At 42.8% G+C, this 144179-nt stretch overlaps 2 protein-coding genes across 3 annotated transcripts; both read left to right on the top strand.

Annotated features, from left to right (window-relative positions):
* The first annotated feature begins 6632 nt into the window (after positions 1 to 6632).
* LOC147427688 (golgin candidate 3-like) lies at positions 6633 to 62212 on the top strand. 2 transcript variants are annotated; one of them, XM_086497533.1, is made up of 13 exons: positions 6633 to 6953; positions 28885 to 29019; positions 29220 to 29367; positions 29461 to 29525; positions 55476 to 55664; positions 56285 to 56404; positions 58108 to 58248; positions 58736 to 59032; positions 59134 to 59199; positions 59423 to 59625; positions 59708 to 59762; positions 59885 to 60073; positions 61297 to 62212. In XM_086497533.1, exons 1-13 carry the CDS (start codon positions 6774 to 6776, stop codon positions 61615 to 61617), a joined length of 2109 nt encoding a protein of 702 aa, XP_086353659.1. In that variant the 5' UTR covers positions 6633 to 6773; the 3' UTR covers positions 61618 to 62212. The 2 variants fall into 2 exon arrangements, with proteins under 2 accessions (XP_086353659.1, XP_086353660.1); XM_086497534.1 differs by lacking the exon at positions 6633 to 6953 and having other exon boundaries at positions 28894 to 29030.
* Positions 62213 to 65472: 3260 nt separating this feature from the next.
* On the top strand, positions 65473 to 66005 carry LOC147427689 (uncharacterized). Its single transcript, XM_086496764.1, has 2 exons — positions 65473 to 65787; positions 65829 to 66005. The coding sequence occupies exons 1-2, from the start codon at positions 65473 to 65475 to the stop codon at positions 66003 to 66005; spliced, it is 492 nt and encodes a 163-aa protein (XP_086352890.1).
* The last annotated feature ends 78174 nt before the right edge of the window (positions 66006 to 144179 follow it).

Here is a 144179-nt window from a genome sequence, read left to right on the forward strand (position 1 = left end):
CTCATTTTTAGACTTTACAACTGGGATTTTACATAAATTGGCTCAGTAATTATCACACTAAAATCAAAGACTCTCATAAAGTTACAAAGCTTTTTTGAAAAGATAATGGTGGGATATCAAAATTTTGGGACTCATGATGATATCAAAATGTTAGGGCTGATGATGAAGGGGTCAACTAGGAGGCCCGTCTGGTCCATCTGCCAACAATTGAGGATGACTATTCTTCACAGGTTTCTTTTTAAAACCTTATTCAAGCTTATTTGTTTCTTGGTTCCTAACTCTGGCATAGTTGCTTATAGTGATGGTTTACTGAGTTTTTGTTAAAAAGCGCATTATGGAAACCAAACCGCAACAAATATGGTTATCCAAAGCCTTGCTTTCCAATCACTCTTCCAACTCGACTGAGCCAAGTTTCCAAGCAGCCAAAACACCTCAACCAAGTCAACACGGTGAAGGAAATCCAAACAACCACTCAGTGCTTCCTCGGGCTTGAACAAGTACAAATGGATTCCCAAATTTCAAACAAAAAAGTCAACAACCGCCAAAGCATCGACATGGAAATGGAGACCAAAATCATCAAATTGCTAGACAACTTCAAAGTCTCCCAAACCAATCTTCAAGTGGGTACCCAAAGCCAAGCCAAGCCAAGCAAAAGCAACCAAAAGCCCATGGTACTCACCGAACCAACCATCAAAGAACGGGCCATTCATCCTCAACTACTTTTGTTTGAAAAATACAGCATAGATGATACCTCACTAGCAAAAACCACTAAACAATTGGTTCAATACCCACATATTGCACAACATCATGTTACCCAATGCATCTCTTCCATAAGCATGATAGGCCACATTCCACGACCTTGCATAGACACGTTGTTCGCGCCCAGGAACATTGCGCAAACCTTTGTCTGGGATGACTCAAAATGAGAAGGGGGTAGCAGATTACAAAATCTCAAGTTGCAATATGATGAGAAATTATGTGTACAATGTATAAAGTGTGTTTCGATACGTAATTTTTTCTTTTTTTGTCGACTTTTAGCAAAAGTTTGCTCTTATCAGGCATAGTGTTGAGCCATATTGACAAATTTGATGGGCAAGATGCCTAGAGTGAGAGTATGTACGTATGAGTGTGAGGAATAATTTTTGGAAAAAAATTGGCCAATAAATAATAATTTTCAGTAATTTTGAGAAATTTTCTTGCCTTTTTAACCTAATTATGATAAAAAAGAAATAAACATACCCCAGAAATTTGGATTTGAGTTTTGAAAGCAAGTATCGAACCTACAAAGCAAGAGCTTTGAGCATGTCAAATATGGAAGGATTTGGCACATGTCGAAATTTGGGCCAACTTACAACAAACCAGAATTGCAAAATCACAAGCAATTAGCGAACATGTGTCCAATTGACAAGCCGTCTAAGTCGCAGGTGGCATGTCATGACAAATGCAAGATTATGCACGATGCACTTGGGACTAGCAGGCACATATAGGCAAACAGGGCAAGGTAAACCTCATTTGCAGTCGAATAGTTTCACACACACACACACACACACACACACACACATAGAGAGCTTTTTGACCTAGAGATTCTTGCAAGGTTTTAGCTTGCTACATCCACCTAAGATACGCATACTACACCAGATTTCACAAGTATGATCCTTATCACTGCATGAACAATTGCGTATGGTCAAATATGCACAAAAACACTCACAATAACAGGATCAATCAAATTTGGGACAAGATTTTTGAAAACTATCATAGCACTTTTGGGAGGGCTAACAAAGTCCAAATTCAGAAACAAGTTCATAGGGATGTCCATAATTTCTAGCAGAATCAGGGCCATGCCATTACAGTTTGAGAATGGGATGGAACATGGATCATGATCCATGATACCCCCCACCTCAATCTGCACCTTTGCACTACTGCCATCACAGATAAAAGTTGTAGTAGAACATGGATCGCGATCCATGACCCCCAACTTGCCCAAACAAAGAAATTTTGGTCTTGCTAGTTTGTGCATGCCTTAGGGAGTGTGCCCTGTAAATTTGGTGAAAATTGGACAATGGAACAAAAAACAGAGTAAATTTGGGATTTCAGTCACCAAATGGTCATTTTGACCCACATATCAAAATTTTGACCCAAATCCAGAAAAAGTGAACCAATAGCTTAGGGAACATGCCTGGAAGATACCTCAAAAGTTTTGTCCAATTTGGATTGAGGTCATGATCGAAATCCATGGCCCCCAAATGCAGATTTGTCAAAAATTGTTGCAAAGTGTTTGTACAAGTTAATGGATGTGCATGGTGGCAAAAATTCAATCTTTGGTCACATAAATTACATCATTTGTCAAAGTTCAGCAATGTCACAGAATGGAATTGTGTTTTTGGTCAAAGTCTAAAGTCAGTGGAAGATTGTGAACTTATGGTAACTCAAGAAATGCCAACAAATGCTTCAAATATGGACCAGAATGGTCCTGAGGCCTGGGACGAACCAGTCAAACCATATTGGTGTTTACTGAAAACAAATTAATATCCAACAAGGCAACCCTTCAAGTTGTATACTATCTTAAACTCTCTAGTATAATTCCTTAATCAAAGCCATAAATAGCTAAACTCAAGGCAAATCATTTCAAAAATTTATCAATTTTTAGGGAAATGGGCAAACCCAAGGGCTTTAGGTAAATTTTACAGCAAAATGAGAAGGTCCATTATCAAGCCTTAAGCAAAAAAAATTCAACATCATGCTATACTCATGACCAAGAGGTTACAGAGCCGATAGACCCAGATCCCTAAGACATTCAAGCATATCCAAGTCAATAACTATCAAAATGTGCACATGAAAACCTATTTTAGTTATTCAAGCTCTCATCTCAATGTAGAAGATCCTAGCTTAGGGAAACTAGAACCCCAATATGCTTTGGTAAGCCCGGGCAACATCATGTATCCATATTAATTTTGTGAAGATTTTACCATTTCTAAGACCTTATCACTGAGCTCAATATTCAGATCAAAATAAAAAGTTACTAGTCCTTTAAGAAACAATTTAGCTGTACGAAGAACATGCCCAACACTTCTTCATAGGGTCAAAGATCATAAGCCCATAGTCTACTCCAACCAAGTTCTATCAAACTAGCACAACTAGCAAAACAATGGGCATTATGAGCTTTGATCAAGGCCACACACACTGCTAACCCCATGTAGAGCATATATGTTTTGGATTATCAACATGTAACTACCCATGTACCCTAGATTGATCAACACAAAAGGGTTTTAAGACTATATTCTTTAGCATGTACAAGAGCTCAAATCCCTTTCACAACCAAGCTTTCTCTTTTTTTATGTAAGACATTGTCCCAAGAAAAATCAAAAACCACATAAGACACTCAAACTACCAAAAGAGGAATCCATATACTATTGACAAAAAAATCAAGGTGAAGTAACACTAGCTTTAATGCAAAGACCCACTTGGGAGGAAGAAATCTTTTTAATATGTATCTAGTTTGAAGCGAGGAGGTCCATATCCCAAGCAAACAAAACCGAGCGAGACATTTTTTCGAGCGAATCTAGTCAAAAACTTGATACACAATGCGTACTTACCTAATTTATCTAAGCTAATAAAATGCAATGTCCATGGTATAAGTCACCCCTTTTTGAACTAAACCAATTGTGCTGCCATTAAAAAAGTGCAACCCATTTGGCACCAATATTACTTCGTTTTACTAGCTTTGCTCCCATAACACACATGATTTCTTCTTCTTAGGCATCTTTTTCTTGGCAATCGTATATTACTGCTAGAGAAGTCCAAATGCACTCTAGCATTTGACAAAAATAAATACATACATCTTTCCCATTGTCTGCATTCAACATACCCTTACTTGGGGTATGCGCTAGTCTGACTCTCTAGTAAAACTCATTCAATGTCTTTCTTCTTCAAAAATAAGAAAAATCTACATTAGAGAATCTCAAATGTTTATCACAATGACTACATCGACTCCCTTAAAAAAATCACTGCCACATGTTACATACTTTATCCAAGCATGTCCATCAAAACCCTACTCCATTCAATACATAGTTGACTAGTTTTCTTTTTGAGGAGGAAGCATGTAAGCAATGTAGCCATCTTATGTAGTTGGATTTTCCAAAACTTCTACAACCTTTAAAACAAAAAAAAAGGGCAACCTATAGATTAATTTGCAATGGAAGAGCATCAATGATTTTAGGAACACTTTTGGTGCTCGCAAGGTCTGGTTATATACTTCCATCTTCAAAAATGATCGTTGATATCTTGGAACCAACCAAAGATGTAGCTTGATTCTCAGTGGCGTCAACCTTGTAGTACTATGACACCTCATGATCTAACAAACAAAACAACTTGTTTGCTTCATTGCAGGCACGTTCAAGCTTTAGCTACTCCTTAAGCAATGCTAGTGGCTACAATGCAAAATTTAAATCTTCCATTTTAGAGTAATTATCCTTGAGAGGTTACACTATGATTGTCTGATATTGATCGTCAAACATAAGAAACAACCTTTTCCCATGTGAAAGGACGATGATGGTAATATGCCAAGCCATTCATTCACATGACCTTCTTGCAAAGAAAATAATATAACACTAAAGTTTGTGGGTGACCTTCTTGCAGAGAAAAAAATATAAGTGTACAAGGTTGATCTTTTTGCTAGAAGATTAGAATCTTTCTTGTGAAATTCAAAATAATAGTTAATTTTGTGCCTAGTAACCTACTGCACACCAATTTGAGGTAACACTAGCACGGACCTTTTTTGGGGACAACATTTTGAGCTAATGTGAATTGTCAACTTTGTTGACGCTTTGCCTCTGGACCCCTTGAGCGGCTACAGAAGGTCTAAGTCTAACTTGGCCAGTCCTTGTGAGTTGCATCTGATGTCGCCCTCAACGCTAGCCTCTTGACTCTTGAGTGGTGCACGGCTGTAGTTTCGGCCCTTTCCGTGGCCCTTGTTTATTTTGTTTTCTAAAAGTAAGAGCCTCTCCCAAAAACTTAATAAAGCTCTAGTATTGCACCTTCAATGCAGTGTTCAGGAGAAATCATTTTCCCAAACATACAAAATTTCGTTCCTTGAATTTGCCAAGAGAAGATTTTTAAAAAATGGGTTATTTTTCCGCTTTTTTACACTATTTTTCTCTATTTTGAGGCAAAATTTTTTCTTTTCCCCTTGCCATTTTTGAAATTGAAAACGACACGAGTAGTTTGATTCAACAATTTTTAGGGGCTTCATTAAGAGGAATCACTTTTGATTCCACTTCAATTCTAAAGAAAAACTAGTCTTCAAGAGTTAAATGCAAAGTCCGATGGCAGTGGTGTCTGTTGCCAGCTCAGCAGGGGCGACATAATTGTTTGTGTGAACTCTCTTTTTCTCTCCCTTTCTCGGCTCCCATGCAGCCAGAGAAAGGAGACATGGATATCGAGGTTGTGTGTGCAATACACGGGGTTTACTAAAAAAGCACATAAAATATAGACGAGGACATAATGGCGCTCTTTGTGTGCATGGTAAAAGGGGAGGAAGAGCACGTTATGATTTTGCTTTAGGAGATGCCTCTGCCAATACTCGTAGGAGGGAGCACAGCTCTATGTGCACAGAGAGAGAGAGAGAGAGAGAGAGAGAGAGAGAGAGAGAGAGAGAGAGAGAGAGAGAGAGAGAGAGAGAGAGAGAGAGAGAGAGAGAGAGAGAGAGAGAGAGAGAGAGAGGATGTTAAGTTGAGACATATTTTTCTCGAACGCTGCTTCAATGGCTCATTGACAGAAATGCTTCCCAAAGCAAAATTTCAAGAGAGGCCTTTGGTCACCTGACAAGGATGAGAAGCTCCTTGCCTGCATTATGCAGCATGGCCCTGGTAGTTGGAGCTTTGGATCAACCCCTTCAGTGGTGTGTGGCTATAGTTTTCAGATCATGACTCATCAACTGCACCTCTCTCTTGATCATGCCCTTGGTACTGGCCTCTTTTAATGAGTGGTACGCGGCTAGCTATAGTTTCGGGATCATGATGCCACATCAGGTGCAGCTCTCTCCTGGTTATATGCCCTTGGTGCTGGTCCCTTGAGTGGTGCATGACTAAACTTTTGTGGCCAAGAGCATGACGCCATAATTCACCGTAGCTGCACTTTTCTTGTGGTCATGCTCGGTCACACATCATCACCTCTTCCTTCTCTACCAAAGTTGGGACTCTCCATGAAACTGTCATGCGCCAGCGCGGGACAGTTTCATGGAGAGTCCCAACTTTGGTAGAGAAGGAAGAGGGGATAAAAAAGGAGCTACTGATTTGAGTTTGGCCATTGGACATTGTGTGTTGCCACCGTCGTCATGCACTGGCTATCGTTTCTAGATCACAACTCCATTGACCTCGTCAGCTTTGTACCTCTCCTCGTATGCCCATGGTGTTGGTCCCTTGAGTGGTGCGCGACTACAATTTTGTGGCCAGGATCATGACGCCATTGGTAGTCACAACAGCACCTCTCTCTCGGTTACGTTCGGTCGCGCTTAATCATCCCTTCTTCCTCCTCTACCAAGCTTGGGACACTGTCCCGCGCCGTTCACATACTCAACGTATGAAAAATCAACATACTCAACCCACTCACCCACCCTTTTTAATTTGAGGAAAAAACTAAACATTGTGTGTGGCAAACACGTACTTTTTCTCCGACACAACGGCTCGACCGATCAAGGAATTGATGCCGTTCTGGGATGGAGTAGCAAGCAGCTCGCTGGGCGATTATCCCGTCAATCCCGGCAGCCCCGCAGCATCATGTGGAGCACCATCGAGAACTTCAGAGAGAGCCTCTCGCAGATAACGTCGGAGGTTCTCGATGCTGCAGAGGAGCTCGAGGGCGGCGGATCTGAGCACCCGTCATCCGCTCCTAATACTGGATCAGATGCTTCCTCTCACCGGCGCTTGCGCCAGCTGCCTCTAACCTGCCAGGGAGAGGTATTTTTCTCAGATCTGAGTTGCCTACTTGGTACATTTTGCTATTGTGGCCTTTAATTTTCTTCCCATGTCGAGTTGTGTGTATTTGCGTGCGCGTGCTTAGATTAGGAGCAATCATTCCTGCATGACACTATTGGTGTAGGTATTAGGCTCACGTCGAAGAGGTGAAGGGGTTAGAGAGAATGTTCAGGTGTACGCTTGGTGCCTCAATACACAGTGGTTTGGTTGGGTGGGGAAATTATCAATGCTATGCCCATTAGCATTATCTCTTAGTCAGACTTTACCCAACAACACATACAGGTCCTACCAAAGAGCCAACAAAAGCAAGATGACGCTTCTAAGTTTCATCGGGAATTTTATTAAGAATCTTCGTGTCCCGACCCCGGACTTATTAGCCACTCCCACCCTTACTCCATCGCGCATTGGGCGCGCTCCTGTCTGCATCGCTCTGTCTTGCAGGGTAGAAGCCATCACTTGCAAGAGAAGGATCAAGGATTTTTCAAGCTGCTGTTTTTCTTCAGAGACAGTGCCATGCAATAGTGGATGTCTATAGCTACCAAGCCGCAGAGTGGAGTATTTTGAAAGGCTTGCCATAGAAATCGGAGCAGATTATAACTTGAAATTTCTCAACATATCTCAAGAGGTGTCTCTTCTGGAACCAATATCCTTGGAGGTCCAGTGTGATTGGTATATCTTGGGGCTACCATCACTGCCTCAAGAACATTGTCTATCGAGGCTTGTTTCGACTATTCAAGAGCTTATGGACCATGCCGCGGTTGTCACAAACGGGTGCGCATAGCAATATAAAATATACTCGGATAAATAGATTTATCACTTAATACTGAAGCCAGAGGATATAGAGAGAAATAGATAGATAGAGAGAGAGAGTGAGAAGATCGACACAGTACTGGGACTAGAAGATGGGTTGGTCCCCCTCCGTAATAGTATCTTTATTATTGAGGAGAAGTCTATACAAGCACTTGAACTGAATGTATTATCACGTTCGTTCTAGAATAAAACTTGATGGTTCCTGGAAGCCTCGGCTTCCTATTCCTAGGGCAAAACCCTATTCCAAGGAACTTCAGTTCTTTATTTCGAATCCTCGAGAACCAAGGTTCTCACCTCTGGATCTCACCTTCTAGACTCGAGGCATGGCATCCCTGCAACTCTCTTTCGACTCGGTTTCTAGAGTCCTCTTTCTGCAGAATAACTCTGCTTTCCTGGACACGAAGTCCTTCCCTTGGGAATTTCAACTTCCGAATCACATCTCGAGAGTCTATCACTCTTAGATCTGTGGATCTACTTCCCCAAACTCGTGTACGAAACCCCTGGGTTGATCTGGCTCTAGTTCCTCAGAGCGCTTCTCCTGCAGAGGCTCATGTCTTCTTCTGCTCCTACTCCCTCGTGAAGAGGAAGTACACCTGCAAACACACACAAACACGGGAAAACAATTCGTATGGCGAATCCACAATTGACACCTCTCGCTCTTTGCGCGGGAAAAGGGACCTCCGTGCTTCGTAGTCTCGCGATCTCTTGCGTCTTTTGGCAGCAGAGTCTCCTCTTGCTAAGTCTCCTCTTGCTGGCGCTGGCAACTCCTCTCTGAGTGAGGGCGTATGATGCTTTTATAGCTCCCTGGCCACAGCAAGAATAGCTAAGCGCAGGTTGCCCGCGTAGAGATTGCGGCGGATTTTTTTCTTTTGCTCTTCTGCTAGAAGAAGCGAGATAGAAAATGTTGGCTAGTTTTTTTGCTTTATTTTCCAGATGGCTGCCCACTTATTAAGTGGGCGGCCGGCATATTTTAAAATTGGTCTGAATCTGCCAAAAAAAACGCAATAAAACCTATAAGTTAAAAACAATACACTTCCCAGGCGTCCTTGGATGCAACCACATGCATAGATATACAACCATAGACTTCCTTGCGGGAAAGCATCTACTTTCTCGAAAAGAAACCTGCTTTCTCAGAAAGCAATTGTATTTCCTCAAAGTTTCCTCTGAACCCATCTTCATTCAAGTGCTTGCTTTACCTTGTGCACAATTCTAACCATAGTTTTTTCATACGTCAACCATGTGTCTCACTCGGTGGGTATGGAAGCCCGATATAAGTCTGATTCAGACCCCTCGAAGATTTCATACGTGGAATACCATACGACACTAAAAAATTAGTATATATATATATATATATATATATATATATATATATATATATATATATATATATATATATATATATATATATATATATATCATAACAAATAGCAATTAAATTTAAAACACTAGACTCTAGACTCTAGAGAGCAGCCCAAAGCCAGCTGCCACTGCCACATAATGCATTAAAACATGATACATCGTAGAAATTAGAAAATGTAGAATCTAGCTAAATCAAGGTCTCTGATCAATAGATACAATCGTACATGAATGATGATACATCAATGATCATACTAGATGTAGAGGCTAGAGCAAAGCAGGAGATGGCAAAATATGGAGCTTCCAAAACCAACAAGACTGTATATTGAGTGTTGAGATGTCGAGCTCTACATCTTGAGCTGGCATCCACTACGGGTCTTGGCCGCCTACGGCATTTACTCACTGGCGCGTTAGCTGACCGACACAGAGGATCTCTGCCAGTGATTCTACAGTTGGACTACACTTATGGTGCCAGCCTAGTACGCTTCTAGCGTGTTCACACTTAGTGACCGCATGTACGTATGTGCTACTTTTCAGTTTTAGCACTTAGTCATTTTGTACTCTCTTTTCTGTGAGAAGAAGAAGAAGCTTTCCATCTCTGTGTGCTTTGTGCTTGTCTTGTGTAGCTCTCTTGCATCCTCATTCTTTACACTGAGTACTTCAAAATTCAAATGACAAAACATAAATAGAGCCTAGAGGGTGGAGTCTAGCCGCTCGATGCTAAAATAGTGAATCCAAAACATAAGTAGAGCTAAGAGGAGTCAGGACCGAGGCTAGAGCAAAATGCAATGAGCTCTAACTCTCATCAAAGTCCACCTCCTCATCATCATCCTCATCCCAAGCCTCATCCTCGGCAACGGAGCATGAAGTCCCAATATCACTGGGCATACTAATCGGAAGAGACTCCATAACATCATCAGTGCTCTCTGCAATAGCCTCCTGAATCTCCTGCAACTCAAGCAAGCGCTCCTCATCCTTCTCTTTGTTAAGCATCTCCAATGTCACCTCCATTCTCTCATAGCCTCGCTCTTTGATCTTGCATAAGAGCCTCAGTTGGTGTGTATGTAGACAAGCTTCTCGGTATGAGCAAGAAGTAGCTTATTTCTTCTCTTGGTGTGAATGAGAGAGAAGGTGCTCCAATTTCTCTCACATGGAGAGGCACATGTCCCTTGAGAAAGCACCTTAAGTGCAAGAGTTTGCAATGTGAGCGTGCAAGCCCCAAAAGTCTCCCACCATTTTACACCCTCTTGCATTCTCTTTGGATCCTTTGCAATAGGATAAGCAAATGACTTTCTTTCAGTGAGGAAAGTGTCCAACTCATCAATGAGGGTACCCTGCATGGTCAAATCACCCTTTGTATACTTGTCCAAAAATGTCATCCACCCGTCATGAACCTCACTATCATTGAATTGCCCTCTTCCTCGCCATATAGGATGCAACAAGTATCCCACAGCATGCAATGGTGTGTGCATCATATTCCATCTATCAACGCATAGGTTCTTGATCTCTTGCATCCTTGCCGCATCAATACCTTGCATGTTTTGAATTTGCTCAACCATGCGATTCGTAAGCTCATACACAAGCCCCATGGTGGCTCCTTCCCTATTAGCCAAACAAGTATCTTCAAGATGGGAGCACAAATCTTCAAAATCAACTTGGCCTCTTGCCAAAAGGATGCATTAAACACAATGTCCGAGACCACTATGGCCTTTGCAGTCCTGGATGCCTTCATTTTCACAAATTTTGCATCAATCATAAGCCTACGCACACCTTGCATACATCTCTCATCCACAAGACTAGCCAACATGATGAAGTAGTAGGCAAATCGAGTGGCCGATGGCTCCAACAATTCCTTCTTGCTAAGCATTCAAAACAATGCCAAGACAGTGGACTTTCTTGTGACAAATGTGACAACCTTTGTTGCATCTTCAAGAATTTTTGCAATCCAAGTGTCACGTGACACATCCAACCCTATGTGTCTGTGGACAAGCTGCAGCACGATCAGGGTTCAGTCAGTCCAGTTAGTCTAGATTTAGAAGTGATCTGGCACTTTTTTGAGTCTATTCGTAGACCGTGCATGCCTAGTCACTTAGTATAGATGCATATCCTCTGGTTGCACACAGCATGATCATAAGCATTCCCATCAGAATCCATCAGAATCAGTGAGGGAAATTTTTCAGTGATTTTAGCCTATTTTCCCTATTTTTGACATTTTTCACTTATTAATTTAAGTGACTTTCCAACAAAAGTAGGTAGGGCAATTTGGGTAAGAAAATATATAAGCAAACCAAAGTTAGCACTAAATGGCAGAAGAGGCAACAGGAGCCAAGCTCAGCAGGCAACTTCTCCAACAAGACCTTGGTGGATTCGTGCCAAGCAAGACCCATCACTAGCGTTTTCTCCATTAGCAGATCCTCGCCGCAACCCTACCACAGCCTGGCGTTTTTGCATCAGGGCACCCTGCCAAGGAACCCCATCCTCTAGCGTTTTTGCAAAGAAGCCAACAGCTAGCATTTTTACATCCCTTGCGTTTTTGCATGACCCAGCATTAGCAGTTTGCAACGTTTTCAGCCACAGCAAACTAGCGTTTTCAGCCATGAAGAGTTTGCAAGATTCAGCCCTCGAAGAGTAGCAGATTCAGCCCTGGTAAGACCATCAGTTTTCAGCCTTGAAGATCATCAGTTTTCAGCCCTAAACCTGCAGATTTTCAGCGTCAAAGAACCACAGAACCAGCCCCCCCAAATCAACGTTTTGGACTAATGGCAGATTTCAGCCCGTAGCGTTTTTGGACAGCAGATAAAAGATTGCAGATTTCAGCCTTAGGTGGACTTCGTCATCACCGTCGTCATCGCCGACATAGTCTAGACTTGCATCAGTGTCATGCATTCCATTTGTACCAGATTGTGCAATTATAAGTAGACCACTCTTGCTGACGAGAGTGGGGCCTTCGGAGGAGGGTTTTACAACGTCTCTGGTGTCGTATCTCTCTTCTCTCTCTATCTCTCAGTCTTATACACTTGCACGCACAGTGTCCATTCGCTTGTTTGTGATCATAGCACTCTTTCATTAAGAACGGAAGGCTCTACCTTTCATAAGAACAAAAGAAACCTTGAGCACAGTTCGGAGCACTCATCTTGAGCAAAGCGCAAACATTCATTCCGGTGCACCTAACATTGGTATCAGAGCTTTGGCAGTGTTCTGTATCACTCAAGGAAAGAACCACAAGCATTTTTTTTGCTTGTTGCGATCGCACAAACCCAAGTTTGCTTGGGCGTGTCGATTCCTTATCGTGTTTTTGAAGAGTGACAGGAATCCCAAGAAAGAAGGGCTTGTCCAGCCTTCCCTTGTGTCTCTTTTCACTCATTGAGAGCGGACCGTGCACTTAGCGGCCGGCCAATTGACGTGAGGTGGGAAAAAGCAACCTTGGTGTGAGCGCAAGGCTGCCAAGCGGTGCGCCCGTGGAAAGGAGTAGAAATCGGGTGAAGAGAAGATCCTTCTCAAACACGGTTTGCAAGCGAAAGAAAACCTCAAGAACCTCAAGAACCAAGACCCCAAGAACCCAAGCTCCTCGTGAACCCAAGAACCCAAGAACCTCAAGAACCCAAGTTTCTCGTGAACTTAAGAACCCACGATTGCAGAATGATCATCACTCGAAGCGGAATGGATACTTCGCTTGGAGGTGATGAGCATGAGAGAGGCGAAGAAGAATTTTCCCCACTAGAAGGTTTTTCCGACCCTCCCCCTTCCCCATCTACACCAAGGATTGCACTAACTCCTATTGAGGCTTTAGACCATATGTTTCTGGAAAGGAGGTTAGAACGCGAAGCAAGAAATGTAGAAAAAATGGCAGAAATGGAACGCAGACACGCAGAAAGAAGAGCAGAAAGAAAAGCAAAAATGGAACGCAGACACCAAGAAAGAATCGCAGCGGCGGTCATAGGAATGAGCGACCAACACATGAAAGAGTTCTTGCGACTCGTTTCTCAAGCACAGGCACAGATGCAAGAGATTCGGGAAAAGGAGACTCTCTCAGTCTCTTCTTCTCCAAAGCATGACACACAGAATTTGCATGATTATGAGAAGCATGATGATGATTTGGATGACAAAGATAAGCATGATGATTTGAATGATATTGCTAAGCATGATGATTTGGATGCCAATGACAAGCATGATGATTTGCACGATCAAGATGTGATTTCTCACAAGCATGATAATTTGCATGATCAAGACGTGATTTCTCACAAGCATGATGAGTTGCATGACGATGATGTGATTGTTCACAAGGATGATGTGTTAGTGGATGCTTTTTCTAGCGAAGCTAACCTCGTTGTAGATTCGATCAATCACGAAGAACCGATCTTGGCTTCCGAGTCGAGGTCCAAAGAACCTCCACAGGACGATTCGATCACTCAGGAAGAAGCGATCTTGGCTCTCGAGCCTAGGTCCAAAGAACCCTCACAGGAAGTATTATGTGTTCGCATGATTGATACGCACGCATGGTTCAAGTGTTTCATTCGTGATCGTTTCCTGTATTTTAGTTAGCGTCTTTATGTTATCCCTTTTCCTAGGCATGACATATTGTATGTTGAGTACGTTTCACTCATGGATGAGCACGAATGTATGCGGATTGTTGATGAAAAGCTGAAAAGTATGCATTCAAGGACGTCATTTTCCATGTCTCTTCCTTGGCATGACACATTCGTAGCAAGAGCACATGAAAGTATGAGCACCAAGCATGGGCATTTCCGTTGGGCATTGCCAAAGTTGATTGCCTTAGATCAAAAGAGAGAGATTCGATCTCATTGTTTTTATGTGTTTGATGAACGGTTTGGCACTCCGTCTCTTTGTTCATCTACATGGCATGCACAGTCTTTGAGGAAGACAAGATTTTTCCCACTCACTTTACATGGAATAGGTATGTTCATGGTTTTGTGTTGGAAGTGGTTTTAGGAATTTTCAGCCATGGAGATTCTTGAAGAAGAAAGAAGTATGACTAAAGACGAAGTTGAAGCATCGAAGGAGCCACATAAGACTTTGTGTCGCTTTCGGCGCGGCCCAAAGAAGCAAGCGTGGCAGACCTTTATAAAGTTCAAGTACCGCACGACCCACACATCAGAGTGGGCCAGCAAAGAGTCCCTTCCAGGATTCCGGATGCTATTGGCGATCTCCCTCTACGCCATACAGTTCGGTATCAATACCTCACTTTGAAAAGGAGGGGATGTCACGTGACACATCCAACCCTATGTGTCCGTGGACAAGCTACAGCACGACAAGGGTTCAATCAGTCCAGTCAGTCTAGATTTAGAAGTGATTTGGCACTTTTGTGAGTCTATTCGTAGACCGTGCATGCCCAGTCACTTAGTGTAGATGCATATCCTTTGGTTGCACACAGCATGATCATAAGCATTCCCATCAGAATCCATCAGAATCAGTCAGGGAATTTTCCAGTGATTTTAGCATATTTTTTCTATTTTTGACATTTTTCACTTATTAATTTAAGTGAGTTTCCAACAAAAGTAGGTAGGGCAATTGGGTAAGAAAATATATAAGCAAACCAAAGTTAGCACTAAATGGCAGAAGAGGCAACAGGAGCCAAGCTCAGCAGGAAGCTTCTCCAACAAGACCTTGGTGGATTCCCGCCAAGCAAGACCCATCACTAGCATTTTCTCCATTAGCAGATCCTCGCCGCAACCCTACCACAGCCTGGCGTTTTTGCATCAAGGCACCCTGCCAAGGAACCCCATCCTCTAGCGTTTTTGCAAAGAAGCCAGCTAATCGAGTTGCCGATGCATTCATTAGAAAAGGTACAAATCTCTCTTTTGTGTTGCTCTTTCATCTTTTTTGATGGTGTTAGCATCAATGAAAATGAGAAACAAGTAAGCCGGTGCCCAATCTGGCAAGCATTGTGATGCAGATGGTCACAAATCCATGGCCTTTAAGCTTATTCACCTTTCTTCACTTCTAATCACAATTGTTTTTCCAGATGGCATTAGAGTTGCGGAGCCCCCAGGTTTGGCAGATGAGGCAAGGATTGTTCATCTTTGTAATCTTCAACCTCTTATCTTGGCTTCTAGATATGGTGTGCTCTTGCTGAACCGAGTAGGCAAGGATTGTTCATCTTTGTAATCTTCAACCTCCTATCTTGGCTTCTAAATATGGTGTGCTCTTGCTGAATCGAGTCCCAGCGGAGGTATGGACGACCTCCCACACTTTTGCCTACGACTAGCTAATAATGACATGCCGCCTCGGCATGGTGTATATGTGTGCCGTTTAGTCTGTACAGCTCGCACTAGCTTGCAAAGCTTGCACGACACTAAGAACGTTTGCTACACTTCTTAGCCGTTGGTAAACAAGATTGTCTATCTTGAAACCCAGCTACTTTTATTTCAAAGGTGGCTTGTTTACTACTTGCTCCTAAGCAATTACTCATGTATGTTGACTCGTCATTTTCCTTCATTACCTACTATGGCCTCCAAAACGCTAACCTTGCCTTGTGCCCAACATTTGAAGGGGTGTTAGTGTTTAAGGGTCACTTGGTATATGACATAGTAATAGAGGAGAGAGAGAGAGAGAGAGAGAGAGAGAGAGAGAGAGAGAGAGAGAGAGAGAGAGAGAGAGAGAGAGAGAGAGTGAGAGAGTCGACACGGCCCGACGGAGCTTCATGCCCATGCTCGGCCCGGTGCATGTCCCCGAATTACATCTGGTCAAGCAAGTTTTGGCCACGTTTGAAGGGCGCCAAGATTTGAGATATATTCCTATGTCCATCATTTTCTAAGTCTTAGAAGTATTTGTTGGCAATTGGAGCAACCATCCTTCACTAGTATTGATAGAGGATCAGCCCTCAATTGTGGCATATGGCATCTTTTGTTAGAGATAGCACCACCATGGTTGTCCATACCCTCTCTCGTCTTCTGCAGTTTCTAACTCTCTGTGTCATGTGCACACTTCATTTGCGATACGTGGACATGCTTCTGCTACAGTCCAGTATCAATCGTAGTCTAGCTTAGGACCTAGTATGGCACTTTGTGAGCCTCTAGCCGGACGTGCATGTCTAAGCCGGTCATAGTTGCATACCCTCTCTTGCACAGTACCGCATTTTAGCATGTGCACTTAGCCGCGTGTGAACCACCTCTTAGCCTTGCATTTTATAATAAGTGACTTTTCAACTTCTGGATAGTGGGGCCTGATTTGACATTGCTTGACCCAGCACTTGGCACCTATAAAGGGAGCCCTTTGGGCGCTAGGAGAAGCAGAAGAGGCAGCAGCAGCAAAAGAACCTGCACCCTCGGTGTTCGCAGGCCAGCACCTCAGCATTTTCAACCTCCTCTCATCAGCGTTTTCAGCCCAGAACAGCCAGCAATTTCAGCCTATGATCGCCATCAGCATTCAGCCCCTAGCCTCGTCATGGTTGCAGATCCTAGCCATTTACATCGCTAGCGCTTTCAGCATTCAGCCGTAGAAGTCGTCGTCGCCGCCGTCACCGATACAGTACCCCAGCATCTAGCACCCCTTGTGTTCTGGCTTGGCTCTTGCCTAGCTCAGCATAGGGATCCTGATTCCTCAGTACCCGCAGTACTCCTCAATTGCCATAGTACCCTAGTACCCGCAGTACCCCTCAGTCCTCTGTACCCACAGTACCCCTCAGTACTTGTAGTACCACAGTACCCATCGGTAGCCCAGTACCCCTCAATACCCGCAGCACCCCTTAGTACCCATCAGTACCTTCAGTACCCGTAGTAACCCAGTACCTCAGGACCCGCAGTTGCCAGCAGTACCCCTCAGCATCTACAGCAGTACCCATTAGTATCTCAGTATCATCAACATTTAGCATCATTGTATCATCATTTGTGCAAGAAATAAAGAAAGTACTTGCTCTCGCAACAGAGCAAGAGGGCCCTTGAGGGTTTGGGACCCAACATTCGGTGTCATCTCTTTTCTCTCTCTACCATCCTTTATGAAGAACAGAAGCCAGACAGAGCAGTCTATGCTATGAAGTGAATTGGCCAAACCAAGATGTCTGCGTCATCTTGCCTATATCTCCGCCTCCAATCCTCCGGTGTCGACCAAAACAGAATCCATGCCAACGCTGCCACCAAACCGCATCACGGTGTGGCTCTCAATGTAAATGAGCTGGGAGTGGCCTACTGCCCAGGTCGAGGGATAAGTCTGTTGTAAGGTTACCGAGGGTGAGTGTAAGTAACTCTGAAGGTAGCAATCCAAATGATCAAGAGAGTAGAAGAGCAATAGCACTACTATCCAAGCCAAGCTCCGGATGTAGTCGTGGGATGCCTGATCTCCTCCATCTCGCGAGTAAACTCTACAAGAGAGTCCAAAGCACTGAAGTCCCACTCCAGTCTGTAGATCCAAGCAATGAACCTGCCCAAGAAGAGATCTGAGATCCTCTCCCTAAGTCCATGTAGATGATCATGTGCAAGCAAGTGATCTGACGTGTGGAGGTCAAGTGGTAAGCGTTTGTCCACCCAAGATGGTGGTGTCTTCTCTGGGAATGTCGGAATCCCATATTCCATGAGCATGGTCATATCTCGTGTGAACTCCTCTGATGAGTGCATGGGTGTGTCCATAGCAAACCACGAGTCACCACCCCCTCTAGAGAGCACAACCACGAGTCACCACCCCCTCTAGAGATCTGAGATCCTCTCCCTAAGTCCATGTAGATGATCATGTGCAAGCAAGTGATCTGACGTGTGGAGGTCAAGTGGTAAGCGTTTGTCCACCCAAGATGGTGGTGTCTTCTCTGGGAATGTCGGAATCCCATATGCCATGAGCATGGTTCTCGTGTGAACTCCTCTGATGAGTGCATGGGTGTGTCCATAGCAAACCACGAGTCACCACCCCCTCTAGAGAGCACAACCGCCGAATGATGGCTGGAATGAATGGATCTCCCAAGGATCCTATGCTCGTGTATGATCAAGCTCATATCGAAGATACCGTGTACTTGTCAGAGTGTGCAACGGAAGGTGAGAGAGAGAAAGAGACAATGGCACGAGAGAGAGAGAGAGAGAGAGAGAGAGAGAGAGAGAGAGAGAGAGAGAGAGAGGAGACAGATGGTGGAAAGGTTGGCAGCCCAATAACTCCATATGGCTACATGATGATGAGACGAGACAAGACAAATGAGGGTGCCCCCCCTCCTATATATAGGAGAATAGGGGCTGGTTGGGCAATAATCCTCAATATAGCCCAATGACCTAAAAATATGACCCTCCAATATAAATGGGGGAATATGTGACCAAAATAGGTCTAAAGTGGGAAATGTGCTGAACAACCCTAAGTGTGCCTGAGATCCCTGTCCAGCAAGTGTACGGGTGGCCAACCCACAACCAAGGGCCAGTGCACGTGAGTGGTGTGTGAAGCCTGTAGACAATGTGCAAAGCATCTGGAGATGAAGAATCTAACACCCCCTCTCAACAACAGATGCGGAGAAGCTGTCGAGGAGAATACAACACGCCTGGTAAATCTGGAGAAGATGTAAATCCCGGGAGAAAAGGATGAGGAGCGCCAGCCAAACAACACGACAATCCGTACAGCACCAATGTGATGATGACCAAGGGTGAGGACACTCCGATCAAGTCGAACAAGGAAGCTGATGGAGTGGCAAGCTACGGAATAAGTCGCTGAAGAGGATTTATGAGGAAGTAACCTAAGATGAGCTTCCAATAGCCCATCGGTGATGATCACCACTGGGATGGAGGGACCCAATGTAGCAGCAGGAGACAAGACATGGGGTGCCCCCCTGAAGAGGAGCACTCTGACCAAGAGGAGAGGAAAACTGCCGAGGTGGAAAACCGGTATTATATCCAAGTCAAAGAAGCTCGAGCAGAAGAGGGAGGAAGAGCAGGAAGAAGAGGCTCAATAGGGAAGGCATCATCCACCATAGTAGACAAGATGACAAGATAAGCAATCCATCCCTGTAGAGACCGCAATATCTGCAATCTTTCGGGAGAAGAGTCGTCTTGAGGGTATATATAAGCTGCAATATGATCTGTCGTTCCATGGCAGACACACAATATCGAACAAAAGAGTCGGAGGAGATCCTGGGAAAAGTCAACTTGTGGGAGCCCATCCACCACCGGGGTCTGGACAAAAACTCCAAGAGAGAGTCTGCAAGTGCAAGTCGTGAAGACACGCAACACTTCCCCCCTCGGAAAGTAATGGAATGTGGTGAGGTAAAGGACGGCTGAGAGGATGCATCGGGAAGAATGACCGGTGTTGTAGAAGTCATAGCCTCAGATTAGACCAACAAAGCAAGGATCATCCAGGAGGTCTTCACCGTGTAGGTAGTGCATAGGTACATCCAAACTCCATGTGGAGGAGCCACATAACCAAGCAGAAGCAAGGAAGAGGCTCTACCAAGTAGAGGCAAGCAAGGCAAAAGAGCCACCATGGAGCAGTGTGTTGAAAGAGACCCTGCAGGCATCCAAATGCCAAAGGATACTCACATCTAGGAGAACATGTCCAAAAGAAGTGTCTGACGTGCCAAGAGGCACAGGTCTAACATACAAAGAACCAATGAAGAAGGTGGATAGGCAATCCCAGATAGAGAAACAGCAGTCGAGGGAGAGTTACTGAGGAAGAAGTAGCAATGGAAAACACAAGCCACGTCCACATAAGTGCCTGTACCAATCCAATCCCCTGCATCTTCCGGAGGGCAAGAGAGCCTCGAGGAGGGAAGATCTACAATGTCGAGGGAGATCCGTCAGTTGTGCCAAAACCTATATCTGAGTCCACGTCTCAATGTCGGAGAAGGAGCAAAGCTAAGAAGAGGATCTGAATAACCACGCCGGATGAAATGCCAAATGACCGCGAAGTAGGGGTTACGTGACGGGAGAGGCAAGGGAAACCCGAAGAGATGTTGAAGGGGCAAAGTAGAGGTGTTGTCGAAAACCTGAAAACGTAGCCAAAGGGAGCTCGAAACACCGCAAGGACGCAGAGGTTTGAGCAAAACGCCACGTGATGGAATCACCGATGCCAAGAGTGTAAGGTGAGGGCTGTAAATACACCAAAACAGGCTGAAAATCAGCAAGGTAGAAGTCGGAGAATCGCCGGTAAAGTCACGGGATTGATCAGCTTCCAAGCGGGAAGACCAAGGGGCAAGGAGCGGGGCTCCGGCTGTCCAAGATCGGCAAGGAGGAAAGGCTGAAGTAGAGGTAAAACACTGGTCTAAAACTGCTGTTGTCTTGCTGCCAAAAATGCTAGTGCAACTGGCTGCTGTCCTGCCCAAAAACGCTAGGGATTAGGGCTGACAAAAACGCAGATCAGTGGCTGCCTTCTTGTAAAGAACGCAAGATCAGAAGTTGGCTGAAAAACGCCAAGCAAAGGAGAGGGCAGGTGGTAGAGGGAGGGAGGGGCGCTAGCAAAGGTTGCAGAAGAAGATGCACATCCACAAAACGCTAGGGCTGAAGCAAAAAAACGTTGGTCCCAATAATGCTGATGGAGATGAAGCAATTCTTCGCGATGAAAATCTCCGCAGAGCCCTCCCAGGTGTAGGCGATGGCAGATCCAAGCCTAGAGCTCTGATACCATGTCAGAGTGTGCAACGGAAGGTGAGAGAGAAAGAGACAATGGCACGAGAGAGAGAGAGAGAGAGAGAGAGAGAGAGAGAGAGAGAGAGAGAGAGAGAGAGAGAGAGAGAGAGAGAGAGAGAGAAGAGACATGACAGGAGACAGATGGTGGAAAGGCTGGCAGCCCAATAACTCCAAATGGCTACATGATGATGAATCATGAGACAAGACAAGACAAATGAGGGTGTCCCCCCCTCCTATATATAGGAGAATAGGGGGTCGTCGGGCAATAATCCTCAATATAGCCCAATGATCTAAAAATATGACCTTCCAATATAAATGGGGGAATATGTGACCAAAACAGGTCAGAAGTGGGAAATGTGAACAACCCTAAGTGTGCTTGAGATCCCTGTCCAGCAGGTGTACGGGTGGCCAACCCACAACCGAGGGCTAGTGCACGTGAGTGGTGTGTGAAGCCTGTAAACAATGTGCGAAGCATCTGGAGATGAAGAATCTAACAGTAGTGCAACAGTCACTGAGAAACCGCACGGACCACCACCGCTTGAACCTGCAACCCAGTGTGGCCAGGTGGCTAAGCTGTGAAAAGCCAGACTAAACAGTCTGCACTGTAGAAGCTACCATAAGCTGCAGCAGTCACCGGTAGACCACACGGACCACCATCGGATGGTGTCCTGTCAGTAGGTAGGGTAACCCAAGATGAGGGGAAAGCCAAACTCAACAATCAGTTTTGATGCAAGAAGGCCATGTCATTGCTTACGAGAGCAAGATGTTTTCACGTCCAGAGATGGTGACACAGATTTATGAGAGAGAGCTATTGGCAGATATCCATGCTCTTACTCAGTGGCGACACTATTACCTTGGAGAGGATTTTACAATCTTTACAGATCATCATAGTTTATGCTACTTCTTGTCACAGAAGCCCTTGGTTTTGGCAATTTCCCGATCCATCATCGAAGCTTTGAGAATATGGTAGATCAGTACGCCACAGATCCTAACTTTGCAGACATCTTTAGCCGGATACAAAGCGGGGAGACAGTTACAGGCTATTCTATACGGGACGGCTATTTGATGTGAAAAACGATGTTGTGTGTTACACAGCCAGTGAGGAAAAAGGTTTTGACAGAGACCATTGTCCAGGCCACCGCAACATAGATACTACCTTGCAGGATGTTGAGCGTTACTTCTATTAGCGAGGCTCAAAAAGGATGTGGACGACTTTGTTCACAATTGCTTAGTATGCCAAAAGGAGAAGTTTGACATGCATGAGGCACCAGGACTTCTACAGTCTTTACCCATTCCCTCCCGCCCCTGGGAAAGCATTGCTATAGATTTCATTTTTTACCTTCCCTGTAAGGATTCTAGTTACTAATCCTTAATTAAGTACTTAAATTCATGATTAAGACTTAAGAAACTTAAACTTAACTCAGAGATAAGACTCTGTGTTTGATTCATTGATTGAAATGTGTTACAAGGGCGTTCTTATATAGAAACGGAAGAGACACATGTGAATAGGTGTGACCCATCATGAAGAGACACATCCTTTAGGCAAATAGACGCATCCATTCGATGAAGAGCCGCAACCATTGGTTGAAGGGGCATGACTAGTCGTCGAAAGAGTGTGGCTGTTGGTAAAGAGGCATGACTTTTTTTATGATTTTGCAAGGAAGAGACGCTAATGGGCGTCTGGAAAACACTACTGGTGGTAATAACTCACAAAAGGAAAAGATTGGAAAGAAGTGCCGCCATGCGCAAGGAATCTTTGAATTGGAACCGTCTGCCTACGTTGAGCGACGCCCCGGTACAAGAACCTTCTTTAATGTGATCGCAGACTCTGTTTGTGAAAGAAAAACATCGAGATCAATGCTCTATGATTTGGGCATTCCCTATGTGGGAGGACACAAGAGGTGTCACAAGACGGGCACCACGTGCCAATAGAAAAGAACAGACTGAACAACTTTAAGCACTTCAAATAACAACTGAACTGAAATAGAGAGAGACGACACGCGACACGGAGTTGCGGAATTCCACCCCAGAGAGTATTGGCCCCAAACCTTGGCGCCCCTTTCGGTATTTCTTTATATTGCATCAACACAATACAAGCCGGTACTCCAAACTCTTCACCTTCTCCAAGAAGCATGCCAGAGAATGAGCCCTAACCTCATATTTAAAGGCCCTTGGCCTGAAAAGCAGTTACAATAAAAAGCCTTTAAAACTCAAAAGCTTCTGGTCCAAAAAGCAATGCCAAAAGCTGCTTTTTATCGCGTTGATGTCCGTACAGCAGGCCACGTGTCAGCCTGCCACGTCAACAAATTAGGGTTAGGGTTAGGGTTAGGGTTCTGATTTTAGGGCTAGGGTTTCGGGCAAAATTAGGGTCTCTGATTTTAGGGTTAGGGTTTCAGTAGAATTAGGGTTTCGACACGTCAGCAGTTTGTTACATCTCCCCTTCTTGAAAGAGATTAATCGTCCGCAATTACAACATATCTGCAAAACAACTCAAGTTAGCTCAAAAATTTCCGAGAGTCATTCCGAGGGACAATCTGTTTGCTCTCTTTATTAAGGAGTTAGCTTCTCCTTTCTGCTCTTTTGATAAAGGAATTAGCTTCTCCTTTCGGCTCTTTTGATCAAGGAATTAGCTTCTCCTTTCGGCTGTTTTGATCAAGGAGTTAGCTTCTCCTTCCGTCCAGATCAGAACTCTTGATATTCCGCGTAGTAAAATTAGCCATCACACCCAGACCATACTGATCTTCCACGGGTGTCTTGATGCACTAAAATTACATACCCAAGGCAATCTCATCCAATTAGGAATATTCAGTGTGGTTGGCACATCACAATGCAACACAAATGCTTACATATGCATGTTACAAGACATAGAAACATAAAGCCATCGATGAACACTCCTCCCGCATAACCTAACAAGGTCAGGGCCGGGAGATATTCAACGACTCCCTCATCACTCCTCCCGCATAACCTAAAAAGGTCCGGGCCGGGAGATATAGAGTCCTTTTACAACCAAACGCCTCCCAGACCGCAGCCTGCGTCGTTTGGAGGTGTTGAGAGTAACCACTGCTCAGACTTCTTAATACTCCTCCTATATAACCATCCAAGTCCGGGCCAGGAATCACAACAACAATTATTTTACAAGCATACAACCAAACGCTCCCCAGGCATCGGCCTGTATCGTTCGGAGGTTTTCAAACATACAACGAAACGCTCCCTAGGCATCGGCCTACGTCGTTCCGAGGTTCAAACAATACCAAAACAGTATTTCTCACTTCTCCACCCGGGAGTAAAATCACCAATCATTGAAACCAGTATCAAACTAGAGTCAAACAATTCAAATCGGCACCAAAACAGGTTCAAAAATAGATACCATCCATTTCAAACAAATTCCAAACAGGATCACCAAACAAGATCAAACAGAACTCAAACTTAAAAAGCAATCTCGACATCAGACGAGCTTGAAAAGTCGACTGACTTTCCATCTTGAAACCTGTACCAAAAATTAGGGTTAGGTTCCTTCCATGAGGCCATAGCCGAGCACAGCATGGTCCATCAGCTCTTGGACAAACAGTGTTGCTTTGGCGGCGATGGTAATCCCAAGATAGCAATCGCACTAAACCTCCAAAGTCATATGCTCGTGAAGAGACATCTACTGAGAGATGTCAAGAAATTTCAAGATATAATCTGCTAGGGTTTCCATGGCAAGCATTTCAAGATACCCCACTATGCCAGAAGTTGCACTCCGAAGGAAGATGTCAAAAACCATATAACTTCGAGCAAAATTTTTCTTGAAAGCTTGCCAAGTACTTTGAGTATGCTGCTTGGTAGCTATCAACATCTGCATGGCATTGCCTCTGAGAAAAACAGTGACTCGAAACAAATCTTGGATCCTTCTTTTGCAAGGGATCTTAATGGCTTATGCCCTGTAAGACATGAGCGGTGAAGACGGGAGCGCGCTCGATGCGCGATGAAGTAAGGGTGGGAGTGGCTAACAAGATCCCTCAAATAAAATTCCAATAGCTCTGTCTGCTCTTTTGTAGGACCGGTATTCTTTCAGAAAAGTACACGCCTGATGCTCTGATACCACTGTCACAAGACGGACACCACGTGCCAATAGAAAAGAACAGACTGAATAAATTTAAGCACTTCAAATAACAACTGAACTGAAATAGAGAGAGACGACACGCGACACAGAGTGGCGGAATTCCACCCCAGAGAGTATTGGCCCCAAACCTTGGCGCCCCTTTCGGTATTTCTTTATATTGCATCAACATAGTACAAGCCGGTACTCCAGACTCTACACCTTCTCCACGAAGCCCTAACCTCATATTTAAAGGCCCTTGGCCTGAAAAGCAGTTACAATAAAAAGCCTTTAAAACTCAAAAGCTTCTGGTCCAAAAAGCAACGCCAAAAGCTGCTTTTTATCACACTGGTGTCCGTATAGCAAGCCACGTGTCAGCTCGCCACGTCAGTAAATCAGGGTTAGAGTTAGGGTTATGGTTTCTGATTTTAGGGTTAGGGTTTTGGATAGAATTAGGGTTTCTGATTTTAGGATTAGGGTTTCGGACAGAATTAGGAATTCTGATTTTAGGGTTAGGGGTTCAGCAGAACTAGGGTTTCGACACGTCATCAGTTTGTTACAAGAGGTTTAATACAGCGCAGGATTACACGCAAGGACAAATACCTAGATTGATTTCTAGGAGGATTATTCTTCTCGGGATTAAGAAGGTGACATTGAGTTAACAGATTCTCGAAAAAGACGTGAATGATGAGTTCTTACATGGCTCGTAAGTTTAATGATTGGTGAAGGATATCATCGAGGTACTAGAGGAACGACATAAACCGGTAAGATAAGTATTGAATTATTGAATTTTTGTTTAATTTAATTTTTAAGTTCTCTTCTGAGAAAGAACCAGCTCAACTCACCATTGAGCAAGATTTTGAATTTTTTCAATTTCTCCCTGGCAGTTCAGTTGGATCTCTACAGTTGAGGACAACTGTTTATAAGTGAGAGGGATGTTGCTAAATTGGCTTTATCTGACAAAAAAATAATTCTAAATGAATTAGAATTATTGAATTTATAAGTGAGAGGCTTTTCTCGTTTGAAACACATGGAAAAAATAATTCTAAATGAATTATTGGAATTTTAAGTGAGAGGGTTTTCTCACCGGAGACATCCGAGTACAGATATTTCTAGTGCGTCATTCAAAAAGATGATGCGAGCACGGTGAAAGGGAATATTTGTAAGGCCACTAAGAACGGATACTTCTGATGCATCACATCAGATGGGTGACAGGGAGTATCGAGAAGAAGTATCCGACCATCCGGGAACGGACATCTCTGATGCGTCATAGGATGGGTGACAAAGATCATCGCGAAGGAGATTGTACCGTAAGTTCAGAAGGAAAGGACTAGGTGATGGGTATTCCTGATGCGTCACAAGGTGGGCGACGAAAGGCAATATCTATAGTCAAGAGGAAATTCCGAACTATGTTAGAATCATAGTTTTTTTCATACGCGTCCGATTCGGCAATCATACTTCCGGGCGCGTCCGCGTCCGATTGGCGCATGGTTGAGCAGAATGTGAGTAGGGCAATTTTTACGAGCTGGCAATATTTCCCCCAAAATGTCAAATTTACCCCAAAACGTCTCTACGCGAGTTTTCTAAAAACTGCAACACTGCCGTTTCTGCACACAGTGACTCGATTGAGGCTTGAGAGTCGAGACCTTGAGCCGAGAGCCCTACCCCCACACTCTTCCGCGCGCGGCTGATTCTTCAACTATGCCCTCCGTTACCCGTGGGCCGTGGGCTGCGCCTGAGTCTAGACTCGTGAGGCCTCCACTTTGTCAAGGTTTGCAGTGTGCACCTTGCAAGTTTGTAGAATCCAGATGGGCCGAGTGAAGCGTCCCGAATGGCAGTATGCAGAACAATTGAAGCCTCAAAAGAAAGGGCAATTTACATGTAAATCCAAGTATTGTGGGCATACTTGGGACGGCGGTCCCTCCCGTATTCGTGCACATTTATTGTCCCTCTCTGGCTATGGTGTAGGCCCATGTGACAGTGTGCCAAAGGACGTCAAAGAGGTGGTCACAAGATTGCATGTAGATGTACAGAATGATGGGAAGGACCCAAATGCATTTGTAGATGCCTTGGTGGATGATTTGGGAGGTAATGCCTCTCTATCTCAAGGAGGTGCCTCAGGCTCATTGAGTACACATGCATCAGGGAATGCTCATGTAAATGCCACTGGGACTTCGGCTTCCAAATCAAAAGTGGGGTCCTCGAGCAAGAAGAGGAAGGTTGCACAAGGGCCTTTGGCAAGTGCATTTAGCTTGCAAGCACGCAAGCAAGCAGATCAAGCCTTACATAGGTTTTTTTATGCAAAGGACATTCCTGAATGGAAAGTGCGGAGTCCTTTCTTTTTGGAAATGGTCAAGGCAATTGGACAAGTTGGTCCATCTTATGTGTCTCCCACATACAATGCTTTGCGCACCACAGAGTTAAATGATGAGGTCAAATGCATTGGTCATGAGATCATGGGTGTGCACGAGAAATGTAAGAAACATGGATTCACAATTGTATGTGACGGATGGTCTGACACTAGACGCAGATCTATCATTAACTTTCTTGCATGCTCTATACATGGTTCTGTGTTTTTGAAATCTGTGGACACATCTGGGGAGACAAAGACATCAGAATTTATTTTCAAGCAGCTTAAGGATGTGATTATTGAGGTAGGACCCTCCAACGTTGTGCAGGTATGCATGGACAATGCAACTAATTGTGTTGGGGCCGGGCAAATGGTGGAAGAGAAATGGAAACACATTTTTTTCACGAGATGTGCATGCCATTGCTTGGACCTCTTGTTTGAGGATATTGGGAAGCTCCCATGGTGTTAGGTGCAGCGGAATGAATGTTTGCGCTTTGCTCAAGATGAGTGCTCCGAACTAAGCTGAAGGTTCCTTTTGTTCTTATGGAAGGTAGAGAGCCTTCCGTTCTTAATGAGAGAGTGCTATGATCACAAACAAAGTGAATGGACACTGTGCGTGCAAGTGTATGAGACTGAGAGATAGAGGGAGAAGGGAGATACGACACCAGAGACGTTGTAAAACCCTCCTCCGAAGGCCCCACTGAAGGCCCCACTCTCATCAGCGAGAGTTGTCTACTTATGATTGCACAATCTGGTACAAATGGAATGCATGAGACTGATGCAAGTCTAGGCTATGTCGGCGATGACGACGGTGATGACGAAGTCGACCTAAGGCTGAAATCTGCAATCTTTTATATGCTGTCCAAAAACGCTATGGGCTGAAATCTGCGATTAGTCCAAAACGCTGATTTGGGAGGGTTGTTTCTGTGGTTCTTTGATGCTGAAAATCTGCAGGTTTAGGGCTGAAAACTGATGATCTTCAAGGCTGAAAACCGATGGTCTTACCGGGGCTGAATCTCCTACTCTTCGAGCTGAATCTTGCCGACTCTTCATGGCTGAAAACGCTAGGCTGCTGTGGCTGAAAACGTTGCAAACTGCTAACGCTGGGTCATGCAAAAACGCCAGGGATGCAAAAATGCTAGCTGTGGGCATGGGGGTGAGTGTAGCGAGGTGGCCAGGGCTGGGGGTTGAGGGCAGAAAGAAGCAGAGGGCAATGGAGGAAAGGTAGGGGGGTGGGAGGGGGGGCTACTATCTAAATTCTTTGTGAATATAGAGTAATATTTTTAGAAGTAGAAACAGATACATTGGGCTGCAATAGGACTAAATGTTTTATTTTTGAAGATGATATTTTGCAAAAGAGTAGTTAGCTGGTGTAGCATGATGTCATGCATAGGTGGGTAGGCGGTGAAGAATCTCTTTTTTGGTTTGTTTAAAAATAAACAAGGTGATTTTTTTTCTTTGTCAATTTTCTTGTGTGACTGCTCGTGTTTTTGTGATTGCTTTAGCCTCTCTTATAAATCGTAAGTTAAGATACTGACTTTATGAAGGTATGTGTTGTTTCTCACATGCTTTTATTGTTCAGGCTTCTTGTCAATAATTTGCAGACAATGGTTAGGTAGTTCCAACATAATAGAACAGATTATTGAAGGGTTTTGGAAATTTTGCTATGCCAAGACTGAAAATCCAACATAAAGGAATCTTATCAGTTGAAATTTCTCTTGCTTGTTAGAGTGCAAAATTGTTTTCCCCTTGAATGGCCAAATCTTTTCTTATTAGGGAGATAATGGCGTGACATCCAAGCAAAATGGAAAAGAAAACCACGTTCTTCCTCCGGCAAGTTTATCAAATGGTTTCTTGCCCAAGTTGAAAGAGCTGCAAGTACATAATAGGAAGCTTCAAGCCAGGGAAAAGGTGCGTGTCAGGTCTGTAATCTCTTTTTTACCTTAAATTATTCATTTTTAGTGCCAATGTGTGTTAATTTTCATGATCATGTGAATATTTATTTTTTAATAATCTGTCTGCGGTCCTATTACATGAGGGTAATTGTAAAAGGCCCTCTTGTGCCATTGCTTGTGTTGAAATGAATAAATTTTGTATTTTCATACTGGTAGGATTTGTTGAAAGAGTTGTCAGAAAAGAACCTCGCCTTGGCTTCCCTTCAAGAGGCTCATGGAAAGACTTTGGAAGAGTTGGGGATGCTGAAAGAGTCTTCAATAAAAGAGAGGGAAGAGCTGTCAAGTGTGAAGACCCAGCTTCACAGTATGTACTTGAATTGCTCTCAAATGGAATAAAAGCAATAGCTGCATGGGTGTTTCAGACTATTACTTATCTTCTTACTCTCATACATTCTAGGAGAACGAAAGCTAGTAGAAGAAGCGAACAGGGAGAACAAAAGATTGAAATTAGAAAAGCAAAAGGTAGAGCGCTTCTTGTTTTCCTTTTGCACTTGGTAAAGTCTTCCTTATGTCATATTTTTGATTTGTATGCTTACACCTTCCTTCTTTATGTCATATTTATGGTTTGTGTGCTCACACCTGCTGCTGCTCTTAAGTCTAGTACTGTTACTGGGTTGTTTAGATGAAGCAGGAGAACATGCAAGGCGTGTATGTCATCTATTGTAAGTGAGAACATCTTTTGGTCATGTAGGAAAAGGGACCATCTACAATGGGCAGGTCATTTTTATAGACAACACTGTAAGGATTGCGGGTTTTGTAACAACTCTCATGTGTAACTGCACTCCATGTGTCACACTATATGTGTGTGTTGTGTTGCCTACTATGTGTCAGCCTACATGTATAACCATGTGTTAGCTTGTGTGTCAATACCGTGTGGCCTATGTAGCTCTATGTAAGAGCACTTTTGTACAAAATTCAATAATGAATCAAGTATCTATTTTGCATTTGTGTTTGACTTTCTTTCTCGAGTTATTTTGATAGCTAATTATCATCGTTTAATTATGAACGGCTCTTTTCATTATCCGCCCTAAAACCCTACAACTGGTATCAAAGATTAATGTAGGGTTTTATTTAATTATCATTAGCATTATTTTCAAATAATCAAAATAGCTATTTTGTTGTAAATATCTACTTTACTCTCTTCAGTATTTTCTTTGTATGCATGAGCTAGGTGTCAATCTCTGTTGCTTTTATATTTAATAAAGGATATTTTGAAGGTCTATTTTTTTGGCCTCTTATTTTGTTTGGTATTATCAACACTTGCGCTGTATAATGTGGCTGCCTGTGTGTTTTTGAGTTTTTCCAATGCTCACTTAAAGTTTTTAAGTCTCACTACATTTTGTTTTTGTGGAGCTCATACTTTTCTAAAGGTGGTGTGGGAGCCACTACTAAATAAGATCTTATAAAGTTTGAGCACCATTTGACATTATCTGCTCTCGTCAAGACGTTACCCTCTGTTAGGGAATAAAGGCCTAAGTGCCTTGTACTTATAACTTATAAGTTAAAAAGACTTATAAGTGAGGGGGCCCAAGTGTGAATGGCCCCCTAGTCACTTACTCATATACTCAAATATGAAGCCCAAAATGCATAGCGTGGCTTTTTTCCCAGTTTTCAACGAGCTCTCTCTCTCTCTCACGTTCTTCTCTGCGTGTGCTTCTACAGCGCCTCTCTCCTCTTCTCCTTCACTCTCATTGCATAGGACAGCAAGTGGGCTCTCTCTCCTGCTCCCCCACACATGGTATCAGAGCTTTAGGGTTTCCAAGAGAGCCATCTTCGCAACACAGATCAGAATTCTGTTTTTGCTCGCTGCGGGAAGGATATTCAACCGTTTTTGTCGCGAAGGGATCCTCTCACCGTGTAGAATCGACCTCCGGTGACAGTTTCCCCAAAATTAGGGTTTCAAAAACTGGCGAACAGCAGCCTATTTCTGCTGAAATTGACCAATTTCGGGGTCAATTTGATGCAATTTCATTAGGGCAAGTCTCACAGGTCATTCTTACAGGTGTTTTCACCAACGAGGTTCTGAAAATTCAGCAAAACAGGTGTTTACAGGTCTGATTTTTGCCCTAAAACAGGGAATTTCAGCAAGCAAATGATGTATACACCTTGTGGAAACCTTTGGTAAGGGTTTGGCAGTGAATGTACGCTGTTTTGGGGTGATTTCGCGTGAAATTTGCTCGCTGTTTTTCTGTAACAGCAAGCTGTTTTTTGTCCGATTGCGCACATTTGGGCGTGTTTAGGTCGGCAAAACAGGGTTTCAGTGTTTGCAATCACTCAGAATGGCTTCTAGCAGTGAAAGTGGCAATTTGTTGCACATTCGTAAGCTTGAAGGTGCCCATAACTTTGCTATATGGAAGAAGCAATGTTATAATGTGATGCTGCAGAAGAAATAGGGGAAACCTATTAAGTTACAGGGTGTGAAACCGATTGATATGGAGGTTGAAGAATGGGAAGAAGTGGACGAGTTGGCTCGCTCCACGATCATGCTTTCGGTGTCTGACAATTTACTCTTCAATGTAGAGAACGAGCAGACAGCATGGGACATGTGGAAGCGTTTAGACGAGTTGTATGCACAGCAGAGTGCTGCCAGTAAAGTGTATTGGCTCAAGGAGCTTATGGATCTCCGCATGAAGGAGGGCACGCACATGTCGGTGCACCTCAATGAATTCAATTCTATTTTCAGCCAACTGACAGAGCTGAAATTCACTATTGATGAGGAGTTCAAAGCTACTTTTCTGCTATGCACATTGCCCGAGAGTTGGGATGTATTCCGGACAGCTCTTAGTAACTCAAGTGCGTCACTTAAGTATGCAGATGTAGAGAGTTCTCTCCTGATGGAAGAGATGAACAGGAAGAACACCACAGGTGGGTCTTCTAATGCATTGCACTTGAGAGGCAGGTCTCAACAGAGGGAGAAATCTGACAGTAAGGACTGGGCACGCAGCAAATCTCGTAGGAAAGATGTTGTGTGTCATCATTGTGGAAAGAAAGGGCATTATAAACGGGAATGCTATGAGTGGAAGAAAGAGAAGAACAAGGGTGCTGAAACTGATGCAAAGGACAAGGGAAATGCCAAGAAGAGCACTGTGTTGATTGAGGAAATCAATGTTGCTAGTAGTTGTGACAGTGCCAGCAGCACCGATGTACTCAATGCCTCTTCTGTGGATGCACATACCCTTGCTATGGGTTCTGATGTGGACATGCATACTTGGATTCTTGATTCAGGTGCCTCCTTTCATGTAACACCTCATAGGGATTGGTTTACACAGTACTCAGGTGAGGTGCAGGGCACTGTTTATTTGGGAGACAACTATGCATGTGACATTGCAGGTATTGGCAGTGTCCAGTTTTCCTTTGTTGATGGTATGACTTTTGTTTTGCACAAAGTGCGTCATGTGCCACAACTCAAGAAGAGTTTGATTAGTACAGGGCAGCTAGATGATGCAGGCTATCACACCACTTTTGGTGATAGCAAGTGGAAAATTTGTAAAGGGGCCCGGATTGTAGCCAAGGGTTGTAAATCGGACACTTTGTATCCTTTGCATGTATCTAATGTGCGTGACCATGTTGTCGCCGTAACCGAGCAGCCAAGTGTTTCTTTGTGGCATGGCCGGTTGGGACACATGAGTAAAAGAGGAATGCAAACTCTGTCTCGTTGTGGTTATTTGCCGTGTATGAGGTATGTTGATTTTTCTCATTGTGAGCACTGTATTTATGGTAAGCACAGTCAAACACCGCACAAAAGGTCTATTTCTTTGAAGTCTGACAGGTTAGACTTAGTGCATTCCGATGTATGTGAAATGCCACAGTTGTCCTTAGGGGGAAAGAAATATTTTGTCTCGTTTATCGATGATGCTACACGTAAGGTGTGGGTGTATCCAATACGTGCTGAAAGCGATGTTTTGGATACTTTCAAGAAGTTTCTTGCGTTTGTTGAGAATCAAACTGACAAGAAGCTTAGGTCTTTGCGCTCAGACAATGGGGGGGAGTATGTATCAAAAGCATTTATTGACTTTTGTGCTACTAAAGGTATTAAAAGAGAGCTCACGGCTCCTTTTAATCCCTCTCAGAATGGAGTTGCAGAGAGGTTGAACCGGACTATCCAAGAGAAAGTTCGGAGTATGCTGTCACATGCTGCATTACCTCATGGTTTTTGGGCAGAAGCTGTACAAACAGCTATTCACTTGATTAATCGCTCACCTAGCAAGGCTTTGGGTGGAAAGGTGCCTGAGGAGGTGTGGTCTGGCAAGCCACCCTCATATGCACATTTAAGAGTGTTTGGTTGTGAGGCCTATGTTCACATCCGGAGTGAACTGCGCACCAAACTAGAACCAAAGTCTCATAAATGCATTTTCCTAGGATATGGTGAGGATGGTGAAATGGGGTATAGATTATGGGATCCCGCATTACGGAAAATAATACGCAGCAATGATATCATCTTCAATGAGAATTGCATGCACAAACAGCCCACAAAGGTCGAGGAAGTGTGCCGGGTTGTTTTTCGTGAAGATGTTACATATGGACAGCCAAGAAGGCCCAATGTTCAGCAGCCTTTACATGCTGAAAATGGTGCTGAAAATCAGCCATTAGCTGCTGAAAATCAGCCCCAACAAGTTGCCATTGATGCACCACAGGTAGGGGAACAGGTTGATGCTCCTAGACCGCCCGTTGTTGCGATGCAACCGGCTGAACAGCCTGCTGTTTTTGATGGTTTACAGGCTGAAAATCCACCTGTTATGGATCATTGGGTGCGTAGGTCTACTCGGGTGACAAGGCCCCCCGATAGATATGAACCGTCTTTGGACTATGTCATGCTTACTGATTGTGGTGAGCCGTCTTGCTATAAAGAGGCTATGCAACGGGAAGACAGTAAGAAATGGTTCAAAGCAATGGTTTCGGAAATGCAGTCTTTGGAGAAAAACCATACATGGGACTTGGTTGATTTGCCTAAAGGGCATAAGGCTCTGCCATGTAAATGGGTTTACAAGACCAAGGTCACATCTGATGCTTCTTCTAAGTACAAGGCACGTTTGGTTGCTAAAGGGTACAAGCAAAAGCATGGTGTTGATTTTGATGAGATTTTTTCTCCTGTTGTAAAGCTTGCCACATTACGTCTTGTTTTAGGCTTGGTTGCTTCTGAAGATATGGAGTTAAAGCAAATGGATGTCAAAACAGCGTTTTTGCATGGCGATTTGCTTGAGATGATCTATATGATGCAGCCAGAAGGTTTTGTGTCAAAGGGGCAAGAGAAGAAAGTATGTAGACTCTTGAAGAGCTTGTATGGTTTGAAACAGTCTCCCCGTGCATGGTATCACAAGTTTGATACATTCATGAGGTCTCAAGGATACAAAAGAAGTAATTCTGATCACTGTTTGTATATCAAAACGGCAAGTGATGGATCTCTTCTATTGCTGATTTTGTATGTTGATGACATGCTTATTGCGGGTAACAATGTCACGGAGTTGGATGCACTACAGCAAAGCTTAAAGAATCGCTTTGACATGAAGGATCTTGGTAATGCTAATCATATTTTGGGCATGCGTATCTCTCGAGATAGGATCAACAGGCGTCTGTATCTATCTCAACGAGATTATGTCAATAAGGTGCTACATCGTTTTCATATGGATGGGGGAAAGGCACTTGGTACTCCGCTGCCTCCATATGTAAAACTGACTGCACATGACTGCCCAAACACAGATGATATGCGGGCTGAAATGGCCAAGATTCCTTATGCATCAGCCGTTGGCAGTTTGATGTATGCTATGGTTGCTACATGTCCGGACATTGCATTTGCGGTGGGAGTGGTAAGCAGGTACATGAGCAATCCTGGCAAAAAGCATTGGGAAGCAGTGAAGTGTATCTTGAGATACTTGAAAGGCACTAAAGACTTGTGCATTTGTTTTGGGAAGAGTGAGACATCTGTGCATGGCTTTACAGATGCAGATTTTGTTGGACATCCAGATTGCAGGAAGTCTACCTCTGGATATGTGTTTACATTCATAGGAGGTGCAGTTTCTTGGATTTCTAGACTGCAAAAATGTGTTGCTTTGTCTACCACTGAGGCTGAGTATGTGGCTGCCACTGAGGCATGCAAAGAAGCTTTGTGGCTCATGCGTTTGGTAGAAGAGCTTGGCATTAAGTCACCGGTTCCTGTGCTACACTGTGATAGTCAGAGTGCTATTATGCTTGCAAGGAATCCTGTTTTTCATGCCAAGACAAAGCACATAGAGGTGAAGTATCATTTTATCAGGAGTGTGCTTGATGACAAGAGCATTACACTTGTCAAGGTGCACACAGATGACAACCCTGCAGATCTTTTGACCAAGAGTCTTCCAGCAGAGCGGTTTGCATATTGCCGACAGATGATGGGTGTTGGATGAGTAAGTGCATGATCAGCTGTTGTATCATAGTTAGCTGATTCTTTGATCTCCCAAGGTACATTGCCTTTAGGTGGGAGGTTGTTAGGGAATAAAGGCCTAAGTGCCTTGTACTTATAACTTATAAGTTAAAAAGACTTATAAGTGAGGGGGCCCAAGTGTGAATGGCCCCCTAGTCACTTACTCATATACTCAAATATGAAGCCCAAAATGCATAGCGTGGCTTTTTTTTCAGTTTTCAACGAGCTCTCTCTCTCTCTCACGTTCTTCTCTGCGTGTGCTTCTACAGCGCCTCTCTCCTCTTCTCCTTCACTCTCATTGCATAGGACAGCAAGTGGGCTCTCTCTCCTGCTCCCCCACACCCTCGGGCGTGAGAGCTACCCCACCTCCTTGGCTCTAGCTCGGCGAGTGGGCACCCCTCTCTGCAAGCCACTCAACACTACTCATGCTTGTTGCCGTTGCCACAATATTACGTGGCTTTGCAGCAAAATCAACACGGAAGCTAGCATCCCTCAATTAACACGACATCACCATCGCCAAGCTTGCACGCTTGCAATCAGCTCTCAGCTCGTCCCCTTCTCGTTGCCCTATGCTTGTCAGTTGATATCAATGACGCTTCTACACCTGCTCAAGCCGCGCTGCTCCTGCAACTCTTGCTCAAAGCCAGCCCGCACCTGGAGCTTCAATTGATCCCCGCCTGCTAGCTAACATCATCCTTAGCATCGGCACTCAATCACTTGCATCTGCTCGTACTCGGCCTCCATCAGCACATCAACGCTATTGTGTTCGGGGGGTCTGATGTTCCATACCCTACTTGTGTTCTAGGGGAGGATTGTGTATACCTACACCCTGATGTGTGAGGACAAATTTGTGTGGCTACACCCTATGTGTCAAGGGGAGACAAATTTATGTTTCTTCATCCTCGTTTGTTGTTTGAGGGGAGGTGATTGTGAAATATGTGAATGTTATTTGTGTATCGAAAACCCACAAAGGGGAGGATTGTAAGGATTGTAGGTTTTGTAACAACTCCCATGTGTAACCGCTCTCCATGTGTCATACTATATGTGTGTGTTGTGTTGCCTACCGTGTGTCAGCTTACATGTATAACCATGTCTTAGCCTGTGTCTCAATACCGTGTGGCCTATGTAGCTCTATATAAGAGCACTTTTGTACAAACTTCAATAATGAATCAAGTATCTATTTTGCATTTGTGTTTGACTATCTTTCTCGAGTTATTTTAATAGCTAATTATCATCGTTTAATTATGAACGTCTCTTTTCATTATCCGCCCTAAAACCCTACAAGCACAACTTTTATCAGTAGTGATATTCCACAGATAATTCTCGCTGCTTGGTTATGATTTCTAAAACTAGCTCAGGGTTTCCTACTCTCTCAGTTACTGATTTGTGATTAGGCATTAATGTTACAACTTTGGATACAAACTCACTTTTTTCAAGGTCTTGAAATAAATAGGTTAGATTACACTTGCTAATTTTTTTCAAGCATACATAGTTGCGTGCCAGACTCCAGAGGGTGCAACTTTGCTATTACGCGAGCGAGACACAATGCAGAAGCAGAAGTAAACAACACGAGAAGGAATTTTTTTCCATCTCGTGTTGCATGATCATAAAAAGAAGTAAAAATCTGCCCAACTTCCTTTGTAGAGTAGCTCTGATCTCTCTGCACTCATCATCATGCCAAAACTGTTCCGAGAAACAGTGCTAGGTTATTTCCTCTTTGTACCCCATGAGTGTGAGAGGGCCACTGCTGCGGATGTGTGTAAGGAAGGCGTGGGATAGTTGCTGGGTAGTCTTCTCAGGTATTTGGGGATCCTTGTCATAGAGGTTGAAAATCTGCACCATGTACACTCGATCTGTCTCTTTGATGAAGTGATCTAGGAAACCTGTGGGAGCTGGATGTGTCATCCAACAATCCATCGTGAAAGAAGAGAAAATTAACATTAAAGAGAGAGAAGAGAGAATCTAGAGAGAAAGAAAGTGTGGCTAGGAAGATTCTTGCTAACTCAGAGATTGGCATGGACCACCTTCCTACAGAGAGAGAGAGAGAGAGAAATGAAATGATATATCAATGTCTTCAAAAGGCCAAAGTGACCTATGAGACCCAAAAGCTACACAGGTGAATTTGATACAATGTCAGAGTACCAAAAAGGGGAGAGAGAGAAATGAAATGAAATGTTTTATTAAACGTCTTCGAAAAGGCCAAAATGACCTATGAGACCAAACTGATACAATCCTTGTGGATCTAATCCAATGTCTGGGTACAAAAATAAAATGAAGTAAAGTGAAAGACTAATGACAAATCGTCGGACTGAAATCATCATCATCATCATCATCAATGCCCAAGAAAGCCCGGCATTGGGCGTTGTCCAAGAAAGTATTGCATCAGTTGTTGCTGAAGAGCTTCGTCAATGTCCGCCTCTGTAAATAGTCCTACTGGGCACCTTTGGTATAAATGGGCTCTGAAGTCTGCTGTGAAGCATGCTGATTTGGTCATTGAGTCCCTGCTCTAAAGAAGTCAGTGATCTCCCTCTGTGAATGTCTCCCACTACCTGGTCTCCTTGTGTCTGCGCAGTTCTAGCAAAAACAACCTGAGGCATTTCTGATCCTGATATCTCATGACTCAAGCCAACGGTCCAAAGCCCTCTCTAAATAGACAATGAAAGTGGCCTCGTATCTCATAGTATACCGGACACTGACATGACAAATGTGATGTAGCTCTGTCTCAATCTCTAGCTGATGTGATGAGGTGCGCATCTGACCAATAGCACATTGTATCGCATAGGATAAATGAGTGTCCTTACAGGCTGGTTTGATCACATATCCATCCAAACAGTTTCGAAATCCAAAAAGAGCAAAAAAACAATGAAGAAACCCTAAAAACAGTGAGAGAGTCCAAACCCATGGAGAGAGAGAGAGAGAGAGAGAGAGAGAGAGAGAGAGAGAGAGAGAGAAAGAGAGAGAGAGAGAGAGAGAGAGAGAGAGCAGTTTGCACTCGTACTACAGTCTATTCGCAAGAAGCTATGTCATTGGTCTTCATGTCATCTGTCGTTGGCTGGCCGTGCATTGGTCGCCAACCAGGTCATTCTGGCTACAGTATGGTATACGGCCTCCTGTTGGATGCTACATTTTGGTGTGATAGCTCAGCTCCGTAGACTCGTGCGGAACTTTTTATGGAGTGGTACAGATGGGACTACTGATACTCGTGCTCGAGTTCGTTGGTCCACGATTATTCGTCCTAGGTCAGCGGGCGGCCTTGGCATTATTGATCCAGAATTACAGAGCCGCGCCCTTCTTACCAAGCTTATTGTTCGGGGTCTTTTTCCCGGCCAAGAACCTTGGAAGATGCTTCTTCAGGCCGCTCTTTCCACAGCGACTCCACGCCTTGGCACTAGAGATGGCCATACTTGGCAAACATGATATCGTTTTCTCTTTACGGATGCCCCCTTGTGCACCAGCACTCTCTCACCCTTCATCCGATCACTCCTTCAGATTTGGGTATCCATGCGACGAGCTATCATACGCTCACCTCCCTCATGTCGTGAAGAGATTGAGCGCCAGCCTCTCATTTGGAATGATGCAGTTCTTGATTCTTCGGTTAATCCACCCCGTCAGCTTGGAGAGAGGACTCACATTGATTGGGCTGCTTGGGACACTGGCCCTGCTGCCTCTATGCGGTTGTTGCAGAACATTATGACATTGGTCGCGGGGTAACAGACAGACTGCTTGAGATTGACTCCGCCATTGCTTCACACTGGGACGCAGTCATGCGAGGCACGGTTCAAATGCCTCCACATTGTGGCTGGGAAGGCCTCTTTGCTCAGAGCACTCTCTTATTAGTTTGTTTTGACACCATGTTGTTCACAGTTGAGACTGACTACTCTTCTGGGATGCATGCTAGATTGACATATACTACCACCTCTCCGCACCTTGTCTACCGCGGCGCTCGATGGGAGTCCATACGAGTAGTTGGATCCCGTGGGAAGCGTCGTTGTGTTGACCCCCGTTTCGCTTCCGCCGATGCTGCACTTTGGAGGCTGTGGGTGTGGGAGGGTCGTGCCCTATCTCAGCTTTATTGGGACCCAGGAGAGTGGCATTGGCCTCACTCTAACCCCACCGGTGCACATGTATCATTCTTTGAGTACACTGTCAGAATTGGAAGATTCGCATTGATGAGACAGCACCCAAAGCAGCCCACTCGTATGCGTTTCTGGTTACATTCAGGTCTCTCCCATGCCTATCTACAGCAGTTTTGGTCAGCCATCTGGGATTTACATGTGGCTCGTCGTATTTCTTTTTTCATGTGGATGATTGCACATGCAGGACTTTCAGTTGGGACTTGGCTAGCTTCTATGGGTCATGATCCGTTATGTACTCGCTGTCCTTTGCGACTACCTGAGTCGCCTGCACACTGTCTTTGGTCATGCTCGTCTTCTCATGTAGTGTGGCTAGCAGTTTGCTCTTTACTTAGCAGAGCTGGTGTTCAGCATGGATTTCTCACTTGGGGATCTGTCTCCTGGCTGATGCCGATGCCCGGACCGCATCTTTTCTATGAGGGCTCAGACACAGATCCAGCTCTTATGCTTACCTTGACTGGTTATTGGCGAGGGACTTTGGCTATGTTACCACAGATTGCTTGGCAGGGGGATCCTCAGAAACGCGATGAAATCTTCTCAGTCATCACTAGCATTGCACTATGGAATGTTTGGAGAGCTCGTTGTCTTCACATTCTCAGTGTGGCTCCACAGCTCCTTCCGGATACCCTCACTGCCATTTGGCTGGACATCATTCACACCCTCATTTGGCAGTGGGATTCTTCCTCAGGTACATCTAGAGCAGCCGAGGCTCGTCCATTTGACTTCCTTCGGCGTTGGGCTCGATCTCAACTCTTCTTCACACTTACAGGTGGACAGATTACATGGCATTATGCACCTCCTCAGTGGTTTCTCCTCCACTCATCATAGAGACCACCATGAGATTGTTCTAGTCGAGTTGTCACTATAGTGACTCTCACCTTTACATTCAGCTTGTACACCCCACGTGATAGGCTATTTTGGCATCCGCTGGGGATTATATTGTACTCAGTAATATACAGCCCTGATTTTTCCAAAAAGAGAGAGAGAGAGAGAGAGAGAGAGAGAGAGAGAGAGAGAGAGAGAGAGAGAGAGAGAGAGAGAGAGAGAGAGAGAGAGAGAGAGAGAGAGAGAGAGAGAGATGAAATGAAATGAAATGTTATATTAACGTCTTCAAAAGGCCAAAATGACCTATGAGACCAATCTGTTACAAAATGTTGAATCTAATACCTTGTCTGGGTACAAAAGAACTAGATACTACTACTAGAATCCATCCTCATCTGCACTCTGGATATCGAGAGAGTATGGCTCGAATCCTCTGCTGTAGTTTCCGTCGATGCTGTGTAGCCCCTCTCCTCAATCGTGGCCGTCTAGATCTCCATAGCTCCAATGCTCGGCTGATGAGAGTGCCGGTAGTGGTTGAATGAGTGTGGTCGATTATGAGAGAGAGAGAGAGAGAGAGAGAGAGAGAGAGAGAGAGAGAGAGAGAGAGAGAGAGAGAGAGTGAATGAAATGAAATGTTATATTAACGTCTTCAAAAGGTCAAAGTGACCTATGAGACCAGAAAGTTACAATGTGGTGGATTTGATACAAAGTCAGAGTAACAAAAAATGATGACATAAAAAAATACTATGGAATCCTACATTGCTAGATGTGAGCTAAGCAGCTAGGTGGGATAGCTAAATCACAAAAGATCCAACATCGATCGTTGGCGGATCTCATCAATCTCCTCCATGATCAATAGCCTGACCAGGCGTCGTGCATGTCGGGCCAAAGTGATATGAATCCTCTGATGCAGCCTCCGTCTATGCTGTGTAGTCCTCCGCAATTGTGGGCATTTGGATCTCCCTAACTCGGTCGCTCTGTCGATCAGTGTGCCTCTGGTGTGAGGCGACGAGCTCTCCTGTGGTGGTAGCTCCTCCGGGTGTCCAATGTCTGCTCTAAAGAAGTCTGTGATCCGTCTCTGAGACTGGCTAGCCTCTCCCCTCATGAGGCTCTCTCTGTGTCTGCGCAGCTCGAGCAAATACAGACGCAAGCATCTCTGATCCTCGTACCGCATGACTCTGGAGAGTGGTCTGAAGCCCTCTCTGAACAAGCAGTGGAAGCGGCCACATATCTCATAGTAGACGGGGCATTGACATGTGTAGTGCAACTTTGTCTCAGGCTCCATGTCACACAGGAGGCATGTTCTGGCCTCTATCGGTACTCCACTGTAACTCCTAGTCTCGATCCGTAGCTAGTGTGAAGATGTGCGTATGTGGCGAATGGCACATCGTATCCCATGAGACAAGTGGGTGTTCATGTATCTGTGCCTCGTCACAAAACCGTTCTCTGTAAGCTGGAGAAGATGCTCTCTGTAGAAAGCCATCTTCGTGCCCAACTCCTGTGTTGGCTATATCCATGTCTTCCTGGTGTCTAGTTGAGTCAGGTGTTGGCGGATGAGCCTGGTGATCTCGGACTGTGTAAGAGTCAGAGAGGGTGCATCTAGTGAGTACTGGAAGCGGGGCAATCTGTCTATGCTGAACCCATGCGCCTGAAACCATGATGTCATCTCCCCATACCAGCATGCTATATCTCCTTGCATGGATAATTGTCGAGAGGACTCAAGTGCAAGGTGGGCATATTTGTCTCTGGGAAGTTCCCACATGCGGTGTATGAAAGAGACAGATCTGGTGTGCGCCCCAACCACTAGTGGGGGGGCAGCTAGCGCTGCTCGGACAAGAGCACATGGTATTGAAGCCTTAGCTCTAATGAGCCGCGAGATCATAGAGACCAGAGGCTTCTCCATGTCCCCCCATCCATCAGTGCGGCTTGTCCTCCCGTGATGATCCAATGAAGGTCCCCAAATCTCAGCTCCATAAAGCAATGCAGAAGCCACCAAAGTGTCAAAGAGCCAGAGCTTCGTCCGAGGCTCTTGAAACTGAACCTGTGAACACATCCTTTTCAATCTACCCAATGCTGCATGGGCTCTGGTCAATCTAGTCTCTGCTGCCCTCCTCAATGAAAAAGCTGGTCCACTAAAAACCACTCCAAGGTAAGTGTAAGCATCTGTATACTCCACTGTCTCTTGGCCGTATGCGTTGACCTCCTGATCCACTGTGGGGTGGTATTGAATACCATGACCTTGGTTTTACCAAGGTTGACGGACATACCACTTTCCTGGGCAAACCTACGCAAAGCATCCAAGTGACATTGCATCCCCTTCGGAGAGTCGGAGATCAACACAATATCATCAGCATATAACAATAGTGGAATCCATGTCCCTGCTAGCTGTGCACCTCTGTCACCATCTCTCTCAATGTAGTCAGAAACCTCATCCACATACATACCAAATAGAGTAGGAGAGAGCGGGCAATGCTGCTTCACCCCAATAGTTGAGTGAACCGGTGTGGATAGACCCTCTGAGGTGCGTACATGCCCTGCTTTTGACCTATATAATGCCATGACCCCCCAAATGAGCTCTGTGGGTACTCCCATGTGTTGTAATCTACGCATCAATCTAGCTTTGGGTATTGTGTCAAATGCTTTGTGGAGATCCACAAAGCTACAATTGATCCCCCAATAGTTGAGTGAACCGGTGTGGATAGACCCTCTGAGGTGCGTACATGCCCTGCTTTTGACCTATATAATGCCATGACCCCCCAAATGAGCTCTGTGGGTACTCCCATGTGTTGTAATCTACGCATCAATCTAGCTCTGGGTATTGTGTCAAATGCTTTGTGGAGATCCACAAAGCTACAATTGATCCGTCTCCCATGTGATCTGCCCTCCTCAATGATGGCTCTGAGTGTCAAGATATGTTCAAGAGTAGAAAAACCCCTCCTGAACCCTGCCTGCCCGGCTGTGCATATCCCCTCCCTCTCTACCCATCTACTCAGCTGCTGCTCAAGAATAGATGCGTACAACCGTGCCAATGTGTGTCCAATCATGATAGTGCGATAATTCCTAGGCTCCATAGGGTCTCCCGACTTGAAGATAGGTACAATAGTAGATAGGCTCCAAGTATCAGGCAAGCCCTACATGGCACGGTTAAACATAACTGCTAGAAGCTCTGCTAGTAGATCTCTGGCATGCGTGAAATGCTCAGCCACTAAGCCATCATGATCATATGCTCTCCCAGTCCTCATCCTGTCAATGGCCTTCCTCACCATCTCAGCGGTAAAAAAAGCACATGTGTGTGGGCATGGATCTTGGGGGTCGGGAAGGGTGGAACGTGGAACAGAGATGATGCGTACTGGCCCCAGGCCTCTATAGAAGTGATGGTTGGGGGGGGGGGGGAGTGCTCATGAAAGAGCCGCCATGCCTCACGTGAGTCCTGACTCAAGAATAGCTGGTATAGATCCTGCTCTAGGTGAGCCAAAAATGCCCTCTTCTTCTGCCGCACTAGGCGTCGGAAGTCAATCTGTAACTGTTTGTGAGTGATGTTCCCCAAAAGCACCTCCCTCTGAAGTCTAGCTCTAGTGTCCTGGCATTCCTCATCATACCAACTGTTTTGGGGCATGCTTCCCGAACGGCGTCTCTGCTCAGGCTGGGTATGTGGGTATGCCTCTACTGTTGCATCATGTAGTGTCTGTGACAGTATAGTAATAAGCTCCTCCAGAGGTCGCCCTGGCTCCTCTGTGCATAGGCATCTGTAGATCTCATCTATGTATACAGAGTCCGTCTCCCGAGTGAAGGTGTAGCGAGTAGTGGTTGCTGCCCGTGGCCTATGTGCTGCACTAAACTGAAAAGAGATGGTCAACGACACAAGAGCATGATCCATTGCCACACCAACAGGTCTGGGTCCAACCGTAAGATCGTGGATGCTAGAGATGAGGCTCGGCTGTGCCATGACATAATCCACTGTGCTGGCTCCATGTCTGTGTGGAAAGCATGTAAAACCCCCTCGCAGCAGGAAATCTTTGTAGGCCATTCAAGATGGCCAATCCATGTGCAATCCCCATGTCTATCAAGTGTCGTCCATATTCAGTGTGTTCCCCATCCTGTGATAGTCTGGATAGGCCCGTCTCTGCAACATCCAGCTCTCTCAGCATCTCCTGTGAAGTATCATAAAATACTGTCTGATGATGGGCAGTCGTAGCATTGAAATCCCATAGAATGATGATGTCACCATCTCTAGAGAACTCCCATATGTCATCATCCAAAATAGAAAAGGGGGACTGTGCTCTGGGTGGTGCATAAACTGACGTACTCGGGGGAAAGTAGCAAATAGCAATGTAAAGATATGTGCATGTCTCTGCTCTCAATCTCACCCACATGTACCTAGCCTGCTCATCCCTGCGGGCTATATGTAACAATGGCTGCAACTCCTCTCTAAATAACACTGCCACTCCCCCTGAGCCCCATCCTCTGTGCTCTGATCGCGTCTCTTGTCTGTAAGTTGTCTCCCATCTGTATCCACTGATGTGAGGCATAGATTGCCCAGGGGCCTGATGTGTCTCAGAGTAGAAGATGATGTCTCTTCCAGTTAAACTGTCCTCAAAAGCACCCACATCAAGCCGCATAGATCCATTACAATTATAGGCGGCAACTTTGAGTGTGGTCCCATAAGTCTCGTACAGTCATGTGGAGCGTCGCTCCAGTATTACCACTTTTCCATCTCGGTAAAAGGCAAGCTTGCCTTTTCCCCTTGCCGCTCTAATCTCCAGTATTACCTCCTGCATATGAGCAATCTGCGAGAGGGTAAGATCATCCCCAAGAAAGATGCCCGTCTCTTTAAGAGTTGGCCTTTTCTTCAAAAAGACCTTCGCTTCCATGGAGGGAAAACGAAGGATGAGTGCTCTTTCTTTCGAAGTTTCCCCATTGCTTCCATTTTTCTTGTTGCCCACTCTCCAAGCTCTTGTGTGCATCGGCTCATGAACCCCCATCAAAGCATGAGTTCTTTTACCTCTTCGTCCACATTATCTTTGTCTTTAAGGCCGCAAATTCTCACATATAAAGCGCGCACACGTCTTCTTTGCTCCTCCTCTAGTGTCAGATTAATAATAGTGGGTGTGGACGTTACTTCCTTGCCTTTTCCTTTCTTGGCAACCTCGATCCATTTCTCGGCTTCATCCGCCTTCTGTTGAGTCTTTGTAATGACATCTACCCAAGAAGTCGTCATCTCCTTGTGTTGCTCTTCTCCCCCTTTGATGGCCTGTACTTGCTCCTTGATCGTGTTGATTTCTTCGATTACTGAGGGTTGCAATTCGTCCTCTTCCAGTGTGTTTCTTGACCGTGCTTCGGCGAGGTCCTTCTGTGATGCAATCTCTTTCTCTTGAGCCGTCACACAATCTTCCAGTGCATTTATCTTGCTTTCTTGGATCAACACGCGTCCTTCGGGTATATTTATTTTGCCCAATAGGTTGCGGTTCATCTTGGTAATGGTCTCCGTCATTTCCTCTTTGCATTTTTGAATGGCATCCTCTAAGGGGTTGGTCTTATCATTCTGCTTCTTCATGCTTAATCGCCACCCGGAAAAACGAGAGCCACTATGCGCACATATGTTTCCACACTATGCATACATTTTCTCCCGCATCAAGCATACATTTTGCGTATCCTTGCAATTTCTGCAAAAAAATCTCCAATCTGAATTTTTTGAATTTTCTGTATTTTTGAATTTCTGCCTGCAGACTCTGAGAGTTTCTGACAATTTGAAAATTTGAAAAATTTCTGGAAATTTCCCTGGAGAGTGATTTTAAAATCCCTGTTGTAGATGGACTGTCGGACCTGTACCTGCCGTATGGGGGGGGGAAGGGGGGAGGGGGGGAGGGACTGGCTGGGAGAGAGGGTTGGGGGTGGCGCAGCAGGCGGACAGCAGCAGCAGCAGCAGCAGCAACATGGGTGGCGCGAGCAGCAGCCTGAAGTAGCACGCAACAGCTGCAGCAGCAGGGCCTGAACGGCAGCGTGACAGGCAGGCAGGCAGCACGACAGCAGCGCGACAGTGTAATGGGCGCAGGACAGAGCAGATAGCAGCCTTACGCGAGAGAGAGAGACCTGTTGCACCTGAGCGTGAGCTACCACAGCAGCAGAGAGGGGCGCGAGTTGAGAGAGAGAGAGAGAGAGAGAGAGAGAGAGAGAGAGAGAGAAATGAAATGAAATGTTATATTAACGTCTTCAAAAGGCCAAAGTGACCTATGAGACCAGAAAGTTACAATGTGGTGGATCTGATACAAAGTCAGAGTAACAAAATAACAACATAACAAGATAAAAATACTATGGAATCCTAAGCTGCTCGATGTGAGCTAGGCAAAGTAGAGTAGCAGCTGGCTGGGATAGCTAAATCACAGGAGATCCAGCATCGGTCGTTGACGGATCTCATCAATCTCCTCCATGGTCAGTAGTCTGACCGGGCGTCGTGCATTCCTGGCCAGAGTGATCCGAATCCTCTGATGCAGCCTCCGTCGATGCTCTGTAGTCCTCCGTAGTCGTGGGCGTTTGGATCTCCCTAGCTTAATCGCTCGGTCGATCAGTGTGCCTCTAGTGTGAGATGAATGTGAGCTTTGCGGTGGTAGTAGCTCCTCCGGCTGTCCAGTGTCTGCTCTGAAGAAATTTGTGATTTGCCTCTGAGACTGGCTAGCCTCTCCTCTCATGAGGCTCTCTTTGTGTCTGCGCAGCTCGAGCAAAAACAAACCCAGGCATCTCTGATCGTCGTACCCCATGACTCTGGAGAGTGGTCCAAACCCCTCTCTGAACAAGCAGTGGAAGCGGCCTCGTATCTCGTAGTAGATGGGGCAGCGGCATGTGTAATATAACTTGTCTCAGGCTCTATGCCACACAAGGGGCATGTCCTCGCCTCTGTTGGTACTCCGCTGTATCGCCCAGTCTTGATCCGCAGCTGGTGTGAAGATGTGCGTATCTGGCCAATAGCACATCGTATCCCATGAGATAGGTGGGTGTCCATGTATCTGGGCCTCATCACAAAACCGTCCTCCGTAAGCTAGAGAAGATGCTCCTTGTAGAAAGCCATCTTCGTGCCTAGCTCCTGTGCTGGTTGTATCCAAGTCCTCCTGGTGTCTAGCTGAGTCAAGTCCTGGCGGATGAGCCTGGTAATCTCGGACTGTGTAACAGTGAGAGATGGTGCATCTAGTGAGTACTGAAAAGGTGGCAATCTGTCCATGCTGAACCCATGCGCCTGAAACCATGATGTCATCTCCCCATACGAGCATGCTGTATCTTCGTGCATGGCTAACTGCCTAGAGGACTCAAGTGCAAGGCGGGCATATTTGCCTCTGGGAAGTTCCCACAAGCAGTGTATGAAGGAGACTGATCTGGTGAGCGCCTCAACCACTAGAGGGGGGGCCGCTAACTCTGCTCGGATAATGGCCCGTGGTACTGAAGCCTTGGCTCTAATGAGCCGTGAGATCATAGAGACCAGAGGTTTCTCCGTGTCTCCCTATCCATCAGTGCGACCCGACCTCCCGTGATGATCCAGTGAAGGTCCCCACACCTCAGCTCCATAGAGCAATGCAGAAGCCACCAATGTGTCAAAGAGCCAGAGCTTCGTGCGAGGCTCCTGAAACTGAACGTGTGAACACATCCTCTCCAATCTACCCAAAGCTGCATGGGCTCTGGTCAATCTGGTCTCTGCTGCTCTCCTCAATGAAAATGCTGGTCCGCTAAAAACCACTCCAAGGTAAGTGTAAGCATCGGTATACTCCACCGTCTCCTGGCCGTATGTGAATGTAGGTGTTGACCTCCTGATCCACTGTGAGGTGGTATTAAACACCATAACCTTGGTTTTACCAAGGTTGACAGACAAACCACTTTCGTGGGCAAACCTATGTAAAGCATCCAAGTGACGTTGCATCCCGTCCGGAGAGTCGGAGATCAACACAATATCATCAGCAAATAACAGTAGTGGAATCCATGTCCCTGCCAGCTGTGCACCTCTATCACCATCGCTCTCAATGTAGTCAGAAACCTCATCCACATACATACCGAATAGAGTAGGAGAGAGCGGGCAGCCTTGCTTCACCCCAATAGTGGAGTGAACCAGCGTAGATAGACCCTCTGAGGTGCGGACATGCCCCACTACTGACCTGTATAATGCCATGATCCCTCAAATGAGCTCTGTGGGTACTCCCATCTCCTATTGTCTGCGCATCAATCTAGCTCTGGGTACTGTGTCAAATGCTTTCCGGAAGTCCACAAAGCTACAATAGATCCGTCTCCCATGTGATCTGCCCTCCTCAATGATGGCTCTGAGTGTCAAGATATGGTCGAGAGTAGAAAAACCTCTCCTGAACCCTGCCTGACCGGCTGCACGTATCCTCTCCCTCTCTGCCCATCTACTGAGCTGCTGCTCAAGAATGGATGCATACAACCGTGCCAATGTGTGTCCAATCATGATAGTGCGATAGTTCCCAGGCTCCATAGGGTCTCCTGACTTGAAGATAGGTACAATAGTAGATAGGCTCCAAGTATCAGGCAAGCCCTCGCACATGGCACGGTTAAACATAATTGCTAGAAGCTCTACTAATAGATCTTTGGCATGCAAGAAATGCTCAGCCAATGTGTAGTCCCCATGTCTATCAAGTGCCGCCCATACCTAGTGTGTTCCCCATTCTGTGATAGTTTGGATAGGCCCGTTTCTGCAACATCCAGCTCTCTCAGCATCTCCTCTGAAGTATCATAAAATACTGTCTGATGATGGGCAGTCCTAGCATTGAAGTCCCCTAGAATGATAACGTCACCATCTCTAGAGAACTCCCATATGTCATCATCCAAAATAGAAAAGGGGGACTGTCCTCTGGGTGGTGCATATACTGACGTACTCGGGGGAAAGTAGCAAATAGCAATGTAAAGATATCTGCCTGTCTCTGCTCTCAATCTCACCCACATGTACCTAGCTTGCTCATCTCTGCGGGCTATATGTATCAATGGCTGCAACTCCTCCCTGAATAACACTGCCACTCCCTTGAGCCCCGCCCTCTGTGCTCTGATCGTGTCTCCTGTCTACAGGCTGTCTCCCATCTGTATCCACTAATGTGAGGCATAGACTGCCCAGGGGCTTGATGTGTCTCAGAGTAGAAAATGATGTCTCTCCCGGAAAAACTCTCCTCAAAAGCACCCACATCAAGGCACATAGATCCGTTACAATTCCAGGTAGCAACTTTGAGTGCGGTCCCATAGGCCTCACACCGTCATGTGGAGCGTCGCTCCAAAATCACCACTCTTCCGTCTCGGTAAAAGGCAATCTTACCTTTTTCCCTTGCCGCTCTAATCTCTGGCATCATCTCCTGCATATGAGCGATCTGTGAGAGGGTAAGGTCATCCCCGAGAAAGATACCTGTTTTCTTAAGAGTTGGTCTCTTTTTCAAAGAGTCCTTCGCTTCCATGGAAGGAAAACGAAGGATGAATGCTCTTTCTTTTGAGGATTCCCCATTGCTCCCATTCTTCTTGTTGCCCACTCTCCAAGCTCTTGAGTGCATCGGCTCGTGAACCCCTATCAAAGCCATGAGTTCTTTTACCTCTTCGTCTACATTATCTTTTGTCTTTAAGACCGCAGATTCTCACATGTAGAGAGCGCACACGTCTTCTTTGCTCCTCTTCTAGTGTCAAGTTGATAATGGTGGGTGTGGACGTTGTCTCCTTGCTTTTCCCTTTCTTGGCAACTTCAATCCATTTCGCGGCCTCATTCGCTTTCTGTTGAGTCTTTGTAATAGCGTCCACCCAAGAAGTCGTCATTTCTTTGTGCTGCTCTTCCCCCTCTTTGATGGCTCGCACTTGCTCTTTGATTGTGTTGAGTTCTTCCATTACTGAGGGTTGCCATTCTCGTGTGTTTCGTGATCGTGTTTCAGCGAGTGCCTTCTTGAGTGACGCAATCTCTTCGTCTTGGGCCGACACACGATCTCCCAGTGCAGTGATCTTGCTTAACACGCGATCTTCAAGCATTTTTATTGTGCGCAAGAGGCTGCGGTTGATCTTGTTAATTGTTTCAGTCATTTCTTCTTTGCACTTTTGGACTGCATCTTCTAAGGGGTCGGGCTTATCGTTCTGCTTCCTCATGCTTGGTCGCTACCAAAAACGAGTTTGCGGCTCAAAGGAAAAGGCTCAAAGGAAAAGGCTCAAAGGAAAAGGCTCAAAGGAAACACACTACTTCCACATTATGCATACACGATCTCCCACATTAAGCATACACGGCGTAAATTTTCTGCAAATTCTGCCAATTACATTACGACCATCTGTAATAATCTGCAATAAATTCCCTGTTAATGAATTGAATTCTGCAGGTCTTCTGTTTTCTAAATTCCCTGTTAATGAATTGAATTCTGCGGGTCTTCTGTTTTCTGCAAAATTTGAATTCTGCAGGTCTATCTGAATTCTGCATATCCTGTAAATTGCAGGTCCTGTCAAAGTCCGAAATCTGCAGGTCCTTTTGGAAAACTGAGTTTTGCTGGCGGGACAGGGGGGTTGGTGCGACAGTGCTGCAGAAACCTGCAGGGGGCAGAAGGTGCAGTAGGTCGCGTGCTGGGGGGCAGGTGCAGCAGGTCACGCGCTGGGGCTGCAGAGCAGGTCGCGAGCTGGGCAGGTCACGCGCTGGAGCTGCTCTGCAGCAGCAGGTCACGCTGGAGCTGCAGGTCGCTCACGCGCTAGAGCTGCAGCAGCAGGTCGCGCGAGCGGGTGCGGGAGCAGAGCAGGGAGAGAGAGAGAGAGAGAGAGAGAGAGAGAGAGAGAGAGAGAGAGAGAGAGGTGAAATGTTATATTAAACGTCTTTAAAAGGCCAAAATGACCTATGAGACCAAACCAGTACAATCCTGATGAATCTGATACTATGTCAGGGTACAAAATAAAATGAATGGAAATAAGAGAGAAATGAAATGTTATATTAACGTCTTCAAAAGGCCAAAGTGACCTATGAGACCAGAAAGTTACAAGGTGGTGGATCTGATACAAAGTCAGAGTAACAAAATAACAACAGTACAAAACAAAGATATATACTATGGGATCCTAGACTGATCGATGTGAACTAAGCAAAAATGGGCGGCTTGCTGGGATAGTTGAATCACAGGAGATCTAGTATCGGTCGTTGGCGGATCTCATCAATCTCCTCCATGGTTAGTAGTCTGACCGGGCGTCGTGCATGCCTGGCCAGAGTGCTCCGACTCTTCTGACGTAGCCTCCGTCGATGCTGTGTAGTCCTCCGCAGTCGTGGGCACTTGGATTTCCCAGTGCCTCTGGCGTGAGACGAGAGGGAGCTCTACTGTGGGAGTGGCTCTTGCGGCTGTCCCGTGTCTGCTCTGAAGAAGTCTGTGATCCGTCTTTGAGATTGGCTAGCCTCGCCACTCATCAGGCTATCTCTGTGTCTGCGCAGCTCGAGCAAGAACAAACCCAGGCATCTCTGATCCTTGTATCCCATGACTCTTGAGAGTGGTCCAAAACCCTCTTTGGACAAGCAATGGAAGCGGCCTCGTATCTCGTAGTGGACGGGGCAGCGGCATGTATAATGCAACTTTGTCTCAGGCTCCATGTCACACAAGGGGCATGTCCTGGCCTCTGCTGGTACTCTGCTGTATCTCCCAGTCTCAATCTGCAGCTGGTGAGAAGATGTGCATAACTGGCCAATAGCACATCGTATCCCATGAGACAAGTGGGTGTCCATGTATCTGGGTCTTGTCACGAAACCATCCTCCGTAAGCTGGAGAAGATGGTCTCTGTAGAAAGCCATCTTCGTGCCCAATTCCTGTGCTGGCTGTATCCATGTCCTCCTGGTGTCTAGTTGGGTCAGGTCTTGGCGGATGAGCTTGGTGATCTCTGACTGTGTAAGAGTGAGATGGTGCATCCAATGAGTATTGGAATGGTGGCAGCCTGTCTATGCTGAACCCATGCGCCTGAAACCATGATGCCATCTCCCCATACCAGCATGTTGTATCTCCTTGCATGGCTAACTGTCAAGAGGACTCAAGTGCAATGCGAGCATATCTGTCTCTAGGAAGTTCCCATGTGCGGTTTATGAAGGAGACTGATCTGGTGAGCGCCTCAACCACTAGTGGGGGGGCCGCTAGCTCTGCTCGGATAATGGCCCGTGGTACTGATGCCTTGGCTCTAATGAGCCGCGAGATTATAGAGAGAGAGATTCTTGTAGGGTGGTTGTAGTTTTTAGTTCCTCTTTGATGAAACTCTTGCCTATATCGTCTTGTAGATGACTACCATGATTTTAGAAGTGCAATTCCCTTTGTATGGCCTTTTCAAGATGCATTCAAGGATAATATATGTATACATGTTGATCTTTGCAGATACACATGCTATCTTGCAATAGACAAAAAGCTTTCAACTATAGTGACATAGGACGTAATCTTAAAAAGCAAGAGAGGCTAGCAATCTCAAGTATCGATTGCCCTTGTAGTAAAACTGCCTTTTCTTCTTACGTAAATAGAGCTTTGGGTCATGTAGTTACTGTCGATTGTTCTATCCTTCCTTCGGATTCCTTGAAAGACCTTTTCTCAAGAGGTACTAAATATAGGCTCCCTTCCTCAAACGACTCTTGCCTTCTCAAAGCCATAGAAAAAGGAATTTCTAGTTTCGTAGTAAAGTTTGAGGAGTCTTTAGGAGTTCAAGGTATTTTTACTCATTGGAAGTCTGTAATTCTCAAGAAAGCTTCTTTGAAATTAGCATCTTGCTCTTGGAACGTTTCTTCAGGAAGGAATAGCTTATCTTCTTCTGATCGTGATGCTCTTAGGAAATTTCATCGTGATTTTGTAATCTCTTATGTAGATAAGTGTTCTAATAACTTTGTTGTTACGTGCAGAAAGTTCTATTTAGAATGCTTGTTAGGTGAAGTAAGCTCTCAGACTTGCAATGATTGTGATCTTTCAATGCAAGAGGTTACCTTGAAACATCAAGACTTTTGTAAGTCTTTTGGTTTCAAGTGCCAGCCTAAATTACCTTTTTTATATATCGTTTGGAAGTTCCACAAGAACCCTATAAAGCCTAGATTTATAGCTGCTTCTTGTAACACCTCTTTGACCGTTTCCAAATGGCTTAGTTACTGTTTCAAAGCCATTTTACCTAGCGTAAATGAATTGTGGAAAAATATGCTAAAGGAAGCAGACGTACCTACCGATTCAAGTTGGATTTTAAATGATTCAGTAGGTGTGATTTCTGTTTTAAAGTTTTTGAACTCTTCAAGAAGCCTTAAAGAGAAATCTTCTCCTTTATGTCTCCAAACTTTTGACTTTACAACGCTATACACAAAGCTAAATTTGGAGGACCTTAAATTTAGAGTCAAGTCTCTTATTTCAAAAGTTTTTGCATACAAGCTTGAGAAGGATAGGTACAAGGCATTGCTAGTAGAAAAGTCAGCCTTGAACTTTGACTTCTTATGGCTGAAAAATAAGAATGTAGATGTAGACAAAGGAAGAAAGAGATTCACCAGGATTGCAGATGACATTGACATCATATCTTGGTTAGATTTTCTTTTGGACAATTTATATATAACCATCGGCGACTCTCTTTTCAAGCAAACAATTGGTATCCCTATGGGCACCAATTGTGTTGTTTTTCTTGCTAATTTCTATCTTTTTACTTATGAGTTTGATTTTATGGAGCGTCTTGTCCTTGCTAACACTTGCCCAATATTTTTGCACAAGTTATGCAATGTAAGACGCTTTGTAGATGATCTTTTTGTCCTTGACGTTCCTTCTTTTCAAGATTTTATGTACTTGAATTCAAGTTCTGTAGGCGGAGGAATTTATCCCAAGGAGTTTTGTGAACTTAACTGTACCACAAATAGTGATTGTTGTGCCTTTTTAGACCTTAAGATTTTTCAGATTCTCTTGGGATTAGAAGTAGATATCTATGATAAGCGCCTTGAACCAGAATATGCCAATCTAAAAATCATACGTATGCGTCACATTTCTTCAAACATTTCTCTTTTAGCTAAGTACGGTGTCATTTGCTCTCAACTATTTAGATTTTCTCGTCTTTGTTCTAGTAAATCTACTTTTGTTGTTCAATCTTGCCATCTTATTTCTTTACTAGTTGAAAAAGGATACTCATTCAAAAGAATCATGAAAAACGTTCGTTCATTTTTGCATCGTACTACGCAGTAAGTTTATTTTTAATGTTTCTTCCTTTGGAATGTTTAAGATAATCAGTAGTAAATTCAATAGAAGTGGAGAGTTAAAAAGCCCACTTATTGTTTGACTTAATAACACCTTATGTTGTTGTTTTGATCTTTAGCGCTTCTAGTATTTTTACTATAGCTTGACAAATGCTAGCCTTTATCATGGCTGAGTATGCCCATCACCTTCGGAGGGTGATAGAAACTCAGCTCGTTGGTTTTGTAGAGTACGTTCAAAGCATGAATGACCTCTATATAAACCTGCACCTACTCTTGGGCACTGACGACGTGAGTAGGGATGTCATAGCTGTTGTCCAAGCTATGCATGATAAAGGTGATAATCTTATTCTTCCTGTTTGGACAAGCAGCGAAGTTGAGATCAAATATTGTCAAGTTTGGTTCTTTGCTCTTCGTAGGTTTGTAGTAGTATTCATTTTTCGATTTCGTATTTAGCTTACCTGAGTCCGTTAGAAGTTGTTATGTGAAGTTTGATTTCTAGGATTAAGTTTTTAAGATGTCTTATTCTTTTTTTGCTTAAAGTTGAGTACTCGTTTTAAGCCAAGTAAGTTGCGTCAACTTATTTTACACATGCCTTTTCTAAAAACATTTTTAAGTTAATAATGTTTTGTTTTATCTAGTTTTGTTTCGTAGCAAACAAAGTGATTTAGTTTGTTTGTTTGTTTGTTTTTGTTTTTCTTTTCTTTTCTTGTGTCCTTTGCTTTTATAGTTTTATGAGTGCTTTATTCCCTCTTATAATTCGTGAGTTCAGACTATTCTGAACTTATGAAGGTATATAGTTTCATTTGTTATATGAATTGAACAGAGAAGTATTCCTATGTCTGTTTTGTTTTTCTATTGTCAAAGAAACCGTTAGAAATTGTTGTCCTTTGCTTTAATGTCAGATGTCTCTTGAAACGACTGGACTTCAACATAGATTGGTGGAGCAGTCGGTGGAGATAAACAAAATGAAAGAGAGTGCAAGAGCTGAAATTCAAAAAGAGATGGATTCAATTCTTATCATGAAGGACGAAAAGGCAGAGCAGTTGCAGGGACTAGTGCATGAAATGGAAGAGAAACTTCTGCAACTTCAAGTAGGTTTTTACTTTTTTTTTTGGGGTCTTTCATAGCCAAATCTTGAAATTTTCGTGGTTATTGTAATAGTGTTGTGAGTGCTCTTTTTATCGTTGATGGTGAAACAAGAAAAGTCAACCATGCACAAGCATCGGAGTTTACACGCCCAAGTATTTCATGTTCTAAAAAGGGAAGGGGTCATCGATCATGATAGCTCTCTACTTAAGACAAGTTGGGCTAATGAACCTTTCTCACTCTCTTGTGTGCGTACACACATGCCACAACCTCCACCATCGTTTTGGTGTCATCATGCACTGAATCACATTTAGTGGAGCCAATTGTGATTTACTCTTCACAAGAAAAGTCAACCATGCACAAGCATTGGAGTTTACACTCCAGAGTATTTCATGTTCCTAAAAGGTAGGGGATCATTGATCATGATAGCTCTCTACCCAAGGCAAGTTCGGCTGGTGAACCTTTCTGACTCTGTGGTGTGCGTACACACACCGCCACAACCACCACCGTTGTTTTGATGTCAGCAATTGTATTGTGCCTTAGTATTTGTTATTTTTTCTTCTTGCTGGTTGCGAGGTGAATATATGGTTTTGCAAGGCTTTTCATTTGGATCGGTTTTCACCAGGCTGAAGTGAATGCGTTGCGACAAAGGCAGAATTCTGGCCAATTCTTGTCTTTCAAAGAGATCAAAGCTGTTGATCGACCTGAAGAGAAATCAAGTGAGATGAATAATGACTCAAAACAGGTATTCAATTCCATGGACTTTTACGTGTTTCATACAGTAAGTTTTTTTGGCAAGAAGTTTCTGGTTGAAGATACTTTTATAGTTTGGTTTTGATAGCTTAGAGATTGCTATGATGGTGCCCAAGTTTTCCCGTGGGGCTGTATTTTTGAAGATGGGCTCACTTTATTTCAAAAGAAGAGGTTCTTGAAAATATTGATAGAGGGAGGCAAGAAGAGAGATGGCAGTGTGTTGTGGGTTCTTCTGTAACTGAACACTTTTCCTGCATCTTTGCTCAATATAAGCAAATGACGATTAGGATTGCCCTCAGAGCAGAAAATGTTCTAATATTTGGATCAGGGATCATACATATCAATCCTGAATGTTGGCTTGGTGTAGATGGTTATGGATGTGTGAAGGCGGCTACTTATGTCCACTGTTCTTGGGTCTATCATTGATTATTTGTATGTTTACTCTGCTATGAGGTAGGTGCAGCCCTCCTGATTGTGTATAGGCTGTAAGGTTAAACTGTCCTATATTTAAGTGATGGTGGTCAATGGCTGATCCACCTTCCAAGAGTGGTGGCTGGTAAGGGGCGGGCGGTGAGAATTTTCTTGATGTCAAAACAGGATCTCTGGTTCTCTCTTTGATGAAGTGCATGGAAGGGAGATGTGAGCAACACAAACTATGGTGACAAACACATAGGGGTAGAGATAGAAATAGGGCTAGAGCAATAACTCCAGCGCATAATAACTCACTAAGAGAAGAACGAATGAAATAGCACAAAATGAGGGCAGGGGATTCTCATATATGTAATCCCTGTGCACGAAACATGAGGCGTGCCATATTGGCCCTAGAAATTATTCGGACTTGAACCCTATGAAAATGGGTGCCCTGCCAATAAATAGGCTGCCTAAATTATAAATTGGTTGAAGTACCTATTAAGGTTACTATAGGCTAAGATACATATTCAGGGATAAATTAGCAACACGGTTAGGCAATGCAACCTCAGTACCACCCTTTGGTAATACCAACACCTCTTTAGTGCACATGGGTGATCCAAGGCGAGCATGCTTAAGAAGAAGATTCATAGTAGGTTGGGAAAGAGGCTTGGTAAGAACATTTACAACATTTGCTCTGGTATGGCAATGTCTTTTATTATCATAATTATTATTATTTTATTTGGGGTGGGTGGGTGGGGACTGTATATCGATACCTAGTTCTACACTGAATTGAAAGGACACAGACTAGAACTTCTTAATGACGAAGATGCGTAAATCCTTTACATGCATAAGGATTGCGCATATTGAGAACCATGCAAAGCATCTCTCTTGGTATCTCTTTGGCTTCTCTCTACTTAGGCACAACAATGCTTGGGAGCCTCTGTATTCCCACTATGGCTGCTCCTGATTGAAGATCATGGAAACTTAAAACTTTTTCGCTATGATTAGGATCCTTCACATCTATTCCTTGTTGTCTTATCTTCAGACAACTATTACCATTTAAGAAGACTTCAACAAATTGAAATAACTCTGACATTGTAGGCTTTTTCTCTCATCTTATGTTGTGGATTGTAAGAACACTCGTTTTTCTGCTGGTTGTGTGTGATGGTAGTGCCTTAACTTCGAAATTATGTTACTGTAAATCGCTTATCATGTTTATCCTCTTAATTTGTCTTAAAATATGAATATGGATTATGCTTAATTTGCGATTTCCTATTGCATCAGGTGACAGACGCTGCAAAAGCAGTGCGAGATGCCTTTGAGCTTGAAAGCAAAAATTATGAGAAAAAACTTGCCGCTGCTTGTGCTGAACGGGACAAGGCAGTAAGGGATCTTAAGAGGCTGAAACAACATCTTTTAGAAAAAGTATGTTTTTTTCACTAGAACTTTTTTTTCACCCTAGACAGCTAGCTGGTTCTGCCTATCATTTTTGGAAAATTTTCAGCTTTTGAAAAGAAACGGCTTTTAGTACAGGCTTGCACTGATTTTTTTAGTCACGATTTATGTTTGAGATGCTGCAGCACCTAATTAGAACTGTGTATCAAAGAGTTGAATTTTTGTACTTTTTGATTGGATAATGCCAAAAGCCTAGCTGGCAACTGTCTGTCTTTATTTGATTCTTCTGTTTCATGAGAAGTGTGTGGATGACTACATGGGCGTGGAAGCATTTTCTTGCTTATGGTCTGAGTGTGGAGATTACTGTGCCGTGTGCCAGTTGCCTAATGTGCATGACAGTGGGGTTACTTGCTTCCCTTGACATTTCTTGTTTATTTGACATTCACCTTATGCTTGTGACTCAATATATCTAATTTGTCCTGCAAGTGTTGCACTGATTTTAGTTCTTTGTGAACAGGAACAAGCTGATTCAGAGAAGATGGAACAGGATAGCCAGCACATATGCGAGCTTGAAGAAAAAGCTGATGTTAGTATGGTGCGAGCTATGCGTCTAGAGCAAAACCTTGCACAGACACTACAAAAACAAGCAGAAGTTAATAAGAGATTTAATGAGCGATTAGAGGAGGCCAATCAAGAAATTGCCAGCCTTAGAAAAAAATTAGCAGCCTGTTTGAATGCTTCAGAATCAAAAGATAGCGAGCTTCAAAATCTTCAAGCAGCACTGGGACAGTACTATGCAGAGGGTGAGGCTAAGGTACACGTTGGAAATATTAAAGATGTCTTTGTTATGACTCTTCGTGCAATGTATTTTCCCTATTTCTTGCCTGTGAAGTTCTGATATATGGTCTTCCACAGGATCGGATACAAACAGAACTTTCTGCCGCAAGGAAAGAACTTGACAGGCTCTTAGAGCAGTTGAAGGTAAATATAAAATCTTGAGCTGTTTTGAGGGTGTGGAATGCCATGATGCCAGTCATACTTAAGTGAACATGGAATCCATGTTACTAAGCAATTAACTGGTTTGGATATGTTTCAAGATGTACAAGAATTTCAAAAAGGGAGTGCTGCGTTCTTATGAAATAACTTTGTTACCTTCTGACTTTGGGTACTTGGAAATCTTAAACCTTATGACACTTAATTGCAGTCAGCCAACAATGCAATAATGGTGAAAGACGGGGAAAAAGGAGAGCTTCTAGAAAAGCTTGCACTGCAACAGAAAAAGGTGTCTGAAAGTCAAGAGCAGAGTCACAAACTTGAGGCCGATGTTCTAATGCTCAGACGAGCATTGGAACAGAGCCTAACTCGCCTCAACAGGATGTCATCGGACTCCGATTACTATGTCGACAGGTGCTCTTGTTCGTCTGTATTGCATTTTAAATTCAAGTTCAAGATTTTGGAGTTTATTATGATTAGAGTTTGATTGTGGCAGGCGTATAGTGATTAAGCTGCTGGTCACATATTTCCAACGGCAACAAAGCAGAGAGGTAGAAACAATTTCCTGCATTTCTGAAGTTTCTCGCGTTTGTTCCAGCTTCTCTAGCTGATTAATGATATGTGCATTGTGTTTTAGAGTCATATTTTTTCTCATCTTTCATCTTTATTTCAGGTTCTAGATTTGATGTCACGCATGCTTGGATTCTCTGAAGAGGACAAACAAGTAATTGGTCTAGCCCAGCAGAGTTCAAGCAAAGGTGTGGTCCGTGGTGTTCTTGGTCTTCCCGGTCGTGTTGTAGGTGGGCTTTTGAAGACAGGCTCCTCTCCTTCTGTAATGTCCTTGTCGCAGACTGATAATCAGGTGTGTAGTCTTCAGGCTCCTCCTTTCTTTGTCCAGAAAATGTATTGTTGTCTTAGAAGAGCTTTGTTGCAGGAGTGTCAACAATAGTAGTATGTCAGCATTTTTAGTTTCACATATATGTTTAATGCCCTCTGTCCTCCCTGAATCCTTGGTTGTGCGTGCAACCTCCATATCCGCTGCCCCCAATAGGGCGACGTATAGGGAAAGAGCCGATATATATCTGGCCTCTAGGTCATGAGCTACGACTCTGAAGTCATCTTTGTAGCTTTCGATGGAATATCATTGCCTCTCCCCTCAAGCCTCTTGAGGTGTCCTGTCTTCTTGTTTTCTGCAGGTGGTTTACCACTGATTTCCCCTCCACCTGAGGTAACACACTCTCTGGATATGATGTGTCTGTTTGAATAAGAGTATCTCTCTCTCTCACTCCAGTAGTACATTGGGAAAGAGAACTTTGACTGAGTTTATTCAACAAAATTAATCTACAAGCTCCTCTTCTTGATTCGATTAGAGCTAAAAATTTGGTTGAAAAAGATTGAAGTGTTGATATTGACACTGTAATTCAAGGGTGTGGTTTGCCTCAAAAGCACCGTGCCAAGAAAGCTCTGATCCTAGCCCCAGGAGGTAGTGTGTGGAGAAGTTTAGATCCTTGCACCAGTTACAAATTCGGTGTGTAGTTTTTTTGAATCCGTTGTCTTTCTCATTTCAGCATTTTAATGCATTTTTTATAGTGAGCTCCCTCTGATGCCTTGTAATTTGGAGTTTGTACTACGCTATGCACTCACTATCCTAGTGAGAATGATGCTTTTGAATTGTATTCTTGAAAATCGAATATGATGAGGCTCTAACTAATAAATACCTAAAGACTGCTAAGGAGGGACGAGGTCTGACAAGCTGCAATTTTTTGATAGTTCAAGCGAGGATTTGTCACATAGGGGTTAGTGGTTAGATATTTCATAGCTCACTCATCCATCTATGTTTTGTGTATGCTAGTCATTACTAATTAGTGTTCTACTCCTTTCAAGTAAATATGTTGAATGATAATATTTGTATTGTTAGCGGAAGGATGGTGCTAGTCTCTTATTGTGAGCTCATTACTAATTAGTGTTGCTCATTACTCTACTCCTTTCGAGTAAATATGTTGAATGATGATATTTGTATTGTTAGCGGAAGGATGGTGCTAGTCTCTTGTATACTTACTGTGAGCTCTGGCTTGTTTTCTGCAGTCCTTTTCAGATCTCTGGATTGATTTTCTGCTAAAGGAATCTGAGGAAAGAGAAAAACGAGATGCGTTGGCTGCTGAAGCATCCACCTCCCAAGATAGCAATCCATCGTCTACTCCGGATCCTAAGAGACTTCAGAATACAAGGAACGATGAGCACCTGAATGGATCACCATTTTCTACACCAAATGCTTCTGCTTTTGAGAATGGGCCATCATCAAGATACCATGGAAATGATTCACCAGGGAGTGAGTTTTCGAATGTGCCTCTTAACTCGTCCCCATCTCCATCATTGGCCAGAAGCTATCTGCAACGACAAACATAATCTAGTGCTAACGAAGTTTGCTTGCATCCATACTGGGCGAAACCGAAAGATTTGGACTGCAAAACTGAGGCAACTTGTGTGGAGCAAACCCCCCCTCCTAAGCGTTCTCGTTCTTAATGTCAGTGAGCCAAGGTGGCACTTTCGCGCAAGGAAATGGGGAGCTTCACAAGCTGTATGTGGGCCTTACCCCCGCATTTTGGGCAATTGTAGCGATGCTGCTCTTCTTCATCATCACGGGAATTTTTCTTCAATAGCAAGCCTGGAGCCGGCCCTGTATCTACTTACACCTAAGAAGGTAAATAGGATATTCTTGAAACTTATAGCACAATCATTCTTTGGAAGGCAGGGAATAAGTCAAAAAGAGTTTGTGGGCAGGTTCCCCATTTGTACAATCGAGGTTAGCACTGGTTTGTAAAGTTTACTTAAGTGAAAATTGATGCATTTGAAAAACGGACAAGTTATATCTACCCCCTAGTGTGTTTTGAGGGGAGGATTTTCTTTGTGTGCTACACTACAAAACCCACAAGGGAGGGTTGTTGAGGTTGTGGATTTAATTGCACCTCACACCAATATGAAAACTCCCTAGTTTAGAAGTCATGTGGAGCATGTGTGTGCCTTTATGAAGACAAGAGGTGTGTATAAGCAAGAAACTTGTGTGTGTGTATAGCAAGCATGGTCCATGTGACAAGCTTGCAGCTCTTTGTACTCTCATTCGCAAATGCAACTAAACCAAACTCTTGGATTTCTTTATCCATCAAAAGAAATGCAACATCAGCATCCTCATCACTGTTGGTAGTGCTATCACTGTTCTCATCAGTCACTGTGGAATAGTCTTCATCACTAGACTCATCCTCATCCTCAGAAAGCTCCTTCAATCGTTTCCTTGTGTTCATATTATATAGCTTCTTGGCACTTGTCTTTCCATAGAGGCTAATCGTACCATGTCGTCAATCTTAAACAGCTCCCACTGCACGTAACCATGGTCTGCCCAATAACAATCAACCTTTTTTGCATCTACCCTATTGTGCAATTATCTCTCTCTCAAGCCCTACACTAACCTCTCTAACTTTGCTTTAGCCATGAATGGTTTGTTGGCGCATCCACCAGAAAACCCTACAAGTAGGAGTCTTTTTCAGAGAGCAGTTACAATTGCTTGTGCGCATTGCTCAAAGAGATGATTAGGCCAGATATATGTGAGTGAGACCGAGGGTTGAGACATGTAGATTCTTGTAAATTGCTATATGTTACTTTGCTATATGTGAGTGAGATTGAGGGTTGAGACATGTAGATTCTTGTAAATTGCTATATGTTACTTTGCTCTCATCACATCATTGTATGTTGCACGTAGAGGACAATCCCCTTTCTCTATATTAGACAATGACGTTCTTGTATTTTGCTATATGTTACTTTTCCCCGACCACATCAATGTATGTTGCACCTAGAGGACATTCCCCTTTCTTTGTATTAAATGAGGACATTTGGGAGTTTTCTAGGAATGGTGTCATCATTCTCTTGGGGGACTTTAAAGCCTGCATAAGAAATCATCAAACAAGTTTTTTTAATACCTCAGATGAGATGTTGAGAGAGCTAGATACAGGGCTCTACAAATGCTCACATGATGAGTACACTAAGTACGGGCGATATCTGATGGTCTCAAATGGATTGGCCATACTTAATGGCCTACAACAATTTCTCGCATCAGCTGGGTTTACGTGCTTACTAGTTGTTGTAGATAAATGTCCATGAACTTACCTTGAGACCAACTAAGGGGATGTGGATAGATAGGAATATACTTTTTCTCAGCGATGGCCACATGATGCTTCAATATTGTCATGTTTAATGTATAGGGTCGGCATTGTTTAACCAATGACAAACACTCCTTTAGTGTAGTATCTTGAAAGTAATTCTTTGACTTGTTTGAAAAATCCACAATCCACAATCCACATAATGTAAAGATCTTGTACAATGTCTACAATCGATCCCAATGCTTAGAAGATTGTGCAAGCATACAAAGCACTTTGGATGGGACACACCATATGAGTCTTCCAAGGACTGTGCTTATTTTGATGACTATTTCAGTTGCAAGAATGCAACGACTGATAACAAACTGGAAGGACTTTGCTTTTTTAGATGACTACTTTAGTTACAAAAATGTAACGATTCACAACAAATTGGGAGTAGTGATCAATTGTTCACTCACGTAGGAGCGGTACGACTTACATGCCACCAAATAGATATTTCAACTAGAGATTGTGAAGGATTACTCAGATATCCCATCAGACATATGTAGAATGGAATCACTATGATCCTGTAATCAAAGGATGTCACAATGGTTATTACTAAGTACATTATGTTATAGCCATTAAAACTTACTGAAAATTTCAAATCACATTGTAATTTTTTGAATCGCAAACAATTTTGCGATATAGAGTCAGTTTAATTTATTATTCTTTCTTCTACTTTGTTGTCTACTTCTCAATTGTCAGTTTTACTTTACTAAGCGGGACTCAAAACATAAATAGAATATATTGTACTAAGAGTGATCTTGGTTGATATGGTGTAGTAAGTTATCATGCCTCTTAAGAAAAAATGCCATGGGTGCAAATGTCAATGTATCGATTGCGCCTCAACAAACCATCGTTAATAGAGACATCGATGCTATGCTATGCAAGTCTCAACCTACTTGGGAACTTAGGCAAAGAAGGCAAAGATGTAGGTAAAGTTCTCAAAGATTGGATTGAGCGTATGGACAATTACTTTGATTTCGATTATTCGTTTGCAGAGAACAAGGCTATTATTGCTAAGTTCAAATTGAAAAAGACGACCAAGGGTTGGTGGAGAGACCATTGTATTGAGAACGATGTTGACTCTTATGTAGCAACTTGGGATTATTTGACGACTCAACTAAAGAAGAATTATCAGAACAAAGTATATCATTTGGAACGTATGAATGAGTTTTTTGATTTCACTCAAGGAACAAGAGACTTGGAGTCATATTACCAATATTTCTTGACCCTTGTCAAATATGCTTCAACATGAATGACTGAGAAGGTCAAAGTGACACGATTTGTGTCAGGATTACATAACCCTATGAAGACTACACTTCAGAGCCTTTGGCTTACAAATTTTGCAGATGTCCTTGATGCGGTTAAACCCATTGAGCTCGAGTTATCAAACCAAATCAGAGACCTCTTCAAAATCAAGGGAACTTTAGACTTGAAAATCAACCTTTTGTGCGAAATGGACCATTTAGCAACGATAACAACAACAATGGGAATAACTTCAACCGTCAACCTCGTTTAAGAGGAGGAGGAAATCAAAGACCTCAAGGAAGAGCCCAAGCCAACAAAGCTCAAGGTGCTAGAGGCAAAGGGAATCAAGCAAATGCAATGTTCATATTGTGATCGAACATCAAGGAGTGAATGAATAATTTTCAATAATTCAAATCCCAGCATAGTATCAAGGTAACCATTTTACTTTATTGATTAATTCTGGGAGTACACATTCTTTCATATCTCCTAGATGCATAAGAAACCTCATTTTGCCTAAATATCTTGATTTAGACCTCACAATGGAATTGGTTATGGGTAGGAAGGTCAAGTTTTCTATTTCAATGGGTAAATTGAATTTTATTTTGGATGGTCACATCACTTCGGCTCACTTTTATCTTACCCATAAAGAATCTATGATGGAATTCTATGATATAATTCTAAGATGGATTGGCTTAAGGCAAATGATGCTCACATACATTATAGAAATGTTTCATTGACTTTTGTAAATGAGTGAAAATCCAAAGTTACAGCTATCAAGAAGTTGAAAAAACCTAAACTTCAACTAGTAAACTATACCAAACTAATGAAAGGCTACATAAATAATGAGATGATTTATGTAGTAAAGCTTAACCCCGCAAAGAAAAAGCCAGAAACACCTGAACCCGAATGGCTACTAGAATTCGATGATGTATTTTTTGAAGAACTTTTACAGTTACCACCCAAGTGTAAAGTTGATCATGCAATAGAGCTTATTCCAGGAGCTCAACCAGTTGCTCGTAGACTGCCTGCTGGGTCTGTAGAACTCAAGGAGCAACTTACTCAACTTCTTGAACAAGAATCCTTCGACCCAGTGTTTCTCCATGAAATACTCTTGTTCTTTTTAATTGAAATAAGGATGGTACTCCATGTCTTTGTATTGATTACCGTGGATTGAATCAGGTAACAATCAAGAATAAGTATGCGATACCAAGGATTGATGAGTTACTTTATCGAATACATGTAGCTTCTATCTTCACAAAAATCGATCTTAAGTCAGGATATTATCAAATCTGGATCAAAGAGGAGGATATATCAAAGACTGGTTCAATACTCGCTTTAGACATTATAAATTTATAGTCATGCCTTTTGGATAGACAAATGCTCCTATAACTTCCAATCGCCTTATGAGTGACCGATGCGTTTAGAGAGCAACTTGATGATTTTTCTATTGTTTTCTTTGATGATATTTTAATTTACTCAAAGAACAAGGAAGAATATGAATGATGAGTACTTGAACTTCTACATCAGAATTGGCTTTATGCTATGCATAGAAATGCACCTTCTTCACTGACAAAGTGGACTACTTGGTATTTATTCTATCCAAGGATGGTGTTTTTAATGATCCAAATAAGATCGAAGCTGCCATAGCTTGGCCTACACTCAAATCAGTGAAAGAAGTACGTGGATCTCTTTGTTTAGCATGAGGCTATACTTAGAAAGGCTAAAGTGTTTACTTGGAACGAACGTATTCAAGCCTGATCAGTTTCAACCTATTGATGCACCACAAATGAAATGAAAATGTATATCCATGAATTTCAATATTACAGGACTTTCTATATCTCTAGGATATGACTCTATTTTTGTGGTTGTTCATATGCTTACAAAAATGACCCATTTGTTCCCTGTCAAGACAACATTCACAACTAAGGATATAACTCGGGTTTTCATGAAAGGTGTTTTCATGTATCATGGCTTATCTCACCGTATGATTTTGGATCGTGATGCAAAATTCACCTCCTTATTCTTAGTTACAGGAACTCAATTGGCCTTTAGTACTGATTATCACCCTCAAACAAAATCATTGAGGATACGTTGAGAGCTTATTGTATGCATGAACAAAGTAAATGGATCATATATTTGTATTTTATTCTATTTGCATATAATTCCTCATTTCAACGCTCAATTGAAATGTCTCCTTTTCAAGCGTTATATGGACAAGAGTATCTTAATCCATTAAAATAGACAAACCCTCTCATAAGGGTTCAAGCATTCAAAGATATGTTGGATGAAATACAATTGCAGACGAACCTCATATGCCAAGATATAAAGACTGCTTAAGATAGATAGAAGAGTTACGCTGACCCTAAACGATCTACTCAACTATGTGAAGAAGCAAATATGGTATTTTTGAGAGTGAAACCTAAACGTAGCTCTTTATCAATGGGTAGAAGTAAGAAGCTCAGTGTTAGATATTATGGACCTTTTGTCATCATGGAGAGAATTAATGATCAACCCTCATATCAAGGTACATGATGTTTTTCATGTCAGCTTACTCAAAATGTATGTACCTGATCCAAATCACATTCTTGATGATTTTCTATTATGTACTTCCATTGATGGAACTTTTGAAGTATACCATCAAGCTATTTTTCAAAGTAGAACTAAACCTCTTCGTAATTGGACCATCCTTGAACACCTTGTCAAATGATCGACATATCTTAGAGAAGAAGATGCTACTTGAAAACACGATAATGTAATGAGACTGGATTATCCAAACTTTATGTCAATGTGAGGACACCTTGAATTTTTAAGTGTGGGAGTATGTAAAATTCTCAATTTTTGGGCCTCTTTTAAAAGTAAGGAAAAGAGATTCCAATGTTCGTTTCATAAAATTTTAGCTCAAATGCTTGTTTGGCAGTGTTGTAAGGTTTTAAAGTGAAAAAAAATCGTGTTCATGTTTTCGTGCCAGATGGATGCTTCGTTTACATTTTAAAAAATCTGCTTTTTAAAAAAGCTTTTTCATGCTTTTTGTGTTTTTCGATGCTTTTTGCAAAAAGCAAGACCGGATCCTTAATCCATGAGTTCAAGGGAAGCTATGGATTTTTTGCAAAAAGCAAGACCGGATCCTTAATCCACGAGTCTCAGTGAAGCTATGGTTCTATTTTGTAAAAATTGGCTTTTCAGTCGCTTTTCAAGCTATTATGAATTTTCATGATTTTTAGTGTTTTTTAGTGAAAAGCGAGTCCGCTTTGTTGTCCCGCTCAATGAGGAGACCCATGGTTCAATTTTAAAAAAAATTAATTTTTTTTTTGCTTTCTACGCTATTTTTAGCTTTTTGTGCTTTTCGACGTTTTTGGAAAGCAACGTGCTTTTTTAAAATGACTTAAATATAAAAATATTATTTTTAATCATCGTCGGGCTTAAAAACGATCATTCAATGAAAAAACAAGATTTTTACAAAAATTATTTTTATAAAAAGCGGCACTGTAAATATGTCGAACAGTATGAAAAAATCATAATTATGTCGGGACATCACGTTGTAATATAGTTTAGTCACGATCACATTAGTTGCCAGAATACTATTTAATTAGTCAATTTTTACTATAAAGATTGAAGGGAAATTGGGGACCACCAAAAGCAAAGGCCATGTTTTCAAAAAAGTTCCAAAAGCTGTGCAACTATTCCAGGCTAACGTATCACTACCTGTTGCTTGGGGCACACTCTTGCCTAACCCTGCATTTATAAATTGGCATTTAATCCTCAGTTTTCAGTGCCGACAGTTGCGTCTACTACCGCATGACAATACATATCTATTATACAGAGTGGTACAAGCTCTCCATCACCATCTCCATAAGATCTTCTCTCTCGGTCGCGGGAAGAAGAAGAAAAAAAACATTTTCTTACTTTCTTTTCTTCTCTTTTTACTGTGTGCACACTCCAACGACCTCATGGTGAAAACCTCTACGTAGCTCTCGTTACCGCTCTCTTACTGCAAAGCAAGAAGCCTTTTGATGGTCTGTAATCAATCCAAAAGCACGATAAAGACCTCTAAACTCCATAGCCATCATCTCTTTCTCTCTCTACTTTGTTTTCCCGAGTAACTATCCTCTCGATGGTTGCTTTTTTGTATACGAGGGCATGTGTGGAATTTGGGTGTGTATGAGGATGCTCCATGTTTGTTTCATCATGTTTAGCACGTTGATGTATGCACATGGTGTATTTATGGTCACGTATGAAAAACACTTTTCGTTTCACGTCATGTAGACGGTAGGAACACCGTTTGGGTCATATCTCACAAAGCATTATGAATTAGGCTGAACCCTATATACCAGAGATTACACATTATTTAGAAAATTTTCTCTCGGAGTTTCACGCGAAATTCTGCACGAGCTAAGAGGTATTGTCAAAAAAGAGTTTGCTGCCTACTACACAATCAAAATTTTGGATCCCAGGCTCCTTGGAGGATCACTATATAGAATCATCGGATGAGAAAACCCACTTAGAAAAATAAAAAACTTGATTAAAATTGTTTATAAATATATTTAGATCCCTGAGATCACTTCGTGAGTGTGAGTTATTAACCGTTCCATGTATGGGGTTACCTACGCGTGTAGGGATGCTGTCGAGGGAGAGTATCATATGATGTCGTGAGTTGGATGAGCTGTTCATATATAATTTATGGTTTGTTTTTGTAAGTTTATTTCAAGTGTTTTATGTCTATAAACTTATATGGGGGTATATGGTTAGCCAATCCGAACGTATAGACATATATGAACAAAGTGGCTTTCTCTTCGTGTTACCGGTTGTTACATGAGTCTCATATGGATAAAGTGATGTGATAAGGTATTAGTTTGTAATATGGGTATGAGCTTGATGCATTGGTTCGAGGTCAAATACTTTCATTTGCGTGTTATGCATGGACCTGAAAAATAGCAAAAAGTTGCTTTTTGCATTTCTGGTCGATCAAAGTGACGGGGCTGTTTTGTATCATGTTTATGTTGATGGAATGATACCATGTGATGTATGGAACCTCATGGATGGATGTGGATACCTCATGTACATGTGTATGTTTCTTTCTACCTTTCAAGGCCAAAACTAGCTATATGTGCTAGGGGGGTGAGGTGCAGTCCTAGTGCATCACTTATGCATGATTGGATATTGTCAAAATTGGATTCTGTTATCATGTTTGGTTGCTGGTTGGATTTATTTTATTCATAAAAGTTCACGTCTTAAGGGCTATGTGTGTGGCTCACTTTGATTGTAGTGGATATATCAAACTCCAAGTGTGGGAGTTGGTTCAATATGGAATATGGTTTATGGTCAAGGACTGAGATTATGGTTGTGGAAGCCAGTGTGGCTCTCAGATCTTTTCTTGGGATATGGTTATGTTGTCGAAATTTCTATAGCCATGTTATGTGCTAAAGTGATTCTGCAGGATTAGTTACACATCAACTCGAGTCTCCATGTGATGTGATTGGATTATGGTTTATGATTTTGGATTGGATCAAGGAGTGGTTTGATGGTTTTATGGTGGACGTGTAAGGGTAAAGACCTTGTACAATATGACTGATTGGAAATGATTGTTTGTGCATATAGATGATGCTATTGTGATTGAACTACTGTGTTATGTTTCTCATGACAGCGTTGCTACAAGACTAGGATCACCTACATCGCTTAGCCTTAGACAAAAGGGTCGATGACTTGGGGCCTTGCTGGATCGAAGGTGTTGCCTATGTCTTGTTTTTTGTTAGCTCATCTACATGGTTAGTGCGTCGGGGGTTGAATGCCCTACACGGCTAACACGTCGGGGATCTTCCCTTGGCTTTGCTCTCGGGGAGGTCACTTCATAATTATGTGACTATTACGTGAGTGTAGTAGAAGGGGTTATTTATTTTCAAATTTTCTCAAATTTTTATATACAAAAGAGTACCGCAAAATAAATTTGGGAAAAAAATACAGATTATATAGAGTGTATTTTATTTTGTAAAAAAATCATAGATAAGGAGTTTTAAAAATAGTCCTTGAACACACGCGATATACAAAATTTATATATAGTGACCCCTCCCCCCCCCCTTCCCCCTCCAAAAATTTGCCTAAACACCCAATATTGGGAATCAAAGAGGCATGGCACATAAATTGGTATGGTTGGTGTTGATACTCTACCACCTGTTAGTATTTGGGATCCTTTTAGAGTTTGAGTTTATGGAGGGAGGCGAAGTGACCTCAGCCTATGCCTGACTCAAGTAGATTGAGGTGCTCTGGCTCGCTCTTTGCAAAATGAAATTCTCTTTGTCTATAGTAGAGTGGAACTGGATGGGTAGACTGGTTGATCTCTACACAGGATCCGATGCTCTACTAATCATTTTTATATTTTTTGATGATATGGTATACCCAAGTTTTGTTATTGCATTAATACATGGTTTCTTGTTTCATTTAAATGGGGCATTTACAGATTCTCTTTGTCATTCTCCCATGTCTCTGTGTACTCTATTTTATTCTCTCTCTCTCTCTCTCTCTCTCTCTCTCTCTCTCTCTCCATCCGCAATGTGGTGTACACTTATTTACCCTCCACATTGTTATTATCTTGAGTATGCTTTCATTTATCTCACCCATTCAGAGGTAGCACTAGTCGATAGGTACCTCTAGAAGGGGTGCAATTTTTGAGCGAGCAATTTCTGGCGAGCGCTTTTTAAAAATCGGGCGAGCGGATTCCCAAAAGAAGGGAGAATCTACCCATCTCTCTCTCTCTCTCTCTCTCTCTCTCTCTCTCTTTTCAACTAAAATTTGATTGTCATTTCACGACCAACTTACGTTCAAACAAAAAACACCATGGATTCATTCAATACACTATTAATAAGAGAGACATAAGATCCTTACACATAGTTATGGTCTATTTCATATAGCAAACCCCAAATCTATGTGTTCCATTGCATCAAAAGTAAATACAAGGGGGGGGGGGGATACACCATGGGTGACGTGGATGAAAGAAGGGCGGTGGGGGGCCATATGCTCTGGGAGGAAACAAAGGTCGTGCCAATGGAGGCAGTGCACCAAATGGTGGGGGAATCCCTCCAAATGGCAGAGGGTACGAACTATATGTGGGGGGGGGGGGTGTAGGTAGTGAAAAAGGCAATGGATCAACTCCGAGCGGGGCCTCAGATGTGGAGGCAATGAATGCACTGGGAGATGGTCCAACTGCATGCCATGCCAAAACTGGGGCCGTGAAAGTGGGATACGGTGCTGCTACTGCCCCGCCCTGACTGCTGAGTGATGTCGGGAAAGGTGGCTCGAGAGGATGAAGCTGCTCTGACACCTGCTTCGATTGCTCAGTTACCTGAACTCTGACACTCCTATGAAACATCAATGTCGAGCCTAAATTGGAAGGTAGGCGTTGAGCTGGCTCTAGATAAGCACTGAAAACTGGCCAATCCTTCTCACAACTAATGCAATGCCTACGTAGGAGTAAACAATGTGCTGCCAATATCCCCACTCCTACAAAACAATTCAACACAGCATCTCCCATGTCTGTGAAGGTACCTAGTAGCCATCTACAAAAAAAAAAATCTTTAGATTTATTATACCTATAATCTTATAGGAACAATCAGAAAAACTTCCAAAAAGTTTCTACCACCTGGCAAACGCTGGACTCCTCTCAACACCTCTACGATAAGGCCGGCCCATACGATCAAGTGCCCACTGTGTGGAATCTGAACCTGGTAGCTTCTCCCACAACATGTCGTCATCTGCAGAGAATCCACGTACATTTGCTACAATCTCTCCATCCGCTCGATCATACCTCGGAAGCCGACACCCACCGGTTCTAGGGGGTGAAAAAATGACCAACAACAAAGTACCAACCTACGAATGGAAGTAAAACATTATTATTTTGAAATGCAAACATCGAAGTTACTATTCATTATCAAAAAAAAAAAAACATACCCCCTCTAAATAGTCCTGAATAGTCGTACAACTAGACTCCGGCAGCCGTATGTACAATATCCTCAACAACTGGAAATGAGCTCCCTCTGCCTTCGAAGTGACAATGGATAGATGTTTTGCACGACATGTCGCCACAACCATGCCATCAACTGAAAGAAACTCGGTTTCCAGAAGGAATGCAACATCCACAAGCTCACTATCCCATTGGTTCCATAAAGGAACCCCACCCGTGCTAGCTGCATGTGGCCTAGTGTGTAAGGGAAAGGCCATGTACACCAAACATACGCCACCCAATCTCAAGCTGGGGTTCATCTGCCATGTTCCTGATAGAGAGCCCAAGAATATACGTAGTGGCTGCATAGAACTGCATGCAATCTTTGTTAGCACTAAAATTATGCACATAACTATGATTGTAAATTAGCGTGGCTTACCTGTCATTGCACAACACATTTGGAATAGCTTTTGCCAACTCCTTGGAACTAGCATGCACTACAAGGTGGCGTGGCTCTACATGCATATCTGTAAGTAGCAACATAAGATCATATATATCTTTGTTAGCACTAATTTATGCACATAACTATGATTGTAAATTAGCGTGGCTTACCTGTCATTGCACAACACATTTGGAATAGCTTTTGCCAACTCCTTGGAACTAGCATGCACTACAAGGTGGCGTGGCTCTACATGCATATCTGTAAGTAGCAACATAAGATCATATATATCTTTCAAGCAATGCTAAAGAGAACAACACAACATTAACCATTTTCACGTACCTAGATGGTTATCTCCCACAACTCTGGCCATGTATGATAGGTCCTCTGCAGCCCTGCCATGTGATGGTGAACATGTAGGGGACTTATGGATGCCCCCCATTGGTCTTGGAGTGAAGGATAGTGTCGGTACACTGTGGCTCATAGCACCAAGGCTATGAGCACTATCGCTGACTTCTATAGAATACTTCGCAACCACATGCTCGCTCTCACTATCACTGGAAACTACAACCCTCTTTTTTCTCTTCCCACGTTGCTTGTCAGCCGATTGTGCTTGCAAGTCTTTCTTTGATGCCTGTTTCTTCTTGTCCAGTTTCTTTGATGTGTTTGGAGATAGAGCATCCTCTATCACAACCGCTTTCTTCCGTGACGCAGTATGCTCCGCTATTAAATAAAAAAGAACAGTTATTGAGCCCATGTTGTATTTCTGCATGGCAAAGGTAAAAACTATATGGAATGATACCTATGTATAGCTCTTCCTCTTCGGGTGGGTACTCCTTGTCCGGGTAGTCCAGCCACCAAGGACACTTGAGCCATGCTCCCTTTGGCCGCAAGTCGTCTATCCACTCGTCAGGATATAAACCCGTCTCCTCTCTCTCCGACATGCACCATGCATCACTGGGGTGCTCGGGAATGGGAAAGGCAAGAGCATCTCTCCACCATCTACAAGACATACCATAATGTTTTGAGCCACCAAGAACAAGATTAGTGTGTCCTACTACATTCTTAATTTGTCAATTAAAGATGTCAAACCTGTACAACAAGCGTCGTGCCGTGCAAGGAAAGTGGGGTTGCTCTTCGGGATCCTGTGTGGACTTGATCCGAGCACTCCACTTCTTGAAGGCCTTCTCTAAGTGCTTGCGTCTGTATGTCAGTAATGTGTGGTCAAGTGTGCAACCATGCTTACCTTCAGCCTTCTCGTGTTGGATAGCAACATCATGATTCTCGGCCTCCATTTTCTCCGCCGTCTCAAGCACTCTCCTGCAGCATATAATAAGTCACAAGTTAGATTATCAACAAATTGCTAGCTGGTGCACATAATCACTAAATATAACCTTTCCAATTGCCACCAATACACGTGATGTCGAAGCCACTAGATCCATGCCTTCTCCATCAAACCTTTTCCATTCTCCTTCAAGGATGCAACGCTGCCTTGGAGCAAATCAAGCAAGCGGCACTTCCTAGCAAAGGAAAAGCGAGACTTATTTTTCATTGCTACATAATAAAAAGAGAAATATATCGAATGATTTAAATTACATTTACTTACTCTTTCGGGTTAATGCGTGCACGCGTAACCTCTGCCACTCTAGAAGGTGTCATTTTCGTGGCCTTCTCGCCCCAACCTGTAAATGATATACGTTTCTGGAAAAAATCGTTGCCATTCTCTAGATTTGCAATGGTGGCTATCTCAAACCCTTTGCGCATAAAATATTGCTCCGTTATTGTGTTGTTCCATCCACTCCAGTTACAATGGACACAATGCGATCTAAAGAACTCAAGGCTTGAGATTGTTTAGTATCCTGTGTGCATCGCAAAGATACTTCTTGTGACGTAGTAACATCAACCTCATCCACGACACCAATATTTTTGGATTTATTTCTTGTTCTGATGCTTGCGCTAAAGAATTAAAGAAGATAGATATAGGTTTGATTTATGAGAAATTGTAGGTAAGAGTTTGAGAAAGATAAGTGAGAAAAAGAAAACTTGAGAGAGAGAGAGAGAGAAAGAGATCTGTGCAATAGAAGAAAATAGAGATGAGGAAAGTGAAAAGAGGAAGTCAATGCTCTTTATAAAGCTTTCATTTTTATTTATTAATTTTAATTTTTTAATTTAATTATTTTGTCCTTGTGTGTGTGTGTTGACGTGTACATGTGTGTGTGTGCGTGCGCGCATACAAGTGTGTGTGCATGTCTGTGGGTGTGTGTGTGTGTGCACACACACGCATGCATTGGCGTTTATGTGCATGTGTGCGTTGCACGCAGGCGCGTATGTGTGGTGTACACACACACGCCAGCATGTGTATGTACACACACACACGTGCGCCTGCGTGTGTGTGTGTGTGTTCACACACACACACACACACACACACTTTTTTGCAATGTGTGTGTGTGTGGAGACACACACGTGGCAATCCACCTGCCCACGCAGGCTACCGCGTGTCCACGTGGACATGCCACGTGTACCTTCGGTGGCCGACGATACACATGGCAGGCTACGTGGCCACGCGCTCTGCCACACAGGCAGCGTGCAAGCCACGTGTACTGCTATTGGGCGATAGTACACGTGGCACGCCACGTGGTGCCTAATAAGGCACCACATGGCGTGCCACATGTACTGTCGACCACCGACAATACACGTGGTAGGCTACGTGTCTTGGTGCGGCCTGTGTGGCAGTGCGCGTGGCTTGCCACGTGTACCATCGACTAATGAGGATACACGTGGCAAGTCCACGTGGACACGCGGCGGCCTGCATGGCCCTGCGTGTCCACGTGGACTGCCACACGTGCGATTGTGTGTGTGTAATCTGCCTCTGGCCACGCGTTGGCCAGAGGCAGACACACGCCCCCGCGTGGGGACGTGTGGCCGTCCATGGCCAACGCCCCGCCCTCCCTCGCCTTCGCCCCCCCTTGCGAATGTGCCCCTTCCCGCCCTTGGCCAACGCGCATGCCATGGGCGCTTGGCTGTCCATGGCCAACGCCCCGGCCCGCAAGCCTCCGCCCCCCCAATAGCGCCCCTGCCCCCGCCCCCACCTCCGCCTCCGCCCCAAGTAGAGGCCTTGCATGCAAACCCCACCCCGCCCTGCCCCCCTTACCCCGCCTCCGTCCCCGTTGGTGGTAACGCACAGGCCCCCCCTTCCTCGACGCCCGAATGGCGTGGGAGGGGGGCGGGGTGTACTATCTCCTAAACGTCTCCGTTACCTGACTCCCCAACCCTTCGACTTCGACTTACAGCTTCTTGGTACCCTATCCTTAGCACACTCGACTACTCACACATCTCCCTTACACATAAACATTGAAAATAAAAATTAAAATAATTAAATTCACATGATCACACAGTCACAAACAAATATTAATATTTTGTAAATTTTTACATTAACTTTTTGAAATAATAAAATAATATTAATTATAATTTTATAACGGCTATATTATTAGACATGATATATAAACAATTTGTTAGTTTATACAATGTGATCTTATGCTTAATTATTTGCTTAGCATATTATTAAGGCTTGCTCTTTATTTTTCCTAGGTAAAGAGTTTTCTTATCCTTTTTACAATGGTAAATTTATAATATCTGAATCATTTCTTTTAGAATTAATTTCTCCAATGCAATTTACAACTTGAGATGCAGTCATCGGAGTTGGTGATATTGAAATGAATTTGCCTCTTCAGAGGACGCTCAACAATTTGGGTGAATTCATCTATGTACTGGATGAACAACTTTCACGTAAATACAAAGTCAACGTATCCCATCAAACACAATATGCAGGCTTACCTAGCATGACTCTCATTGCCATTGTGGATAGTGCATCAAAGGTGCAATTCGATCAAAAGGAGTTAATAGATCTATGTATCCTCCCTCGAGTTTTGCTCTCAAATAGCTTCAAAAGGAGTACAAGACAAAAACTCTTACAGGCCGAAAAGAAGGGCACATTGACAAAGCTTTTGATACAAATACAACAAGTGGAACAAGTTACAGAGATTCCAAGGTCTTACAATGGTGATCTTGTTCTAGAATTTCCACCTACCATGGGAAAGTTGCACCATTTGGATGCGATGGAGCATAAGTACGATCCTCATTTGTGGTCGAAGCCACAAACGTCCAATATTGTTTTTCCAGGTGTAGTGCGTCTTAGTCATTGCATAGGATCTCTCAAGTGCATGAATGAACAATGTGTTCGCTTGGTTAATTATCATATTCCCAATACAAGTCATTTCAACGGGTACATACAAAAGGAAACTCCACCCGGACAATATTGTAAGATTGGAGATTTAAGAGCCTTACATGCCACTTTTGTAAAGCAATTGCTTTCTGTATTGCAACATGTGATTGTGTAGTATACTATGTCATGCCATCCGATGAGACTGCCACTAGAGTCATGATTCATCGTGGTACACATCGACACGATGTGCACAGCGGCACATCCAAAATACTAACGGACAACACCAAGGTGATGGTGCAAAGGATTTTGACTGTTGACCAACACGCAAGAGCCAGGAAGGTTCAAATGTGCTTGGAAAAGATATATAAGTACAACACTTCTTTGCAACAACACCAACAAAGGAATTTTACGCGAGCAACAGCTATTTGCAATCGCTGAGGAGTTGGGGCCATTGGTGCAAGATAATTGGTATGAGCATTTTCTAGATTCTTATTTCGATGCAAAACTCTATGCTAAATTATTTTTTATCTAAACACTTTCAACATTGTTAGGTTTTGGAGGTCAATATCTATTTTATGTAGAGGGGTTGACAAAGAATCTTTTGGCATTGATGCACTCCTAAAGCTGAAGCGAGACTGCACATATGAGTTTTTCCATGGAAGCCGGTTTCCTAGTCAAGGTACGGAGGGGGAGAAATGTTATGTCTTCAAAATGTCCACAATTGGTCCAGCATCCGGTGCGGACCTAGTGAACCAAATGAGACAAGATCGGGATGGCGATCTTTGACGTGCGTGGATCCAGTTTGATCACACTAGACCTGTTAATGAATGGGTGACTATGACCTGTCATGTCTATGATCCAAGGTACATGGAGCACCTTAAGAGCTTTGTGGCTTGCCTTTGACTCTCTCTAAAACAATTTGTTTGCAACATGCAAGACCTTTTAACTATTGCAACTTGTGAAATGAAATAGGAAGACATGGAAATGCAATGTTTGTTTTGGGAGTGCCTCAATGATGTAATGATATCGTGTGGTTGTGACAAAGCTAATTTGTTTGGCTTCATGGTGGATGAAGCTCAAGCAAACTGGAATGCAGTTAAAATTGTTTTCAATGGTGGTGACAAGACCAATACAATGAGCGGTCGAGAGTGTCTTGTCTTTTCCATTGGAAGCAAAGCTTGAATCAACACACAATGAAGTATGTGGTGCAAGCTTCTCAACACACACACAAAGAAATGTGTGAGAAGTGGAGGCAAGCACCAACAGAAGAGGCTGCAGCAATAGAGGCTCATCTGATACGCCAATGGTGGTGTAACGGTCATTGCATAGACCGTAACATTCCATACATGTATTCATCGCTTAGTTGGTGGGAAATTCATATTGCACATTGGGGTGGCATTATGACATGCGTAGAAAGTAGCTCGATGGACCAAACACCACGCACTAACCTTGTGGAGAACAAGCATGGCAGCTGGCTAGCAGGGGAGGGTTTCCATAAACGCATTTCATTATATGATGCATGTACAACCGACCTTGCAAATTCCATCTTACAGAGCACAAAGGCCATTTTATACAGCCATGGAAAACACATTGGGAAGGGTCCATCAATACAAAAGCTTACGGAACGCCATGAAAAACGTCCCAGCCAAGTGATAAGAGCAGTGAATGCGGCTACTGAGGGCACTCCAATGTATAAACAACCAACTCCATTGACAGGAGATAAGGAGACATCAAGGAAAAAACACAAGCCAAATAAGGTTATCAACATGGAAGATGATGCATGCATAGGCCTGAGTACAACTCGGTCACCAAAGATCACAAGAAGTGTGGAAGACCACGTAAGATCAACTTTGCAGAAGAAGGGATATCACAAAACCCAAAATGAAGTATAGGTTCTGGTGGGCAGTATGTAGTTGAGCGCAAGGTCAATGAGGCAATGTGGGCCATACGCCGAACTCCACAAGGTAGTAGGGTCACATCATGTAGCGGCACGCCAAGAGGAGGACGCAGGTGTGGATGCAGTATAGCAGGTTCTAGCCTTGGTATACCAACCCCATCTTTTGAAGGATATCGAAAACATCCAAATGGTGTGGTGCATCAATGGTTTTGGTTTTGTGTGGATCATGTCTTGCATTGCCATATAGTAGACTAGAACATTGAGCCGCAGCCTCAACATCCACCACACACTTGGCCCGTGCATGTGGGCACCAACCTATCGAAGGATGAGGTGAAAATATTGCATGAAGGGGGGTATCAAGTGGAGCTCAGCAAAGAAGGAGTATCTAATGTAATGCCGGTTGCTCCTGCACAAAATATGACCAACTCTTCTTTCAAGTCAAAAGATACATCCACTCCTGAAGGCAGTGCAAGAGCCACAATGCAAGATGGTGTGCATGTACGGTATCAGACTTCCATTTCCGAGGATGCTGCTCGCAAGATCGGTTTAGCACTAGCCCTGAGAGCGAAGGTTGTAGAAGAGATATGTGCAGCAGATGGTGTTAATGAGGTCTTCAAAGTAGAGACCAAAAGTGAAGATGGTCATGTCGGGATGTACAAAGTTTGTATTAGCAACCAGCCATCGTGCACATGTCCAGACTTCATGGAACGGGTGTCAAAGAAAAAACCATATCTTGCATGTAATTTGTATTGTATTTATTTGCGTGTGCTAGGGTTAAGCCAAAATGAGAACATGTTTATCCATCAACCAATCCTGGCAGATGCTGATATCTTCAGGGCACTGAGCTGAAGCCGGACCTATCCAGGTATGGATGCATAGCATTTGTCAATTCTCACTTTTTCTTAGTATGGTTCACCTGGACAACTGTACTAGTTTCTAATTTTATCTTATGATGGCCACATTTTGGTACGTTCGTTTGCAATTTTTTTTTCATATTTGAGAACTGGTTGTTAAAAAGCGCTCACCAAAAATTGCTCGCCTGGAAATATACCCCCTCTAGATGCAGTCCGTATCATGGCCTAAACTCCATGCTAGATCGGGCACTGAGAACTCGTTCCCTATGCAAATGCTTCCCTCGCAACTCTGATATATACTGAAATTGTATAAAGGTGTAAATTGTATATTTTTTGCATAGACTCCTGGGAGGGTTATCTCTCATTGAGGAGGATGAGGCGGCCTACAATGGAGGATGAGGCACCATATGAAGGAGACACATCTGATGCTGGTTAGAGTTGGTGTGGTGATGTATGTAATGACGACATAGAGTTACAAGATCCATCAATAACGGACATGGTAGCCTTGGAAAAAGAGCAATGTATGTTTGGAAAGGAGTCTTGCAACAACAACAAAACATGGATGCTTGTAATGAAGATGAGATAATGGGCTATGGTTGGGGATTTTCTACATCAAATAAATATAATGTAGGAGAGAATGATGCTATGCTACTTGATGAGACCTTGGATGCATGTGCTTTACCAGAGTTGGGGGCTGGGCAACCCTCTAGTGGCCATGATGCAAAGTTATTGGGTCGTGAATTAGGAATGAAGTCTATGTATGCAAGAATTTAATTCTAGTGCCATCTGTCAAGGATGTTGATGGTGATACATGCCCTATAGTTGTTTAGTATAAACATCTTGAGGATGTAGTAGAAAAGAGAATTTAAGTGATATTTTTTTACACGATGATATTATGGATGCATTTGAGGTGCTTCAACATATGGTTGGGCCATATCATTTTATTTGTAAAGATCTTGATTGGCAGTTATAGCAAGTCTTGGTGCCATTTTTCATGATGAAGACTTGGTTATGATGCCTTGGGTGAATTTTTATGCATGTCTCCAAGTTTTGAAGTGGTAGATGCCTTATGTTTGGAAGAAGAAGATGTTGATGGTGTGGTCTTTAAAATGCTTTTCCATTTATTGAAGTGGTCAAAAATAGAATTTTGAAATGCAAAAATGAATTTTTATCAAGCCTAAAAAATTTGGGGAATTTTGGAGTCCGCTTAATTTTTTTTCCACAAAAGAATGCCCATCAGGTGTCAAAGCTGGACAAAAATGGCACTAAAAAGGTCGGTTTGAAAAGGATGACTTTTTTTCACATAACTCATGGTGCCAATGAGTGCTGAAGCTGGGGGTGTGCTTGATTGATGAAAGATCAACACTTCCACCTCTCTGTGGGGAAGATGAAGCAGGGTTTCTACATGTGGTCCTATGCAATTCTGACTTGTTCGAGTCCTATTTTTGAGTGTATGGAGGAGTGAATGAGGGTTTATTCTCTAAAATTTTGCACTTGCAGAGTCTATGGAAGTTATGAGGTGGATGTATGTGTGTGAGTAATTGAGGAAAGAAGATGTAGCCTTTTGCAAAGCTATTTATCCCTGTATTGGTGCCATTAGGGTTGAGGCTACACCAAGAAGTCCATCAAGAAGCTTTTCCAATGGTTTGAGAAAAGCCTTTTGTGGTGGACTTTTTGTGTTTTTTGATTTTCCTTCTTGTGTATTCTGGTATCCATCAAGTGTGATTTTAAACCTTGATCATTTTGACTCACTACTACGTCGCGTCTGCGGGTAGGCAAGTGCTTGTGGTTCGATACATTTGGAGCTCAAATTGAGTTGAGGGGAGGTTTTTCATTGAACTCTTGAGTGGTTTTGTGCAAGGTGAAGAAAGTAAGTAACCTCCTTGTGTTGTGTTAAGATGCAAAGGTTTGTGAGTGTGTGCACAATGTCTTTTTCTCCATCAATGGCTCTCTACATACTACACCATCTCCAGCTCTTTCTGATGCCTTGGATACTTACTTGTCCCGTGTGTACTACCTTGCAAGGGCAACCCCTTTCACAACGCTCTACCCTTAAGTTAACCAACCCATGCTTATTTTTTTACCTTCTCTATAGGGCTATGGAAAACCCTTGTCTTCAGCCCCTTCTTTTTCCCTCCTTAGGCCTTCATAGCTTACAACAACCTGCTCCCCCTCCTTCTACATGAAGACAAGCCTCACCTTTTTTTCTAGTTGATCCTTCTATAGCACCGTCTTTTTCCCTCCTTAGGCCTTTTTAGCTTCCGATAAGCTTCTCCCCTCCTTTTGCATGATGACCTTACCTTTTTCTCTCTTCTTCAGTGCTATCTTCCACCCTTTTCAATCAGTGGCCACCACCTACCTATCGCTCCTTCCTTTTTCACGCTATTTATCTTCTCTTCACCTTTCAATTTACTACATGCAAAAAACCCACACTTTGAAGTTAGTTAGGCGTCATATGAGTGATTACACAAACACGACTGGCCTCTTTTGCCCATAATTTACACATAGCACACAAGTTTGGCTGGCTTGTACCAAAGTGACATGACTGCAAATGAATACAACATTCCACATTGGTGGGCCGATGTGCAAAAATCCTCTCATTGAGAAAGGACAACGATGATCATCATCAACCTAAAGCCAAATCTTCTTGTTTGGGTACCTGATTGATAAGCTGCAAAGCACTTGTCTTTAAGCACATAAAAATATTTGAAATTACTGATCTCAACCACCCATTTGGATGCACATACCTTGGTACTCACATGGAATGATTACCAATCTACAATAGACTAGGCTCTAACTTCAATCTGGCATATCTTTCTCCCAAGAACTCCAAATGACAATCCATAAAGACCAACTTGTAGAGCACATCAAAGGCTACAAAAAATATTTGTAGGATTGGAAATTTAGTCACTCTTAATTTTTTTTTTAGTAGAGCTCAAAAGCCATGATTGACATGCAAAATACCCATTTGGCATACACATCCCAATGGCACCTGCTCCAACCTACATACAACACATGCTCAAGCATTCCACCACCATCCTACTTACTTACATACACCTTCTTCTAGAAGTTCTCTTCATGGGTAGACACGGTTTGGGTGCACCATCATTGTGCCCCACCCTTAGTTGAGATTCATGTTGAACCACAACAATAAATGTTGACAAAAACTAGTGGCAAAGCAAAAAATCTTGTTTGACGGTGCGAAAAACCTATCAGAGCTATATGTATCATATTCCTACTAAAAGCAACACAAATCTATGATTAGGTGGCATACCCACCCCCTTGCATCACCTGTGTTCAACCACCTAGATCAAAAGGCCAATTTCTCACTACATATTGTACTCCTACCTCCCACATGTAATGGAGACTACCTTCGAGATCAAATGAATGGCTTTGGGCATGTACTTTTGCAAAGTCTTTGTCCATGAAGCATGCCATTGCGCTTGAATCTAGTAATGATTCATAATCCATTTGCCTATCTCTCAAAGGCCTATCAAAAGGCACCATCTCTGTGTCTTCTTCTTGCTCACTTGAACATACCTATTCTTTTTGCAACACTTCAGCCTCAAACTCCTCCTCTGTCATAAACTCCGCACATAACTCCGCATCTTTACTTTCATGAACACACTTTTAAGGCTTTCCATATCAACCGGGCCAATTTGCCCATATATAACTTCCCGAATGAAATCCTCAATCAAGCCTAATTTTGTCTCCACTTCTCCATATCCATAAGACAAATTTGTACTCACATCTTCTCTTGCTTTGTCCCATTGAGGCGATAGGATTGGGGTAGCAACCTCGTCCATTCTTCTTTGTTCTTGAAAGTGAGGATGCATTTGGCTAGGTGGCACACACATATGGGTGTTGTTGATGCAAGAGACAATGTCACGCTCGATTGCAAGTTGGCCATTGGAAAGGGCTCGAGGTGCATGAAAAGCTGCTTTCCCCTCAGTGGGCTGGCTTGAAACTTGGGGGTACAACGGAAGAGCTCGCTCAAAATGAAAGAAAGCGAAAGAGTCATTGGAATGGGGAGATCTAACAAGTTGCCTCACCCTTCTTGGTAAAGCCCTACACTTACTGCTCAACCCTAGCACATTCTGCTGATACTCTCATAAGCATAACCATCAACATGCTATTGTATACCTCTTTTGCATTCACATCCAAACATGCACCCCTTGATGCATCTATCTGCTCCTTGTGTAATTCATCAAAGGAAGTAAACTCATCCTTCTTGTTATCATCATGAGCTCACTCCCACAATCTTGAATTCAAGTCATCCTCATCCTCGCCATAAGTTGACTTTGTGTCGGCATCTTCATCTTCTTGTTGCTCTAGGAGAGGTTGCCCCCCTTAGGCTCTGCACATCATCTTTGCCCATCTCTTCATCCTCACTTTCTGGCTCCATATCTGCCATCTGCTCTTCTTGCATACACCCTTTGACCAGGACCACATGAGGTTAACCCCTTCTTGTACACCAACTTGCCAAATTGGAGGAACTAATTGAAAAGATGAAAAATGGCTTACCGATGGTAATCAAACACCTCTTTGATGCTTTGCTCCATGGTATTATGCACCCCAGGATTCCATACCTAGCAGATAAAAACCAAGGGATACCTAATGAAAAAACAACTATGGTCCACAGTCAAGCCATTGAGGGAGGGAGAGAGGATTGAGACTAGGCAACATGTGCTTACAGGTCTATCTCAACATGGGGCCAATGGTAAAGGGGTCCAAATGAGAGATGGTCTGTCAAAGACCAAGGCTAAATGGAGCTTAAAATACCTTAGGGTTAGCTTCATTAAATACCTCCAAAGGTTAGTGTTAAAAGTCCTTTGATCTTAGGTAATCTAGGGCTCAGTTTAAGGTGGGAACCCAGCCCAAGCTTGAGGTGCTTGTCGTGCTTGATGACTAAGGTGCTTGACGTTCTTGAGATGCTTGTCGTGCTTGCTGACTAAGATGCTTGAGGTGCTTGTAGTGCTTGCAGACTAGGGAGCTTGACGTGCTTGTGGGAACACTACCCAAGCTTGAGGTGCTTTGTCATGCTTGTTGACTAAGGTGCTTGAGGATAAGGTGTTCCACAAAGTCAACAAAGATCCCTACAAGGAGGGGCCGAGCCCTACAAGAAGGGGCTAGATAGAGAGTACACACAAACCCTCACACAAGGAAAGCTTGGTACAAAGAAAGCAAATAGGACACTTGTCAATCTCCTCCTCATGTTGCCCTCACGGAGTGCCTAAAGCCTATTCGTTGGCCTCCCAAGGGGTCCAATTATAAATTAGTTAATTTAATTAATTGTTTATGCATTTATCAAAACTCCTCTCTCTCAAAGGGGAAAGGGGGACACTTGTCCCAAGCCTACCATTGTTGCTTGATATGCCTCTTGCAGGTGATTGGCTAGGCCTGGAGGGGTTCAATGAGCTTCAAACATGAGCTACAAGGGGGGGTCGACCAAAGCAAGAAGGGGGCTAGCTTGGGGGGTATACTCTCCCACAAACACTCACACACACTCTCATTGTGTGAAGTGCAAAGTGCAAGAGATCCATCTCCTTCTCCAAGCTAGTAGAGAAGTTGAGAGCACGAAGAAGGTAGAGAGCTCTCTTTTCCAAGGGTGACTAGTGGAAATGAGGTGATTTTGGGCTACCTTGGATATCTATACTCATATTTCCCAAACTATTTTTCATCGAATTCCCTTGTTATTCCTACTAGGCCGTGAAATCTACGCTAGACTGAAAAATTTCCTCAATCGGACTCCGTGAGCTCATTCTGCAAGAATTTGCAGAAACATGTCCTGGCGGCCTAATTTATCCGCTTCCATTTGTCATTTTGATTGAAAATTTTTGTGCCTGTACGTCTTGTTCTTCTGATCATCACTTTATGTTTAGTTTCTCCATCTAAGCTCAATTACCCTTTATTATTAATTTTTGACTTGTTTATTGAAAAAAATCAAAGAAAGTAATAAAATGCACTAAAAAAGCAAATTGAAAAATCGACAATTAAGAAAATCCATTGAAAAACACTATTTATTACTTTTTGGGGGATTTGTCCATTTTTAAGCTCCAATGTCAATAAAAATGATAAAAATAAGCAAAAAAGGCTATTTTTTGATGTATCTGCTGATAGTATATATACTAATTACACTCGTCGGGGAGATGTTATCAGCTTAATTTTAAGGGCATTATTAGGTAATTTTGCAAAAAACCACACGTTAACATCCAACTTTTTCCTCCCTCTTCAAACATTGGCCTTAATTAATGAAGTTTCCTTCCACCCCTCCTAAATGGAGTACTCCGGGACGACTGTGTGCATGGGTTGAACAATCGTATCTATGCATAGCAATGGTTGGCTCTATCATGCTTTGAAGGTCAATGCAATTCAAATCAGTATGCGGTGCAAGAGTTGGGTCTTGAGTACTTAACTCAAGGGTTTCCGTGGTTGAGGTTTTTTGTTTTGATGTTTTCTGAATAGCAGATTTTATAATTTATGTGCTCTTTGCCTAATTGTACCATTTGGAGATTTTATAATTTATGTGCTCTTTGCCTAATTGTACCATTTGGATGCTTTGGCACACTGATTTTCTGAGCTGTAGGTATCAATAATGACGGTTGCTAAGATTTAACTCTCCATTGGTATTTAGGTTTTCTGTTGATGAATTGTTGTGGTTGAGTGTTTTGAGATTTAACTTTCCACTGATACGGTTTTACAATTTGTGAAGAAGATAAATGCTTCTTTGGTTTCCAAACCCATCTAGTGCTAGTTTCTCTTCTGTAAAATGTTTTTCTCTAAGTGGTTAGATGTGAAACTTTTTTCAATATGGTAGATGGTTTTTGGGCACCCAAATTTGAGATGGATTGTCTTTGATTTGTACTTTTGGTACCCAAATTTGCCTCCTTGCATGCTGCTTGTAGCATTTGTTGGTCTAGAGGATGAAGTAGATTGATTATTCCCTGTTTTTTGTCGTGGGCGACCTCTTTTCCATTCTTCTTTTCTCGATGCAATTGGACTAAGACTTGTCGTCCTTTAAGTGATAGCTTGAGTTGATTGGTTTCCCAATCTGGCATAGCCTTGTATGTCCACATCCATGAGATTCCAAGAATCATCATTCCAATTTGTATGTTCATCTGGTATGCATACAAATTGATGAGGGCATGAAAACCCATTTACTATCACATTCAAGTTGACTACTCCCAATGCCGGTGTTGGGTTTTTGTTGCATCCTTTGATAGCAGATATTCCCAATGCTAAAGGCTGATTTGTAGCTTTCTTGTAAGTGGAATAACTGACTACATTCATTTGAGCTCCGGTATCTACTAATGCATTTGTGCTATGATTGTTCAATTGTACTGTGATGCGAAGGGCAATTCCATCCAACCATTCATCATCCGTTGATACTGCATCATTCTATGTTTTCCATAGTCTTTCATCTGGTTCCTGAGTGTTGATGGGAATGGGTGTTTGTTGATTTCTAAAAGAAGCTTTTCTTTTGAGTACTGAAAGTCAAGCTTCCTCTTGAGCCTCATCAATAACCTGTTGTGATTTAATCTTTCTTTGCTTTGCTGCATGCATTTTCTATAGCATGCAAATCATTGGTTAGTGGTAAGTGATGCTTCTTTAAGCGACATCCACTAATCCAGTTAGCCACTGGTTCACCATCTATAGTGGAAAACTTAACTGCTCCACATGGAGATACATCTTCAATGATACGGTCCATTTTCCTTTTTCTTGCATAGATGTGAGCTACTGCTATTAGCCTTTGTTCATCAAGATTTTCTAAATCTTCAAGCCTCTCTAACGATTCATGTCCGGTCCACTCAAGATCTTTAGCCACCCTTAGTGTCGGTAATAGAAATTATATCGTTATTATGGCATCAAGACCATAAACATGATTAAGGGTATAGCATTTAAAGCTGTCTTGAATGAAACTCTATAAGCCCATAGAGCGGCATGTAGATTCATTTCCCAATTAGTTCATCCTAAATTAACCACTTTAGTCAATACCGAGCTAATAATTTTATTCGTGTGCTCAGCTTGTCCATTTTCTTGTGGATGATATGAAGAGGATTTGTTATGGATGACCATAAATTCATTCAGCTTCTGACGATTTCAATTGGAAGTCCATATCTTGTGAATAGATTTTCATACAAGAATGCGGCTGTGGTTCCAGCATCATTCTTCCTGGTTGCCTTAGCCTCTACCCACTTGGTCAAATAGTCCGTAGCTACAATGATATAATGAGCTTGAGTTCTATAAACATGTGGTTGTATTGGTCCGACAAAATCTATGCCCCATTTTGCAAAAACTCTAGCCCCCATCATTGGTCTTAAAGGCATGCTATCTACCCTTGTTGGCATTTTTGCTCATTGGCATGCATTAAATCTTCAAACATACTCTTTGGCATCTGCAAAAAGTGTTGGCCACCATATGCCTGCTGTTATAAGCTGGACACACCCTACGGAAAATGACTACTCGACGGATTATTATTTTTTGTAATTATTCATTTATTGAGAAAACCCGACATTTCACCTTTGTAAATATTGGGGCTTACAAAAGTTTCCAGATTGTATCCTAGTTTTGACATTTAGATTAAGTAGATGGTTAAATTGGAACATTAGGGTTTGAGATTGTAAGGTATTTATACCACTTTTTGACCTTAATGAAAAAACCTTTGTCATTTAAAAAAAAGTTTGAAGTCTTTGAGTGAAAGTCTGTGAGTGAGCGTACTGTGTACGAGAGAGAGTGAGAGCTTCATCTTGACGCTACGTGCGCACTGGTGGTCGGAATCAAGTGAGGAGAAGGGGCTCCAATACCTACATTGTGCGCGTACGGTCCGGTTTTGCGAGCTCCATCTACGAGCTTCATCTGGTGATTCGGTGAGCATACGTTGTCCGTTTTTGCATTGCAGTATATCCACGCGTTCGCCTTGAGTAGAGCTACACATTAGGCACTTTAGTTTTTGGAAACGACGACTTGAAAATTTCGGCTAGACATCCTACGTGATTTTGCACCGGGTGTTTTGGGTTGGGGTTTTGGTTCATAGACCTTAGGGAGAGCGACCTATTGGTGTTAGTAGGGTCTCCTTCAAGTTCTGTGGAGTTTCGAGATTGTTTGATGGGTATTCGGCTCTAGAAAGCATTGTAGGAAGTTTCCTCTTATGCACTCTTGAAGGCTTTAGCTTAGACATTGGGTAGAGACCTTTGTACGAATTAGTCGAGAGTCAGTGGAGTGTAGATTGACACCCTATGCTTGCTTCCACGCGCCTACGGGTCGAGCTTCGTCCTTAGCTGACAAATCTTGTTAGGTGAGTTCTCGCTGTGCTGACGTTCATCGCGGCGTATCCGTCCAACGTTGGCGCCGCTGCCGGGGACGAAAACCCTAGGTAGGTGACCGAGACTAGTCCTTGAGGATAGGGATTCTTTGTCTTTCCAAGAGTCTCATTTTACATTTAGATAGGATCAGAGGGTGGAGGACTCTTTAGGTCTTAGAGGGAGTCTAGGGAGCGTGTGTCTGGCCTAGATCCTTCGACTTAGGTAGACTTAGGTATTTTTTAGTTGAGTTGTGGTGTAGAGAGTAGGAGTTGGAGTGGTAGAAGCGGTGAGAGGAGAGCTTGAGAGTCCGGAGAGGCCATGAAGCAACCAAAACACCATTATCACCATTCCACATGATGAGTAGGAGTAGGGTAAGTAGGACATCATGATTTATCATCTAGAGCACTTCATGCATGTATACTTGCTTGTTAGGTTCATCACAAGGTTGTAAAAGTTACTGTGAGTGTTTCTGATAGAGCTGCAGAGCATTAGGAGCATTTCTGTCAGGAAAAAATTACATTTTAAGCCAGGAGACATCCTACGCGTAGAATGTCTACATGCTAATCTGGTGGAAATTTTGGAATTTTGAGTTGACCAGTGTGTTCAGAAGGTAGGTTTTACCCTATTTTCACATGTAAAGTGGAAATTTGACCATATCTTGACAGGATAAGGCCAGATAAATAGAAAGTGCCAGACATCCTACCCAAATTGTGCCAATGCATTATTTTAAGACCAAAACCATAGGATGGCTGCATGAGCATGATTTGCATGATATATTGAGTGACTGAGAAAGTTTTCATCTCATTTGGGTGAGAAAATTGGATTCTAAGCAGACTTTAGCACTTTTGACTGAAAAAGGCTAGAGCAGCTAAAATTGGGGACTTTTGAAATCCAAACCAAAATTTAAGTATACCACTAGGTTGCTGACAACAAGGGGGAGTTGTGGATCAAGCTCGGGTCAAACAGGCCAAAAAGACATCCTTCGCGTAGGATGTCATCTGTGTGATTTTGCACTCCAAACTCAGTTTTGAGCATACCAAAGTGATCAGCACCTTAAGGAGAGTCCGTGCTTTGCATTTGAAGCCATTTTGAGCAAAAAGACATCTTACGCGTAGAATGTTTAAAGCAAGAAATTCAAGCCAAAAACTGACTGTAGGCCTAGCAAGGTGTTGTATAGCCTGAGGCAAGCCTCCTAGTCAATTTTGGTCCAAATTGGGATTGATTTGATTGATCAGACCAACATCAGGCTGTCGGAACAAATTTCTGATCCATTGACCAGCTTATAGGTGTCCAAATCAAAAAGTAAAAACAACTGCTGTGGACTCAGCACATCAAGGGGAATCCATAGTGCAAAAATCCAGGCAAAACAGAGCAGGAGACATTCTATGCATAGGATGTCTGCTGGAGCTTAGTAAAGAGAAATTTTGACTGAGCTTATACAATGAGGTTCCATTTGACTTAAGGGTTCCAAAACTTCTTTCAGAAGTGAATTTGGATCTTGTTTGACCTTTTGATGGAGCAAAGACAAAATTAAGACCTTTTCAGGTAAATTGACCGACATCCAAGGGAAGTACAGTTCCAGATTAGCAGACCTAATCCAGAACATCAAAAGTGTATAAAATATAGTAGTGGTTGAGGTGAACTCTACAGTTAAACCAATCATTACTAAAATCACCTCTAGCGGTTAGATGCTTTGATTCCATTGCCGAAATTAAATGCTTGTGTACAGGTATATTCAGCGGCAAAGCAAGAAGTTATGCAGAAACTGACCCTTTGCCAGGTGAGTGGTTGGATTTGTGATAAATTGCATTGCTAAGTTTGATGAATTTAAGATCAGAAAGATACATTTTTAGAGACCAAAAGGTGGCAGGTGACCAAGGTAGCTTAGTGTCCACCGAGGAGAGTGTAACTCAGGCAAGGCTAGATCCACTAGCACCAATTATTGAGGAGTGTAGTGATACTGACACTTCATCAGAAAAATCCTTTTTCATGATGGGTAGTCAACAGCCAAGAGGTTTCACGTATGACGGACCAATGCCAACAGGAAGCACCTCCCTAAACCCTTTGAATGATTCCAAGTTCACTGTAATCTTCTTAGAAGGAACAAACTCGAGGGGAGCCCTAGTTTATTCTGACTATCGAGGACGCAAGCGTATTTGTATTGAAGAAAGGCCGGCTCAGAGACTGGAGATAATTCGAGTCTATGATGATGGAGATAGATTCCGAGACGAAAAGGGGAACCACTATCTGATATTTAGTAACCTTGAGGATTACAAAAAATATGGAGATAACGTGGCAAAAGGAAAAATGGTTTCAGAAACTCAAGAACCACCTCCAAACATTGATCGACCTGGAGCGCTTTTTATGTATGATAAGAAAACAACTAGGGTTTCAACTAGGCTCAGAGACTGGAGATAATTCGAGTCTATGATGATGGAGATAGATTCCGAGACGAAAAGGGGAACCACTATCTGATATTTAGTAACCTTGAGGATTACAAAAAATATGGAGATAACGTGGCAAAAGGAAAAATGGTTTCAGAAACTCAAGAACCACCTCCAAACATTGATCGACCTGGAGCGCTTTTTATGTATGATAAGAAAACAACTAGGGTTTCAACTTATAATGAGAATGTTGGAATTTACAAGCATGAGAGCGAGGGAATAGTCTCTTACTTTTGTTTCAAAGAACCCTACCCAAACGAGTTAAGCAAAGACAAGGTTCTTTACTTATTCTGTTATGAAATTTCTATGGGGAAGGATATCGTTTTTGTTGATAGGTACAGGCGAGAATACAAACGTATTCTCCCAGAGGAGGTAGAAAAGGCAACAGTTCCAGGAGCATCAACATATGACCCCAAGGAAGTGCCAAGAGCCACTTACACCCCTAGCAAGTCGCCAAATCCCTTTTCAGAAGATTACGACATGACCTTACATTCTACCCGACAGAAGACATTCAATAACCAGAGCCAACCAACAACCCAGCCATCATTGCAGGCATGGCTTTGATAGAGTGCAACATTAGAACAAGACCGAAACTGAGATGGTTATCAAGCCGCATGAGGGCTAAGGGATTTACAAGAACCACCACTCTATTCAAGGTATCAAGGTGAGAGTAAGCCAAAAACTCAAGGGTCAACAGAGCCTGGAAGACCACCCATAGAATGAGTTTGAAGAGATGAACCATCTCTTGCAAGAACTGTTAGAAATTACGGCTTAGAAGCACCACTGGGAGAGGAACCCGCCTACTACAGAAGGTTAGAGGATGTATATCGATTAGGACGTGGAGACCCAATGATGAGATTTGTAGACCATCGTAGAATTAGACCTTCTCAAGTGCAAAAATGGGTAAACAAGAAATACACGGGAAACAGAGATCCTAGAGATCATGTAGCAGCCTTTGTGCGTGTAATTAGAGCTAAAGAGGTGTTAGAATTCCCTACCCAATTTGACACTGCTACTTGGTTTGACACTGTGGAGCGTACAGACTTTGAGTCTATGGAGGAGGCTTTTGACGAGTTTATCGAGGAATTCTCACAAGGGGGGATAGCTCATAATACACTCTCACAAATCCATAAATTCAAACAGAAAGACGGGGAATCTATGCGAAAGGCAGCCCTACGACTAAAAAGATATGTTAAGTTCTGCCCTGTGGAAGAACTGCCAACTCAGTCCAGACTTATGCTTATATTTATCTAAGGACTAAGGAATGTAGATCTCTAGAAGGACTTACATATGAAGAGGAGCACGACGTTAAATGAGTTAACTAAGGAGGCTCTTTACCTTGTAGACAATTGTGCGGTCTACAAAAAGGGTGAGTTCAAAGATCTCGATGATGATTCATCCTCGCAACAAAGTGGAAGCAAGTCCGCTAAGACAACACTGAAAGGAGAAGTAGCTGTAAGCCAAGAGCAGCTTGTAGAGGAAGTGCTAAAAAAGATTAACTTGTACGCCAAACCCCAGGCTAAACAGCTCAAATTGTGTGCTATTGAACAAAAATGGACAAACCATGGGACGGAGGAATGTTATTATAACAAGGGATATGTGAGAGAGAGACCTTACGCTCACCAAGCTCATGTAGCATCTCCTCAAATTCCACCGATGCCTAGGTATCAAGCACGCAACCTACCAGGACCTGTAGGTGTAGAAAGACCACAACCAGTGTTGGGGCAACAACCACTCCTACCAGGATTACGACCAGTTGTTGGCATAAGATACAAATCAACAGTAATCGAATTAGAAGAGAAGGCTTTGGTACCTATGCATGCATATTACGAAGATCCCAATGGATATGCTGCAAATCCTGTCTATTATCCACCAGAAGAACCCTCAACGCCAGAACCATGGAGCATGATAGGAAGTGCAGGACCACCAAAGCTGCACAGGCAACAGGAGAAGGAAGATATAGTTTGGATGAACAAACATTGTTGTTCATAGCCAACAGAGGCATGGGCGGGCAGAGACATGCATACCAACAAAGAGGAGCTCAAGGAGCACCTCAACAACCTAAAGGACCCTGCTACAAGTGTGGTGGAGACCATTGGCTAAGAGACTATCCTCATGATGAAATCATTAGAGTCAACACATATTGCACCGAGTGCGGAGTTACTCATTTGATTCTTGATTTCCCTAAGAACCCGAGCAAAGGAGCAAAAACTACCTTAAACATGCTGGAAGTAGTGCCTTCTAGTGGGGGGTCAGAAAACGAAACAATAATACCTATTCAGGCAGTGACACGGGTCCAAGCTCAAAGAATGACGAACGAACCCATAATTGAAGAGCCAAAAACCGATGCCCAAAGCTCAAAAATAAAAAATCAGAGAAGCACTTGGAAAGCTAGAAAGGCGCGTATGAAAGCCAGGAGAGAACGAGAGCAAACGGCTCTATCCGAGGAGTTAAAACACACGAAGGATAGATTAGAGCGGTTAGAGGATCTAGCTAGCTTAAGCTCACACACTGCGGCAACCATAGCACCCAAGGAAATAGCAGAACCCAAAAGTGCAGGATCAGGAGGATTATTGTTGGCAGAAAAGGTAAATGAGCAATTAGATGCACTTCTAAAAGCTTACGAAGCCAGACTAAAAAAGAACCAAACCCAAGAGCAAAGATGGATGACTTATCCATATGCCGAAATAGAAAAACAGAGGTTGGAAATGTGTCAAAAGATGATTGAAACAGCTCAATCCTTGATACAAAACCCGCTTGGTAAACCTGCAAGTTGGCATGAAGTACCAGCTCCAACCCCTATCAAACCAACTTTAGAGAAACAAGTAGAAATGAAGGAGATACTCATGAATGCCTCTGAGTCTAGGGGAGAGCCTATCATAGTGCCAAATACAACGCATGAGACAAGTGACGGGTTCCAGCCTAAAACATTGGTAGAAATGGGTAAGGATTGTAACGGTCTAGATGACCTGTGGAAGCAAATCCGTGATGCCAACGAAGCTAACAGGGTGAGTTACCACATGAACAGCACGAGAAAAGAGAAAAATGAGATCTTACCTCCTATTGAAGAATTTGAGGCAAGATCACAAATGAACTTTGATATACATTCACAAGGGGGAGACCAGGGATCAATTAGTTCGGGGCACAGCCAACCAGAATCACTAAAAACTCTACCCTCTTACCTAGGAGAGTATGAAGCCAAGTATGAGGTGAGAGTAATCCCATCTCAAAGACTGTCTTCTAACAGAGTGATGGATTCACAAGGGTTGATTGAGTTATTTTCCACTCCTGTGGCATGCACAATCACATTAGACGAACTCCTGAGGTTACGACCAAACATGTGGACCATAGTAGACAAATGCTTAGAAAAAATTGGAGTGAAAGACCCCACCTCAAAGCTTCAGGAAGGGATCAGAGAATTGGATAAGTCTCAACTAAACACTAGGCCAGTACCTTTAAACAAGGTTGGAGAATATTGCGAGGGAGAATATGGAAACACTACGCTACCAATAGAATTCCAAGGAGTAGTTTCCAAAGCTATTCTAAACAGTGGAGCAGGAGTCGCTATTCCCACCAAAGAAATCTAGAAAAAATAGGGAAAACCGGCCTTGAGAGCTACCAGAATGAAATTGCAATTGGCAGATGGGTTCATGGAAAAGCCTCTAGGACTCTTAGAAAAAGTAATTGTCACTTTGTGCGGAATCGAGTATGAGCATACATTTGCAATAGTTGATTTCGACAAAAAGAACAATTACGAAATCATCTTGGGAAGACCATTCATGAGACAATTAAAGATGGTCCAGGATTGGGGTTACGACCACATATACCTCAGACATGGCGAGACTACAACCAAAATTCACTTGAAAGACCATAGTTACAAAGATGTGAACCAGACACCAGTGGAAGAGTTTGATTCAGCTACATTAGCAGGGTTGGAACTCCCAGCATGGTTAGGGCAACAAAAAGAGCTATGGATGTGCGGAGCTTCACATTGTGGGAGCTTAAAAAGAGAGGAATGCATCTTAGAAAGAGCGATTGAAGACAAGGATTATATTCTGGAACCTTTTCCTGAAGATACCTTGGAACCTTTAGAATGGAAACACATACTAGCAACATTGGATGTCTGTACCATTACAGATAGCCCAACGACAAAATTTTTCAATAAGGATGGCTATGATGTGCTACCCTATTACATGGTAAGCCTTATAACAGGAGGAGATGAGATGGTAGAACCACCAGAACAAGAAGAGTTTTATAACTCCTGTGAGCATCTGGAGGTAAATAACGATGTAGATTGAGTGTTCAGACAGCTCAAGTGAGTGTGGAGAGAAAACAGAGAATATCAAATTTTATGATTTTGCCAATCAGCACCCTAGACGCCAGGAACGTTATAGGAAAAAACGAGCAGAAAACAAAATGAGAGAGAATCTAATGCCCAGGATAAAAGATAAAACTCACTATCTAATGCTTGTCAAAGCGAAGGATTGTGTAAAAGACCAAATATTAGGAAGATTCTCGAAAGTTCGAAGGGAAAGAACGCGAGAGGAAATAAAACAAGTACAGAAAGCTAAAACAGAAACAAAATCACAAAAATCAAAACAGGAAAAAACAAAAGACCCAGAGTGGACCAAATTGGAGCGTAAAAAGAAATACCAAGAACTGAAACGGTCTTTACGAGAGGTATGGACTACGGAGGGAGAAAGTGATGGTAAGGAGGAGTCAGAAAAAGGAAACATGAATGTACCATCACACTATCGAAAATTCACCATCCAGGACAGAAAAATCATAATGACACCACCAGTCAGGGAAAGAATAATCCAAAAATCTTACGATGGGCCAGAAACTGCAAAACAAATAGACCTTGCTGAACCAGGTGAGCAGCCTCAGCCGGTCTATATAGCAACTGACTTAGAGACAGAAGAAGAAGAACGGTTAACACAACTTCTCAAGAAGTATAAAGATGTGTTTGCATGGTCCTACAAAGACCTCAAAGAAGTTGATCCATCGATATGCCAACATACAATTCCTTTGAAATCAGATGCCAAACCTAGCAAACAGCGTCCATATACATATAATGACACATTTGCTAAACGAATCAAAGAGGAGATTGATAAGCTGATGGGATGCTGAATTCACCTATGAAATCGAGCATACATATTGGATGTCACCCATTGTGGTTGTCCCCAAAAAGAACGAAAAGCTATGAGTGTGTGTGAACCTCCAAAAGGTAAATGCAGCCATCGTAAGGGACAATTATCCCTTGCCGATCACAGAACATGTACTTGAGAGGGTGGCCGGGAAACGTGTTTATTCCTTTCTAGATGGGTTTTCAGGGCATAACCAACTGGCAACAATTGCAATATAGGATCAACACAAAACAGTGTTTGCCATAGAATGGGGAATATATGCGTATAGAGTTATGCCTTTTGGCTTACCTAATGCCCCAACTACCTTTCAAAGGTTAATGATGCATGCGTTCAAAGAATACCTGAGAATATTCTTAGAAATATACATGGATGATCTTTGTGTACACTCTCTTCTACGAGAAGAACATATTGACCATTTACAAAAGATATTTGAGAAGTGCAGGACATATCAAATCTGTCTTAACCCGAAAAAGTGCATTTTTATGGTTAGACAAGGCCGCATCTTAGGACATATTGTCTCAAGAAATGGCATAACCACTGACCTAGATAAAATCAAAGTCATAGTAGACTTGCTCAGGCCTACTAATGCGAAACAAGTGCAATCCTTCATGGGACACTACGGATATTATCGAAGATTCATATATATGTATGCAGTCATTACAAAACCTCTGTATCGGTTGTTAGTCAGTTTCAACTGGACTGAGGAGTGTGAAACTTCATTCCAAAAGCTGAAGGAAAACCTTGTATTAGCATCTGTACTTAAAGAACCAGATGGAAAAACATATTCCATGTTCACATTGATGCTTCTGCATATGCAATCGGGAGTATTCTGGCTCAACCTGGAGACGGAACAATGGATTTCCCAGTTTGTTATGCAAGCCGATAGTTAAACAGTGCAGAAAAGAACTACACAACACTGAAAGAGGGGCGTTAGGAATGATTTATGCTGTAAAGAAATTTCGGCATTATTTGCTCGCAAACAAATTTGTGTTCTTCACAGATCATCAAGCTCTTTTGTATCTGGTAAATAAACCATGCAATACAGGGAGAATTGTACGATGGTTTATTATATTGCTAGAGTTTGATTTCATAGTGGTGGTCAAAAAGGGTAAAACTCATCTATAGGCGGATCATCTTTCAAGGATACAAAACGGGGAAGCTCCTGAAGGAGTAGATGATGACATACCAGATGCTTATCTTTTCAATATTGAAATGATACCCAAATGGTCTCAGGAAATTGTTAGCATTCTTTCCTTTGGAGCAAGGTTTGATAACAAGGAAGACAGATCCAAACAACAAACAATTCGGCAAAACAACAAACTTCTAGTTGATTGCAGGTCGGCTGTATCATCTACGACCGGACCAAATTCTACGATTATGTATAAATCTGGAAGAATTCAAGTGTTATCTTGAAGAAGCACATGTCCAGGATTGTGCATTTCATTGTTCAACAAATGAAAACACACCAGAGACTGAAACAATTAGGGTTTTATTGGCCAACTATGTACGCTGCCACACATGCTTATGTACGCTGCCACACATGCTTATGTTAACAATTGTACTATATGTGGTGCCAAACGACCAGTGGATCACATGACATTGTTTCAGGTAAACATTGCACTTGCATGGAGTCAATATATCATTGATTTCTTAACCACAAGGACATTTCCTAAAAATATAACAAGAGCACGGAAAAGGGCTATAGAGCTGGAGGCTCGCGACTTTAGTTTAATTGGAAACCAACTCTATAAGCGAGGAAAGGACAATCAACTTAGAATCTGTGCAAGTGAAAGTGAATACCTACGATTCTAGAACACACACATGGCGGAATAAGTGGAGGCCATTTTTCAGGCGATCAGACGGCAAAAATTGTCTTAACCGCAGGAATATGGTGGCCTACATTGCATATGGATGCTGAAGAGTTTGTAAAGTGTTGTGATGCTTGTCAACGCACCAAGGTGCCGATAAAGAGAGATGAGATGCCACTACGGCCAATGATGGGAGCAAGGGCATTTGCAAAATGGGGCATTGATTTTGTGGGGCCTATTTCACCCCCTGCATATCGCACCCACACCCAATATATCATTGTGGCTACGAACTATCTCATGAAATGGGTGGAAGCCAAGGAAACACAAAAAGCAGATGCATGAACCACTTCACAATTTTTGTATGAGAATGTCTTTGTACGATACAGATTACCAATAGAAATTGTCAGTGATCGAGGGACACATTTTCTTAATGAAGTCATTGAATATCTGTTAGAGGAATTCATGGTCATACATGGAAAACCTGCTCCATATCATTCACAGGCAAATGGACAAGCTGAGGCCACAAATAAAACACTATGCACGGTTCTCACTAAAATTGTATCAGTCAAGAACAGACTGGGATCAGCAGTTACACTCAACACTATGGGCATACAGGGTAGCTTACAAAATATCAATAGGAAGAACACCGTACAATATGGTGTTTGGTCTAAATGCTATATTACCCATAGAGTTTTTAATTACAACTCTACGAGTAGCAAAACGCTTAGAATGGACATGGCATGAGCTCTCTTCAAGAATAGATGATCTTGAAAAGCTAGATGAACTTCTCTTGAGAGCAGTAGCTTCGATCTATGCTAAAAAGAGAAGACAAAAGGAGTTTTTTGACAAGCATGTGTGCACAAAAGAGTTCAAAACAGGTGATTATGTACTTGTTTATACCTTGAAACAACATGCCAAGAAACTTAAGAAGCGAGGGATGGGACCCTTTGTGATTAGTGACCTATCACAAAGTGGAGCTGTCAAGCTTGTTACATTAGCAGGTGAAGAAATGCCAAATTGGATTAGTGGGTGCCGATTAAAGAAATATCATTTACCACTAACACAGGATATGCTTCAACAAATCCATCAAGAAAAACAACGGATGAAGGAGAAACAGAGGGTACAAGAAGAAGCACAAGCAGAAGCAAAAGAACGCATTGCAAAAAGACGGCTTCTACGACAAAGACAACAATGTGAATCACCGTTGCGAATCAATGCCATTCGACTAACGAATTTTGATGAAGACACAATGGAGCCAATAATTGCAGTCAAAGTGGGTAGCAATCAAGTTGAATCGACAACATTGCTTGATTCTGGAGCTCAAGAAAATCTAATCTCTTACAGATTATACAAATAGATCAAGCCCAAAGGTCAACTACATCCTACTCCACAAGTTCTAGAAAGTAGTACATCACATTCGCTGGATTATATTGCATGTACAAATACATCAATATATTTACCCACACAAGTTTTATGTGGTTGAGGATGAGAGCACACAACACTCCATGTTGTTGGGACAACCTTGGCAAAAAGAGTATAATGTGCAGATAGATTGGAATGCGAATGCAGTCAAGATTCAGCATCCACAAGAACAACATGTGGTAGCCTTTGCTCAACAACCCCGGAAGAATCAGCTGCCAGCAATGCAATCACTGGATAAAGAGCCTAAAGGAAGGGTGCCACTAAAGAACAACACGATACCCATGGTGAACAAACAGAGAACTGCCAACCATGCTCACTACAAGCATACAAAGTCACCAACTGCAGTGAAAAGATCAGGGTTACCAACATGTGACAATCAAGTATGGGTGCGGAAGGATAGAGGTGATGTGGCAGACAAACCACAATACAACATAATAAATCAAAGGGAGAAGACAATGCAACCAATAACCAAGGGAATAAAACAGATATGGATCCCAAAGAAAATGCTCAGTAACAACTTAAATACGACTCGCATTTGGATCCCAAAACCAAAACAAAAGGAACTCCCTTCAGTACAAGCAACATCGGAAGGCAAAAAAACACAACATAAGGATCCGGCAAACCGATTTATGTGGGTGCCAATGAACAGCAAGACAATGACAACCGCAGAAGTAGCAATAAACCTACAAAAACCGGCAAAGCAAAGCTACAAATGGAAACCCAAAGAGACAAAGACTATAGTCAATTCAACCAAAACAATTCTCTCCAAGGAGACGACTACGGACATATCGACAATCGCAGCAAACCAAGCAACAAGAAAGACGATCAAACAGAGAGCGGTAGAATTACAACTTTTGCTTGCAAAGAAAATCTGTCGACCAAATCAACAACCAACAAGAAACCTCGATGGCGAATGCCAATAAGCATCTTGCTTATACCCTTCTCTTGCACAACATTAATTTTTCCATGGATTGACCCAGTATGCATAATATAGGGCCACATTACACGGCTAAGCATTAGCATGAGTTTTCACCCATGCACGACACATACACTGAGATGATACCTTATCGTCCGGGAGGACTCCGGTTAGGAGGGAGGGAGGCATTCTCAAATGCGGACCCAATGGCAAAAAGAGCAAAAAAGGGCATGTTTTTTGATTATTTTAAGGGTTGTTGTTTGATTGCAAATTTTTTTGGACTAACCCAAGTACATATGCCCTTATATAGCATGAATCTACAAGTATATGGGGCCAAACACCAAATCAAGCCCCTAGGTGTGTGTATATAAGTAAAAATAATCATTTTTCGGGCAAAATATTGAAAAAACGGAGAAATCCGGCCATAAAAATTGCATGTGAGTGTATATAGTGTTTTGCGGTAATGTTTTTGATTTATTATGATTTTTGGGAATTTTTTGGGTTTAATATGATATTTTCCTTTTAATTTTACTAATTTTCGGCAGAAAAACTTCAAAAATACAAAAAGCAAGTGAAGAACGGTCATAATGAAAAAAAAAAAATGGAGATGATCAGTGACTATAGGACAACCTATGGTACAGTGGGGGTGCAATTATGTGAATGAAGCGGAAAGCGTGTTTTAGCCAGATTTTGACCGAAACATCAAATTTCTCCTAAACTGGGCAAATGGAGTCCAGATCAAGAAATTTTTGAGCCTAAACCGCATCTCGCAAGAAGTTGGGAGCACATGTCAAATTTCATGAAAAGTGGTTCGAGGACCCTCATTATAAGAAATTTTCACTTCATTTTAAGCTCATTTCTACTATTGACTTTTGAGAGAGACCTTCTGCCACCTAGAGCGAACGGAACTTCTAGCAGCTTCTATGACGCACACGACTACCCGACGGGCTTCAGACATGAGAGGTAGGCTCACCACCTTGAGATTTTTGCTCATGTTTGTCGTTTTGTCGCGAAAACTAGCATAGGGGTCACACAGAAAGCGAGCAGTAGAGACCTACAGGTAGTTGTGACCACCTAATGGCTAACCCAAAATCAATGAGACTTCATCGGCAGCTTACCCTAGCATAAGAGACCACTTTTGGAAGACCAAAGGCAGTAGAAAACCATCGGGAAAAACCCTAATTCCTAGAGCCCCGCAAGAGGCCACCAAATGGAAAATCGGAGGAAAGGCACCCAAATGCTACCAAAACTCATGGGTAGGAGCATCTCAACATTCTCAACAAGTCTATATAGCCTACATGGCCAAAAGGTGACCCAAAGCGGCACTAAACTTCAGAAACGGCATCAGACACACAAAGCGTCAAATAGCTCTCGCGGCCAAACCTCATGTCCGTTTGCCATCAAACTTCACGAGCGTCTTTCCTAGACCATCAACAACCAAGTCCTATAGTGGTAGACCACCACAAGTCATCAAAGACATGATAAAGTAACCACGGGTGCTTCTAAAGCAAAAAATTGCCAAACGGAGCTCCGATGAAGCCAAAGTCGACAAAAACCATACGGCAAGGATCCCCAAGGGATCGGGAAGCTATGGAGACCAACATCGAGAAATTTCATCGCCGAAAAGCACTCCAAAAGTCAAAAAACAACTCAAAGGCTCTGAAATCCACACAGGGAGTTACTTTCTATCTATTTGACTTTTTTGTTGAAATAGGGCTTAAAAGGGACTCAGGGGGACTAAGGGCAGGCACCAGTAGCAGTCAACCACAAAAATTTCATCAAGAGACATCCTACGCATAGGATGTCTCAAGGCCATTTCTGGTCACCAACCCCAACATCTCTCATCACACAAAGTTCTGAATAGCCTGTACAAGCTAGCCACCAAGTTTCATGACATATGGACAAAAATTGACCTCATATGCATGATAAAATGCAAAGTCGGGGCATATAGGCAATAATGGGCCATAGACTTACCCAAACTTGTCCAAACCACATGAAACTTGCAAAATACATTCATAAGCACATTGCCAAGCTATCTATGTGGTCACATGCAAAAAATGATGAAATAGACATCCTACGCGTAGGATGTCTAAATGACATTTTTGGCCCACAGATGGTGTTTTTCAATTCTAGATCTCTTCATATCACCTTCAAGAGCTCATATATCAAGTTTCAAGCCATTCACATCACTTTTGGCCCCCAACACCTCCAAGATACACTTTTTGAGCCCAAAACACTACACATGGTCTTACCAACACCAAATCTTATCCAAATCAAAATCCAAGAGCAGGGCCATGCTCCACATGCCAAGGGCTACCCACAGAACAAATCTCAAGCAATTTTGATGAAAAAGACATCCTATGTGTAGGATGTCTCCAATATGATTTTGACCTACTGTGCAAGAAATGACCTCATGGGAGCCATTACCATGGTGCAAGAAGCTCATATACCAAATTTCAACCCATTTGAATATCATTTGCCACCTGTTGTGGACATCTCACCAAATTGTGAGCCTAAAGCCTGAATCTTTCCACAAATGCACTTTTTGATGCCCAAACCCAATTCCAATCTTATAGCCATGTTGTATAGTAGGCCAAGGGCCACTAGCCTGCCAAGTTTCACCAAAAACTGATAAAAAAGACATCCTACACGTAGGATGTCTAAATAATAAAATTTGGCCAGAATTAGACTGTGAGTACATGGAGGGTTTCCCTAGTTCCTTTTAAGTTTTATTTTCAATTTTCAAGTCATTTGGATAGTTAAAACTCAGTTTCTCAGCTAATATGGAAAAAACGCTAACTTCGGACTACTGAGTGCAACAGGATCCATGGCAGCCGCAAAATCACCGGCAAAGAAGAAGAGGATGACCATAAAAGATTACTTGGAAGAAGTAGAGCCGTTTTTCATTTCAGAAGGAACTCTGAAGCGAACCAGCACATGGATTCAGGAGGACTTGCTAGAGTCTAATGATTTGAAGATCTACCAAGGCGTGTTCAAAGATACCGAAGGAAATGCAATAGAGCTACCCATGCTACCTTGGGAGCTCAATGAGTTTGTCAGAAGCAAGATGGTAGACTACCTGGAGAAGATAGATCTCCATAACTATTTTGAAGCTTTGTCGGCAGGAATCGACATCAAAAGAGTGTGGGAATTTGTAACTACAATCAAAGAAGATGGAGTGGCCAGAGTCACTAATCTGCACGGCAAGGCGGACACTGTGATTGTAATCATAGAGAGAGTGGTGGCAGTAGCACTAGACCTCTCCAACAAAGGGGATAGTGTAACCAAAAGAAGAGATGAAGTCAAGGTGTACTCTAAAAAGAAAAACAACTACACCTTCGAAGATATTGCAAATCCAAAAGTGGCGGTCATGAGCCAGCTTTATAACCAGTACTTCCATATGTGTACAAAGCGGCCATAGAAGTACATAATGCCGCCTCGAGCAATTGCCACAACCTTCACCTGGGCAATGCAGAAGAGCAAGCCAAAGGTGATCAACTATGCTGCCTATATCCATGACAATCTGGTGAAGATGGGCAACAAGAACCCCACCTACATTGTGCCGGGTGAGCTGATAATGAAAGTGGTTTATGGGGCATTTCACACCAAGGGAACATGGCCTGACCCTCCATCACATAATGACTGGCTAAGGCTCAAGGAAGATAAAGAGGATGAACCGCCCAAAGCACCCAGGGTAGCAACACGTTTGAAGCGCCGGTTAGAGACCGTGCAAGAGGATCAGCCAGAGTTGAAGAAGGGAAAGAAGGAAACTGTACAAGTGCCGGTCAAAGAGACAAAATCACTGAAAGCGGCACGGTTAGAAAGATTAATGGAAAGCTTCAGAGCGGAAAGAGCACTCAAGGGAGATTTGAGCAAGCTATGGAAGCCATCACTAGAGGCCATGTCGGGGTCATTCCGAAGGGTGCACAGAGATAGATTTGAAGATTACATTAAGAATTTTGAGATTTTGGATGCTACGGTAGAAAACATCCCTAACATCCCATTTACAGAAGAAGTAGATGAAGTACGACGACAACTGCTAGAAGAGCAGGAAGGCCAGGAAAGAGAGCGGAAGACCAAGGCGGGGACCGGGACTTCAAGAAGAAGCCACCAACTCCACTGTCAAGCCCGGAGTCCAGCCCACCACCATCACCACCTCCTCGTAGCCCTCCACAACCCAACAAAAGGAGGAGGAACAAGAAGATTTTCAGCAAGAAAAGAGCCAAGAGCAAGAGTAGCAAGAAGAAGATGAATAGAAAGAGGAAAAGATAGATCCAGAGGAAAGAAGGTTTGACACATTTCGTGATCTACTAGCTACGGGATATTCAAGAGAAGAGGCAGCTACAGTAGCATTTGACTTGGCAAGCACAAGGCCCAAAGAACAGATGCAGAGCCTGCGGGGTTAGTGGAACTAAAAGAGATGGCCACTGATACAGTGGACGTGCAGCCACCCACCAATGATTGGGATGTGGTGATGAACAAGCTAATTGGGCTCAGGGCACAATCAATGGCCACGGAAAGTGAGATTGATAATCTCAAAACCACCGAAGTGAAAATCAAATCCGAAGTAGACACACTACAAAGACAGAGCCAAGATAAGATAGAGAAACAAGAAGAGTTGCAAGCCAGTCTGGCCACGGCATTGCAAAGATGCCAGGAGATGCAACGAGAAAATCAGGCAGCAGCTCAAAGACTGCAAAGAGCTGAAGACGAATACAGAAAACTCAGCAAGGCATTGACAGATGCAGAGAGGGAAAGTGATAACCTAACCCTACAACTTGCTGAAGAATCCAAGGAAGTGGAAACACTAAGAAATGCCAAGGTAAAGACAGGGCTAGAGAATGAGGCAAGCCAAGATGAAGTAATAGAGCTTAAAGACTAGATGAAAGTCAAAGATCAAACCATCCAACGGCTACGCGCATCTCCTGCCAGAGTCAGAGCTACTAGCTCGACTCACACCACTTCAGAGATGGAGATTTATGAAGAACAAATGAAAGAGCTCCAAAAGGAGTTAACCTTAGAGAAAAAGCAGAGGCTGATGGTGGCTGAGGGGTCAGTGGTCATGCAAACCCGCATGGAAGAAGAGCACAAAGCAATGCAGAATGAGCTAGAAACCATCAAGAGAAAGCTCGAAGAGGTGGAAAAGATAAATGCCGATCTAAAAGACCTCCTTGTGAATATGGGAGAGCAAGTTGAAGCAGAAAAGAAGACATTTTAGAAGCAAATAGAAGACAGAGAGGCCAGCAGCAAACAGAAGAGCAGTTTAGCACCGGGCCAGCAGCCATGGAGGGAATAGACATAGAGAATGTGGCAGATCCAGTGGACACCACCATGCAAGAGGAAATCATTGTAGGACCCTCTCAAGAGCCACAAGATCTGACACAAGAAGAAGAAGAGAAGTTGCAAAAGGCAATAGAAGTAGCAGTCAAAGACATAGCAAAATAAGCCTTGGAATGGGAGCAGAGGGTCTTTAAATCAATGACTATTCAGAAGATAGATTCCAGCAATCTACGGCGTGAATGGCTACAGCCCTCTCTCCCATATCCTCTTCTGAAATATGAAGTTGCCACAATCAACAAGCGAATCAGAGAGGAGCCAATAGTGCCACTGTACAAAGCAGACATCTCCAAGCCTGAAGGGGTAAAGTTGATAGTCGACTCTCAACCCAGGTGGAGAAAGGCATGGCTGACAAAGTATCCACAGTATCTAATCCATCTGGTAGAGGCACCTAAAGTCATCAGAGATAACCTAAGTTTCTTCCCTCTACCAAGGATGCGGACGTGGAAGGCCCATGAGCTATTGCAAAGAAGCCAACCTACTTGGCTAAATTACCCAAAGCTGCCAGGCTCGATTGCAGGCGAGAGAATAAGTGAGCAATACATGGTGAAAACCCTAACGGGCGCCATCAAATTGTTCACTGGCTCGCCTGACCTATCTTGCATTATGATGATAAAGATTTGCAAAACACTTTTGGAAGTCTTCGAGACATTCAAACCAGGCCAGGCGACAGACAGTATCTTCTTCTTTCAAGATACATACAGATGTGCATACAATCTGTCTGGTCAGCCTTCCAAGGAGGTGATACATGCATTGTATCAAAGGATCATGTTTTTGCCATCCTATCACCTCTAGGCCTTTGAAGAAGCTTTCTACACCGGCTTCTTCACAATCAGCACAGATATATTCGGCCCGACGCTACTAGCTCATCATACAAGATATGAGTCACTGCTCAAGATGAGAGAAAGCCTAAGATGAAGAAGCACCTCAACAACCATGTCAGGGATGACATGAACAAGGAGGGGGGGAGTGTTAGAAGCTGGACACACCCTACAGAAAATGACTGCTCGGCGGATTATTATTTTTTGTAATTATTCATTTATTGAGAAAACCCGACATTTCACCTTTGTAAAGATTGGGGCTTACAGAAGTTTCCAGATTCTATCCCAGTTTTGACATTTAGATTAAGTAGATGGTTAAATTGGAACATTAGGGTTTGAGATTGTAAGGTATTTATACCAATTTTTGACCTTAATGAAAAAACCTTTGTCATTTAAAAAAAAGTTTGAAGTCTGTGAGTGAGCGTACTATGTACGAGAGAGAGTGAGAGCTTCATCTTGACGCTATGCGCACACCGGTGGTCGGAATCGAGTGCGGAGAAGTGCAGCGTGTTGCCCCCAACGAGAGCTACGCACCAATACCTACATTGCGCGCGTACGGTCTGGTTTTGTGAGCTCCATCTACGAGCTTCATCTGGTGATTCGGTGAGCATACTTTGTCCGTTTTTGCATTGCAGCATATCCACGCGTTCGCCTTGCGTAGAGCTACACATTAGGCACTTTAGTATTAAAAAATGATGACCTGCAAATTTCGGCCAGACATCCTACGTGATTTTGCACCAGGTGTTTTGGGTTGGGGTTTTGGTTCATAGACCTTAGCGAGAGAGACCTATTGGTGTTAGTAGGATCTCCTTCAAGTTTTGTGGCGTTTCAAGATTGTTTGATAGGTATTCGGCTCTAGAAAGCGTTGTAGGAAGTTTCCTCTTATGCACTCCTGAAGGCGTTAGCTTAGACATTGGGTAGAGACCTCTGTAGGAATTAGTCGAGAGTCGGTTGAGTGTAGATTGACACCCTATGCTTGCTTCCACGCGCCTGCGGGTCGAGCTTTGTCCTTAGCTGACAAATCTTGTTAGGTGAGTTCTCGCTATGCTGACGTCCGTCACGGTGTATTTGTCCAACACCTGCCATTAGAATTGCTCTAGCAGTGGTTTCACTAGAAAAGTGACCTCCAGCTAATCCAGCATGTGCTTGTTCTAGAGTGGGTGTATATTCATCTTCATTTGCACAGAGATACAAATGTTGATCCTTTCCTCTCCGATACAATTGGTTTCCACTAAGACCATAGTCTCTTGCTTCAAATTTTTTTATAATCATATCCTCCGCAAATGTTCTGCTTGTAAGTAAGTAACTAGATACTCACTCCACTTAGGAATGAGTGATATTTGAAATAATGTCACATGAGGTATAGGTGTTTGTTTCTGACATCGAGGATAATTTTTCACAAATGAATGAACATCACTTCTCATGATTGGCCAAAATACTCCAAGTCTCAAGATCCGTTGCATAGTTTGATCTTCCCCAAAGTGAAGTCCTACTATGGTCATGTGTGCTTGACTTAGGTATTGGGTTTTCTCCTCAGGATTAATTTACAAATGTAATATTCCATATCGATTTCTTTTGTATAGTCTTCTAGCTAGTAATTGATACATAGCCGATTGCCCAATTAATCCTGGTGTAATCGGAAATGGTATTTGAGAACCCACTTGAGCTATGGTAATCAATGAAACTATATTTTTTGACCAACGGGGTATCATTTCCACGGAGAATAGATATGCATCTGGTAAATCATTGCCTACCCCTTTTGGTGGTTCTCCTGAAATAATCCTTGAAAAATGATATGCTCTTTGGTGTGTGGTGCCCTTTTTTACAACCATAGTGAAATCAAATTCCAAAAGAATGATGGATCATCTCACGATTCTTCCTGTGGTACATGGCTTGTTGACCAAGTACAATAAAGCTTGGTGGTCTACAAAGAACACAAATTTGTTGGCTAATAGGTAATGTCTATACTTTTTTACGGAATACATCATCCCTAATCCTTCTCTTTTGGTGGTTGTATAATTCTGCCACATTCAGCTGTCTACTACCATAAGAAATGGAAAAATTAAATTTTTCGTCTCCTGGTTGAGCTAATATACACCCAATGGCAAAATTGAAAGCATCAACATGTATATGGAATATCTTATTCCAATTTGGTGCTTTCAATATTGGGGCTAAAGTGAGAGCTTGTTTAAGCTTCATGAAGGATTCTTCACACTCATTAGTCCATACAAAGAGTGTAATCAGACCACACATGGGTTTTGTGATTATAGCATACATGTAAATGAATCATTTGTATTATTTACACTGTCCCATGAAAGCTTAAACCCCTTTGACTATTGTTGGTCTAGGCAATTCAACAATAACATGAACTTTATCCATATCGGTCACTATGCCGTTTTTAGACACTATATGTCAAAGAATTTTTCCTTGTCTACCCGTAAAGGTGCACTTTTTTGGATTTAAGAAAATCTTTTAAAGTCTACATTTTTCTAATGCCTTTTTGAGATGTTCAAAATGATTAGCTTGGATTGATGAATGTACACATAAATCATTCATATATACTTCCAAGAAATTCCTAAGATATTCTTTGAAAGCATGTCTCATCAATCTTTGAAAGATGGCAGGAGCATTAGTTAACCCAAAAGGCATAACCCTATAGGAAAAAGTACCCCATTAAGTTGCAAAGGCAATTTTATGCTAATCCTTGGGATCAATCAAAAGTTATTGTACCCCAAAAAGCTGTCTAAAAAGCTGCAAGCTTCTTTTTCTGTAACTCATTCTAAAACATGTTCGGTGATTGGAAGAGGGTAGTTATCTCTAATGGTGGCTGCATTCACTTTTTTGAGATTGACACACACTCTTAATTTTTTATTTTTCTTGGGTACCACCACAATTGGAGACACCCACTCGGGGGGTTCACTATTCAGTATCCCTCTATATAACATGCATTCAAAGGATATTAAAAAAACCCCTCTTTTAACATGTATGAATGAATAAAATGACCCCTTACTTTAGGATTTTTTTCCAAAATTGAATACAAAAACCCCTTATTTAAATGTATCTCTGTTAAATTGCCTAGATTTTTTTGCATTTAAAAACCCATCCTTTCGAACACACGTTATACATTAACATGATTACATAGTGCACCCCCCGAGGACACCCGATTTGTGTGTTCAATTTCATAAATGAATTCCGCTTCCTTGAGCTTTTCTATCTCTTCTTTGATCTTTTTGGCAAATGTTTCATTATAAGTATATGGACCTTGTCTACTTGGTTTTGCATGATCTCTCATAGGTATGGTATGTTGACAAATTTTTGGATCAACACACCCTTGAGATCTTTATAAGACCAAGAAAAGATATCTCGGTATTCTTTCAGTAAGCTTAGCAGAAGCTCTTCTTCTTCTTCTTCAATCAAGTCATTTGCAATGTAGGCATGTCTACGTTCTTCTCCTGGTTCGGCTAGATCTATTCTCTTTGCATTTTCAGGTCCTTCATATGACTCACCCTGTTTTCTTAATTCCCTTATTACAGGTTGTTCTATTATGATCTTTTGGTCTTGGAGAGTATATTAATTGTAATAGGATGGAACACTCATTACATCTTTGCTCTCTTCCTCGGTTGTTTCCATTTCACTGGTATACATCTACTTTAGAGTTTTCTTCAACTCTTGATGTCATAAAATCTAATATCTAACTAACCCAAATGATCTCTCATATTAAACTGATCATAATGTGGGAGAATAAATGAGAACAAGGGTTAGGATATAGACATGTGCTTAGTAGATCTATCTCAACACGGGGCCAATGGTAAAGGGGCCCAAATGAGAGATGGTCTGTCAAAGAGAAAGGCTAATCAATTGAGCTTAAAGACCTTAGGGTTAGCTTCATTGAAGACCTCCAAAGGTTAGTGTTAAAAAGTCTTTTGACCTTGAGTAAGCTAGGGTTGAGCTTGAGGTGGGAACCCGGCCCAGGCTTAAGGTGCTTGTCGTGCTTGATGACTAAGGTGCTTGAGGTGCTTGCTAACTAAGGTGCTTGAGGTGCTTGTCGTGCTTGTTGACTAGGGAGCTTGAGGTGCTTGTGGGAACACCACCCAAGCTTGAGGTGCTTTGTCATGCTTGCTAACTAAGGTGCTTGAGGTAAGGTGTGCAAAAGTCAATCATCAATCCCTACAAGCAAGGGCCGAGCCCTACAAGAGGGGGGATGAGAGAGAACACACACACACACACACACACACACACACACGGCAAGCTTTGTACAAAGAAAGCAAAAGGGAAACTTGTCAAGTTCCTCCTCATGTTGTCCTTATGGTGTGCCTAAAGCCTATTGGTTGGCCACCCAAGGGGTCCAATGATAAATTAATAGATTTAATTAATTGTTTTCTCATTTATCAAGTCCTATTTCTCAAAGGGGAAAGGGGGACACTTGTCCCAAGACTAGTATGCTTGCTTGGTATGACTCTTGCTTGTGATTGGCTAGGCTTGAGGGGTCTTACGAGCTTCAAGCATGAGCTACAAGGGGGGGGGTCGACTAAAGCAAGTAGGGGGACATGCTTGGGAGATATACTCCCCCCCCCACTCTCTCTCTCTCTCTCTCTCTCTCTCTCTCACACACACACACACACACACACACACACACACACACACACACACACACACACACACACACACACACATTGTGAATTATGCAAAATGCAAGAGCTCCCTTTCCTTCTCCAAGCAAGTAGAGAGATTGAGAGCCTACACCAACACTCTTGGATATGGAATGCAAATCCAACCAAGAGCCATGCTTCAATGCTTAAGCCTGCCATCTTCTCCATCTTCATTACTATGCTATTACGTATGCTAGCAATAAGAATGATGATAAGTGAAGAACTAATTCTTTCTCCTATGAAATGTTTCTTCTTCCTCTTCCCTACCCTCATTCCATACTATCTGTTTCCACCTTCGAAGGTGTTTGAGGTCTTGGGATAGTTAATGCTTTCCACAAAGTTTATGTTATGCTCGGTGATGCATGAAGCTTTACATCTTCATTGCATCACCTAGGTCACAAGGAACACAAAGATTGTATTGTAACAAGTCTCTCTTGATGGGAGAAACTACAATACAAATGCCTATTGGAGGGGGGACCGACTCCACATAAATTCGGTCCTCAAATGTTATGTTCTCTAAACTCTCTCTCTTGCAAGAGTATTGTTCATGCCAATTTAACTAAATGCTATGTTTATGTTGCTACTATCAATTATGTTCACCCACTATGCTCACAAAATAATTTCCCAAAAGTACTTTCTCTAATTTCCGCTACTCTCAAAGTTAATAGGCCCATTCCATTACATTGGTATCAGAGCATTTGGTTTCTCTTTTCTTGCTTAAGAAGAGAGGTCCTTAAGTAGCCTGTAAATGATTTATTTTGTTAATTATATTAGGGTAAGTGGGAATGGGATCTATTAGCGGTTTTGTTCAGCCCACTATGTGGGATATGGTGCACACCTGGGGAGCTTTGGACTTAATAATGGGGTCTTTTTAGACTTGCCTACGGATTTACCATTATTGTTGCATAAGAAGTTCAAAAGGAGCTAGCCCTCAAAAACTCTGCAATATTAGACCCACTCCACTACTCTCTATAATTAACCACTTCGAGCCATGGGTGTAGATACTTAAGTGCCAATTTTCAAAGGCCAAGAGGAGTAGCAACTAAGGTTTTGACTTTGCCAAAGCATACACTAAGTAAGTACAATTAACATGGCTAAGAGAGTAGAATGAACATTGATAGCTTTGATTTTGCACATGAAGGTGCTAATGATGATGTCCCCATGTTTGTCAATTATCTCATTACTATGTTGCAGCAAGCTATGGGAAACCCTGCTTTGCGGTATCCCTTGCCATGGTCCTCTCATAGGTACTTTTTGCATATAATTCATCCTTTTGAGCATGTATTCTATGGCTGTAAGTGGTGCTACAACAGCCGTTCCCACTTGTGTTGGTTTTGTGGATTCTGAGTATCTTTAAAAACATCTTCTTCATTGAAAATATCAAAATTGTCTCCCAAGTCAATAGCATCTGATACACACTTTTCTAGGGTCATATGCTTCTTGCTATACATAATAGCTTGAAGTTCTTTGTTTAGCAATCCCTCTAGAAATAATGACACTAATCTTTTCTCTACTGGTATTTATAATTTTGAGCATCTTGCAATGTATTGCTTCATCCCAGTTGCATAATCCCTAGCAGACTCACCTTGTTTCTATTTGAAGATATAGATTTGAGCTACCATATTATGTTTTATCCCAGTTTTGGAACATGCAGCTATAAATTCCTGAACTAATGTATTTAAATCCATGATTGACCTTGGTGGAATGTTTTGGAACCATGTCAAATATTTTCCTTCCAATGTCATTCCAAATCCCTCAAATTGAGTGTGAAAATCAAATATGCATTCTGCTTAGCACTTGCTTGAACCCAGCTAAGTGGTCATATGGATCCCCAGATCCACTGTATTTTCTAACCCATTTTTGAAAATCAGCTGGTCTGACATGTCTCTTTGGCTCAATTTCAACTCTTATGGCAGTTGGTCATGTCTTGAGTCCTTCAAACCAATATGTTGGAAATAGTGACTCATGTAGCCCCGCACTGGCTCTAGTGTCACTCGGTTTTCTTTGTGATGAGGTAGGTTCAGGTTTTTTAACATTGCTCCCAAAAGATTTCTCGCGGATTTCCTCTCTTGGAATAGGATCAGGTCCTTGCCCCAATATCCAATCTCTTATAGAGCACCCTTGGTATCTGGTCTGTTCTACCTCCTCAGGACTCATCATAACAAAGTTATTGTTATAACAATCCCTAAATAGGTAAGATGGTAGATCTGTTGAACCCTTGTCTTTGATCTTGAAGATATAGATGATCTGTTGAACCCTTGTCTTTGATCTTGAAGATATGGATGATCTTCATGGTGTTAAGTGCCCTGGCTTGGCATGAGGTCCATAAAACATCCTTGACATTCCTATCCTCCCACAATAGACTCTTGTCCTAGGATTATCAGTGCTAAGCCGTTTCAAAGGTTTCAGATCAACTTGATCATATCCCTTGAATTCTAAAGTTGGTGGACCTTCTTTTTCTGGGTGAAAGCATGTATAGGTGGTCCAAAAAGGGTTGTCTTGGACACTCCTTTTTAAAGTAGTTTTGGAGAACTTTTGAGTCTACATTTGATTTTTGGGGGAGGAAACTCAATGATGAGTAATGAAGATGGGGGGATTATTTTAAAAAGAGGGGTATGCATTTTTTATCACCCCTATAGTTCTTGGACGTGTTAATTGTACAAGCGCCCCCTATGTCTCCTTCTTTGCATGGTCACAAAGCATACAGGTTTAGGGTATTGTTTGTGCGCGGTTTTTGCATGGAGAAGAGGACCTTTCTCTCCCCCTCTGTGCGGTGTTTCTGCATTGCATTCCCTTTCTTTCCTCTGTGCACGGTTCTTTGTTGTGTGTGCTTAGTTATCCATCTCTCTCTCTCTCTCTCTCTCTCTCTCTCTCTCTCTCTCTCTCTCTCTCTCTCTCTCTCTCTCTCTCTCTCTCTCTCTCTCTCTCTCTCTCTCTCAGGATGGAGCCTTCTCGCCGGTTAGGTGTGTGTGAGTGTCTGTGACATGTTTGATCTTGTTGATGCCTGGGCTCTTCATGATGTATGTTCATGTGTTGAACTCTTTTTCTTCAGGTTTTCTTGATCTGGCTCCGTGCCCACCAGTACATAGTCGAGCAGAGTTTCCCAAGCAGTTCACAGGCTGCTTACGCGATTACTGGGCGGCAAAGAAAAGGGAACAAAGAGAGAGGCAAAGGCAACAGACTTTGTCTGCTCACAAGCGGAAGGATGTCCAACTTGATGAGAAGCAGAAAAGGAAGATTCTTCGTGCCATGTCAAGGCGCTTAGAAGAGCAGACACAAGGATTGACAACCAAACTCCAAGGAGAGATTTTTGAACAGTTACTCCAACAACCAGTATTTTGCAACCTGCAAAACTCAGCACATTCTATACAGAGAGCAGTTCTTTCCAACATTCACAACACCTTGTCAGAAGTCAAGGTCCCGCACTCATCCATGAAAATGCTTTTCAAGAGGGAAACAATGATGGCATGCATTAATTTGAGGGACGATGTAGATGCACGTCCCTTTAGGATGGAGCACTTGCAAAGTCGTTGGGCATACACAAAAGAAACATCGGTTTTGCGAATGCACGACTCCATTTAGAGGATGAGAACAATCCTTTTCCAGTCTTAGCATGTCAATGGCAAGCTCATCATTCTACAAACATCACAAAGGATATTCAGAAGGTTGTGTTTGGTTTCTGGATAGAAGAGACCCGAGTTTCTTCGAACAAGAAGGACATATGCCAAAGGCGTATCGGCAGAAAGGTGTTCTTATGCATCCATTACATTTGTTGGATCAACCTCAGGTATTATCAACCACTTCCAAGTAGTATATTGACCAATGTTCACCATTGTCAAGCTGTCACAACCATAATAAAACTGTAAAAAACCAGTGTCGAGTAGTATAGTGACCACTGTTCACCACTTTCAAGCTGTATGAACCACTGTCAAACTGTACAAAACCTCTGAGAACTAAGGAAACAATCAAAAAGTGGCTGAATCCCCCTTCAAGTACTTTGCAAAGCAGTTAAAGTATTGATAGTGATTTAAAGTACCTAAAATACTACTTTCAACCACCTAAGTGTGAAAGCTTGTACTTTGCAAAGTGCTGAAATAGTTTATCACCACTTTAAAGTATTTAAAAAACCACTTGCAATCCGCCAAGTGCTTAGGTGAGCACCTAATGTAAGCGCTTGGAAGTTTTCAAACGACAGGAAGGTGATAGAAAGTGAAAAATAAACCACTTAATGACCACTTTCAATCTTTTTAGGTGGTTTTAAGTGCTTTAGGGCGTTTGAAATCTGCTAAGTGCTTGGGTGAGAACCTTGAAGATTTCAAACCACTTGAAGATTATTTAAAGTTGGTTTTAAGTGCTTCAAGTGGTTTGAAATCTGCCAAGTGCTCAAGTGAAAACGTATGTAAGCACTTAAAACCACCTAAATGTAGTCATCAGACCACTTGAAAGCGGTTTGATAAACTATTTCAATCATCGTTAGGTGGTTTTAAGTGCTTCAAGTGGTTTCAAGTAGTTCAAAGACACTTTCAAACATGCAAAACCACTTCTAACTGGTTAATGTTCCTCTTGAGTGCTTTTAAAAACCCGAGATTTGGGTGTTATCCAACTGAAGGTGATTGAAAGTGGTAAACAAACCACTTGAAAGTGGTTAAATAACCACTTTTAATCACCTATAGGTGGTTTAAAGAGCTTGAGTGACAACCTATGTAAGCACTTGGAAGATTTCAAACCACATGAAGGTGATTGAAAGTGGTAAATAAACCACTTGAAAGTGGTTTGATGACATTTTTCAATCACCTTCAAGTGGTTTAAAGTGCTTCAGGTGGTTTCAAGAAGTTTAAAGCCCCTTTCAAACATGCAAAACAACTTCTTAGTAATAAATGTTCCGCTTATGTGCTTTCACAAACACGAAAGTGGGTGTTATAACTTGTAGGTGATGGTACCAAAATTTTGGTTATTTGTTGTCACATTATCTTTTGCAGGTGGAATTTTACGGGCGGTTTCAGGAAATGCATTCGACGGTGTGCATTTTGCTGAGATGCTTTGAGAATTTGAAGCCCTTTTTTGTTCAAAAATTGCACGATCGCAATACCCGTTGTCTGCTGCAAATATCATGTGCAAGCTGTCTACTTGATAAGTGCTTTCAACCAAATGTGTCAAGGTAGGTTTGGAGTACATGGAGAATCTTGTCACTGTGCTTGTGATGTTTGTGACCCTGCAGTCAATGGTAGTATATGTGTGGCTGCAAAGTCAACATTTGAGAGCCTCACAACACTATGGGAGTCCTCTTTGTGTCCTAAACCAGAAAATTCCATGTTTCATTTACACATCTGCTTGATGGGAAAATGCAATCAGTGTGGTTCCAAACAACTCAAATGTTGTCCTCTTGAAGTACACAACGACAACTTTCAGGTGGCTGCAAAGGTTTTGTTTGGTGTGGAGACACAATCTATACATGAAGATGGTCAACACCACAAAAGGAAAGATCTTGTTATTCAGAACATTGGGTGCTCCACTTTCTTTTCATTCATGAAAGACAAATTGACCAAGTTTATCAAACATAACTACATCTACAGATGGCAGGCCAACCAATTCAAAGAGTGTCTATAGAGTTTTCTAAATGATGAGGTTGTCTCTATCGTGGACTTTGTAGAAAATTACAGTTTTAAAATTTAGAATGAGATCCAATCCATGCATTGGTATTCTAGTCAGGTGAGAATTTTGGTCCACATCTGCTATGTGCGCTCGACAATGGGCGACATCATAAAATTTCTCCATTTTTATATATCCGATGACAATGTGCATGACACATTGTTCATTCAACACTGCTTTCTTTTGCATGACCTGTGGTTGAAGGACTAGGGTTTTTGTTTAAAGAGACACTGGGTATGGTATGATGTGCAGCATCACAATTCAAAGCACGATGGCCTTTCTTCTTTGTTTTGCAAGTTTTTCTCACCTTATTGGGCTTGAGATGATGCACAACTATTTTGGGTCAGGTCATGGAAAAGGTGAACATGATGGTGCTGGCGCAGTCATAAAGAGGGCATTAACCCATGAGCAATTGAAGGTGGATGGACACCCCCTGTATAATGCAGCAATAGTGGTCAATTACCTCACCCTAATGAATAATATGAAATATTGTTGGTCATCCGTGAACAAGGTCAATAAGATCTTTTGGGAAATCAAGGTGGGTGATGTGCTGAGAGATATACAATGGGATTGCAAGAAAATTAGTGGATCATGTTCGATGCATTGTGTGAATGGTTTCTCTTCCTCAAAAGATATGACTGCACTGAGGTGTAGAAATCTGTCCTGATTTTGTCTTGCTTGTGTGCATGGTCAATGGAGAAGATGTGCAAACAAAGGTCACGTAGAAGCATGGTAGTACTTGAGGATCATAGCAACAGAGGCTGACATAGATGAAGATATTTCAAGTGAAGAGGAGATTGATGCACCTATGTATGCTGGCCATCACGATGATTTGAGTAATGCCTTATGATTTGGAGATAACTTTCCATTCAACGCTGAGGAGGAAGACTCTCATTTTTATATACTGAGGTGTTGCACGGAGAAGAGACTATCCACCACGACTCAGAAGGATGCGTGGCACAATCAGATAAAGAAGAACTCCTTTTATGTTGAGGGCACTTTTATGATAAAGTCATGGGATGCTCTGATCGATATGTATTATTAGATGATAGGACTCCTGCTTCCATGTACTCGCACCTAGTTCGATGCCTTAAGTTCCCCTTCTATCCTGAGAGAAATGAGCCTAATGTCTACGCTTTGAGTGATACCAGGTATGAACACATCTACAATAGCATGCCCTCTGATAGCAAGCCAATTTAAAACACATTGACCTCATAAAGTATAATTGGGTACCGCTTTCTTGTATCTATTCCTCAGAAACTTATGTTCCTTATCCAAAAGCTGAAGCGTTTCTGACACTTTTTTATTCTTTTGAGTACATGTAGCTTACAACTTGCCGTCCACTTGCAAGTGCTTTAAACTACCTTCAACCATATTTTACAAAAATTTAAAGCCATTTAAGCCACCAAAAGTTTGTCAAGACACCCTTATATACGTAGTTTCGATATCATTGACCACCTACAAGTGCTCACTAAACCACTATCAAGTGGTTCAAAACCTTTTCCAAACCACTTTCAAATCACTTGCAAGTGGAGGAGAAGACCTAGCAAGTGACCTAGAAGGCCTATACAGGTGCTTTAGAACCACTTGGTTTAATACGTAGTGTCAATCTCATAGACCACCTACAAGTGCTATCTAAACCACTAGCAAGTGCTATCTTTACCACTAGAAAGTGGTTCCTAAACATTGGCAAGTGGTTCAAAACCACCTGTAAGTGCTATCTTAACCACTGGAAGTGGTTCTGAACCACTGGCAAGAGGTTCTTAACCACTGGCAAGTGGTTCAAAACCACTGGAAAGAGTTATCTTACTCATTAGCAAAAGGTTCAGAACTACTGCAAGTGGTCCAGAAGTTCTTTTCAGGTGGTTCAGAACCACTTGCTTGTGGCTACCAGTTTACATAATGCAAATAGTTTTCAACCACTTGCATGTGGTTCACAGTTCATAAGTGGTATAGCTTGCACTTCTGCCCACTAACCGCTCATATTTATCTTCTACAAAAGCCCTAAGAAAAGCTGCTAAAACAATTTAAAATCAACCTGTAATAAGACATCTTGCAAGGCACACAACAAAATGGTCAATTGACTAATCTCATGACAAGTGGATTGAAACTGAGTATAGTGAACCCACCTTTTGACTCTGTGTACTCAATTCCAAGTGCCGAGCACTTGGAAATTTTTGGAATCTTTACTGTGCATAATGGGTGAGTGCACTCTGCCATAGTGCCTCATAGAACTGCAAAGCAAAATGGGTGATATTTGTGTTGACATTCCAGCGAGAAGAACCCTACCATGTGGTTAGCTAAGAGGGGTTTCCCACATGTAGCACAGTCACCCCCAATACACGAAAACGGTCTCAAAATAGAGGCTTTAGCCGGCGGTGAGGAGACAATGATGCCTCTATCCTTTTCGTGAATATATTTGATGGCTGTATCCATAAATTCTCTTCGAGACGTCAAGGCTTCTAATTCAAATTCCAAAGCCATATTTCTTTCCTTCCAACCATAGCATAAACAACAGCGGAGCGTATAGAGCTAAATCAAAGCACTTCAAAGTACTTTGAAGGACCCTTTCACCACTTTGAAACACTTTCTTACCACCTATCAAGCATTTTCAAGCATATTGTAGGCACCATTGAGCACTTCAAAGAACTTTTAGGTGCTTTTAAGGCATTTATTAGCACTTTCTAGGCACTTGTGAGCACTATGAAGCACTTGGTCAGCAATTCCTACTTCAAGTAAGCAGTTTAGACCTATCTCAAAGCACTTCATAACATGAAGCATATCTAGTCTTAACTCCAACCACTTGGTCAACACATTCTCCTTATCTATTGAGCAATTTAAATTTATCACAAAGCCCTTCTAGGCACTTTTAGCAGCAAGATGACCTGTAAGGAGTCCAAATCTTCTTTAAGTTGCCCGCCCTGAATCAGTATTGACACCTGCCTTGGACAACATCTTGGTGATAGCTGTGACCTCTACCTCTTTGCGGTCTACCTCCCATGGATCTGAATCGGGTGCGGTCTTGAGCAACTCCAGCTCCTTGTTTAGTTTGTCCAATTCCCTGTAGAAGTCACTGAAAGCAAAAAAATGTCCTTATTTCTAAGCCACAGGTCCCTCTTTTGATGCAGCTGCACTTTCACCTCGCCTAGCAGCCGTTTTTTCTTGCAGTTTTCAAGGACACTGCCACCAAACCTTGCCCATGCAATCCGGTGTCCATTCGGATCACTCACTATTGCTAGACACCTCTCACACAGAAAACCTCCTGAATTTTGCTAGAAGCTCACCATTGGATGGGGTTGCTTGATATACCTTATGGTATAAAAGCTGGTGCTTGTCAACGAACTCATCCCTCACATGGTTGAGAAATAGCTTTGTGCTTTTCTTGTGCAGACACTTGAAGACACTTAGCCACTCCTCATCGGGGATATCTTTATCTGTGAGCTCTTTAGGCAAATTCCCCTCTAGGCTGAGCCCGTACTCCTCATGCAGTTCCTCAGCTGAGAAGCAACATCTTGATAGCCACGGGTACTCCATTGTTGCAAGCACCAGAAAACAGAGCTTGTTGAAAGACCAGCTTTGTAAACACTGAAGCAATGGAAAAAAAATGCAAAACATACACATGCATACCTTTCAATGACTTCGTTGACAGCTTTGAGTTGGATGCAACGCATTCTAGAGTGCCAGGTAGAGACTTCACCCCCACTTTTGATGGACTGCTTCGCATTGCGAGCTCATTGGTTGGAGGGGTTTGATCTTGAAGTTCAAGTTCAAACATTGTACCCTTCCTAGTATTGTGCCTTGGTAAACTGTGTGCAGGTGACTTCATCTTGCAGCCTACAGCTTGACTGATACCTACAGCTCTAAGTGCTACAGTATGATGCATGCACAACTTGACTTTGATAAAGCAGACAGGGAAAACGGGACATGAAAATTGTTTATGAGCACGATTGGTGACCTCTTTTTGCAAAAAGGATGCATGTCTTATGAGCACAAGGAGAAAGATTAATGCATGCATACATGTAGCTCCAAGTGCTACATTATTCATGACGCATGCAAAGCTTCACTTCAAAAGCAGCAGAAAAACGGCACATGCAGACATGAAAACCTCAACAGTTCAAAACAGCAGTAGGTTAACCTTCTCAATTCGCCAGAGCAGAGGCGAGAGTGAATGAGATGTTTGCAAACCTCAGCAGTAGGGTTTACCTTTTTAGTCCGGCTGAACAGAGGTGATAGTGAATGAGACGAGCGTTTGTGTCGAAGCTCAAGAGATCACCTGGCACGCGGAAAAAAGTTGATGTCGATGTCATCCTATGACAAGTCACATCATGCATACCTTGGAATGATGAATGAGACGCCCCTCCCTACAATCAATGGCCCCTTCCAACTACTAAGGCCATTAACATTTTAAAATTCCCCTTTTCTTTTTTGAATTTATCACAAATTCCTTTCCAAAGTAGTCTCTTGGAGTCTTCTACGGTTTGTGCTATATAGCACAGGTTGTTCCCGCTCCGTTTCTCCTATTTTTGGGCAGTTTTCACATCAGGTGCATCATTTACCATGGCTGACAACAACAACACAGATGTGTTCAAGATGTTTGCTGCTGAGGACAGGTTGGATGGGGACAACTACCCTATGTGGGCTTATATGATGCAACATGTTCTTGTGTCAAAAGGTGTTTGGAACATTGTGCAGGGCATTGATGTACGTCCTAGTTCTGAGGATGTAGGCGATGTTGAGGATGTTGCAGGTCTTGCTGCAAGGATTGCAGCTGTTAGAGTTGTTTTGCCTACGGCAGAACAAACTCGTTGGTATGTTAAGGATGCGCAGGCTCATGCATTGATTGCGTTGTCTGTGAAGCGCACCATTGATCCTCACATCTGTTCAGCAAAATCTGCAAAACAAGCTTGGGATATTTTAGCAGGTCTTTATGCAAGCCGCAATGAGGCTAAAATTTCTTTGCTCCGTAAAGAGCAGGAGTCGAAGATTATGCATGAGGAAGATGATATGGACACTTTCCTTGCTAGTGTCAAGGATATCAATGAGCAACTTATTTCTGCAGGTGAAGTCATTTCAAACAATTCCCTTGTGCAGACTGTTCTTGATGCCTTACCAGATTCCTACCAGACTTTTGCTAGTACTTGGAGACTGATGACCCAAGGAAATCCTGAAGTTGTCAAGTTGATGCATTATGCACATTGCTGTTGCAAGATTCACATTCTAGAAAAAACAGGACTAGGCAGCGTGCAGTTGAACAGGCCTTTATTGCTTCTCAAAGAAAGGGTGGTAACAGTAATGCAGCCACTTCTTATGGTTCTGCCTCGAGTGGCAAAAATAATGTTCCTAATGCTTCTGCTGGCAGTACTTCGTCTGGCAATTCTGGTGATAAGGGCAAAAAGAAGATGCGCTGCCATTATTGTAAAGCCAATGATCACTTGATCAAGTCGTGTCCTAAGTTGAAGGCCAAAGAGGCTAAGAAGAAAGAGGGTGGTTCCACTGCAAATGCTGGTTCCACTACAAATGCAGCCATTGTTGAGTCTTTTGTGAAAGGAGACTGTGTTGTTGATGTTGATGCAGAATGGGCTTTTAGCGCAGAGTGCACTTACAATCCTGCTGTCCATGATGCATGCTTGTCAGTTGCTGTAGATTCACATGTGTGGTATTTCGACAGTGGTTCTACAAAGCATATTACCTCACATCGTGAATTGTTTACCTCTCTCGATTCTGTCCCTCATGGGAATTCAGTCACTTGTGCCAACAACGCCTCTTATCCAGTTCAGGGAGTTGGAAAGATTGTGCTCACTGCTGCTAATGGCAGTTCCTTCACACTTGTTGATGCACTTTATGTACCTGGGATCAAGAAGAATCTCTTGTCTGTATCCGCACTTGCTAGCCTTGGACTTGTAGTCAAATTTGTGGATGAGAGATGTACAGTTCATGATCTCAGTTTTGGTGATGAAATTGTTGCATCTGGGCTTTTGTGCCGTGGGCTGTATAAGCTCACTTTGTATGACAAGTGTGGAAAAAATTTTGCAAATGCTGTTGCAGATTCAAGGGCTATTTCAGATGCAAAACTTTGGCATGCACGTTTTGGTCATCTGAATTTTGCCAGTTTGCTGCGTTTGCAGAAATCTGATATGGTTGCTTCTTTGCCACCTCTTGAAGCACCTGTCAAACATGTTTGTGAAGGCTGTATTTTGGGTAAGATGCAGCGTTCTAAGTTTCCAAAGGATGGTTCAGTTCGGGCCACATGCAGGTTGCAGCTTGTGCATAGTGATGTTTGTGGGCCCATGCAAACTCCGTCCTTGAGCAATTACCTGTACTTCGTGACTTTCATTGATGATTACTCCAGGCATGCATGGGTATTTCCACTTAAAGCAAAGTCCGAAGTCTTTATGTGCTTCAAAAAATTTCTGGCTATGGCTGACAATGTCTCGAAATGTACTGTGGGCACCCTCCGTTCAGATCGAGGGGGGGAGTATATGTCTCATGAATTTAATGCATTTCTGGCTAGTCGTGGGATAAAACACCAATGTACAGTGCCTTATACACCTCAACAAAATGGTGTTGCTGAGAGGAAAAACAGGTCACTGACGGAAATGGCACGATGTATGGTCAAAAGTCAAGCTTTACCACATTCTTTTTGGCTTGAGGCCATCATGTGTGCCACTTATGTACTTAACAGGTGTCCTACGAAAGCTTTGCAGTCTATTACTCCATATGAAGCATGGCATGATAGAAAACCTTCTATTGAGCACATGCGTGTTTTTGGCTGTTTGGCATATGCTTTGGTGCCACAAGTGCAGCGTAGAAAACTGGATGATAAGGCTGTCAAATGTATTTTTTTTGGTTATAGTGCTGAAAGCAAAGGTTACAGGTTGTATCATCCGCAAACAAAACGTATTCTGGTTTCTCGGGATGTAGTGTTTGTGGAAGATTCTATTCAGCCCTTGCTGTCATGTACTAGAGACAGTAATGTAAGCTCACATGACATTTATGACACTTTGTTGCCTCTTTTCAGTGGTGGAAATACGAATGTAAGCTCCAATGAAGCAAATGTACAGCCTATGGGGGTTTCTGAAAATGTTTTAGATCAGCCTATTACTGATGCAGATGTACATGATGTACTTGATGAGGAAAGGGCTGAAAATGAGCAGGCTAGAGGTATGCCAAAATGGATGGTGCACTCTTTGCGTGACAGTAAATTGGATGCACCTTTATCTAGTCGTACCCGTTCAGGCTCTCGCCATGCATCTTATGCATCAGATTGTTATGCTTTGGCTGTGTCTAGCTTACATGATGTTGAGGAGCCTCTGACTTTTGATGAAGCACAAAATTTAGAAAATTGGATGGCTGCCATGCAATCAGAATATGATGCACTTATAGAAAATGACACATGGACTTTATGTGATTTGCCTCCTGGCAAAAAGGCCATTGGTACAAAGTGGGTTTACAAGTTGAAACGCAAACCGGATGGTGATATCGATCGCCATAAGGCTCGACTTGTTGCAAAGGGTTATGCACAGCAAAAAGGCATAGATTATGAAGAGACTTTTTCTCCCACTTGTCGTATGACTACTGTGCGTTTTCTATGTGCATTGGCAGCTCATTTGGGTTGGGATGTACATCAATCAGACATTGTTACTGCTTTCTTGAATGGTGACATATTTGAGGAAGTTTATGTAACGCAGCCTCGCGGTTTTGTCATAAAAGGACAAGAGGACAAAGTGTGCAAATGTAACAAGGCTTTGTATGGGTTGAAGCAATCTCCTCGTGCTTGGTATGAGAAACCTGACACTCATTTGGTCAAACAAGGCTTTCGTAACAGTCCAACAGAAAGCACATTGTATGTAAAGCATGAGGGTGATGTATTTCTCATCGTGGTTGTTTATGTTGATGATTTGCTGATCACTGGACCAAATGAGAGACATATTGCTGAATTTAAGGCTGATTTGAATGCTACTTTCAAGATGAAAGATTTGGGGCTGTTGCATCATTATTTGGGTATACAGTTTAAGCAGTGTGATGGTGGTATTTCCTTGTGTCAGAAAAGTTACATAGAGACATTGCTATGTAAGTTTGGACTTGAGGATTGCAAACCTATTGCCCCTCCCATCTCTCTCTCTCTCTCTCTCTCTCTCTCTCTCTCACAACATTGGGCACACATTATATCAATGATCACACATACCCCACACAATACCGAGTCTACATGATGCTGGTGATCCTGCTGATGTCACTCATTACCAAACTGCTGTTGGCTGCCTCATTTATGTATGCAACACGAGGCTAGATATTCAGCTTGCAGTCTCACAGGTCAGCAGATTTATGCATAGCCCAGGGTCTAAGCATTGGCAGGCTGTCAAGAGGATTTTCCGCTAACTTAGTGGCACTTTATATCTTGGCTTGTTTTATCCCAAGGGGGGATCATTGCCGCCAGACTTACATGCTTTTTCGGACTCAGATTGGGCTGGTTGTTTTGACACGCGAGTGTCCACAAGTGGTTTTTGTTTCATGCTTGGCAGTTCATGTATATCATGGTTGAGCAAGAAGCAACCTACTGTGGCCACTTCGAGTTGTGAGGCTGAGTACAGGGCAGTCTTCACAGCTACGGTTGAGTGTGTATGGCTTAGACGCCTTATGGCTGATTTGGGTGTTGGACAGGACACTGCCAACACTATCTACACTGACAGTTAGAGCGCATTGGCAGTTGCGAGGAACCCAGTTTTTCATGCTCGCACAAAGCACATTGAAGTGCATTACCACTATGTCAGGGAGAGGCTCTCAGCAGGAGAGATCAGCTTGGCTTATGTGCCAACACAGGACAACCTTGCAGATCTTTTCACAAAGGCATTGTCTCGTGAGAAGCTTGAATCTTTCCGCAAAGCTTTGGGCTTACTCCCCTTTGTGGACTAATCATGTCCTCAGGGCATGGCACTTCCCTTTACTCATGTGCCAGCTCTTGTTCACCGCATCACTCCAGGGGGGATTTGTTACCATATACATGTGGTAGTGATGTGTGTGAACACACTAGGACCGCTGGGGCATTTTTTCCCTCTTTAGGAGGTTTTTTCCCCCGTGCATTGCATATACGCCCATCACTCTAGGGCTATCTATCTTTCCATTGCACACGAAGTTATACACTCTCTATTGTGTGCCTTGAGCTTCCTTCGTCTTCTCCAAGCTGTGTGTGTTTCTTTGCAACCCTAATTCCAACAATTTGATTACTTAATTAACTCAATTTTTCTCACATTTTAGAATTGTTTTGCCATATAAACATCTTGTTGTAGTCTTTGGACAAGTTTCACTGAGTTTAAACAAGATTTGTCCAAGCTATCAGTTGCTTAGTGTCCACCGCAGACTCAGTTTTCAAGAATCTGGCTTAAGTCTCACTTTTGCGATCCAAATCTCACCAAATTTGATTTGAGTAGTCTACTTCATATGATTGACCTTGTGATATACTCAGTTGTGCAAAAATTCTCAATTCTGGGGGCAGATGTAAATAATTGCGATAATTATTTACTTTTGGATTTTTTAGCAACTTTTTGTCAAATTGTTGATACAAACAGGTAAAGCAACTCAACTTAAGCTCCCTAGCCAAGTTTCATAAAGTTTTGGTAAAATTTGCTCAATTCTCATCAGTTTTGTGTCTGCAAACTAACTTTACAAATCTGACCTCAATTTTCACTATATAGATCCAAATCTTACCAAATTTGATATGTTTGCTCAATACAACATGATAGAACTTATGGTATTCTTGGTTGGCAAAAAAAGTTATAAAATTGGACAAAAGTAAATAATCGCGATTATTTACTTCTAGCAAATTTTAGCATATTTTTTATCCTCTAAGCATACACACATGTTAAACACTTCAAACTAAGCCTCTAAATTAAGTTTCACTAAATTTTAGCAAGATTTATCAAGTTTCACTAAATTTGAGCAAGATTTATCAAATTAAACTCAATTTCTCGAGAATCAGTACAAATTTTAATTTTTATCAAGTTTTTGTAGCAATTGGTAAACAACCTACACACGCCACGGGCACATAGAGTACATGTAGAAGTAGTGGCTCAAGGAATTCATTTACGATAGAAACATGAGAAGGCACTTATGGTGTTGTGGCTATGCTTATGTTTCTTTGGTAGCTTGAGAAACTCATGAGTCACCACCTTAGTTTTAAGGTTTGTTTTTCTTGCAGATCTTAGTTTTAACGTTCGGTTTTCATGCCAATCTTATCAAAACCTCAAATCTTGGTATTTAATAAAGCTCTCTTAGAGGGATGGTTGACAACCACCTTTGGATCCAAATTCCTATACACTACAAATAGGACGCCATTGTACCCATTGGTCCCTTCTCCACAAAAGACACACATCAAGCTGATACTCTTGGATAGCCCAACACTTGATTCTTTTAGCTTTTTTTATTTCCCCTTTATATTCCACGAAAGGAGAACAGAGTTCTTCCATTATTGAGGAGGGGTACAAAATCCTCCACCTCAAGGAACTTTGTCTCCATACCCTCTTTCATGCCATTCTCCTCCATCAGTCCTTTCCCCTTCCCCTCAGTTACCTTGAGGTTTTCCAGGTTGGCATCCCGAATAACCTCAAAGATATTGTCATAAAGGAAGGGGGTTTTGGGAATATTTGGTGGGACTTCTTTTGTGTGTCCAACCTTTTGCATGATATGTTTGAGATTTTTTTGCCATCATTCGTCTTTCTTACAAAATGTGGGCGACAAAATAATTTCTTGAACCACTGGAGAGGTCATTTTTTTTACCAGTAGACATAAAGCAATACCTTGGGGTGGCCTTTCCATTGCTATGATTGGCTATGTCAGGCTTCTCCAAATTCTCTAGAGTTTCCTTGTTTGTGCTAGGCATCACATCTTCTTGTTCCTTTTCATTAATACTTGTCGTTTTAGTATCCATCTAGAGTATTGTAGGCTTGGCTTTTTCACCTCCTATCGGGCATGGGGCCGTGGCCATGGGAGCTGGACATGACCTAGCAAAGTGGCCAGATTTATTGCACTTAAAGCAAGCACGAAAGAAAGTACCAAAGTTTAGAGGGATGACCTTAAGTCAGTCTTGGGCTACAAATTTCTGACATCCCACTAAATACACACCTTATTGGCAAGTCAAAAGACTTGGCAGCGGCTTGTTAGTATTTGTCATCTTAATTATAATATAGATAGCATGAACTTTTATCAAACCAAAAAGCTTATAACAATTCATACACTCTTACACAACTTTTTTTAGTAATACATGGAAATAACATAAAAAAGTAGTATATAAGTTTTGTGGGCCTTTTTAATTTTATATAAGCTTATGACACCTGTTATTAAAAAATATCACGTGTACTTCTTTGTGTGAGTGTGCGTGCGCCTGGATGCATGCCTGCATGGTGCAGTGCGTGTGAGGAAGGGGAGAAGTAAGAGACAGTGTGCGTGGAGCAACCTCTAAAACTAAGAGTGAGGAGCTCCTTATTCTTATGTAAAAAGAATAATGGAAGTGTACACGGGGTGGGCGGGCGGCCAGACATCGGACGTTCGGCCCGAGTAAAAGGTGTTGCGTTTGTAAGTGCGTGTGTGCACGGATGTGTGCGCGCGTTGTGCAGTGTGCATGCGGGGAAGGGGAGAAGCACAAGAAGGTGTGGATGGAGCAACCTCTGGAACTAAGAGTGAGGAGCTCCTTTTTCTTATGTAAAAAGAATAAGGGAACTGTACACTTGGTGGGCGGGCGGCCAGACACCATCGAACGTCTGGCCCGAGCTAAAGGTGCAACACCTTTACCCCAACAAACTCCCACTTAAATGCAATGCGCCGATAAATCAGACCTACTAGCTAAACTACTAGTATGTACAAGAAACTAGGTGAGAGACTCTCTCAACCTATGCCCACTGGCTCACTCTGTCGATCTACATGCAGTCGTATCGGCTTTGGTGGTAGGCGAGTGTGTGTACCCATGCAAGAGCCTGCATGTAAAACCCGTAAACAACTCTGTATGGTCTGCAAAGCTCTACAAAGCATCATGCTAGTGTCAATCACCATTTGACTGACTATCCATGTTGCAAATGCTCTCACTATAGTTGCTAGGTTAGGCCCTGACACTAGTAAGTCGAACATGAGATGCCCAAACGCTACAAAATCTATGCAAACCTAGTTGTACTCATCTCCCCTATGTTATTTTCAATCAGTGCATCATCATGACTACTCATTGTGTATAGATGTGTCAGCACGGACACTGAGAAAGCTGCGTCCCTCTCACCCATAAGAAAAACTGTGCGTCCTAGTACCAACTCATCAGTCTCTAACATGAGCATATCAAAGCCATCTTTGTCATCTCTGTCTGTGTCTCTAGGGAGCAGACCTGCTCTACCTTTGTCTACACAAACTCTGACAACACTTGATCTGTCTCACCAGAGCACTACCGCTCTATCTCTATCTCTACAGATTCTACTGGCACGTCCTACACAGCTAAATGCTATGTCTTGTGAGCATGGTGGATCTCACATGCAAAGGAGACACATCTTGTCTCTCGCTCAAAGCATGGCAACAAGAAAACCAAGACAATGTCGTCCCAAACCTCAGACAGATGCATAGGATATACTAGACCGCTCTGAGATCCTCTAGGAATCACTAATGAGCCGCAATGCATCTGGAAAAAATGCTCTCTAAGCAATATCTGACAACCAAAGTCTATTAAGTGTCTCACTGAGATCAAGCTTTGTCTCAGCTAAGGAACATAGCACACATGTTGTAGCGTGTATGATTCACCATTGGGCAAAGACAAACAAACATCTCTTGCACCATCTATGTCAAACGTCGAACCATCGTCCCAGTGCAGACAACCAAAACTCCCACTAGAGAAGGTGCTAAACTAGTCACGATGTGGTGTGACATGGACAACTTTATCCTCATCTAGCAACCAACATGGAGAAGTGTCACTTCTCAAAGACATGTAATCAGGAGGAATGCTAAAGGCAAATGTGACATCACCTTGTCATATGAAGCCACTCCTCTAGCATGTGTCAAAACCTCATGTGCACCATGCATAGATCTTCGTTGTTGTCTCATACACGTGAAACAATGGCACCTAATGTGCCCTGCGTGACCACAATGCCAACATGGAAGTATTGTTCACCATTGGGCAAAGACAAACAAACGTCTCTTGCACCGTCTATGTCAAACGTCGAACCATAGTCCCAGTGCAGACAACAAAAACTCCCACTAGAGAAGGTGCTAAACCAGTCATGATGTGGTGTGACATGGACAACTGCATCCTCATCTAGCAACCAACATGGAGAAGTGTCACTTCTCAAAGACATGTAATAAGGAGGAATGCTAAAGGCAAATGTGACATCACCCTGGCAATGAAGCCACTCCTCTAGCATGTGTCAAAACCTCATGTGCACCATGCATAGATCTCCATTGTTGTCTCATACACCTGAAACAATGGCGCCTAATGTGCCCTGCGTGACCACAATGCCAACACAGAAGTATTGACAAGAATGAGAACGTCGTCTCTCAATGTTTCACATGTTTGCTGCCATAAGTGAATGGAAAAAAACTATGGCGAGAAAACCTAGAAAAAATCTGGTAGAGTCTCCCCTGTAAACTGAGAAACTTCCTCAAGTACAACCTCAACCATAAACCATGCCAAAGTGGCAACAAAGTGGGAGGTAACTTGACCACTACACAATCATGAAAACCATGACCAATTGCATCAAAATCCATGCTCACATACGCATAAAACAGCTCCACAATCTGCTACCTGCAAGCATAAACTGGGACAAACTGCTCAACTAGCGTAAAGCGCATAACCATATTCGCAAGTAGAGAGAAAACTAGCTCAAAATGCATCCCAAAAGAGAAAATGTATGCAAAAATTTACACAAACCTGTGAAAGTGTGACTTTGTATATGTAGCCACACAAGCAGAGGCTAATCCTCACTCCTATGAGAGTGGGTACAAGAACACCAAACTGTGTCCAAACTGACAAAACCTGTCAAAGTGAGAGTAAACACTCGATCACTGTCAAAGTGGGAATATATCGACCACTGTGCCAGATGGCATAACACTGCAAACTTTTATGGCAAGAAGACAGGGAAAAACGAACAAAATTTCCTTTGTAAAATGAGTCAAAACTCGACGCAAACCGCAAGACAAAAAACTGCAAATAACTGTCAGAGTGGGAGTCAACTCAGCCACTAAACCATCAGAGAGTAAACTGCGAATACGCATAAACCATGGTGAGAGTTTGGAAAAAATTTAGCAGATTTTTCCCTGAAAACTGAGCAAAAACTCAAAAATCTCACCAAATACGCATGAAAATAGACACTGAGTATCTCAGTAGAAAAATCCACAAATGGCATACATAGCACTGCCAAAACCCTAGCAAAATAGCTCACTCCTGATCGAGTGGCTCTATGGACATATACCTATCCAAGAACACATGTAAACCTATGAACCTGCTACCTGCGAGCTATAGCTAGCTCAAACTATATCCGCATAATGCATACATAGCATGAAACTGCACAGGACCTTGCCAAAAAGGCTCTCTGAAATGCTCCACACAATCGTACATGAGTGTGCTACATGTGCCACATAAGCTATATTGCAAAGACTGTGTAACCTGTGAGCATAATTGCTGAGAAACTGGCACACACTACCTCATCGGTCAGTAAACACATCGATCAAAAACACCGTGCAAGAGTTGAGTGTGCTTGAGGGGAAAACCCGTTCCGAAATGGGCTGTCAGAGCCGTATGTGCCGTCGAATCCAAAAAACTGGAGAAACGTTAGAGCCAGGCCACTCCGGATGGGGGCTACAGGAGAGCCGATGCCGCTCTCACTCTATTGTCTCCTGTAGGGTCAAGGTCGAGAAAAGATCATTGATGCCGTCTTCCGCCTTCGCGCGGAAGAACGCTAGCTGAATAGCCACCTGATCAATGTCAAAATCAATGCACCGAGCCGTCAAGGCCAAGACAATGGGAAACGTTGAGAAGAACGCTAAAAGCCGAGCCGCCAAATCAATGTCCAAAATTGATGCCAATAACCGATGCTCAAAGCCGTAGAGAAGGAATGCCAAGAAAAATGCCAAATCAATGTCGAAAATTGATGCCAATAGCCGATGATCAAAGCGGTAGAGGAGGAATGCCGAGAAAAATGCCAAATCAATGTCGAAAACTGATGCCGAGGCCGCCTCCCGCTGTCGGACGGGAGTTTTTGATGCCTAAGAGAACGCCAAAAATGGGCCGATGCCGGGAGTGATGCTCGGGCTTACTCACCAAAGCTCTCTCTCACTCTCACTCGCTCTCTCTCTCTCTCTCTCTCTCTCTCTCTCTCTCTCTCTCTCCAAGCTCGGGGTGTGTTAGTGAGCGGGGCGGAGAGTCGAGATCGGGGTGGTTGAGGCGCTCGGTGGGATGAAGCCCTTGCACACACTAATGTATGTGTGGGCACTGGGCAAGAGTTTTTTTAAAAAATTAACTCTCTCTGCGGACTGTCGAATTAGAGCTGAACTGTCAAAATTTGACGAGTCGGTCGAGGTCTGCTACTGCTGCTCTAATTCGACAGTCCGCAGAGAGAGGTCTGGTGATGCTTTCTCTTCCCTTAATGTGTGTCACAGTACCTTCGTGTATGTTGATGTAGAATATTTCAAGCTCGTGTGCGTTGGAGGTTTCTGGAGCACTCATAGGTTGAGAGGAGAGGTATATCAAGCTCTTCTTCTCACTCTCCTTCATTGGCGACGATCACGAACAAGGCATGTAGAAGAACTTACTTCTTGAATTTCAATGACACTGCAACCTGGTAACAAGACCTCGATGAAAGCTTTTAAGGCCACTAAAGCCTCCTCCTCTTCTGTTCTCCAATTTCCAAACTCCTCACGCCATTCGTCCATGTTGTAGATTGCACATCTTCATTACTTGTGGACTGAAGGTCTGTGTAGCCCTCCTCAATGAGGGCACCAAAATGATAGCGGGAAAAAGAGCAGTGCAATCGGGTGGCCTCTGTACTCGTGCACACTCCACAAACCACGCCTCATGCAAACAAGCAAAGAACAAAACAAGGGGGCACCACCCTAAATTAAGAGGTTTAGGGACCTCACACATAGTGCACATAGGCAAGTGAGACTTCTGGCATTATGATGGCATTATAACATATGGCAAAACACATAGAAACGAGGCTTAGGGACCTTATGTAGCATATATATACACAAGACATCAGCTTAACAATACAACTGCATCTGATCATACATAACAAGGATATAGAGAAGCAAGCCAAGGATGGCATAATCCCTTGTCAAAAACAATCAACCCAGCAAGTAGGTATGATCCTACTAGCAACACATCAATACCTTAGAGAATGATGGCGAGGATGGTGGCCATGGAGCATGAGAGAAGACTCTTTATTTAGGTTTTAGGGCTAGTAATGTAGCATACTAGAGGGAGAGAGAGAGAGGGAGAGAGAGTAGAGCTCCATCCATAGCTCCTCGTTGTGAGCAATGTCGTCATAGCTTCGTTGCTTGGTGAAGTGGGTGAAGTGTTGGTTTTGAGTGAGAGAAGGCCTCCTTATATAGGTTTTTGAGAGGGTTTAGGATTAGGGATAAACATGCTTAAATCCGCTGATTGGGGTTACTTTTTGCTTAGGGTGGTCAACAGATTGAGGTCACCTGATATGTCACCATCAAGATATTCTTTAGAGTGATGTGAGAGGGGAGGGTAAATGCTGATTTTTCTGATTGTGACACATGGGGATAAGGCCTTGACCAGCATTTAAGAGCAGGTAAGGTGGCTGTTGAAACTGGAGGTTCTGCACATGTCAGGGGGGGACCTGCGGGGGGAGGTGGTAGCTGGGTCCTCCTGAATATCAAATTCTCAAAAAATCCTCAACCATGGCTTCTTTTGACATGTGTTCTTTGAAAAAATCAGCATGTCTCTTTTCAACTCAAAAGTCTTTATCCCTATTGACTCACCTTTACCATAAGATTTTCCCCTTTTCTCCTCCTGTAACTGCATTGCTGATGCCCAATCACTGCTTCTAGTAACAGTGAACTGTTACCTACCAAATACTTATGGTGCAGTAAAAAATATTTACCATGGGTAAAAAAAGTTACTGTAGGTAAAAGGTGATTTGTATTTACCATGTAGGTGAAAAATATTTACTGTAGGTAAAAAATATTTACTGTCGGTAAAAAAGTGAAAACGGAGTATGCTGTGCTGTGAGTCCACACGAACATCCTCGTGTAAATTTCACTAGAAATTCACACCTAGAATGGGCTATTCTGTAAGATATAGGTTGTAGGCATGCATAAGAGCTCGTTCCCACGTATCTTCTGTCCATGGCACTTTTTACTCTTTGGTGCTTGTGAAGTAGATTTTTCTTCTCTTTCGAGATCCCTTGGACTAGAGTATCTTCATCTCCCCAACAACTGACTGTGCCTTTATTGCATCTTCAGAAGGGGTCCTAAAAACCATGCATCATTTGGTTTTGATAATATAATCCACTCACCATTGTGAGTTTTACAAAAAATAAAAGATTCAGCGCAAGGCATAGTGCACATTGCATACTCCTTGGGGGTTGATCTTGCACTTTGACTCTTCATCTTACCAAATTGCATACTCCTTGAGGGTTGACCCTTCACTTTGACTCTTCAACTTAATAAATTGACATTTCTTACATGTGCAATTGCATATTAAAATCATGGTTCACACCACCGTCAAAGGCCGCTGGGAGTCCCACTCATAGCAATACATCTCAAAGAACTCAATCCGTCAAGGTTTTGGGTCGGGGTTCTGAGCATCTTGGTCCTCCATTTGCACTCCATTATTGGCCGTAGTTTTTAGCATGCATCGTCAGACGTATGACACGTCAGCAGCAGTGATTTGTTGCACTCTTTCGCCAATCATTGCCAGCCAGGTCAACGATCAATATTTTCTCCCTTCACTTGTAGACCAGTTCACTTTTCCTGACAACTCAGCAACCAGAATTGCACTTGCTAGTGACAAATCAGCATTTGGAATCTGTACCACTGTAGCACCTACAACACAGGACTGCACATGCACAGAGAAGCCCATCCTCTGGGAGCCAATCATTGCCACTGTTCCTTAATGCAGGCGTCACAGTTTCAAGGATGCCAGTGTACCAGTGGCCCCCCTCTCCAAGACACTTAACGGTCGAGAAAGGACTCCCACTATCCTTTCCCCTGTAATTAACGCTCCCACCATGACTGCCGACTCCCCGCCAGTCGCCATGCGGTCACCCTAATTATGGGGAAAGGACAAGGGGAGTCCTTTCCCTACCCCATAACTTAAATGAAAGAGGTGGCCAAAGTGCATGCTTTCATAATAGTGAGCATCGTCATGAAAGTAATTTATGGAGAAAACTAGCATAACTTTTCAAGCTTTTGCAGTTGAATTCGATACAACTGCATGAATCGCTTCACCAATCCTCTCAAGATGTCAAAAGCTCGTTTTCCCATCTCCACAAAGAGACACCAGTAGGATCGCCAAAGTGTTAGGGGTTTACAGCCCTAACAGATATTCAATGCAAACCACATATAGAATAGAAGAAATTGACTACGGGTGACTGCACATTATACTATGAAAACTGTAAACTGTGTGAACACAAGAGACCATGGCTAAGCAAGAGAAAGTATTGCGCTACCCTGTATTCATCATCACCATCAAACTACAGGCCCAAAGCAATAGTACGACTGCAGGAAGACTGCAAACTGCAAACTGTTGGTTAGTTACATCCAAAAAAACTGCTCCACACCATATGACCATTCGGGTATTTCAAACTACCTAGGCATAAAGTCCTTTGTGTAAACATGCTCCTAAGGTTTAAAGCTAGACCTTAGTTAAAAGTCCAAAAAGACAAGTACCCTGACACATCAGGCCCTAACAAGTAAAGATGTGGACCCATAAAAGAATACTCTCAAAGTGTTGAGGTAAAGGCACTGCGCCTTTTGCCCGAGTCAGACGTCCGATGTCCGACCACTCGCCCACCTGGTGTACACTTCCCTTATTTAAAGGAGCTCCTCACTCTTAGTTCCAGAGGTTGCTCCCCCCACACAGTCTGTGCTTCTCCCCTTCCCCGCACACACTGCACCGCGCACACACGCGCACTCACAAGTGATATCATAGCTACGGCTCGATGGTGGCGGTGGTCTCTTGGCGGCAACGGAGCTCCCACGGAGCTCAATGCTTTGTGACACCGGATCAGAGTGATTCGGGACGGATCCGGTACGGATTGGACGGATCTCGATTCCCGTCATGCACAACCCTCTCGAGCATGTGAGGAATCTTGAGGGATTTGGAGAATCTTTGCTAGAAACAGGGGATGGTAGCTCCTGCAGGAAATGGGCCTAGAGTAGAGGCAGAAAGCAAGGCTTGATTGAGCTTGAAATCAACGGCAAGTCTTGGCAACGGACAGGAGCCCATGAGCAGTGTAAAACAAGCTTGGAGAGCTACAAAGCTCAGCAGGAACTGATAGCATTTTGAGGCAATTGGAAGAAATTGAATCCAAGTCGAGGCAACAGGTCGGCATCGGGTAGAGCATCTCGGATCGTGAGCAAGTCAAAGTTTAGTTGTTGAAAAAAGCATGGCAGATCAGGCACGAGCAGCTGGGGGATTTGGAGCCATTAAGGCTTGCATTTGAGCAAGCAGGGTGGGCTTGAGTAGACCACGGTAGCGGTGTAGTGGAGGAGATCGAGAGGCAGCAGAGGAGCTTGCTTGTGTGTGTAGTAGCACACACTCACACAACACATAGCGCTATTAATCTCATTAATAAGGGATTACATGACCACTACAGGCAAGAAAAAAGCTAGTGAGAAACCAACTTCAACCTCCAACTTGCAACCACGACTCTCACCCCTAAATCCTCCTGAAGCAAAGAGGCGAAGGCTTGCCTACAAGATTTCCGCCCGTTTGCGAGTGCTCCCCGTGCACTTTGAGAATCCAGACACCACCAATCCCAAGCCAACCTCTTGTCCGCGTGAAGATCACTTTGGATATTGTCCAAAGTGCTTTGGAGACCGGGTGAAAAGCCTCCCTGCCCTACCTTTGCTGCTAATTTTCAAGAAGTTATCTCAATCTTAGGAAACTATCTTAGTTGATGATGTGCTGCACATTAATGATGTCACTTTCATTCGTCATGCTGATTATGGTAATAGCATCCAATTGCTGCTTGCTAAAAGGCTCAGCATTGTACAAAGTGTTGCCATCATGCCTTATGTCTTCACAGATGCATCAGGAAGAGTCGAAGTGATCTGAGGTGTTGACCTTCTGTGGCTGATCAGGCTCATTGGTCCCAAGGTGGTGCAACTAAGCTAGGCTCTTGTGTGTAAGTATGGATGCCAATAATGAGAATGATGATCCCCGCATGTTTCCTTTCCATTTTGTGCGTCATATCCGTGTGAATATTTGTATTGATAGAAAAATCTTTTATCAGCAAAGAATAGCCCTGTTGTTTGGAGCCGAGAGACTTGGAGAAATCTTGCGCTCTCCTCATCCTATCATTCTACCCTTACTAGACTATTACCATTCCTTTGATGTGTCAATCTTCATCCTATTTTGAGCTAAGTTGTGCTAAAGCTCCAAATTGTAATTACCATACTCTATTTTAAAATAAATTGGAGCTGTTTGTGTAATTGTTTACTCTCTCACTTATGGCCTTCCCTAATTTTTATGGTAAGCCTGGGGAGGTTGCTCCAGACTTTTTGGATAATTTGGAAATGGCCTTTCTAGTATCGGGAAGGGATGACGAAGCTACTAAGTTAAGGGCCTTTCCTTTGGTCTTGAGGGAAGGTGCAAAATTATGGTATCAAACTTTGGCACCTGAAGAAAGAAGAGACTGGGAGTCCTTAAAGATGGCCTTCATCGAAGAATTTTGCCGCCATGAGCCTCCAGAGGAGATATGGAGACAGCTCTTAGAGCTACGCCAAACATCACCCAATGACTATAGAAGCTATGAAGGAAAGTTTTCCAACCTGTGGGAGAAATGGTGTGCATCACTAGGTGAAGGAGAAAGGGTGCCAGAATGCCTAAAGAAGGACTGTTTCCTGGCAGGGCTTTACCCCATCCTTCGAGAAAAGGTAAAAGGTAAATTCCCAGATACCTTTGATAAAGCTATGACTTATGCAAGGGAGAAGGATAGGAAGTTAAAATTCCAAGCTCAACTACAAGGGGGAATGGAGCCTCCACCGCTAGCTCAACCTACGGCAAGGGTAGTAGCAGGGACAGGAGCAACAGACCAAGAGCCCTCTCAACAAGAATTACTTCAACAAATCACCAATCAACTAGAGAGCCTGTCCATCAATCTGGTTCAAGGTGTAAGGGCTCCCCAGCCAGGAAATGAACGAAATAGACAAGAAGGACAAAGGCAAGCACGTGAGTACATTTGCTACAACTGTGGAGAGGTAGGTCACGACATGTATTATTGCCCCCATCCACGACGCTATCAAGGAAATGGTAATCAAAGACGGCCTCCTCGCCAGCAAGTCACTCCTCCTCGAGCTAGGCCACTAAATGGACAAAATGCACACGTGGCTCCACCAATCCAAATATTGAGACCCCCTCCTCCACCACCACAAGCACCAGCAGAGATCCCTCCACTACCATCGGGAGGGGAGGACAGGGCTGTCTCTGTCATAAGTCTTGACAATGGTAAGGATAAAGGGAAAGAAAAAATGGAGGAAGCTGTTGCCATGCCAATAAAGAGAGTTAGGAGACAAAGAACTGATGAAATGGAAGCTTCAGAGCCGGATAAAGGGAATGAGGGTTCCTCCCAAGTGATAGGAGACAAGAAAAGGAAGAGTAGGTCAAGGAGGCACATAGGAGTAGAAGACTTTCCAGGGGTAGGATCCATACCTTACGACCTCGTAGCAGATGTGAGTAAGCAAGGACCAAAGATTTCATGGCAGCAACTCCTCCACCTTTCCCCAAAGATGCGTAGAACCTGGTCTAAGATGGTCAACACCAGGAGGGCTAAGGCAAAGTCAGTTGGGTCTATTAGTGCAAGAGGCATGAAGGATATCGTGCCAGTCATTGATGCAGAGATTAAGAGTGAGCGAGTCTCCAATGTGTACGTAGATGGTGGAGCCGAGATTTGTGTTATGACAGAGAAATTAATGCACAGGTTGGGTTTGGAAGTAAACGAGCAAACTTCCTTACAAGCTAAGATGGCAAATAATGTAAGGGTGGCTTGTGTGGGAAAGGTTAATGGAGTGAAGGTTTCAGATTTTGGTGTTGCAATATCAATTGATGCTTATGTGATCCTAACTAAGGGGGAGGGCTATCCGCTAATCCTTGGAAGACCTTGGCTTATGGCTATGAAAGCTAGGCAAGATTGGGAGACAGGTTCCCTTGAGTTGCGACCAAATCATAAGGTAGGTGGCAAGCAACAAAAAATTGTGTATGACATGAAGCAGGGTAGACAACAAGACCTAGAGATGGAGACTTCTATGGATGAATGGAGCACAAGCAGTTGCTCTTCATCTGAGGATGAGTCATCTGAGGAGGATGCTAGCTCTTTGGAAGTCATGGGTATAATACTGCAAAACCCAGAAGGAGAAGGTGGTCAAGACTCTCTAAACAAGGAAGAAGCCACAGGCTTAGAGGAGATGCTAGCTAAGGACCTACTAGAAGAAGAGAGAGAGCCCTATTTGCAGGTACTAAAGAAGCATGCTGGCCTCTTTATAACTGATTACGAGCACATTAAAGGAGTGACGGTAACCCAACTCCATATCCAATTAAAGGAAGGTGCCAAACCAGTGGTGCAAAGGCTAAGGAGATTAGGGCTAGTGCAACAAGATGCACTCTTAAAAGAAGTAAAAAGATTACTCAAGGCAGGATTTATCTACCCAGTGGAAGATTCTGAGTGGGTGTCTCCAGTTGTGGTAGCACCAAAGAAAAATGGGAAGTGGAGGGTATGTGTGGATTACAAGCCTCTAAACGCAGCCACAAAAAGGGACCATTTTCCTTTGCCTTTTCAAGATGAAATACTAAATGAAGTGGCTGGTCATGAAAGGTACACAGTGTGTGATGGGTACTCAGGCTACTTCCAAATCAGAATTGCAGATGAAGACCAAAGAAAGACTACCTTCATAACACCTTGGGGGTGTTTTGCTTATAGAGTTATGCCTTTTGGTTTAACTAATGCCCCAGCTACTTTCTAGAGGTTTATGAACTTGGTGTTTCAACCTTACTTTGGTAAGTCCATACGAGTCTTCATTGATGATTTTTGCATTTACAGCTCTAGGGAAGTACATCTGTCCAAGGTTGATGAAGGTTTCACCCGTCTGGCCCAATTGGGTGGGCAATTGAATAAAGACAAGTGCCACATAGGTGAGAGCAAGGTCACTCTACTAGGCCATGTTGTGTCTCAAGATGGTATTGAGGCTGACCCTGAAAAGGTAAAGACATTGTTAGCTTTACCTACTCCTTCAAACGTGAAGCAACTAGTCTCCTTCATTCAAAAGGTTCGCTACATGGGACGATTCATACATCTCCTTTCTCAGGCAATCTATCCTTTGCAGCAGCTCACTAAACACACTACATTGACATGGAGTGAGGAGGGTGAAAGGTGCTTTCAAGAAGTTAAAACCATTTTGAGCTCATTGCCTGTCGTCCTACAACCCACATGGGGTGAATTATTCTATGTAAATCCTAGTGTAGGTCCAGAAGCTCTAGGAGCTGTCTTGATGCAAAAAGACCCAAAGACATCTCTCATGAGAACAGTCTACTTCTCTAGTAGAGTGATGACAGCTGCTGAAAAGGGTTTCAATGCAATTGAGCAATTGGTGCTAGCTCTTAAGTTTGCAGTGGAGAAGTTTCGGGCTTACTTACTTCCGAGACAATTTGTGGTGATCACAACTGAGGAGGTTTTTCCATATGCCCTACAACACATGGAATTGTCTCAAAGAATAGCAAAGTGGGTGGTGCAGCTTCAAGAGTTTGACTACACACTACAAGTAGAGGATTCCACCCGTGCTTGTTTGGCAGATGTCCTCACACAAAGGTGTTATGAGAAGGCAAAGAAAGAGGCACCTAGTAAGGTACCGCCTATCCCGGAGCCTGAAGTTCTACTGGGAGCACACAGTCTGTATTTTGATGGGGCTTACAAGAGGACCAAAGACAAGGCATCAGCAGGCATAGTAATATTAGGTCCAGAGAAGGAGAAGATCTTTGCAAAAGGGTTTCATCTAAAAGAGGTTCATTCTAACAATGAAGCAGAGTACCATGCCCTTGTTTTAGGGTTGCAATGTTGTCTTTCTCATGGCATCACAAAGCTAAATGTTTTTGGTGACTCCATGTTGATTGTTAAGCAAATGGTTGGTGTATGGGCCTGTAAAAATGACAAATTGTCTGTTAAGATGAGGGAAGCAAAGGCCTTGTTGAAGGGTTTTAAAGAAGTTCGAGTGCACTTTGTAGATCAAAATCGAGAAGCAGATGCCTTAGCAGGTGAAGAACTACAAACTCTCATAGTAGGTGCTCTCCTTGTGAAAAGTCCTTTATACCAGGGAAAGGAGGAGCTGCATGATTTACTTTACTTTCTTGAGCATTGTGAAGCACCCTCTGGTATGAGTAAAAGTGAACGTAGGTGGTTGGCAAAAAAGGCTACCAGCTATAGCTTAGTGAATGAGGACTTGTATTGTAGAGGGAAAGATGCTGTCTTAAGGAGAGTTCCTGCATCCCAAGAGATAAAGGATATTTTGTTTAGTTGTCATGAAGGTGTGTGTGGTGGCCACTTTGCACAAGAGATTACTAGCAGAAAGATTTTATAAGCAGGGTTCACGTGGCCAAGCCTCCATCGAGATGTACAACATTGGTGCCGCACATGTGAGGTTTGCCAAAAAGCTGAACCAAGGCGTCTTATCCATGAAAATCAGCATCCAATCAAAACCTATGGGCCATTTGAAAAATGGGGGATAGATGCAATAGGGCCACTACCTTGCACTCAATCAGGGAAGGAATACATCATTATGGGGGTGGAGTACATGACCAGATGGGCAGAAGCTCGTCCCACAAAGCGCATCACAGCCAAGGACGTGAGTGATTTCATTTTTGAATGCCTTTGTTGCCGTTTTGGCACACCTTTGGAGATTCTCTCGGATAGGGGACCGGGATTTCGAGCTGATTTAGTCGGGCAATTGATGAGCAAGTTAAAAATCAAGCGCAGGCACTCTACACCATACTACCCTCAGTGCAATGGTCTTGTGGAAAAGGTAAATGGTCTTATATGTAAAATCATCACTAAGCAAGTGCATTTACATCCTAAGGCATGGGACAAACACCTAGATGCAGCACTTTGGGCCTACAGAACATCCTTTAAAACATCTTTGGGGTATACACCTTTTCACTTGGTTTACGGGCAAGAGGCACTATTGCCTATAGAAGTGGAGCTAGCGAGCCTCCGAGTTCTAAAAGCACATCAAGAGGATAGTCAAGAGAAGCAGGTGGAAGGAAGAATCATCGATTTGGAGAGGTTAGGGCTAGATCGAGAGTCAGCAGTGAAGTACTATGCAGCCCAGGTAGAGAAGAAACGAAAGAAGTTCAATCGCAACCTTGTCAAGAAAGGTATCAAGGAAGGTTCTTTAGTGCTCAGATACGACAATCGCTTTGATCGCAGGAAGGATGGTAAGTGCTTGCTTAAGTGGGAAGGCCCTTTTGTAGTGATACAGAGGTTCTCAAATGGTAGTTACCAACTAGGTGACCTAGATGGTAAGGTACATCAGACCCCGGTAAATGGTTGGCGATTGAAGGCCTACCAATGTCATCTTTCACAGCCATATGCTGGTGAAATCAATGCTAAGGATGGTTCAGAGGAGAGCTCATCATATTTGAGCTCCAACTAAGGTAACAATCATGTACATAGTCGTTCCAAAAGAAAAAAAAAAAAAAGAAGGAAAAAAAGAGAAGAAAAAAAGAAAAAAAGAGAATGCTACCAGTGAAAGCGGATATTGACAATGGATGGGGTATGGCTTTCGAGGGTCTAGGAGACCAGTTGTTAGTCATGGATGGATACAATTATTCATCAGAAAGGACTAAACAGGGTGCATCAACCAAGAAAGCAGTAACATGGCAAATTCAAATGGTACCAAGTGGGTAAGTATTCAAGAGAACCCTATTGTAGCACAACCTCCAGCTAGAGGCATCAAATACCTCTAGCTTAAGAGGGAGGGCTATATGATGCATGGTTTTTAGGACCCCTTCTGAAGATGCAATAAAGGCACAGTCAGTTGTTGGGGAGATGAGGATACTCTAGTCCAAGGGATCTCGAAAGAGAAGAAAAATCTACTTCACAAGCACCAAAGAGTAAAAAATGCCATGGACAGAAGATACGTGGGAACGAGCTCTTATGCATGCCTACAACCTATATCTTACAGAATAGCCCATTCTAGGTGTGAATTTCTAGTGAAATTTACACGAGGATGTTCGTGTGGACTCACAGCACAGCATACTCCGTTTTCACTTTTTTACCGACAGTAAATATTTTTTACCATAGTAAATATTTTTTACCTATAGTAAATATTTTTCACCTACATGGTAAATACAAATCACTTTTTACCTACAGTAACTTTTTTTACCCATGGTAAATATTTTTTACTGCACCATAAGTATTTGGTAGGTAACAGTTCACTGTTACTAGAAGCAGTGATTGGGCATCAACAATGCAGTTACAGGAGGAGAAAAGGGGAAAATC

The sequence above is a fragment of the Adiantum capillus-veneris genome, chromosome 23, assembly GCF_014529385.1.
Source record: "Adiantum capillus-veneris isolate H3 chromosome 23, ASM1452938v2, whole genome shotgun sequence".
NCBI classification, from domain to species: Eukaryota; Viridiplantae; Streptophyta; class Polypodiopsida; order Polypodiales; family Pteridaceae; genus Adiantum; species Adiantum capillus-veneris.

What these genes read in the sequence shown, in the direction of transcription:
- LOC147427688 (XM_086497533.1), top strand. Translation starts at nt 6,774, where the DNA reads ATGTGGAGCACCATCGAGAACTTCAGAGAGAGCCTCTCGCAGATAACG. An exon ending in AGAAACTTCTGCAACTTCAA is followed by an intron (nt 55,665 to 56,284) that starts GTAGGTTTTTAC and finishes GGTTTTCACCAG; the next exon opens with GCTGAAGTGAATGCGTTGCG. An exon ending in GGCTCTTAGAGCAGTTGAAG is followed by an intron (nt 59,200 to 59,422) that starts GTAAATATAAAA and finishes ACTTAATTGCAG; the next exon opens with TCAGCCAACAATGCAATAAT.
- LOC147427689 (XM_086496764.1), top strand. Translation starts at nt 65,473, where the DNA reads ATGAAAGGCTACATAAATAATGAGATGATTTATGTAGTAAAGCTTAAC. An exon ending in TTTTAATTGAAATAAGGATG is followed by an intron (nt 65,788 to 65,828) that starts GTACTCCATGTC and finishes GGATTGAATCAG; the next exon opens with GTAACAATCAAGAATAAGTA.